At 41.2% G+C, this 144,179-nt stretch overlaps 2 protein-coding genes across 4 annotated transcripts; both read right to left on the bottom strand.

Moving 5' to 3' along the window:
* Positions 1–34,033: 34,033 nt before the first annotated feature.
* On the bottom strand, positions 34,034–142,222 carry LOC136120649 (protocadherin alpha-C2). 3 transcript variants are annotated; one of them, XM_065874171.1, is made up of 5 exons: positions 139,891–142,222; positions 101,210–101,229; positions 69,939–69,997; positions 66,897–66,985; positions 34,034–36,716 (listed from the first exon to the last, which is right to left on the bottom strand). In XM_065874171.1, the coding sequence occupies exons 1-5, from the start codon at positions 142,220–142,222 to the stop codon at positions 36,406–36,408; spliced, it is 2,811 nt and encodes a 936-aa protein (XP_065730243.1). In that variant the 3' UTR covers positions 34,034–36,405. The 3 variants fall into 3 exon arrangements, with proteins under 3 accessions (XP_065730243.1, XP_065730241.1, XP_065730240.1); XM_065874169.1 differs by lacking the exons at positions 101,210–101,229; positions 139,891–142,222 and adding an exon at positions 128,293–130,805; XM_065874168.1 differs by lacking the exons at positions 101,210–101,229; positions 139,891–142,222 and adding an exon at positions 78,485–81,066.
* LOC136121638 (protocadherin alpha-12-like) lies at positions 133,803–136,178 on the bottom strand. Its single transcript, XM_065875550.1, has one exon. It carries the CDS (start codon positions 136,176–136,178, stop codon positions 133,803–133,805), a length of 2,376 nt encoding a protein of 791 aa, XP_065731622.1.
* Positions 142,223–144,179: the final 1,957 nt, after the last annotated feature.

The following is a 144,179-nucleotide window of genomic DNA, read 5'->3' as shown; positions in this document are numbered from 1 at the left end:
AAGAGAAAACAGATGGAGATTATGAAAGAATTTACAAGACACAGATCTATATATACCATTTCACTCTATTCTAACTGGAGTCCCAGAAGGATAAAACAGAAGGGATAAAAGCAATATTTGAGGAGATAATTAGAATTTTTCATAATGCCAAACCACTAATTCAGGAAGCCAAATGAATCTCATATAGGGTCAAATAAACACATATATAAATCATAGTGAGATTGTGGAATACTGAAGATGAAAAGATTATCTTAAAATAGATATAAAAGATCAATTTTTTTAAAGTAATGACGGAGAACTAACTTCCCAGCAGCAATAGTGGAAGACAAAATACAATGAAATGACACTGTCAACATCTGATGTAAGATTATAGTTAACTTAAAATTCTATGCCTGGGGCTTCCCTGGTGGCGCAGTGGTTGAGAGTCTGCCTGCCAATGCAGCGGACACGGGTTCGAGCCCTGGTCCGGGAAGATCCCACATGCCGCGCAGCAACTGGGCCCATGAGCCACAACTACTGAGCCTGCGCGTCTGGAGCATGTGCTCCGCAGCAAGAGAGGCCGCGACAGTGAGAGGCCTGCGCACCGTGATGAAGATTGGCCCCCACTTGCCACAACTAGAGAAAGCCCTCGCACAGAAATGAAGACCCAACACAGCCAAAAATAAAAAAAAAAAAAAAAAAAAAAAAAATTCTATGCCTAAACAACAAGGTCCTACTGTGTAGCACAGGGAACTATATCCAGTCTCCTGGGATAAACCATAATGGAAAAGAATATTTTAAAAAAGAGAATGTCTACAAATGTATAACTGAGTCACTTTGCTGTACAGCAGAGATTGGCACAATGTTGTAAATCAACTATACTTCAATAAAAATAAAATTTTTTTAAATTCTAAGCCTAGCATAAATCTCTCTCATAAGCCAGTAGGAGAAGAGGATCAAGATAGTGGAATAGGATGACGTGGAGCTCACCTCCCCCAACAACACATCAAACACACATCTACATGTGGTACAATCCTCACCGAAAACTAACCAGGAGACTGGCAGAAGAACTCCTAAACAACAAAAGCTGCAAAAAAAATCTCCATGTAGCCAGGTAGGATAGAAAAAAAAAAAAATTACCAGGTCGGGAACTACACCCCTGGTAGGGATCTATATGGAAGAGAAGGTCCACATGGGCAGACCCTTGTCCTGGGGAGCAAGGAGGTCATGCCCAGTCCTGGTGTCCCGTGCAGAGGAGACAAGCCCCTTTGCCTGCTGGGAAATCCGCTGAGAGAGATAGAAGGGCTGGAAAAGCCTAGACTCTACTTGCAGAAGTGCACACATGCTGGCTTGCCAACAATCAGGGCAGAGAGAGCCATGCACTGGCGTCTGCAGCCTTGCTACACTTCTCAACATAAAGGGGCTAACACTCTAGTCCAGTTCACTCCACACCCCAGCCTGGCACACCATCTGGGCAAAGACCTGGTCTAGCTATGCAGAGACAGACTGAGCTAGCTAGGGTGTGATCTGGGTGGAGCCAGGGAGACCACTGTCACAACATGCATAGGGCAGTGCCATAAGAGCATGCAGGGGCTAAGCACCTGTCTCCAGGCAGGCCCTGGAGAGGATTCAATCTAGCTACACCTCTGCATAGAGTATGGTCTGCTTGGAATGGCAATGGCCTTGTCAGCACACTCAGGAGTTCGTCTCCCAATGAGAGAGCACCTCCCCACCCCCAGCTCTGCCCACTCCTCACTTGTGGCTTAGTGCTAGATCTGGGGCAGACAGGTCCTGGGAGAAGACTGCCACAGAGACAGCCCAGACCTTAGGGCAGCCCAGCCACCTCAATTCCTGCAGCCACAACGCCCTGACCCCCAGCTTACTCCACACCTCAGCCTTGCACTAGATCTGGGACGAACACAACAGAGAAAGGGACATGACCTTGGGCTGCTTCTGGGTGAACTGCAGACACCTACACAGGCAGCGCATAGGTCCTTTCTGACTGCACAGGCCTCACTTGCTTCAGTACTCACCTCCTTTGGGGCAGGGCATGCACTCAAGGGCAATGGAGCCTGACTGAAACTGACCATCAGTTTCAGAACTTCAGAGGTTCTTATCCAACAACTGGGGAACAGACCCACCCCTGACAGGGCAGCCACAGTCATAGAGCAGAGAGGAAGCCTTGACTCACATCCTGCACAGGCTCTAGATACTACAACACTAACCACCACCACCATCCCCGCATCAAGGGCATAACAACCAGCACACCCTGAAGAAAGACAAGGCTAGTGTCCATACCAAAACCAGCCCCCACACCAAAAACACTGGACATGCAGTCTACATAGGGACACTCCCATGTAAAAACACCCCTTCAAGACCACAGCAGATAACTTTCTGTCTCTATGAATTTAGGAGAAACGGTTAAGTAAAATGAAAAGGCAGAGGAACTACTCCCGAATGAAAAGAACAAGAGAAATTCCCCGAAAGAACAAATAGTAAAGCAGAACTCATCAGTCTACTAGACCCCAAGTTGAAAAAGGTGGTAATACAGCTCCTTGAAGCGAAAGGACAAAGAGAAAGACTGGGCAGGCCTGAGGCACTAGCTTCCAGGATAAAATTCCTCCTCAGGGAAACACCCTCTTGCTGATAAAAATACAAATGCAAACTCAATAAACTTATGCTTTGGGAAAAAAAAAAAGGTGGTAATAAAAATGCTCACTGATTTAAGAAAGATTATCAAAAGAGACACAGATCACTGTAAAAAGGAACTAGAAACTACAAAGATGAACCAATCAAAAACAGACAATTCAATTGCCAAGATGAAAACCAATGTCAAGAGAAACCTTCAAGATGGTAGAAGAGTAAGAAGTGGAGATCACCTTCCTCCCCATAAATACTTCACAAATACATCTACATGTGGAACAACTCCTCCAGAACACCTACTGAATGCTGGCAGAAGACCTCAGACCTCCCAAAAGGCAAGAAGCTCCCCACGTACCCGGGTAGGGCAAAAGAAAAAAACAGAGACAAAAGAATAGGGACGGGACCTACACCAGTAGGAGGGAGCTGTGAAGGAGGAAAGGTTTCCACACACTAGGAACCCCCTTCGCGGGTGGAGACTGCGGGTGGCGGAGGGGGGAAGCTTCGGAGCCGCGGAGGAGAGCTCAGCCACAGGGGTGCGGAGGGCAAAGCGGAGGGATTCCCGCACAGAGGACCAGTGCCGACCAGCACTCACCAGTCCGAGAGGCTTGTCTGCTCACCTGCCGGGGCGGGCAGGGGCTGGGACCTGAGGCTTGGGCTTCGTAGGTCAGATCCCAGGGAGAGGACTGGGGTGGTGGCGTGAACACAGAATGAAGGGGGCTAGTGCACTACGGCTAGCCGGGAGGGAGTCCAGGAGAAGGTCTGGACCTGCCTAAGAGGCAAGGGACCATTGTGTCGGGGTGCGCGAGGAGAGGGGATTCAGAGCACCGCCTAAATGAGCTCCAGAGACTGGCATGAGCCACGGCTAACAGCGCGGACCCCAGAGAAGGAAGGGCATGAGACGCTAAGGCTGCTCCTGCAGCCACCAAGAAGCCTGTGTGCGAGCACAGGTCACTATCCACACCTCCCCTCAGGAGCCTCTGCAGCCTGCCACTGCCAGGGTCCCATGATCCAGGGACAACTTCCCCAGGAGAACGCACGGCGTGCCTCAGGCTGGTGCAACGTCATGTTGGCCTCTGCCGCCGCAGGCTCGCCCCGCACACCGTACCCCCTCTCTCCCCCTGGCCTGAGCGAGCCAGAGCCCCCAAAGCAGCTGCTCCTTTAACTCTGTCCTGTCTGGGCGAAGAACAGATGCCCTCAGGCGACCTACACGCAGAGGCAGGGCCAAATCCAAAGCTGAACCCCGGGAGCTGTGCTGTGCGAACAAAGAAGAGAAAGGGAAATCTCTCCCAGCAGCCTCAGAAGCAGTGGATTAAATCTCCACACTCACCTTGATGTACCCTGCATCTGTGGAATACCTGAATAGATAATGAATCATCCCAAAATTGAGGCAGTGGACTTTGGGAGCAATGATATATATTTTTTTTCCTTTTTCTCTTTTTGTGAGCATGTATATGTATGCTTCTTTGTGTGATTTTGTCTGTATAGCTTTGCTTTTACCATTTGTCCAACAGTCTGTCTGTCCATTGTTTTTGTTTCTTTGTTTTTTGGGGGTTTTTTTTTTAGTATAGTTTTTAGCACTTGTTATCATTGGTGGATTTGTTTTTTGGTTTGGTTGCTCTCTTTCTTTCTTTTTTATATTTTAAACTTTTAAAATTTTTAGTAATTATTTTTTACTTTTTATTTTAATAACTTTATTTTATTTTTTTCTTTCTTTCTTTTTTTCTCCCTTTTCTTCTGACCTGTGTGGCTGACAAGGTATTGGTGCTCCAGCTGAGTGTCAGGCCTGTGCCTCTGAGGTGGGAAAGCCGAGTTCAGGACATTGGTCCACCAGAGACCTCTCGGCTCCACATAATATCAAAGGACGAAAGCTCTCCCAGAGATCTCCATCTCAACGCTAAGACCCAGCTCGACTCAACGACCAGCAAGCTACAGTGCTGGACACCCTATGCCAAACAACTAGCAAGACAGGAACACAACCCCACCCATTAAGAGAGAGGCTGCCTCAAATCATAATAAGGTCACAAACACCCCAAAACACACCACTGGATGCAGACCTGCCCACCAGAAAGACAAGATCCAGCCTCATCCACCAGAAAACAGGCACTAGTCCCCTCCACCAGAAAGCCTACACAACACACTGAACCAACCTTAGCCACTGCGGGCAGACACCAAAAACAACGGGAACTACGAACTGGCAGCCTGCAAAATGGAGACCCCAAACACAGTAAGTTAAGCAAAATGAGAAGACAGAAACACACAGCAGATGAAGGAGCAAGGTAAAAACCCACCAGAACAAACAAATGAAAAGGAAACCGGCAGTCTACCTAAAAAAGAATTCAGAGTAATGACAGTAAAGATAGATCCAAAGTCTTGGAAATAGAAGAGAGAAAATACAAAAAGGACCTAGAAGAACTAAAGAGCAAACAATGATGAACAACAAAATAAACGAAATTTAAAATTCTCTAGAAGGAATCAATAGCAGAGTAACTGAGGCAGAAGAACGGATAAGTGACCTGGAAGATAAAATAGTGGAAATAACTACTGCAAAGAAGAATAAAGAGAATTGAGGACAGGCTCAGGGACTTCTGGGACAACATTAAACACACCAACATTCGAATTATAGGGGTCCCAGAAGAAGAAGAGAAAAAGAAAGGGACTGAGAAAATATTTGAAGAGATTATAGTTGAAAACGTCCCTAATATGGGAAAGGAAATAATGAAGTCCAGGAAGTGCAGAGAGTCCCATACAGGATAAATGCAAGGAGAAACACACCAAGACATATATTAATCAACCTATCAAAAATTAAATACAAAGGAAAAATAATAAAAGCAGCAAGGGAAAAACAACAAATAACATAGAAGGGAATCCCCATAAGGTTAACAGCTGACCTTTCAGCAGAAACTCTGCAAGCCAGAAGGGAGCAGCAGGACACATTAAAGCGATGAAAGGGAAAAAACTACAACCACAATTACTCTACCCAGCAAGGATCTCATTCAGATTCGACAGAGAAATTAAAACTTTTACAGACAAGCAAAAGCTAAGAGAATTCAGCACCACCCAACCAGCTTTAAAACAAATGCTAAAGGAACTTCTCTATGCAGGAAACACAAGAGAAGGAAACAACCTACAATAACAAACCCAAAACAATTAAGAAAATGGTAATAGGAACATACATATGGATAATTAACTTAAATGTAAATGGATTAAATGCTCCATCCAAGAGATATAGACTGGCTGGATGGATACAAAGACAAGACCCATACATATGCTGTCTACAAGAGACCCACTTCAGACCTAGGGACACATATAGCCTAAAGTGAGGGGATGGAAAAAGATATTCCATGCAGAGGGAAATCAAAAGAAAGCTGGAGTAGGAATTCTCATATCAGACAAAATAGACATTAAAATAAAGACTATTACAACAGACAAAGAAGGACACTGCATAAAGATCAAGGGATCAATCCAAGAAGAAGATATAACAATTATAAATATATAGGCACCCAACATAGGAGCACCTCAATACATAAGGCAAATGCTAACAGCCATAAAAAGGGAAATCGACAGTAACACAATCATAGTAGGGGACTTTAACACCCCACTTTCACCAATGAACAGCTCATCCAAAATGAAAATAAATAAGGAAACACAAGCTTTAAATGATACATTAAACAAGATGGACTTAATTGATATTTATAGGACATTCCATCCAAAAACAACAGAATACACATTTTTCTCAAGTGCTCATGGAACATTCTCCAGGATAGATCATATCATGGATCACAAATCAAGCCTTGGTAAATTTAAGAAAACTGAAATCATATCAAGTATCTTTTCTGACCGCAGTGCCATGAGACTAGATACCAATTACAGGAAAAATAATCTGTAACAAAAAAAAAACACATGGAGGATAAACAATGCATTACTAAATAACCAAGATATCACTGAAGAAATAAAAAAATACCTAGAAACAAGTGACAATGAAAACACAAAAACGCAAAACCTATGGGATGCAGCAAAGGCCGTTCTAAGAGGGAAGTTTTATAGCAATACAATCCTACCTCAAGAAACAAGAAACATCTCAAATAACAACCTAACCATAAACCTAAAGCAATTAGACAAAGAACAAAAAAACCCCAATGTTAGCAGAAGGAAAGAAATCATAAAGATCACATCAGAAATAAATGAAAAAGAAATGAAGGAAACAATAGCAAAGATCAATAAAACTAAAAGCTGGTTCTTTGAGAAGATAAACAAAATTGATAAACCATTAGCCAGACTCATTGTGAAAAAAAGGGAGAAGACTCAAATCAACAGAATTAGAAAAGAAAAGGGAGAAGTAACAACTGACACTGCAGAAATACAAAGGATCATGAGAGATTACCACAAGCAGCTGTATGCCAATAGAATGGACAACCTGGAAGAAATGGACAAATTCTTAGGAAAGCACAATTATCTGAGACACAATGAGGAAGAAATAGAAAATATTAACAGACCAATCACAAGCACTGAAGTTGAGACTGTGATTAAAAATCTTCCAACAAACAAAAGCCCAGGACCAGATGGCTTCACAGGCAAATTCTATCAAACATTTAGAGAAGAGCTAACACCTATCCTTCTCAAACTCTTCCAAAATATAACAGAGGGAGGAACACTCCCAAACCCATTCTATGAGGCCACCATCACCCTGATACCAAAACCCGACAAAGATGTCACAAAAAAAGAAAACCACAGGCCAATATCACTGATGAGCATAGATGCAAAAATCCGCAATAAAATACTAGCAAACTCAATCCAAAAGCATATTAAAAGGATCATACACCATGATCAAGTGGGTTTATCCCAGGAATGCAATGATTCTTCAATATACGCAAATCAATCCATGTGATACACAATACTAACAAATTGAAGGATAAAAACCATATGATCATCTCAATAGATGCAGAAAAAGCTTTTGACAAAATTCAACACCCATTTATGATAAAAACTCTCCAGAAACTAGGCATAGAGGGAATCTACCTCAACATAATAAAAGGCCATATATGACAATCCCACAGCCAACATCGTTCTCCATGGTGAAAACTGAAACCATTTCCTCTAAGATCAGGAACAAGACAAGGTTGCCCACTCTCACCACTATTACTCAACACAGTTTTGGAAGTTTTAGCCACAACAATCAGAGAAGGAAAAGAAATAAAAGGAATCCAAATTGGGAAAGAAGAAGTAAAGCTGTCACTGTTTGCAGATGACATGATACTATACATAGAGAATCCTAAAGATGCCACCAGAAAACAACGAGAGCTAATCAATGAATTTGGTAAAGTAGCAGGATACAAAATTAATGCACAGAAATCTCTGGCATTCCTATACACTAATGGTGAAAAATCTGAAAGTGAAATCAAGAAAACACTCCCATTTACCACTGCAACAAAAAGAATAAAATATCTAGGAATAAACCTACCTAAGAAGACAAAAGACCTTTATGCAGAAAATTACAAGACACTGATGAAAGAAATTAAAGATGATACAAATAGATGGAGAGATATACCACGTTCTTGGATTGGAAGAGTCAATATTGTGAAAATGACTCTACTACCCAAAGCAATCTACAGATTCAATGCAATCCCTATCAAACCACCACTGGCATTTTTCACAGAACTAGAACAAAAAATTTCACAATTTGTATGGAAACACAAAAGACCCCGAATAGCCAAAGCAATCTTGAGAATGAAAAACGGAGCTGGAGGAATCAGGCTCCTTGACTTCAGACTATACTACAAAGCTACAGTAATCAAGACAGTATGGTATGGGCACAAAAACAGAAAGATAGATCAACGGAACAGGATAGAAAGCCCAGAGATAAACCCACGCACATATGGTCACTTTATCTTTGATAAAGGAGGCAGGAATGTACAGTGGAGAAAGGACAGCCTCTTCAATAAGTGGTGCTGGGAAAACTGGACAGGTACATGTAAAAGTATGAGATTAGATCACTCCCTAACACCATACACAAAAATAAGCTCAAAATGGATTAAAGACCTAAATGTAAGCCCAGAAACTATCAAACTCTTAGAGGAAAACATAGGCAGAACACTCTATGATATAAATCACAGCAAGATCCTTTTTGACCCACCTCCTAGAGAAATGGAAATAAAAACAAAAATAAACAAATGGGACCTACTGAAACTTCAAAGCTTTTGCACAGCAAAGGAAACCATAAACAAGACCAAAAGACAACCCTCAGAATGGGAGAAAATATTTGCAAATGAAGCAACTGACAAAGGATTAATCTCCAAAATTTACAAGCAGCTCATGCAGCTCAATAACAAAAAAACAAACAACCCAATCCAAAAATGGGCAGAAGACCTAAATAGACATTTCTCCAAAGAAGATGTACAGGCTGCCAACAAACACATGAAAGAATGCTCAACATCATTAATCATTAGAGAAATGCAAATCAAAACCACAATGAGATATCATCTCACACCAGTCAGAATGGCCATCATTAAAAAATCTAGAAACAATAAATGCTGGAGAGGGTGTGGAGAAAAGGAACACTCTTGCACTGCTGGTGGAAATGTGAATTGGTACAGCCACTATGGAGAACAGTATGGAGGTTCCTTAAAAAACTACAAATGGAACTACCATATGACCCAGCAATCCCACTACTGGGCATATACCCTGAGAAAACCATAATTCAAAAAGAGTCATGTACCAAAATGTTCATTGCAGCTCTATTTACAATAGCCCAGAGATGGAAACAACCTAAGTGCCCATCATCGGATGAATGGATAAAGAAGATGTGGCACATATATACAATGGAATATTACTCAGCCATAAAAAGAAATGAAATTGAGCTATTTGTAATGAGGTGGATAGACCTAAAGTCTGTCATACAGAGTGAAGTCAGAAAAAGACAAATACTGTATGTTAACACATATATATGGAATTTAAGAAAAAGAAATGTCATGAAGAACCTAGGGGTAAGACAGGAATAAAGACACAGACCTACAAGAGAATGGACTTGAGGATAAGGGGAGGGAGAAGGGTAAGTTGTGACAAAGCGAGAGAGAGGCATGGACATATATACACTACCAAACGTAAGGTAGATAGCTAGTGGGAAGCAGCCACATAGCACAGGGAGATCAGCTCGGTGCTTTGTGACTGCCTGGAGGGGTGGGATAGGGAGGGTGGGAGACGCAAGAAGGAAGAGATATGGGAACATATGTATATGTATAACTGATTCACTCTGTTGTAAAGCAGAAACTAACACACCATTGTAAAGCAATTATACTCCATAAAGATGAAAAAAAAAAAAAGGAATCCAAATCAGAAAAGAAGAAGTAAAACCGTCACTGTTTGCAGATGACACGATACTATACATAGAGAATCCTAAAGATGCTACCAGAAAACTACTAGAGCTAATCAATGAATTTGGTAAAGCAGGATACAAAATTAATGCACAGAAATCTCTGGCATTCCTATACACTAATGATGAACATCTGAAAGAGAAATTAAGGAAACACTCCCATTTACCATTGCAACAAAACGAATAAAATACCTAGGAATAAACCTACCTAAGGAGACAAAAGACCTTTATGCAGAAAACTATAAGACACTGATGAAAGAAATTAAAGATGATACAAACAGATGGAGAGATATACCATGTTCTTGGATTGGAAGAATCAACACTGTGAAAATGACTCTACTACCCAAAGCAATCTACAGATTCAATGCAACCCCTATCAAACTACCAATGGCATTTTTCACAGAACTAAAACAAAAAATTTCACAATTTATATGGAAACAGAAAAGACCCCGAATAGCCAAAGCAATCTTGAGAAAGTAAAACGGAGCTGGAGGAATCAGGCTCCCAGACTTCAGACTATACTACAAAGCTACGGTAATCAAGATAGTAAGGTACTGGCACAAAAACAGAAATATAGATCAATGGAATACGATAGAAAGCCCAGAGATAAACCCATGCACATATGGTAACCTTATCTTTGATAAAGGAGGCAAGAGAATACAATGGAGGAAAGACAGCCTCTTCAATAAGTAGCACTGGGGAAACTGGACAGCTACATGAAAAAGAATGAAATTAGGACACTCCCTAACACCATACACAAAAATAAACGCAAAATGGATTAAAGATCTAAATGTAAGGCCAGGGAGTATACAACTCTTAGAGGAAAACACAGGCAGTACACTCTACGACATAAATCACAGCAAGATCCTTTTTGACCCACCTCCTGGAGAAATAGAAATACAAAAATAAACAAATAGGACCTAATGAAACTTCAAAGCTTTTGCACAGCAAAGGAAACCATAAACAAGATGAAAAGACAACCCTCAGAATGCGAGAAAATATTTGCAAATGAAGCCACTGACAAAGGATTAATCTCTACAATTTACAAGCAGCTCATGCAGCTCAGTATCAAAAAAACAAACAACCCAATCCAAAAATGGGCAGAAGACCTAAATGGACATTTCTCCAAAGAAGATATGCAGATTGCCAACAAACACATGAAAGAATGCTCAACATCAGTAATCACTAGAGAAATGCAAATCATAACTACAATGAGGTATCACCTCACACCAGTCAGCAAAGCCATCATCAAAGAATCTACAGACAATAAATGCTGGAGAGGGTGTGGAGAAAAGGGAACCCTCTTGCACTGTTCGTGGGAATGTAAATTGATACAGCTACTATGGAGAACAGTATGGAGGTTCCTTAAAAACCTAAAAACAGAACTATCATACGACTCAGCAATTCCACTACTGGGCATATACCCTGAGAAAACTTTAATCAAAAAGAGTCATGTACCTCAATGTTCATTGCAGCTCAATTTACAATAGGCAGGACACAGAAGCAACCTAAGTGTCCGTCGACAGATGAATGGATAAAGAAGATGTGGCACATATATACAATGGAATATTACTCAGCCATAAAAAGAAACGAAATTGAGTTATTTGTAGTGAGGTGGATGGACCTAGAGTCTGTTATACAGAGTGAAGTAAGTCAGAAAGAAAAAAATAAATACCATATGCTAACACATATATATGGAATCTAAAATATAAAAAAAGGTTATGAAGAACCTAGGGGCAGGACAGAATAAAGACGCAGATGTAGAGAATGGACTTGAGCACATGGGGAGGGGCAAGGGTAAGCTGGGATGAAGTGAGAGAGTGCATGGACTTATATATACTACCAAATAAAATAGATAGCTAGTGAGAAGCAGCCACATAGCACAGGGAGATCATCTCTGTGCTTTGTGACCACCTAGAGGGGTGGGATAAGGAGAGTGGAAGGGAGGCGCAAGAGGCAGACGATATGGGGATATATGTATATGTATAGCTGACTCACTTTGTTATAAAGCAGAAACTAACACACCATTGTAAAACAATTATACTCCAATAAAGATGTTTTTAAAAATCTCAAAGCAATCAATAGACTAAATGACCCAGAAGAACAAATAAGTGATCTGGAAGATAGAATAATAGAAATCACCCAATCAGACAGCATACAGAAATACATATAAAAAAGAAAAATGAAAGCAACACTTGAGATATATGGGATAATATAAAGCATGCCAAACTACGCATAATAGGGATTCCCGAAGAAGAACAAAGAGAAAAGGTGATAAAAAATGTATTTGAAGAAATTATGGCTGAAAACTTCCAAACCAAAAGAAGGAAACACATATCCATGTACAGGAAACACAGTCACTCCCAAACACGATGAACCCAAAGAGACCAACACCAAGACATATCATAATTAAAATGAGAGGAACTTCTCTGGTCATCCAGTGGTTAAGAATCCGCCTTCCAATGCAGGGGACATGGGTTCAATCCCTGGTCAGGGAACTAAGATCCCCCTTGCCACAGGGCAACTAAGCCTTTGTGCTGCAACTACTGAGCCTGTGCGCTCTGGAGCCCGCACGCCACAACTAGAGAGAAGCCCGCATGCCACAACTAAGATCCAACACAGCCAAATTAATTAATTAAAAAAATAAAATATAGTGGGAAAAATTTAAAGAGAGGATTCTAAAGGCGGCGGGGGGGAGGATGGAACAGACTCAGTAACAAGAGAACCCCCATAAGGCTATCAGCTGATTTCCCTGCAGCAACTTTGCAGGCCAGAAGGGTGTGGCATAATATATTCAATGTCCTGAAAGGGAAAAGCCTGCAACCTAGGATACTCTACACAGCAAGATCATCATTTAGAATAGGTGAGAGAAACACTTCTCAGATAAGCAAGAACTGAAGGAATACAGCAACACTAAACCTGCCCTGAAAGAGACTTTGAAGGTTGTTCTCTAAATAGAAAAGAAGCAAGAATCTATAGGAAAGGGGAAAAAACACAAAAGGAAAGTTAAGATCACTTATATAAGCCAGTATATAGATTTAAAATATTTTTTAATTATTAAAAGCGATTACAGGGACTTCCCTCGTGGTACGGTGGTTAAGACATCACCTTCCAGTGTAGGGGGTGCAGGTTTGATCCCTGGTCAGGGAGCTAAGATCCCACATGCCTCGGAGCCAAAAAACCAAAACATAAAACAGAAGCAATATTGTAACAAATTCAATAAAGACATTTAAAATGGTCAACATAAAAAAAGCAATTACAACTACAACAAACAGTAAAAGGATAAGCATGAAAATGTGAAATAGGACATCAAAATCACAAAATGTGGGGGAGGGGAGTATAAAAATGTAGATTTGTTAGAATGTGTTTTAACTTGAATGACTTACACTTTAAAGCAAGTAGATATAGTTATGGATCAACATACTTGAACTCCAATGGTAACTACAAATCAAAAACATAGAACAGATCCACAAAAACCAAAAAGCATAAAACCAAAAGCCAAAAGCATACTACAAAAGAAAATCAAACCACAAAAGGAAAGAAGAAGAAATGAACAAAGCACTACAAAAACAACTGGAAAACAAGAATTAAAATGGCAATAATTATATACCTTTAATTACTTTAAATGTCAATGGACTAAATGCTCTGATCAAAAGATATACTGTGGCAAACTGAATTAAAAAACAATAACCTATAATATGCTGCCTACAAGAGACTCACTCCAAGGTGAAAGACACAAACAGACTGAAAGTGAGGGGATGGCAAAGGACACACATAGATTGAAATACAGGCCTTCCTCAAAAAATAAGAAAAATCTCAAATAACAACCTAACCTACCACCTAAAAGTATTAGAAAAAGAACAAACAAAATCCAAAGTCAGCAGAAGGAAGGAAATAATAAAGATCAGAGAGGAAATAAAATAGGTATCAAAAAACAATGGAAAAGATCAACAAAACCAAGAGCTGTTTTTCTAAAAAGGTAAAAATTGACAAACCTCTAGCCAGGCTCACCAAGAAGAAAAGAGACCCAAATAAACAAAGTAAGAAGGAAAGAAGAGGAGCTTCCTTAAAAAACTAAAAATAGAGCTACCATATGATCCAGCAATCCTACTCCTGAGCATATATCTGGAGAAAACCATAATTCAAAAAGGTACATGCACCCCAATGTTCATTGCAGCACTATTTACAATAGCCAGGACGTGGGAGCAACCTAAATGTCCATCAACAGAGGAATGGATAAAGAAGATGTGGTACATATATACAATGGAGTATTATTCAGCCATAAAATAGAATAAAATAATGCCATTTGCAGCAACATGGATGGACCTAGAGACTGTCATACTGAATGAAGTCAGACAGAGAAAGACAAATATCATATGATATCACTTATATGTGGAATCTTAAAAAATGGTACAAACGAACTTATTTACTAAACACAAATAGAGCCACAGATATAGAAAACAAACTTATAGTTACTGGGGGAAAGGGGGAGGGGTAAATTGGGATTGACATATACACACTACTATATATAAAGTAGATAACTTATAGCACAGGGAACTCTATTCAATACTCTCTATTGGCCTATATGGGAAAAGAATCTAAAAAAGAATGGATATATGTATAACAGAGTCACTTTACTATACACCTGAAACTAACACAACATTGTAAATCAACTATACTCCAATAAAAATTTTTAAAAAACGAAGTGAAAGAGGAGAACTGAAACAACAGAAATACAAAAAATCAGGAGAATACTATGAACAATTATATGCCAACAAATTGGACAACCTAGAAGAAATGGACTGGTTTCTAGAATCATACAACCAGCTAAAACTGAGTTGAGAAGAAGCAGGTAATTTGAACACACCAATCACTAGAAGTGAAATAAAATCTGTAATTAAAAAAAACCCAACAACCCAGAAAAACAGAAAAAACCTCCTGGCAAGGACAAGTCCAGTACTAGATGGCTTCACTGGGGAATTCTTCCAAACACACAAAGAAGAACTTGTACCTTTCTCTCTCAAACTATTCCAAAAAACCGAAGAGGGAACACTCATAAATTCATTCTATGAGGCCACCGCCACCCGGATACCAAAACCAGGCAGAGTCACTACAAAAAAAAGAAAATTACAGGCCAATATCTTTGATGAGTATTGATGCAGAAATCCTCAAAAATATATTAGCAAACTGAATCCAAAAATACATAATCATATACCGTGATCAAGTTGGATTCATTCCAGGGTCGCAAAGATGGTTCAACATACACAAATCGGTGTGATACACCACATTAAAAAAAGGAAAGACCAAAGCCACAAGATCATCTCAACAGACACAGAAAAAGCATTTGACAAAATTCAACATCCATTCAAGATTTAAAATCTCACCAAAGTGACTATAGAGGGAACATATCACAACAAAATAAAAGACATTTACAACAAAAACTATTAAGACTAGTAAATGAATTCAGCAAGGTAGCAGGATACAAGATTAATATACAGAAATCTGTTGCATTTCTTTATACTAACAATGAAATATCAGAAAGAGGAAGCAAAAAAAAATCCTGTTTAAAATCGAGTCAAAAAACCAAAATACCTAGGAATAAACCTGACCAAGGAGGTGAAAGACCTATACACTGAGGACAATAAAACACGGATAAAGGAAACTGAATATGATTCCAAGAAATGCAAAGATATCCCATGCTCTCAGATTGGAAGAATTAATATTGTTCAAATGGCCATACCCCCCAAAGCAATCTACACACTTAATACGATCCCTATCAAATTACCCATGCCATTTTTCACAGAACTAGGACAAATAATCTCAAAATTTATATGGAACCACAAAAGACCCAAATTGCCAAAGCAATCCTGAAGGAAAAGAACAAAGCAGGAGGTATAACCTTTCCAGACTCCAAACTATACTACAAAGATACAGTAATCAAAACAATGTGGTATTGGCACAAAAAGAAACATATAGATCAATGGCACAGACTGGAGAGCCCAGAAATAAATCCACATGGCTACAGTGAATCTATGACAAAGGAGGCAAGGATATACAATGGAGAAGAGACAGTCTCTTCAAAAAGTAGTGTTAGGAAAGCTAGACATCTGCATGTTCAATGAAATTATGAACATACCCTCACACCACACATGAAAATAAACTCAAAATGGCTCAAAGACTTAAATATATGACATAACACCATAAAATTCCTAGAAGAGAACATAGGTAAATCATTCTCTGACAAATTTTAGCAATATTTTCTTAGATCAGTCTCCCAAGGCCAAAGAAGTAAAAGCAAAAACAAACACATGGGACCTAATCAAACTTTTAAGCTTTTGCACAGCAAAGGAAGTCATCAACAAAACAAAAAGACAACCTATGGAATGGAAGAAAATGTTTGCCAACGATACAGCCAACAAGGGCTTAATTTCTAAAATATACAAACAGCTCATACAACTCAATATCAAAAAAAACAACAAACCCAATCAAAAAATGGGCAGAACACCTAAATAGACAATTTTCCAAAGAAGACATACAGATGGCCAACAGACACATGAAGAGACTCTCAACATCGCTAATTATTAGAGAAATGCAAGTCAAAACCACAATGAGATATAACCTCAAACTGGTCAGAATGGCTACCATCAAGAAGTCTGGAGAGGGTGTGGTGCAAAGGGAACCCCCCCACGCACTGTTGGTGGGAAGTAAATTGGCTTCCCTGGTGGCACAGTGGTTGAGAGTCCACCTGCTGATGCAGGGGACACGGGTTCGTGCCCCGGTCCAGGAAGATCCCACATGCCACGGAGCAGCTGGACCCGTGCACCATGGCCACTGAGCCTGCACGTTCGGAGCCTGTGCTCTGCAACAGGAGAGGCCACAACAGTGAGAGGCCCGCGTACCGCAAAAAAAAAAAAAAATTATGGAAAACAGTATGGAGGTTCCTCAAAAGCTAAAAATAGAGTTACCATATGATACAGCAATCCCACTCCTAGGCACATATCCAGACAAAACTATAATTCAAAGAGATTCATACACCCCTATGTTCATACACCTCTATGTTTATAGCAGCACTATTCACAATAGCCAAGACATGGAAACAACCTAAATGTCTATCGACAGATGAATGGATCAAGAAGGTGTGGTACATACATACAATGGAGTAGTACTTAGCCATAAAAAAGAATGAAATAATGCCATTTGCAGCAACATGGATGGACCTAGAGATTATCATACTAAGTGCACAAAGTCAGAAAGAGAAAGACAAATACCATATGATATCACTTATATGTGAAATCTCAAATATGACACAAATGAACTTATCTACAAAACAGAATCCATCTCCCAGACACAGAGAACAGACCTGTGGCTGCCCAGAGGGATAGGGACTTGGGGAGGGATGGAGTGAGAGAAGGGATAGATTGGGAGTTTGGGATTAGCAGATGCAAACTATTATATACAGAATTGATAAACAAGAAGGTCCTGCTGTATAGTACAGGGAACTATATTCAATATCCTATGATAAATGTACAGAAAAGAATATGAAAAAGAATCTATATATATGTAAGACTAAATCATTGTGCTATACATAAGAAATTAACTCGACATTGTAAATCAACTCTTCAGTAAAATAAATTTTTTAAAAAACAGTGTGGCATCAGCACAAAAACAGACATATAGATCAATGGAACAGAATCAAGAGCCCAGAAATAAATCCACACACCTACGGTCAATTAATCTTCGACAAAGGAGGCAAGAATATACAATGGAGAAAAGACAGTCTCTTCAACAAGTGGTATTGGGAAATCTGTACAGCCACATGTAAATCAATGAAGTTAGAAACTCCCTCCCACCATACACAAAAATAAACTCAAAATGGTTCAAAGACTTAAATATAAGACATGACACCATAAAACTCCTAGAAGAGAACATAGGCAAAACATTCTCTGACATAAATTTGTAGCAATATTTTCTTAGATCATCCTCCCAAGGCAAAAGTAAAAGCAAAAAACAAATGGGACCTAATCAAACTAAACAAAAGCTTTTAACAAACTTCAAAGCTTTGTACAGCAAAGGAAAATGTCAACAAAATGAAGACAACTTATGAAATGGAATAAAATATTTGCAAATGATACAGCCAGCAAGTGGTTAATATTCAAGTTATACAAACAGCTCATACAACTCAATATTGAAAAAACAAACCAATCCAATCAAAAACATGAGCAGAAGACCTAAATAGACAATTTTCCAGAGAAGACATACAGATGGCCAACAGACACATGAAAAGATACTCAGCATCGCTAATTATTAGAGAAATGCAAATCAAAGCAGTAATGAGGTATAACTCCAAACTGGTCAGAATGACTGTCATCAAAAAGTCTACAAATAATAAATACTGGAGAGGGTGTGGGGCAAAGGGACCCCCTACACTGTTAGTTGGAATGTAAACTGGTGCAGCCACTGGAAAACAGTACGGAGGTTCCTTAAAAACCTAAAAATAGAGCTACCATATGATAGCCTTGGATATTATTCATAGCAGGAGGAATCAAGGTTCTGGCTTTCTACCCTTTTTTGAAGACAAATCCCTTCCTGAAGCCCTTGCTTTTCAGGAGATCAGAGCATTGTGATGACAACTGTGCTGCTAATGCTGCCAATTCTTCTCACATAGGACAATGACCTGTGAGAACCAAAGGGCAATGAGAATGTCTAAAAAGTAGCACTAAGCTGACGGGTATTCATGTTTCTGTATGGCAAGGGTGGGTAATCTTGAAAAATGGGAAGTTCAGTTAGAGCCTCCCAGAAGTCTTTTTTTTTTTTTTTAAGTTTAAAAGTTGGTTACTTTCTATCACCAAGATCAGAAACACAATGGCCTAATCAGTAACTGTGGGCATTTTGAAACATTGTAATATTTAAGAGGAAATTAAAAGTGAGTCTTGCTTGCTATCAATGTTAAAAATCACAAATAGACACACCATACTGAGTCACTGTAATAATTCTCTAGCCTTGGTTCACTGAATCTCTGCAGATTCAATTTGGCATCAAATAACAGCCCATTCTTCTCTGCCACAGTGGTTCTTGGGAGCTGATGAGGGAGACAGATAGCACCTTAGCTACAGAGACAAAGATTTCAGGTGACTATTTGTTTTGGAAAAAGTCTGGAAATGTTAAAGTCTGATCTGTTTTTCTAAGCAATACTAAGCAAAATTGGAGAATTTCACTGTGACATCTTTTCTTAAGTTAACTCAAGTAGGAGTTAGGATTCTGGAGTTTGCCTCTGGTTATGTCCCTAGCACTTAACATGTTACAAACTTACTCTTACTTATAGTTTCTCCATTTGCAAATGAAAAATAAAACTGCCTTAGAGTGTCAGAGGGGATTTCTGAGCCATCGTTGACTTGAGACCAGGGTGTTTCAACCTGAAATTTGGAGAGAACGTTCACATCTTCAGTTCCAGACTTGAGCTAATAGGCAAGAGATGCGAACTGCTCTTCTCAGGAGAGACCTCACGTAAGCAAAGAGGAGAGCCAGAGGCAGATGCCAAATTTAAAGTGGGACCCTGTGAGTAATTGTCTATAAAATGAATTAGGTATTTAGAAAGACATAATGCCCAAGGGGGGTGGACAATCTTTGTAAGTAGCATGCAAAGGTGGTGATGGGAATTTAGTTCACCTGATGCCATTTCACCTAAAGTCAAATCTCCTGATGCCCCTTCTGCAAGTGCAGGGGACACAGGTTGTAGCCCTGGTCCGGGAAGATCTCACATGCCGTGGAGCAACTAAGCCCGTGCGCCACAACTGAGCCTGCGCGCCTAGGGCTGGTGCTCCGCAACGAGAGAAGCCTGCGCACCGCAAAGAGTAGCCCCCACTCGCCACAACTAGAGAAAGCCCGCGCAGCAACAAAGACCCAACACAGTCAAATACAAAAAAATAAAATTTTAAAAACCTCCTGATGCCAACTTGCCTAATTAATTCATATAAAATTAGCATTCTCTAGAGAAGTGTATCTTAATCCTAGCTGTGAATTAGGTGGTTCTGACCTGGGAAATTTTAAAAAATACTAATGTAATAGACATTTCAGATAGGCCTTCAGACAGGGTCCCGTATTCTACATAGCAAATTAACACTAAATCATGTCATATTAGTAACCAAAAGAAAAATATTGCTTGACAAAATTGAATAAGTAATGTATTCCCATGGCACAGTATTTTGAAACTATAAAATTATATAAAAATAAAGACAGGTCTCTCTTTCACAGTTACCAAACAACCAAGTTCTCTTCAGAAATATCCCACTGATGTCAAGTCCTTATGTCTCTGCCCAGGGATGTTCTATACATACACCAGCATACATGTACATGCACACACATATCTATTACAAATGGTAGCTTATATTTACTGATCTACACCAGTTTGTTTATTTTAAAGAATTACTGTTTTTTATTTTTGGCTGCATTAGGTTTTCATTGCTGCACCCGGGCTTGCTTTAGTTGGCGTCAAGCAGGAGCTACTCTTCATTGTGGTGCGCAGGCTTCTCATTGCCGTAGCTTCTCTTGTTGCGGAGCAGGGCTCTAGGCACATGGGCTTCAGTAGTTGTGGAACGTGGGCTCAGTAGTTGTGGCTCACAGGCTCTAGAGAACAGGCTCAGTAATTGTGTCACACGGGCTTAGTTGCTCCGCGGCATGTGGGATCTCCCCGGACCAAGGCTCGAACCCGTGTCCCCTGCATTGGCAGGCGGATTCTTAAACCACTGCGCCACCAGGGAAGCCCTCTACAACAGTTTTTAAAGATCTTTCCGTATATAGGTAACTCATTTACTGCCTGCATACTATTCCATTGTATAGATACATTGGCATTTATTTAAGCAAGCTCATATTTGGGGGAATTTAGTGTTTGTTTTTTTTAAATTCCTGGCTGGTATACAATGCTACAGTGCATATTCTTTTGCAGCCATCATTTCATCCATGCTAATATACTAATTTTTTTTTAAATAAATTTATTTATTTATTTTTGGCTGTGTTGGGTCTTCGTTGCTGCGCGCAGGCCCTCTCCAGTTGTGGCGAGCAGGGGCCACTCTCCGTTGCAGTGCGAGGGCCTCCCATTGCGGCGGCTTCTCCTGTTGCTGAGCACGGGCTCTAGGTGCGTGGGCTTCAGTAGTTGCAGCACGCGGGCTCCAGAGCACAGGCTCAGCTGCTCTGCAGCATATGGGATCTTCCTAGACCAGGCTTCGAACCCGTGTCCCCTGCATCGGCAGGCAGACTTTCAACCACTGCGCCACCAGGGAAGCCCCTGATCAGTATTTTTTCAGTTGTAGTAAATACTGTCAAATTACTTTCTGCAAAAATTGTAGTAAATACTGTCAAATTACTTTTACCAACTTATATCCCATTAGCAACACGTCTGAGCGCAAATTACTTTCAAAAGCAAACCCTCCGACAGGGTTGTGATAGGTAACTAGTTTGGGAGATTTGTGGGCTGCACCCGCAAGCCTTGTACTTGCCCAGCCACAGGACCAAAGAAAATGCCTGGAGGCAGTAACAGAGACATCAACAACTTGTTGGATAGGGAAACTTACAAGTCAGAAGCAAAGTCCTGGAGCAACACCCACCGTGTACAGCAGACGGGCAGGCAGGACATGGCAACAAAGATGGCTGCTGGGGAGAAAGAAAGAGGTTACCATTTATAGGGGGAATTGAAGTCAGGTTGGCTCATCAGTTACCATGGAAACCAGCTGAGGAGCCCACCCCTTACAGCCCCTCAGGTTAACGATCATTATGATCATTATCCTGGTCTAAGGATTAGAACAATCACCAGCTGAGGCAGGGGACAAACACTGATTAAGTTCTATGATTAAGAGGGAAAGTCAGTCATGTGAGTAGGGTACAGGTGAAGCAAGGAATGGTCGAGCAGGGGATGTGCAGAGAGCAAGAGAACTGCCATCTTGAGTGGCCTGATCATACAGAGGTGATCTAAAGGAGAAGTGAAGGACCAAGAAAAGTGAAAAGGAGAAGAGCCAATGCAGGGATGCATCATCGAGATCACCACTGTAGGGAACTGGGGTTCCAGCCAGCCAGGAACTTCAGAGGAGGCTGTAAGATGCCTCTTGTAAATGTTCACCCAAGCGTCAACAGGGAAAAACATGTGTCCATCAGTCCTCATCTAACCTCATTGAAGGTTAGCCCAGAGGTATTAAGTCCCATACTTCTAGAATAAACCTGTACCTTCAACCACCAGTGACCCGTGAATGAGATATCAGAAAAGCTCTAGGAGAGAAAGCAAAAAGACTTGGATGCATGCTTGAGGCAAGATACTGTCAGCCAGAATGAGTCTAAGCTCACAGAGGATTTTTTTCTTTTTTTTCTCTGCAGCAGCAGCTGGAATCAGAGGTGAAGTTTAGAGGCTGTGAGGTGAGGCACAAGACGCATCGATACGTGGCATAGGACTTGCACCCTTATCAACAATGTGTCATTAAATTTCTTAACCGTTTCTAATCAATAGGTGAAAAAATGATATCTCACTGGAGTTCTGTTTTGCCTTTGTTGAACCATGTTCAAAACATCTGTATTTTCATTTTCTGTGATATGTCCTTTGCACATTTTTCTATTGGTTTTGAAGGCTTTTATCTATTAATGTGTAGGAGTTATATGTATAGAAATGAGCCCTTTTCTATGACATTAATGAAAAGATATTTTATCTTCTGATTTTGTTCAGTGGTTTTCACAGTGCACTTTTAAAATTTGTCTATACAAAATATTTTTCTGTCTTCTTAGTATTCTGTCATACTTATAAAATCTTTCCCCATTTTGAGATTTTTAAAAAATCATCCATTTTGCGGCAGAGGCTACAGCCCCCAAATTCTCTTCTCTTTAAACAGAGAACCCTGTTTTTAAGTGGTCACATTCTTGCATCTAGTTTTGACCATGTGATTGATTGATTTGCCAGCGAGATGTAAACAGAAATGTTAGGTGGGACTTCTGGGAAACCTTTTTAAAAGACTTCCCTACCTCCTTCTTGTTCTTGAAATGGCTGGAGATCTAGCAGCCATATTGAATTATGTGGGAGACCGTGATAATGAGGAAGCAGAATCTCATGGCAGAGCAGAAGATATGACCCTAGGTCCCTAATGACATAATAAAGCTACCCTATTAGCTTTGACTATCTCCAGACTTCTTTTTATGAAAGAGACATACTTTCCATCACTTTTGAGTCTTTTAGAAATATACTAACCTAAACCTAACTGATGCATCATGTTTGCTTTTAACATATTATTTCTGTCTCTCCAGCTTGAATTTATTTTGGTGTGCATAATTTTATAAAGTCATAAAAGTAGCACATGCCAATTTAAAAAGACACAAAGAAACATATAATCAGAAAGGGGTATCAGTCTTCATCTTACTACTTAAAAATAAACATTGTTAAGATTTTTGCTGTATTTCCTTCTAGGCTTTTTTCTTTGTAAATTACATAGCAAAGTCCTCGGCTCATTGGACAAGCTAAAAAATATTAGTTGAATGAATGAAGTGTATACATTCTTTTACATCTTGATTTTTGCCTTTTAGTAGCAATTTTGTTAGTGGATACAACATTGGTTCACTAGCCATTATTTTATCATTAATTTAAAACCATAATGAAGATCTTAGTGCATAAAGGTTTGTCTAAATGTAATTTCCAGAAATGGATAAAAGGCTTTGAACATCTTTAAAGCTTTGGGTGCACAGTGATAAAGTGTTGAATTTTGACAGGCGCCAGTAAGTAGTACTCTTCTTTGTGGCCAGTATCTAAAGCAATGGAGATATAAAACAAGGAACAAGACATAATGGAGATGAAAATACCCCCTTTATCACTGTTAAATCTGATATTGGGAAATATGCTTTTATCTTCAGGAAAATTTGCTTCTTAGTCTGATCTCTAGAATTAAACACAGGTGGTAGCCTCTCTCTCAAACCAGTAGGACTGGAGTAGAACATAGGCTCAGGGGGAGGAGTTTGATCCACGAGGAAAAAAAAGGAAGAGGAATGGTCTCTGCATGCCAGTTTATCCTTTCAAACTCTCCTATCAGGTAAATCTTTTCCCTTAAGGAGTCAGGGATTGGGTAAAGGCTGCAAGGACAAAGTCATTAGAGCTCCCCCAGAATGGAGGAAGGAGTGGAGAAAAAGTGTCATCTCACATCTTCGTGAGGATCAGAAATTATGGATTTTTAAAAATTTAATAGATGACAAATGGTAACTAATAGTTTTAGTTTTTACCTTCGATTATTAATGAGATTGAACAGTTGAACATTTTCCAAAGTATTTTAAAATTCTCTGGTCTGTTCATATCTCTTGGAGCCTGAGCATTTTTCTTATTAATTTGTATAATTTCTTTATACAATAAAAATTATCGTTTACTTTCTGTTAATATTTTTGGCAGTCCATTTGCTTTAACTTAAGGATATAAGATAAATTCATATAGTCAAATCTATTTTTATGCTTTAATTTATTGCCTTTAATGGACATGAGCTTTTGTTTTAGTCTAGTTCTTCTATAGTTTCAGTTATATTTAACTCCTTAATCCAAATGGCATTTACGTTTTGTTGTATAGTGTTGGTGAAAACCCTTTTGCCTGCCTTCAACCCCTCTCCAAGTTTCCTCCTTTTAGCCCTCTGCTTTCTCACTCCGTAGGCAAGCAAAGAGGGAAAGAAGTGAAACAGTACAAAATTATGTGATTTTTGTCTTATTAATTAGAAGGGAATAATTGTCTCTGCAAGTGGCCAACTCTCTCTGGACACCTTCCCCTTCTGGCTACTAGTCTGAAATGTGCAGTTTTCTTGAAATTTAGTGACTTTGAAAGTATCCAGTAGAAACCCTTGAACTGTAAGGAGGGGGATGTCAACTTAACTTACTTGTAAAGCATGCAAATATGAGGAAAGACTATGTCCCATATGAAATCATTGGAAAAACTACATTTTAATCCAGTTAAACACTAGGTAGATTCCCTTTCTGTAAATTGATTTTTTGTAGTTTGTTGACTTTCTCAGTTGTCATTGAGAGGTTCAATCATAGCCTGACTCACTGCAGATGAGATGAGAAAAGGGTTTAATTGAGGTAGTAAGGGAAGGAGGAGGGAGAAGAGGAGAGGAAAGGAAAGGTATGGGGGAGAGGAAAAATTGGTGAGAAGGAGCAGAAAAGAATCATGCGGAAAGGGAAAGGAATGAATTAGACAGATGGGAGGAGGGAGAAAGAGAAGGAAGAAAAAAATTGATTCTCAGTCATTCAAAATGGGCTCAGGTGCCATACCGTCAACCTGTTAAAAAAATGCTTCACATTTATTAAATGCTTCCTTTGTGCCTGAGCTTTTTCTAATATCTTTACACACATTCTTTCTTTTAACTCTGTTATCTCTCCAGATGTATGATTAGACCTAAGTGTCTAAATTTGCTTTTGTTGGTATTGTTAAATCTAATGTAGCCATAGCATAAGCTGCTCTATCTTGAACAGCACAGATTTTAAAATTTACATGCATTTTTCTTTCCTACTGACCCTGGCATGTCTTTGAGTTATAGATAATGTCTAGCTAACTAGGAGAGAATTAATCTTGCTTGCTTAAGAATTCTAGGGACTGACCTTAATGAGGTGGGAGCAGACCAGCCTTGGAGTAGAAGACTAATTGGGCATAAAACCGTCAAGATGCCATTGACCAGAACACCCCAAGCCCAGTTCTGAGATGATTATTGTTGCCGCAGTTCTGCACATAGCCCCCTGCCTGTACACCCCTGAAACTCCCCTTTAAAACCTTTGTCCTCAAACTGGCAACTTGGAGATGATCTTAGGACATTAGTCCACATCTTCCCAGGTTGCTGGCCTCCCGAATAAAACAACTTTTCTGTTTCCACTAACACTTGTCTATCAAGTATTGGCTTTTCCAGCGACAAGCAGCCAAACTTGGGTTTGGTACCAGCTTTGTCCGGTTACATTAAGACCCACACAGAACAGACTCCAAGTCTGCTATTGGGAAGTTAGTCAGACTTCTATCAGTGTGCCCAGAGAAGCAGGAATGATGATATGTGGGCTCCTTTTCAGCAAAAGGGAAGACAAAATTTTGTATGCTCTGGTTTGGTCTCCAGTCATTATGAGGACTGAAGGGTAGAGTTCTGGAAGCAAGGCAATTGGCCCACTGTTCTGGATGGTTTCTAACCTCCTGATCCAGCAAGCCCTCTGGGACACAGGCCTAATGCACTATGTTCCTTCTACTGAAATGTCAAGTCTGCATTACAGTAATTATCCATCGCACAAATATATGGACTGAACATTGATTCTGAGATCACACATTGTAATCTACCTAATACATCTACTAGGCCAAATAACACCATCAATTTTTCACACAGTTTTAAAGCCCAATTTGCTGCTCAGATACTTAAAGGCATTTCGTATTCTGGTAAATAATTGACACCTGTTTTATGCAGGTCTCAGCCTATCAATAACCAATGCTGTGGCAGACCAGCCCTTATGGTTCTTATTATTGACACCCTCCGCAATAACCATCAGGAAACGGGGAAAAAAGGCCTAATACTTACAGATCCTGCAAATTACACAACATACCTGGGGCCACACAGTGAGGTCGAGGGGAGAGAGATTGAAAGCGTGCGTGGGCCCTAGGGTTCTGCTTTTACTAGACTCGAGGGTCGGGGCCTAGGGTTTCTGAGCTCACTCTACTGGTAAATTTAAAACATAAGGGAGGGAATTTAAATTGCTGGGTTGGAGCAGGGGGTGGGGGGGGGTGGTGTGGAAATAGGGAAATAACGGTTAGTTATCAATATTGAAATCAAAAGAGGTGCGGGGTAGCTTGTCACTGTATCTAGGCAAGTGGCACTGTGTTTATTCGGGATCCCATTTTGAAGCGGATGCCTCTTTAAAGTGAAAGCCTGGGGCCTGGGCAATCAAAGCTTAAGGCAGGCACTTGCATTACAAAAGGAGAAGCCAGCTGTCAGGGTTTATACTACAACACTGTAAATCAGACCAGTCAAATCATAATCTTCTGGTAGAAGAGGTGGGAAAAAACGTGCAACTTCATGGTAATCAAAGAAATACAGATTAAACCACAATGCTTTGCTTCTATTTTCAAAAATGAGAATGACTGATAATATCCAACATTAGGCAAGGTGTAGAAATTCTTATAAACTGTTGGTAGGAGTATATTGCATTTCCAGGGGCCAATTTTGTAATACATATAAAAACATATTACTTTACTTTTTTACTTTTTGGAACTTATCCTGAGGGAATATTGGACAATATGCCGAATGTGGCAAAAGAATGTTCATTATAGCGCTGTTTACAGTAGTAAAACTTCAGAAAAACTTTAATATCTATTAACAGGAACTGGTTAAATTGTAGTGTAATTATATCATGGAATATATACAAATAATTCAAAAAATTTATATGTGGGAAAAAGCAAGTTACAGAAAGTAAGACTAGTATAACCCTTTAAAATACATGTACATATTTATGGAAAAAATCCATCTCTTGCTCTCAATGCTCCCGTCTATGCAAAAGGAACTCAGTCACACTCTTACCTCTCTATACTCCTTTATGCACGCTGCCTCGACAGATTTCAGCGATCCATTTGATTCGCGATGTGGGGAAGAATACACAGTTCATACCGTTACCGAATCAAAGCTTGGTCCAGTAGCCCACGCGCAGTAAAGCCAATCTACTGACATCAGGCTGTGGTGAAAGACAGTCCAGTGCTCAGCAAAAGAGGCCGTGTGGTTAATGCTCAAAAGACAGTACTCCCAGACGGGTTTCTGGGAAGATTTTATTTATTTACTTATTTATTTATGTATTTATTTATTTTTGGCTGCGTTGGGTCTTCGTTGCTGCCCGCGGGCTTTCTCTACTTGTGGCGAGTGGGGGCTACTCTTCGTTGTGGTGTGCAGGCTTCTCGTTGCGGTGGCTTCTCTTGTTGCAGAGCACGGGCTCTAGGTGCGTGGGCTTCAGTAGTTGTGGCTCGTGGGCTCTAGAGTGCAGGCTCAGTAGTCGTGGTGCACGGGCTTAGTTGCTCCGCGGCATGTGGGATCTTCCCGGACCAGGACTCCAACCTGTACCGCTGCACTGGCAGGCGAATTCTTAACCACTGCGCCACCAGGGAAGTCTGTGAAGAGTTTTTAAAGGCAAGGTGAAGGAGGGGAGTTGCAGGGTGCGTGATCAGCTCGTGCACAATTCTCTAATTGGTTGATGGTGAGGTTACAGGGTGGTCACAGGTGTTAACATTATCAATCTTCTGGCTCCAACCAGTCTGAGGGCCATGTGCTCATTGTCATCATGCAGTTAACTTCTACCATCTGGTGGCGGTTTTAGTATCTAAAATAACTCAGGAATGTGCATCAGACTGTTTGTTATCTATGTCCTTCAGGGAGGACCTAAAGATTCTATGACTGCAATACGCCTGATTTACTGTTTAAATAGTTACCAGTTCTCCTGACCCAACTGCTATTTTTTGTTGTTACTGTATGTTCACATTCTTTCTATCATTAACTCTTGAGCTAGCCTTTTATGACTCAGGGGAGGACTGGGAAATTAAAGCTTTTCTACAAACAAGAGGCAGGTGGAGGACATGGTGGGGTCTGTCCTAGGAAGGCCCCATAACATCCTGCTCCGTTATAATACTTGACCCAACTCTGCCCCTTTTCTTCTTGGAATTGAACTGCCTGCTGGGAATACCAGCTCTTTTCTGCTCCTCCATGCTGTCTTTCCTGCCTGATACTGGGAGGGAAACCCTGAATAATTCCAGAGTTCATTTAGCAGTCCCTACTTTGGCACTCACATTAATCAACATCCTCCAATTCATCTTTACATTCATAAAAGTAACATTTTTGCCTTCTTATACCATTTATTTGTCTTGTTTATCAATTTATTCATTACTCTGGACAAGGAAGAAAGCTGCTGTTTATTGGGTATTTTCAAGTACCAATATGCATCTAAAAAGGCATGGAAGAATAAATTCCAAGCTCCTCCATGGTGCTCTCTATAGATACTTTACTTTCTAAATTCTGGGCTTCTGTATATTTTATTTTTAAAATATATGTATATATAATCGTGTGTTACTTTCAGAACCAATAAAGAGAAATCAATATTGATTTCCATTTTGATTAAAAAGAGGAATAGAACATATGTAACAATGATATACTACTCTCTATGTGAAATAAACATGGCCTCCCTAAATTATACTACTTATGGCTGTCAAGAATATAATGAAATATATACTGTTATTCACTCCTGGTGGCCTCTGGTCTTGCAGTCCATGGTAAGAGGAGAATGACTTTGCTTTGTCATTAACTAGCTGTGTGACCTTGAATGAGTCATTTCCTTCTTCAGTTTTCTCATTTGTTAAACAAGCTTCCTTTAGGCCCTAACTTTCTAAGATTCTATACACTGATGTTTAGTATACACTTGGGTAATTAATATCAGCTGTCAGCAGGCTATTAACGTTGTCTCTAAGTGTCTGACTCCCCTTTTTTGGGAATTCTCTTTCCTCTCCATAGCCCACTGGCCCATGGCTGATGGGACCATAAGTGGCCACCTGACTGAAGGTGATCCAATCAGTTTTTCTCTCCATGAAGAATTTAGAATAGGGATTTAGAAAGAGAAGTTAGGTTTTTGTGGAGCACTAGAATCAAGGGTAAATGAATTTAGAAGCTGTGGAAAAGAAAAATTCTGGCCTGTAGAGATAGGGGAAGAATAAATCAGACTAAGGAGAATAACTAGAGAAGATAAAGTTAAAAAAAAAAAAGATTTCTTCTGGCTTTCTAGTCTCTGGTCCCTTCTGGAGGCCCAGCTGCCTTCCAATTCTTAGTTTCAATGAGACAAATTTGTATCCTTATAATAGATATTCCTTCTTAGCTTAAGCTAGAGGGAATTGGTCTCTTTAACTTGCAATCAAAGAATGTACATCTAGCCAGCAGAAACGGACCTGTTCCTTAGCCTCTTGGCCCTATCATTCCAAATCTATGCAAAGAAACTAAATTTCTATTGGATTTAAACTCAGCCTGCAGAAAGCCACGTCCCCGCCCTAGGAGCAACCCCAGGCTTTATCCAGCCCTGCCCATCCCAGCTACCGCTCCCTAACACATGCACCACCCACCAATGTTCCACAACTGGTGCAGGGGACAAAAATTTCCACCCAAACTGTTTCTCATTGGCATGAGGATTAGTTTAGGCTGATAAAATTATTTTTAAGAAGCAGAAGACTCAGGAAATCTGTCTTTTTACCTCCCACTTAGCTGCCTAGAGAATTTGGATATGACACAACATTGTAAATCAACTATACTTCAATTAAAAAAAAAAAAGTTTAGATAAAGAGCCCCTTCGCAGAATAGTGCTGTCATCAGATATAAGCAAAGAAAAACTAGGGGTTATGGGGGGAACTGGGCAGGGCCTAGAGATCAGAATCCACTCTGTGTCCCATTGTCTCTGCAGGCCCAGCGAACATCTGTTTACCAAACATTTGCTTTTTCATCTCCATGTGAATTGCCTTCCTCTCCTTAAAAGTCCCAAACTGCTACCCCCAACATCTTCTTTTGTCTTTAGCTGAAGATGGGGTTTAAGGTGAGGGTTTTGGCCATTTGGGTGAGTTAGTTTTCCTGGCCTCTCCCAGGTATATGTGTTATTAAACTTTTGTTTGACTTTCTCCTGTTAATCTGTCTCGTGTGGATTTAATTCTTAGACGAGCCAGAAGAATGTAGAAAGTAGAGGAAAATCTCTTCCTCCTGGACACGGGCATCTCAATCTGTGATTGGAAGAGGAAAAGTATTTGGGCGAAATGCAGCTCCTAGGAAACGATTTTGGATAAGTAAATGAAAACAAATCTTTCTGACTTCTGTCTTTCTTGTGAATGTCTATTCTGTTTTTCATCATTCATCTATATAAATAGAGCCATAATTGACTGCTGAGTGCTAAAAATGAGTATAAGTTCAAATAGAGGACTGTGGTTATTACAGAGGGAGTCACTTAATGTTCATAAAAGCCTTCTACATTTCCTCTTTTTTAAAAAAAAGTTATTTATTTATTTATGGCTGTGTTGGGCCTTCCCTGCTGCATGCGGGCTTTCTCTAGCTGTGGAGAGCAGAAGCTACTGTTCGTTGCCAGGGCATGTGGGATCTTCCCAGGCCAGGGCTTAAACCTGTGTCCCCTGCATTGGCAGGCAGATTCTTAACCACCACGCCACCAGGGAAGTCCCTACATTTCCTCTTTGGGATACACCTAGAACAGGTTTTATAAAGCTCAGCAACTGAATTTATCACTGCACGTAAGTGCTTTTTGTTGTTTATAGTAGCAAAAATCTGGATATAACCCAATTGTCCATTAATAGAGGAAAAAATGAGTACATTATGACATTATGATCTATTATATGGGATTTGTACAGGAGTTTAAAAGAATGATTTAGAGTTGACCTGGAGAAATCTCCATGTTATTGTAAGTTAAAAAAACAAAAAACAAAAACTTCGGGGTAATGAGCATGGTATTAGCTTGTTTTTACTTAAAAAAGAAAGCAATTAAACTTATGTATATGTGATATATACACATACACAAAAGTTTAATTCTCTACGTTTTACCTAACTGGTGCTGGGGCTCAGGACAGGCTGTCCCAAAATAGGCCACATATTTTGAATTAAAGTTACTTAAGAAATGGCCAATGCAAGAGGGACACCCTGACCCACCTTTCTGTCTCCCTGAAAGCAGGAAATAAATCTCCCGTGTGAAAAGTGCACCTGCATCTGGAGGTAGAAGGATGCCCTTATCCCCAGAGACAGGGTATTTAGTCCCAGAAGCCTATTATAAACAAACCATGTTACTTCTTTATCAATACTACCCCAAGCCTAAACTCTTTTTAGACTCTTCACTAATTGATCACCCCAAACCTGTTTCTTTGACCTGTCAATTCCTTACTAATTTATTGTTTCCTTGTCTAAAAAGTACAAAAGCTGCCTGCTTTGGCCACTTCTTAGGTGCCATTTCTATAAGACCTCCATGCGCGTGAAATAAAATTTGTTTCTTTCTCTCCTGTTAATCTGTCTTGTGTCATTTTTAATATTAGTCCAGCCACAAGAACTCAAGGCAGGTAGAGGGGGACATTTTCCCCTTCCCGACACTGGTTATGACAATAAGGTTGCTATATACCACCCTTAGATACAACTTCAAAGGGAGAATAGCACCATGCTCACCAACTAAAGTCTCCTTCCTAATTATAATAGGAGTGTCTCTGTGTGGGTATGTGTGTGCAGACAGAAAAATGTGGAAAAGCATACCTTAAAATGTTAACAGTGGATACCTGTGTGAGGGAGAATTGAAAGAAGCTGGTTGAGGAAATTAACTTTTCTTTATATGCCTCTGGATTCTTTTGATTTATAAAAAAAAGAGCATGTATTACTTTTATAATAAAAATTCAATGTATAAAATTAGTCTAGTAGAAGCAGAGCTTAAAAATGGAGGCTGTTTAATCAGCCCTTCAGTAATGTTTATGGATCAGAGGTCAATTTTTTTAGCTCTGCTGTAAGACCAACTACTGGCTGAGTGGTTGTCTAAACTGTTCATGTTCTTTGTGGATTGATGATGCCCAAGTCACATGATAATTGCATAACCTACCAAATTGCTGGGCTTTATGTTTTTCACTACCCAATTTTCCCTATTTCTTTATGTACTCTAGACTACATTTTATGGAAGCAAATTTATCAGTGTCTTTCTCACAGGAGCTTAAGCTCAGAGACAAGCTCAGACGTTTTTGAGAAAAGACCTTAAGGATTTAATGTTTCATCAGGCATTGGGTACAATGGTCTGTGAGGCACTGGAGGAACCAAATTTTGTTCTGCACTGCAGAAGCTGAATATGAGGGGTGAGCAAAAAAGTGGAGTAAAAATATTTTTATTGCCAAGTATGTTATTTTACCATCCCCCATCTGCATTTTAATCAGTAGGAAAAGTGTCCTGAGGGTAATAGCTAAATCTTTCAAAAAACAGATGAGGAGATGAAAGAAGAGGGTTCTTAATAATAACTATATATTGAGCATTATGGTGTGCCAGACATTGTGCTGAAACCTTTTTGAGATTATCTCGCTAAATCTTCCCCACAAATCTATAAGGTCTGTATTATAATTATGCGTATTTTGTAGATGAGGAAATGGAGGCTGAAGAACTGAGAGTAGTGGCTTGTCCTAGGTTCCCCAGCCAGTAAGTGACAGAGTTAATACCAGTTTATTTTTTTCTATAAGTAGATTCACCATACATCCCAGTTTACATCTTGTATCCTGAGGTAATTAGTAATGGTGTCCCCTTACCATCTCACAAATGAACCGGACAACAAATTTACAGCTGCTCCATCTCAAGAGTTCCCAATCTTGGTACTATTGCTTTTGGGGGCTGGAAAATTCTCTGTTGTGAGGGGCTGTCCTGTGCACTATGGGTGTTTGGCAGCATTGCTGGACTCTACCCTCTAGATGCCAGTAGCCCCCCACCCAAATAACAAACAAAAATGTAACCAGATGTTGCCAAATGTCCCCTGAGGGGCAAAGTTGTTCCTACTTGAGAATTACTGCATCTAAAGCCTATGCTCACAAAAATTTAACTACAGAAGGAAAATACCATCTATTTGCTACAGAACATGTACTATAAGCCTACCTATTACACTAGCTGGCATACACCCTGTACTCAATAAAAGTTAATTTCTTGGGGGCATTATTTGATTTCCCAATTGTAGAGAGGTACAAGGGCTAAACAAACAATGAACAAGATGACTGGAGGGCTCTAGTGATTAAAATTGGTTTGTTGCAATTCTTATTAGAGAAGACTGAAATGGTGTACTGGGAAGTGACCCAGAAACCTCCTGGCTGCCCGTTCTGGTAATATTGTGGAATTTGATTCTTGATTCCATTGGGTGTCATGCCTTAGTAATGAACATAATAGCCAGGGAGACAGCCAGAGAATGATACGGTATGTTTTACACTGCAACCTTCTTCAATCATAATAGCTAATAATAATCAGTGTTCTGTTTTCTCCTACTCTTCTTCTTAGAAATGACCACCATTTCTTTCATACCATCATTTTCCATTTATTAGCAATAACAGAGGAAATACCAATAGCACCAATCAAAAATGAATCCATATGACGTGTTTTATCCTTACAGCTGTAATAACTAGTAACTAACATGGACTGGAAAGCACTTTGCAAATGTAAAAGTGCTGTACAGATGCATTATAATTATCATCATTAATAAATTAGCCCGATTCTCCTAGTATTCAAAAGGCACGTAAGGTCAGATACATGGGTTTCAGTGGGGCAAAATGATTACAACCTACAATGATGTAGCAATGGTTCACATGTGTTAGCAATAAGTTTTACCCCATGCAATCCTGCAGAGCTGAAGTTACACACCCTTCAAAAAATGGGAGAATGAAGCTAAAAGTAGACAAAACAGGTTTGAGGTTTTTTTGAGATTTAATGCTTTTAATAACAGACTCCTACCTCTTTTATGTTAACTTTTAAAAGATAATATAATTAATCAAACTTCTAAATTGTACATTTTAACAAATTAAAATTTCTTATTTAAGGTGACAGTAAATTTTATTATTCTCTATGAGCTGATATTCCAGATATTGTTAGAATTTCAAAGTATTCTGTAACTTCAAAGAGGTCAGATTGGTAACTTTTGTGCTTGCACACCCTCAGGAAATACCTTCAGTATGCATTCCAGAACTGTTACTAGAGAAAAACAGCTTTAACCATTCCCTTGCCAGCAAGAGTCTTGGCAAGAGACAGCTCTTGGCTGACCATAAATAAAATTCCTTGAATCACCAGTATCTTGATTTAAGAAAGAAATTTTACTGTGTCTTTCATACATAAAAGTTGATTAACAATGGTTAAAAAAACTCTACTGCACTTTTTCACAGGTGTACAAAAGGAAATATAATGGAATTACATTCAACAATAAAGCTTAAAGTTCACTCTAGGTAATAGTTGCAGTAACATTCACATACACAAGCACGGAGTAAATATATATCAGGAGTCTTATAATAGCATAGAGCATACATATGGGAGATTGAGCTCAGGTAACATCATAGGTGTTAGCAAGATTAGCAATTCAGAGTGTTATAGAAAAGGAAAACTAAACCAAAGAGAAGGTGTTGGCGATCACACCAAGACAAATCACAGAATTAGAGGATTGGAAAGTCGCTCACTGTATGTATGAGAAAACAACATTTTTCTTCAATTTCTGGGTCTTGATACAGTTGGTTAGAGAAGGTTGTGTATTCAAAGTGCACATAACTGTTTCTTAGAAAACAGAGAGCGAAAGATCCTTTTATTTAGTAATTAATACATGCAAGAGGCAGCCCCAGAGTGACCTGAAAGAGTAAAGCTGTGATTGGCAGGTGGCCGGTATAATACAGATGTTTCAGGCAATTCTCTTAAAGCACTTCTGTAGCAGCAATGATCATTTAAATGGCTGTAGGCTGAATTCTCTTTCGAGGATAGTTTAGGGGAATTGAATTCATCATATTTCTCTTTAAAGATTTATAGTTATAGATTTTCTCTTTTTTAAATAAATCTATCAACAAACAGCATAAAGTGAGGTGCTGGGGTTTTCTTTTGCTTTTGCATATGTGTTGTCGGAAAAGATTCTGACCTTTTCATAACATTGTGTGCAAAAGAATTTTTAATAAAGTGAGCACAAGGACATATGCAGGAAACACATCAGATCTGCTTCTGTTGCCCTGGTTGGCCCCCTGTTAAACACTGAACTATTGGCTTGTAGGTAAAATGCAGGTTTTAGGTATAATGACACCACAGCCAAGAGACTTAGGGATTCCTAAAGCCTTGTCAATGGGGGGAGTTTTGTCTGCTAGAGGGTGGCCACTGCCTCTTCAGTTGTAAGATTTAGAAAGTCTGGTACCTTTTCGTTTCACATTTCCCATTGTTGATTTGCCTTTGTTTCCCAGCCCTCCTAGTCTAATCTGGCCCATCCCAGCCAACATATTCCCCGGTGGCCACACATACCCAGTGGCCACAGACACTCAAGCTGCTCAATCTCAAAACCTTTCAGCCTGCCCTGAAAGTGTCATCAAGACAGGATCCCCGGAGCACAGGGCAGAGAGTCCAACCTCTCACTGGCGGGGCTGGGAAGCCTCTCCTTTGTGGCGGAGGAGAAAGGAGACTTGGGTCTGCTTTTTAGGTTCTGAAAACAAGCCAGAGTGGAGAGAGAGAGTTAACACCAGACTTAGTAAAGCTTTTAAGACAAAACTTGTTAAATGTGATCTAGACAGACATAGGGAACTTTCTGCAGATTTCTGAGGTCTATAAGAAAGGGCTCACGTGGATAGGAAAAGGGAGTAGGGAGTTGCTACATGGGAGAGATTTGCCATTATTACAAAAACTGGCTAAGTGGCTTGTTTCCATTAGATGACCTCACTGGTCACTGTTGTCAGTCGTGCTGTTCCCTTTCTCTTTTTTCTCCTGGGTCTTGTTACCCTTCTTCTTTTTCTTCTTTTTCTTGGTCTCCTCCTTTTTGCCGAAGGTTATGAAGTCACTTTTGTCAATTTGGCTGTTAGTAGGCTCCTGCCGGATGGAGATGATTGCAGGAGATCCTGGGATAATGAATTTGTCTGGCAACTCACCGGGACCAGATTGTTTGGGGTTGCCTGGTCCGTATTTAAAGGTCCAGCTGTTGCTGTTGACACCAGCACCGACTGGAGGGGACACCTCTCCTGCCTCTGGTTCTGCAAGACAAACCATCACAAGTCAGTCACAGAGTCAACATATGCTTTCCATATGCCACACCAGGAGCCTGAACACAGGAGAGGCTGCACAGATGGTCATGGCTCCCATGAAATCGTGAGTTATTTCTTCAAGCCTAGGGCAAGGCCAATGTTTGGAAACGATTTTTTTCACCAGAGGGTCCAGAAATCTACGTTTCTAGTAACATATTTTTGGTTCTTTGTGAAGAATTTTCTAAAGAATATCTGGTTGTGATTACCCTGCCTGGGAGTGGGGCAGGAAATGTACTGGATTAAAGCAGAATATGCGATAAAGTACCTAGGAATAAATTTAACCAAGAAGATGAAAGACCTGTACACTGGAAACTTTGTGACATTTATGAAAGAAGTTGAAGGAGATAGAAACAAATGGAAAGATATTCCATGCTCATGGATTGGAAGAATTAATATTGTTAAAATGCCCATACTACCCAAAGCAATCTATAGATCCAATGCAATCCTTATCAAAATTCCAATGGCATTTTTCACAGAAATAGAACAAACAATACTAAAATTTGTATGGAACCACAAAAGAACCCAGTAGCCAAAGCATTTTTTAATTTTATTTTTTAGATTTATTTATTTATGCATGCATGCATGCATGCCACATGGCATGTGGGATCTTAATTACCCTACCAGGGATCAAACCTGTGCCCTCTGCAGTGGAAGCATGAAGTCTTAACCATTGGACCACCAGAGAAGCCCCAGCCAAAGAATTCTTGAGAAAGAAGAACAAAGCTGGAGGCACCAAGCTTCTAAACTATATTACAAAGCTATAGTAATCAAAACAGTATGGCATAAAAAGACACACAAATCATGGAAGAGAATACAGAGCCCAAAAATAAACTCATGCAAAAATGGTCAGTTAATTTATGGCAAACAAGCCAAGAACATACAATGGGAAAAGGACAGTGTCTTCAATAAATGATGTTAGAAGAAATGGACAGCCACATATAAGAGAATGAAACTGGGCCTCTATCTTACACCACACACAAAAATTAACTCAAAATGGGTTACAAACTTGAACATAAGACCTGAAACCATAGAACTCCTAGAAGAGATCATAAGCAGTAAGCTCTTTACCATCAGTCTTAGCAATGATTTTTTTGAATCTGATAACAAAAGCAACAAAAGCAAAAATAAACAAATGATACTACATCAAACTAAAAAGCTGCTGCACAAAGAAGGAAACCAATGAAATGAAAAGGCAACCTACAGAATGGGAGAAAATATTTTCAAATCCTATATCTGATAAGGGGTTAGTATCCAAAATATATAAAGAAGTCATAGAATTCAGTATTAAAAAAACTCCAAACAATCTGATTGAAAAATGGAAAGAAGATCTGAATAGACATTTTTCCAAAGAAGACATACAGATGGCCAACAGGTATGTGAAAAGGTGCTCAATGTCACTAATCATCAGAGAAATACAAATCAAAACCACAATGAGCTATCACCTCACACCTGTTAGAATGGCTGTTAACAAAAAAACTAGAAATAGAAAGTGTTGGTGAGGGTATGGAGAAAAGGGATTCCTTGTCCACTGTTGGTGGGAATGTAAATTGGTGTAGCCACTATGGAAAAGAGTATGGAGGTTCCTCAAAATATTAAAAATAGAGCTAGCATATGATCCAGCAATTCCACTTCTGGGTATGTATCCAAAGAAAGCAAAAACACTATCTTGAAAAGATATACGTACCCCCATGTTCACTGCAGCATTATTTACAATAGCAAAGATATGGAAGCAATTTAAGTGTTCATCGATGGATGAATGGATAAAGAAAATGTGATACACACACACACACACACACACAGCTGAATTTTATATATATATATAATTCAGCCATAAAAAAGAATGACATCTTGCCATTTGTGACAACATGAGTGGACCTCAAGGGCATTATGCTAAGTGAAATGTCAATATTTAAATATTTGACAAAATAACACCGAGAAAGACAAATACCACATGATCTCACTTATATGTGGAATCTAAAAAAACAAACAAAAAAACAAGCTTATAGATACAGAAAACAGATTGGTGGTTGCTAGATGGTGGTGGTGGTAGTGAAGGGTGCCAAAAGGTACAGACTTACAGTTATAAAATAAATAAGTCATGGGATGTAATGTACAGTACGGTAACTACAGTTAATAATACTGTATTGCATATTTGAAAGCTGCTAAGAGAATAGATCTTAAAAGTTCTCATCATAATAAAAAAATTTTTTTGTAACTATATATAGTGAGAGATGTTAGCTAGTCTTATTGTGATAATTTTACTATGTATACAAATAGTAAATCATGTTGTACACCTGGAACTATTATGTGTCAATTATATCTCAATTAAAAATAAAAGGTAAGATATACATAGGTACATGTAAAGTATTATAGGACCGAGAGGCAAAAATTATTAACTACACTTGAGAAAGTCAATTGAGATTCCAAGAGAGGTGAAATTTATGCTGAGACTTGAGAAAATGATTATGCATCCACAGGGGTTTCCAGTGCAAGACTTTCCCAAGAGTCTAGTTGGAAGACACACCATAAAGTACACCAATGACTTCTAGAAGAGTAGAGGTCAGAGCTAGAGAAGAAGAGTAATGGTCTGTCTGAGCGAAGTGATCCCAGTGGCCATGACATTGAAACCTTTTGGCATCACAGCAGTGTTCGGTGGAGCCATGGAAAGTTCTGCCAGATAAACAGTTTACGTTTGATTGTAGTTTGGGATTCTCTACATTTGCTACTTCCATCTCCTTACCTTCCACCACTTCTCAATCTCCTCTAATTTGGTACCCTTGAGCACTACTTTTCTAACATTGTTCATGGCAAGCTCACTGATTATATTACTTCCAAAGCCAGTGGTCACATTTTAGTCTTCATCTTATTGAACTTCTCAGCAGCATTAGTAATCCCCTTCTTGAAACACTTATTTTTTTATGAGTTCCATATCAAACCATTCTCCTGACCACTCTCTCTGGCTGTTCTTTGTCAGTTTCCTCGCAGGATCCTCTTTACCTATGTATTGCAGCTTCCCTGGGTTTGGCTCTAGACCTTTTCTTCTTCTTTCTCTTCACTCTCTCCTTTTGGAATCTCAGCCTGTCCATGGGTAAACATACCATCTAAATATGCTGATGAGATACAAATGTATACTTAAAGCCCATAGGTCTCTCCAATCTCATGTATCCAACTGCCTATCTGGTATCTCCTCTTGGTAGTCTCATGGGCAACTCACACTGAAGGAATCTGAAATCAAACTCATGATTCCTCTCCTCTATTCCCTTCTAAATCTCTCATCTCAATCGATGATATGCCATTCACTCCAATGCTCAAGGCAGAAGCTTCAGAGCCATTATTCATTTTTCTCTAATTCTTCATTTATAATATACCAACACCTGTCATTTCAGCCTCCTAAACATATCTAGACTTTGTCCTCTTCTCCCCATTTTCACTGCTGCTACCTTTTTTCAGGACACGATTATCTTGTATGTGAATTACAACAATAGCCTCTTCCTTGTTCAGCCTGCTTCTACTTTTGCCTCTCTCTAACCTTCCACACATAGCCAGAGTCATCTTTATTCCTTAAAGTCTTTCTCCGTTTTTAAAATACTGAAGTATAACATGCACACAGTAAAAATCCTTTAAAAAATAGAAATTATTTTATATCACTCCCCTTGCTCAAAATTATTTGAAGGTTTTCTATTGCCTTGAGAGGAAAAAAAAAAATCAAACTCCTTAACATGGTATACAAAGCCCTTCAATAGCCTGTTATCTTTTATTCTCCAATTTCACCTACAAGTGTCTCTCTTACCACTATCCTCCAGCCACACAGGTTTTCTTTCAATTCCTCAACACCCCTTGGGATTGTTTTTGCCTCAAAATCTGTACACACACGGTTTCTTTTTGCCTAGAATGGTCTCCCCTTCATGCTTAGCATGACTCCTCATTCTTCAAGTCTGTGCTTAATTGAAACCTCTTCAGAGAGGCATTCTATGACCATCCTAGCCAAGCAGCACCCCCTTCACCTCTATCTCTATCACTGTAAGGTCCAGAGAAGCAGAAAATATGTATTTATTTTTGAATGTTTAAAAAATTTTTTACTGGAGTACAGTTGATTTACAGTGTTGTGTTTCAGGTGTATGGCAAAGTGAATCAGTTATACATACACATATATCCACTCATTTTTTTTTTAGATTCTTTTCCCATATACGCCAGAGTATTGAGTACGTTCCCTGTGCTATACAGCAGGTTCTTTTTAGTAATCTATTCTATAAGAAAATATATCTGTTTTATTCACCAATGTGTAGCCAGTGTCTAGCACAATTCCTGGCCCATAACAGGTGTTTGATAAATACTTGCTGGATGGATGAATGAAAGGACTGATGTGAGAAATGGAAGTGGTGCCCACTCCTTAGCAGATCAAATACGTTTCCATTGCCGCACTTTGGAGTCCCTAAAGACAACCAGGAAATGCATGTGAAGTGCTGAGGCTGACTCCAGCACAATGAAAGAGCTCAATAAATGGAATCACACATGGGCAACTATACATGGCGTAGCTCTCAGGGCTAGGACGGCAGGGTAAGGATATTGCAAATTTAGTCCAAATACCAGCAGACTGTAGGGAAAGGGAGTAAGAGAGTTTCTTTTCTCTCATAAACCCCTTTGCTACACCACGCTTCCCCTGGCAGAGCTGACACTATAGCTCTTTGGACATAGGGCTATAGATATTTTTTCTCTGAGACTGATTTCTTTGATTCCTCTAAGATAGTCAAATCTGCAATTGACCTCAGCTAGAATCTGCCTGTTGACCTTTCAAATACAGGCCCTGCCCCTGAGAGACTGAGACAAAAGGGAGAAATGCAATTAAAAGCCTCTGACTTGGCATCTAGGAGAACTGGGTTTCAACACCACTCTGTAGTCCTTTAGTTGCTCTCACAGAGTCCAGGATGGAAATTTTTCTGACCACAGCCAGGACTCTGTATGAGGCCTTTAGGACTGTCATCTGGAGATGCAGAGTTCAGAGATATTTTTATCTTGCAGAGTTAAATGACCTTAATGGCCGTGCCTATAGGCGGAGGGAGCCTCTCACAGCAGGATCCCTAAGAGTTGATGAGTTCTTTTACATGTCACTGAGCTTCTTGGGCCTTGGCTGGGAGTCTGGGTTGGGTCTGATTCAGCCTCCACTCCAAGAAGAATTCAGGTGCCTCCTCCTCATATTCAGCTCCTGCAGAGCAGAACAAGATCTGGTTTCCCCAGTGCCTCCCGGATCCTTGTACCCAACCTGTTCTGGCTGATGTGTGTGCGAACATCTCTGAGGGTTCATTCAGGTGAAGTAATATCTTAAGGCTGTGACAAACAACGTTTACTGACCTCCTAAATCTGAGTCCCTTTTGGCCAAGAGCACTGAAGCCCTTGGCCTGCTTCGCTTATAGAATGCTGTGACTTTGGGGCAGAATCAAGGAGATACTCCTTGATGAGAGTATCTCATGAGAAAGATGAAAAAGGAAGATGAGGAAAAGATGAGAAAGGAAGATGAACCTTTTCTACCCCTAACCCCAGCCCAGGGCCAGTCTCAGGTCAATCAAGGGAATGTTTCTTCTTTCAGTGCTGTCTCCCTCTCCTGCTCCTGGGACCTCCCACAGGTCCCCTCCCCTCTGCTCCCAGGGACCCAGCTCACTGGCTCACAAAGACAAGACTGAGATGCAGCCATGACCCAAATGAATGGATCTATTACAGCCTGGAAAGAGGACTTCTGAGAGACATCAAGTGGCGGAGGATCAGCCCTTCCCTGACATTCAGATTACAACCCAATGGAATTTGAAAGTTTAATACAGTATGATCATAATTATAGTAAAAGGTTTTGCCTTTTTTTTTTTAATTGGCTGATTTCTCCACAGTAGGTATACATGTAAAAATATGAACAACATACACTTCTTGTTTTACAAAGGCATACAGATCTACAGCTTTAAAAACTGCCCTATGGGGGTAGCTGACCACTTCACCTAATCCAATAACTCACTTTAGGCACTTCCCTTAGACACTGCCCAGGGTATTTTGGGCAACATTCCCTACTTTCTTCTTTCATTCTAAACGAACTCTGGATGGAGTTTAGCCTCAGTGACTGGGAACAATTGAGCTGGAGGCTTTGCCAGTGCAGATGCCAGGGAAGGTCCTGAAGATTGTGAAGCAAATGCCAGACTTGTAAACCTACCCCCAACCCCTATTCTAATCTGCTCCTGACGATCAGCTAAGGCCAGGAGAGGTTTATCTGATTTACACAGACTTCCCCTAACGAAACAACCCACAGTCATTTTGACCAAGAATAGTACTTTCAGGAAAGTTTTTAGAGGGGCAAGCCTGGAGAATGTTGGAGGATTTTTAATCTTCTTTTCCTCTCTTCCTCTCGCTTTGCTCTTCTGAACTTGAGGGCTTGCCCTGGTTCTATCACTTAATGGTACACAGTCCTGGGCAATTTACATACACCACTCTGAGCCTCAGTTGCCTCAGGCATAAAATGGAGGTGATCACCTTCCTGTCTTCATCAGGGTTATGAATTAGTTAACATTTACTCTGCCTTCCTATGTGCTAGGCACTGGGCTAAGCAGATCTGCATATGCTATACAATTTTTACTCCTCACAAGAACCATAGGAAGTAGATATTGCCAATATCCATGTCTGCTTTATAGATATGTTGGTTTTATAAATGAAGAGACTGAGGACCAATCGTCACAGGGTTACTAACTGGGGGAGTCTGGGACTCAAATCTAGGTAGTCTCACTCCAGTTACGAACGAGACCCACATTCTGGGCTGTATATGAAGGCCCTTTGAAAACCCTGAAGCATTATACAAATATAGCAATGGCTCTGGCTATATCTGTTTAGTCATCATTTGGGAGACGGCGATGCAGGCAGGAGCCTCTAAGAAAGAATCAATAGAAAGAAGTGTGGAGGTGGGGGGAGGGGTGGGGCTGCGGGAGTGAGTGCTCAGCTCTGGAAAATCGCAGCCCAGCCGGCAGGTTGCAGCCCTCCCCTTCGCTTCCCATTCATCCCTTTGTTACCATCTCTGGGATTCTGGTGCTGAGGTTAATAAAGAGCTTCCAGAAAACCCATCATTTTGATTAAAGCGGGGGACCATCTTGCCAGACAGCACTCTGGAGCCTGCCTACCGCCCACTCCGCTAGGTTCGTGCAGCCAGCAAAGGCTATTAAATGATTACAGCCGTTTCCGGCCCCACCAGACAGCTCCCCTGGACTGCTTGTTCTCCGGCGCGGGCTGCTGCTTCTGCTGCTGCCTCTGGCCGCGCAGGGGAGGGTTAGGGCACGGAAGGCTGTGCAGATTCTGGGTTTGCAAGTGAACACCCAGGCTTTCTGCACAGGGACACCTCGCTTCTCCTGGACTCCTTTCCCACCCCGCCAGCCACTGCGGCCCTTCAAGCAGCTCCAATTTCATTTGAGCCTTCTGTGGCTTTGAGCAACCATTTCTTCTGTGTGTGTGTGTCTCTCTCTCTGTCTCTCCCTCTCTTTCTCTACCAGAACTTGGCAGATTGTAGAATTATACACGCTCAGACCAAAACGCAAAAAGCATCTGCCATCAAACCCACTGAAAGACCAGGATGTAAAACATATCTCGCTCCCTCCCCACCCCCTATCCCACCATCTGTATGGTTTGTGGACTGCTTGGACAAGCTCCGCCTCCTCTCCCTCACTCGATCCTTTATGAACTGGGCAAAGTAAATCTGAGTAATTACAGCCCACAAAACACAGGAGAATGATGGCTGGAAACCCAAATCCTGTCCAGGATCAGAGACAGGGAAAGAAAGCTAAAACCACCTGGACATTTCCCCACTGCTTCTTAGTCCTTCAGTTGACAGTGGAAAGAATTTTCCATGGAAACAGGGGAATGTAAAAATATACTCCCTGTTCTCTTTAAGACTTTAGGCCCTATAATCAGAATACTAGGCTTAAATCTGGCTACATCATGTAAATTACGTGATGTTTAGCAAATTAATTATCTCTGGGCCTCAGTTTTCATGTGTAAAGGAATAATACCATCCACCTCATAGGGTTGTTACAGGATTAAATGTAATTATCCTTAGAGAGCATATAACACAGTGCCTAACATAAAGTAAAAGCTCACCACATTTTACCTGTTAGTAAGATCAGAGTAGCAGAAGATTCACTAGTTTAAGGAATATCAATCGATTGCTTATTATGGGCCGGGTACTTTCTTAGGCACTTTATTAAACACTTTGCATATACATACATTATATATATATATATATATATATATATAAAATAAAAAATATATATTTTTAAGATTTCCATTTTATAGATAAGGAAAGTAAAGGCTTAAATTACCACAAGATTGTCTGCCCTGAATCAAACAGTGATTTGGTAATAAAGCTGAAAAATTATTCTTGTACTGACTCCTCAGCTCAATATTAGAATTACGACTTTTTTTTACTTCTATTGAAGCCTTGGGGATGGGAGAGAAGACAGAGCTGAGCTGATTCACAGGCCTAGCATCCTGATCCCTACAGTAGCTGGGAAGGGATGGTGTGTGTGTGTGTGATCAGAAGGTAGGCTTGGTGATGGGGAACTAATCCGATAGCCACTCCCCAGAGGCTGCCACTTCTGGGTGTTTCACCCGCTTAGGGTGGGCTGAGTGAGCTGGAAGAAGACTGTGTGGCTGTTTGGTGCCTCAGGCCACAGCTGGGCTAATTTTCAGTAATCTTGAAGCGGAAGAGATAAAAACAGTGGCATATTTTTAAAGCCACAGCTCTTGCTTTGTGCCCAAAATAACTCTGCCATTTCTAGGTTGACTATAAAGACACCACGTGCTGAGAACCCAGATTCAAAAATTGGAATGGCTGGTCTCAAATCTTCCTAGCTCTCCACAGCCAGCTAAAAAAACAAAATAAAATAACATTTATTCTTTCTGTGACCCCGTCACCTAGGAGGGCTCGGGCTGCATGGTTTTCTCTACCTTATTTTCTCTACCTTATTTCTCTACCTACTCGTCACTAAAGTCCTCCAGGGTCTTGGGAGGGCAATTTCTTCTTACAATGTCCCCTGCCCCAGCTGCTGTTATAAGCTGGGGTAGCAGAATGCTTAAAATGAACGTTTGGGGGTCACACATTTTGAGTTGGATCTCAGCCTTAGCACTTATTTGTTGTGTAACCTTGAGCAAGTCACTCGGCCTCTCAGTATTCTTTCACATGTAAAACAAAGATAACAATATCCATCTAATGGGATTGCGATCATTAAAAAGAGACAATGCTCATAAATCACACAGAATAACATTTGGCATGCAGAAGCCGACATAGAGGATACGTATTATTACTACGCGGTAGTCCTCTAAGGAACCTGACTCCTCTAACAACTGATTCCTGGTTGCAGTACTTCCAGAAACTATTTTCCAGGGGCCCTCCTCCCACCAGGCTCTGCCCCTCCCAGGGATCATTAAAACTGGCTAGCTGTGAGTCTTCCAGCTTAGAAACAGTTGCTAGGTAGGGAGCCATGCTCCAGAGCCCTCAGAAACACGCAGGAAGGAGGCAGCTCAGGCAAGGTGGACAGCACCCTGGATTAGGTATCAAAAGCCATGGGTTCAAACTGCAGCTCCACAATTCCGCTTACTAGTCTTTTCTACTGCAGCGTTTGGGTGACAGTGACTTGTAGTTTCTTTATCTGTAAAATGGATATAGTAGCTACCTCCCAGAGGCATTGTTATCCATTCAACTAAATTTATTTATTATGTACAATAAATCAGACATGGTGCTAGGAATTAGGGTATAGGGTTATGAAGAATACTTGGACAGGTACCCTGCCCTCAAAGAGTTACAGTGTAGAAAAAGACAAGTAAATGAATAAACAAGGTAGAGAAACTCTGACATCTTTATGGCTTTAAACTCTCTAGAGAGTGTGTGCAGAGGTTAAGAGCACAAGAGCCTTGCTTCAGATCCTGGCCCCAACATTTACTAGACAGATGTGTGACCTTACTTAACCCTAGGTGTCTCAGTTTCCTAAGCATTAAAATGGGTATAAGAATAGACTTACTCTGTGGGTGGTTATACAGATTAAAGGAGTTAATACATGTAAAGTGTTTAGAACAATACTTGGCTTGAGTGCACAAAACATAGTTTAAGTGCTCAATGCAGGTGAGCTATTACTGTTATTATTCACAAGTAAATTCTCTCCTTTCCCTGCTCCAGTATTCTCAACCCTGAGGGCTAAGTCCCTTGAAGATGGTGTCACTGAGTTTAAGTGACAGAGAGGTGGGGGATAGAGGGAGTGTATAACAAGTGCAGTCAACCCCAGATAAGAGAGCACCAATTTGATATGTTCATACCCTATAACCAATAATCCCACTTCTGAAAATTTATTCTATATAATACTAGGAGCGCAAAATATATATGTATAAGAATGTGGGGGGCTTCCCTGGTGGCGCAGTGGTTGAGAGTCCGCCTGCCGATGCAGGGGACACGGGTTCGTGCCCCGGTGTGGGAGGATCCCACATGCCGCGGAGCGGCTGGGCCCGTGAGCCATGGCCGCTGAGCCTGCGCGTCCGGAGCCTGTGCTCCGTAACGGGAGAGGCCACAACAGTGAGAGGCCCGCGTACCGCAAAAAAAAAAAAAAAAAAAAAAAAGAATGTGGGGACTTCCTGGTGGTCCAGTGGGTAAGACTCCATGCTCCCAATGCAGGGGGCCCGGGATCAATCCCTGGTTGGGGAACTAGGTCTCGCATGCGCATGCACGCCGCAACTAAGAGATTCCTCATGCAGCAGCTAAAGATCCCGTGTGCCGCAACAAAGACCAGGCACAGCCTAAATAAATAAATATTTAAATAATAAAAAAAAAGAATGTGTAAGTTGTTTAAAAAACGAATAGGGACTTCCCTGGTGGTCCAGTGGTTAAGAATCTGCCTTCCAATGCAGGGAACGTGGGGCGATCTCTGGTCAGGGAACGAAGATCCCACATGCCGCGGGGAAACTAAACCTGCCTGTCACAATTAGAGAGCCCGCACACCGCAACTACTGAGCCTGTGTGCCGCCTCTCAACTAGAGAGAGGCCCGCGTGCCACAAGGAAGAGCCTGCGTGCCACAACGAAAGATACTGCATGCCGCAACTAAGACCTGATGCAGCCAAACAAATATTTTTTAAAAACCATATATACCAATGGAAAACTGGATAAATAACATAATATAGACATACAACACTGTATGCCCTTATTAAAGAAGAATGAGGCAGGTCTACATGTAGTGACTTGGAAAGGTATTTGTTAAAAAATAAAAACAAGCTATATACTAATATGCATGATATTATCCCATTTTGCTTTTTGAAAGCCTACATATTTTTAATAGACATAGAAAAAACATTCATACATCAATTACATAATTAAAAATTAATTTGAAAAATATTTGGAAGAGTGAACCCTGGTGTAAACTCTGGACTCGGGGTGACAGTGATGTGTCAGCATAGATTCATCAACTGTAACAAATGCACGCTCTGGTGCTGGTTAACAATAGTGGTGGAGCCTGGGCAGGTGTGAGGACAGGAGCTTACGGGAACTCTCTGTACTTTCCACTCAATTTTGCTATGAACCGAAAACTGCTCTAAAGAAACAAAGTTTATTAATTAAAAAATATATTTGAAGCATACAGACAAAACTGTTAATGGTGGTTGCCTCACTAAAGGGGAGTGGAACGGAGGAAAACTTGAATATTTTCACATAAATGATGCTGTACTGTTTAATATTTACATCAACAATGTAACTGCGTATTATTTTATAATACAGTACTTTAAACTTTACAGTACAAAAAATCTGGGGAATACACACTAAGCTCTTGGTAGTGGATGACTGAAGTAAGGGAGGAAGGTGCTACCCATTTTTTAAATTAATTAATTATGGGCTTCCCTGGTGGCACAGTTGTTGAGAGTCCGCCTGCCAATGCAGGGGATACAGGTTTGTGCCCCGGTCCGAGAGGATCCCACATGCCGCGGAGCGGCTGGGTCCGTGAGCCATGGCCACTGAGCCTGCGCGTCCAGAGCCTGTGCTCCACAACAGGAGAGGCCACAACAGTGAGAGGTCCGCATACTGCAAAAAAAAAAAAAAAAAAAAAAAACTAGCTCAAAAACTAGCTGAGGCAAAATGTCACTGCCCCAGGTAGCCTGCACCCAGGACCAGCTACATAATTTGCAGGGTCCACTACAAAATGAAAATGGGGGGGCCCCTTGTAAAAAATGATTAAGAACTTCAAGGCGGTGAGAGCATAGTATTAAACCAAACAGGGCATTTTCCAAGTGGCAGGTCCCATGGAGCAGCCTTGCCTGGACCCCAGAGCCCACCGCCGGGCTCCTCCTTCAGTACCGCAACCTGACAGTGACTCTTCACAGTGGTCTCACCCTGCCTGTCCCACCTGAAACTGGGTGAGGCATCACCATGTCACTCAGTGAGAGCACTGCATCTGGTTTTCGTTAGGTTTTCACATTTTCTCTTCTCTGTCTTCCCCCCCACCCTGTACTTTGTCACAATCTGCTCTTCTTAAGATTTAGCAGCAATCCCAGGCTCTCCGTTGCTGTGTCCCTTTGCAGCCTTGAGCAACCATTTCTAGACAAACCGTGATATCTCTGCACTGAGGGTGTAAAACGGAGGTGCTGTCAGAATACTGCAGGGAGGAAGGCAGGAGAATGAGTGTCGCCGGGGAGAACCCTCTCCACCACCACCACCCTACGACTCTGTGGACCCTAAGACCATTCCATTTCATCTAGCAAAGACGTTGTGAATCCTATACACTATGTGCCAAGTATTGTGCTAAGTGCCAGGTGTATTAAACTGAGAAAATAGTAGCGTGAGCTAAGCATTTCACAGGCATCATCTCACTTAATCCTTACAGCAGCCTGCAGTCTTTCCTTTTATACACATTAATAAATCTGAGGCACAAGGATGAAGCTGTACCACAGGGAGCTGAGGTACTGTGCAATGCCATGCTACCTCCCTTAAAAAGCTAACACAGGCAAAGTTTAAACAAGCCTTCCCTTCACGCTCCACATTTTCTTAGACACGATCAAACCAAGTCCAGCAGAGTTACCTAAGAACATTTCCAAGGCCACGCCTTTTTACAAAAATGCTGCATTCATCACCCTCTTGGTCCCACATTTCTAGACACTCAACATTTCTAATCCCTGATTTAGGTGGAGGAAAACACTAGGTTGATAGCTTATGAATTTGTCTTGACACATTACAGGATGATTTTTGCAGATTCAGTAGAGCTAAGGAGGCTCAATAGAGGCTCCTTTCTTAAAAACAAACAAACAAACCTGGTGGCTCTCCACTGCCAGCAACTGAATGAAAGTTCTAATTCTTTAGCAGGATTGTTAAAGCCAACAAAATCTGACTCCAGTCCAGCTTTCTGATCTCATTTCCCAACAGTCCTCCACCTTACCCCGCCCATCAAATGCACTCATTCTGTTCACCCAGAATATGCCTTCTGGGTTTAAGGCTCACACACGCGCATGTATTGTTCCCTTTGTCTGGAACTCTCTTTCTTCCCGCATTCTATGTACCATCCTTCAATACCCAGTATTGAATGCCACATACTCTTTGATCTGGTCCCCTAAATTCCCAATTCCATCTTCTGGGCTCCCACAATATCTAACATTCATGGTTGGGTTTGGGTTTGGGCCCTGTGAAAACAATTAAAGAGGTCCTTATCAGGAAAGATGAACCAGCTGACCATATTTACATGGGGTTTGCATGGATTACAACATAGATAGACTCTGGGTCCCATTCTGGACCGACAAGCTTCCTTATTGGACCTGCCTATACAGGGCACTATTACGGTCCTGACACTGTAATATTTCCACCTTATTTCTTTACATTTCTGTCTCCCCCACTAGATGATGAGGACAGGACTGTGTTATATTTAGTATCGTATTCGCATCACCTAGAACAAAGACTGGCTATAAGTAGGTACTTAACAAATGTTTGTTTAATGACTATAGGAAGTTCCAACCAAATTCTACACTGAAGCCAAGCCAAGGAGAGTACCCTTGGACGGGATAGTCTAATACTTTATGTGTGTGTGTGTGTGTTTGTGTGTGTATGTGTGTGCGTGTGAGAGAGAGAGAGAGGGAGAGGGAAGGAGGGAGGAAGAGAGAGGATATGAATGAAGGGGTATTTTAAAAGAGAATGCTTCTAGTGGTGGTGGTTAATGGTAAAGTTCTAGGGACCTGCCTGTTAGGTGAGTTTTGTGATGATCTTCCTAGTGCCCTTCAAATCACAACCATTTAGAAGGCTAGTATCTGGGCTTCCCTGGTGGCGCAGTGGTTGAGAGTCTGCCTGCCGATGCAGGGGACGCGGGTTCGTGCTCTGCTCCGGGAGGATCCCACATGCCGCGGAGCGGCTGGGCCCGTGAGCCATGGCCGCTGAGCCTGCGCGTCCAGAGCCTGTGCTCCGCAACGGAAGAGGCCACAACAGTGAGAGGCTCGCGAACCACAAAAAAAAAAAAAAATAGAAGGCTAGTATCTTGGAGGCAAGGTTTGTGACCCTGAGTGAGAAAAGACCAAGGAAACTAATTTATATCTCTAAGTGCCCAGAATTAGAGAGAGCACACTGAAAAGCTCATCTTCCCTACAGAAATTTCCCCAAGGCAGATATTTAGAATCAATTTATACTTGGTCCAACAGAGGGAAATTGACATGACACCGATCATTGACTAAACACAACCCCACTGGCTGCAGATTGAGGGACAGCAGTCGAATCGACATCTTAGTGACACAAGGAGCCTCTAGGGGATGCTGGCTTCCAAGGAGAACCTTCCATGGGTCTCATGGCTAGTCACTGTCAGAGGCAAGAGGGTGATTTAGTCTCCAGTCAGAGCTGCTGAGAGTGCCGAGATGCTCCAGGCTTTGGAAGTGCTTAGCCTGTTAGGATCTCAAGGAGGTAGCCAGTGTGAGAATAGGTATGTTATGCAAAATGCTCCTAAAAAACAAACAAACAAATCCTGAATACATGTGTATCCACAGAATTGGCCTACAACCACCCTGCCCCTGACACAGGAGGCATCCCTGAGGAAAAGTGAGATTTAGAAATAGTGACTGACTTTTTTGCTAGCTACCATGCCCTTTATTCATTTATTTATTTTATTTTAAAATATTTAGTTTTTTGGTTGCGCCGCACGGCATGTGGGATCTTAGTTCTGCGACCAGGGATCAAACCCGCCCCCCACCCCCCCCACCCCTGCATTTGAAGCATGGAGTCCTAACCACTGGACTGCCAGGGAATTCCCTGGATTGTGTTTCCTGACTGCGCCAAATTAGCATCAACAGTACTGTTCTTTCATGACATACCTCTTACCTAATTAATTCTCTTTCTCTGCTCTAGCTCAGCCAATCGAACCAGGACAGTTCCCCTTCCTCACTAAGGGAGAGGTCTGCCATTCTTGATTTTCTTCCCTTGCATTGCTAAGAGGCCCTGTGGTATTCTTCCCTTGCATTGCTAGAGGCCCTGTGGTATTCTCCAGAACTTCTTTACCAATAATAAGCCTGATTCTGAACTTTGATTTCCTCAGGTGGCCCCATGCATCGATTCCTAATTAGCTAAGGTCTGGAGAGAAAGCGGGTGATGAATGTGTCTCCAGCAAACTTCTGGCAATTAATAGCTTTTAAAAGGCTTTTAAAGTCTAGTCCACACTGACTACACCCTCTTCAGCGTCCTAATATGAACCTTATTTTACCTTCGTCTCTACTGAAATTTACACACAGACACACACAGCCACTGCTGCCTGCACATAAATGACTCTGAGGTAGGCAGGATAATGGTGCCCCAGAGATGCCCAGGTCCTAACTCCTGAAACCTGTGAATATGTTATGTTACATGGTAAAAAAAGACTTTGCAGATGTGATTAAATTAAGGATCTTGTGCTAGAGTGATAATCCTGGATTATCTAGGTGGGCCCAATGTAATCGCAAGGGTCCTTACGAGGGAAAGAGGGAGGCAGGGGAGTCAGAGTGAGATTAGCAGATGCTACGTAGCTGGCTTTGAAGATGGAGCAAGGAGCCACTAAGCCCAGAAATGAAGGCAGCCTGAGAGCTGGAAGACAAGGAAAAAGGTCCTCCCCTAGAGCCTCCAGAAGGAATGCAGCCCTTCCAACACACTGATTTTTTTTTTTTTTTTTGGGCTGCTTTTTGGGTGGGTCTTCGTTGCTGCATGCGGGCTTTCTCTAGTTGCAGTGAGTGGGGGCTACTCTTCGTTGTGGTGTGCAGGCTTCTCACTGCGGTGGCTTCTCTTGTAGCAGAGCTCAGGCCTAGGCACGCGGGCCTCAGCAATTGTGGCTCGCAGGCCCTAGAGCACAGGCTCAGTAGTTGTGGCGCACGGGCGCGGTATGTGGGATCTTCCCGGACCAGGGCTCGAACCCGTGTCCCCCGCATTGGCAGGCGGATTCTTAACCACTGTGCCACCAGGGAAGCCCCAACATGCTGATTTTTAACCCAGCGAAACCCATTTTGGACTTCTGGTTTCCAGAACTATAAGGTAATAAATTTGTATTGTTTTAAATCACCCAGTTCGTGGTCATTCGTTATGGCAGCCCTAGAAACTATTACAGATTTTGGTATCTGGAAGTGGTGTGTTGCTGTTACAAATAAGTAAAAATGTAAAAGTGGCTTTGGAATTGGGCAGTGGGCAGAGACTGGAGGGCTTTGAGGAGCATGAAGAAATTGCCTGGATTACCTTGAAAAGACTGTTAGTAGAAATATGGATATTAATGACTCTGCCAGAGAGGACTCAGAAGTGAGGAGTATGGTAGAGAAAACATATATTGTCTTGGGGAATACCTAACTTGTCATGAACAGACTGTTGTAGAAATATGGACATTAAAGGTGCTGCCAGGGAGGGCTCAGATGGAAATGAGGAACATGTTATTGGAAACTGAAGGAAAGTGGATCCTTGTTACATAGTGGCAGGAACCTACCTACATTTTAGCCAGCAGTAAAACCCATTTTGTACCCAGTTCTGACCTCTAGAACTGTAACATAATAAATCTGTATTGCTTTAAGTCGCAAGGTTTGCGGAAACTGATTACAGCAGGAATGGGAAAGTACTATAGACCCCTACAGTCGGCCTGGAACTCAGACAGTGAATAGTCTTCTCCTAGTTACCCAACTATTCGCTTCACCTGGCAATTGGGACAAAGTAACAGTAGTGTATTATTTAAATGCATAGGGTTCAGCAGCAGGCAGACATGGCTTCAAATATAGCCTCAGCCATTGCTATTCCCTGATGAGTTCAACAAATATTTATTAAGCACCATCATGTACTAGACAGCTGCCTCAACACTGGGAATATAATAGTGAGCAAAAAACACCTACTAGATGTAAGGAAGGATGACTGTAAGGAAGTCATTTACTTCCTGTGAGCCTCAATTTTCCTAATCTAGAACATGGGAATAATAATTACTTCTCTCTTGTTTAAGGACGCAATACATGTAAAGTCCTTATCACAGTTCTCCATAAATAACAGCTATTATATAGTCTTCCTTTCTCTTGTTCTAAAATACTATTTCTACAACCCAGGGGGGCAACAGCACAGGGTTCAAAAACTTTGAAACTTCAACGACAAAGGCCCTCCAACTGACACACACACCTCCCTACTAATAGGCATTAGCTGAGAGAAGGGAACTTCTGCTAACTTCTAATATTCCTTGCTCATCATCACACACAGAGCCAGCCTCACAGGCTCAAGGGCATCTATCTCAGGGCTGTTTACACATCTGATGATGCCCTTCTCCCCCCAAAACTCTGACATGGAGTTTGGTGTGCATCTAACATAAGTCATTTACACTGGCTGAAGCTTCTAGCTTTGTCACAGACCTTTGGGTGACACCAGGTGACTATGGAAACAGACATATGACATATGCGTGCTTGGGTAAGACAGTATCTACGACGCAGAGTCAAAGAAAATAAGAGAGGTGACTTGGGGAATGTCACCTCACTACTCAGCTTGGCCCACGATGTCACCTAGAGCAACAGCTCTGGACACGGGATTGGGCCAATGTTGGAAGTAAACCCAAGCTGGCAGGCTTTCTTGGACCATCAACAACAAACTTGTTTGTTCAGACTTTCTGTACAGGACAGGCTTTCCTTCTTTTTAAAGTTTGTTTGCTTGTTTTTCACATGCAAGCGCAGCTATAATCGGGAGGCTCAGGGTACTCTGCTTGGGATTCAGCAGCCCAGGGACACGGCTCTAGCAACAATAAACTTCCCATCATTCCTGTTGTCTTGTGGATGCACATTTGGTTCCTGAAAGTTACCTTTTCACACCCTAACCTTCTGTAGTTAACCTCTTGAGTCTGACTTCTACAAAGCTCTTCATTTCCTATTTTAAAACTATGCAAAAACATCCTTTTTTTCTCTTTATTTCCTTTGGTATTGCCATCATCAGGACTGCCTTCTCCCATCCTTCACCTAGCCCACTGCCTTGGAGTTAGACCTTTCCAGGCAGTGTACTGCTGAGGAAGCTCTTGGTCTCACTGAGATGAGAGTGGAACAGTATCCATCTCTTCTCCCTGTCCTTTCTATAACTGTGGGTAACAAGCTCCAAGTGCTGAGGCAGAGAGAGGCTCCTCTCCAACCCACAGGCTCATTTCCAGGCCTCCTGGCACTGACTGAGCTCTCTTATGACCCTCCCCTAGAGGCCCCTAGTCTCCAGCCAGTGCTTGACCTGAATATGTTTCTCCAGGTTAGGCAATGACCTTCTCAACTGCAAAGCTAACTGCCTCTGAGAAAAAGAACTTTTCAAGTTCTTTTGGAATCTGGACTGAGTTGTTCTGAAAATATTTGTCATTAAAGATCCTTGCTGTTGCTGGGGACCAGCTCTCATTTCTAGTTTACTAGAATCAGTGAGGCTGAGGGCAACGCCTGCTGGAGCTGCAAAGCTTAAAGGCATTACAAGTTATCACTACCACTCTGCCCTCAACCCAGGCCATAAATAGGTCTTTCTTGTCCAAGCACCTCCCAGGGAGGCACTCCAAGCCCACCAATTCTATACAATCCAAGCACTCTTTCCCACAGAATGAACTGCTGACCCTCACCCACCACTTCCACTTCCCCACAAAGCTCTCAAACATACAGGTGGCCTGTCGTCTTTGAGCCAAGTCAGGTAGCAGAGTTGGTGACACACACACACACACACACACACACACACACACCCTTCTTTGGTCCTTGAGACCCCAGGATCTCCCCAACAGAAACTTGAATTTCCCTTTCGATAAGGGGCTTAAAAATTCAGCTACAATACAGCCACTATGGAGAACAGTATGGAGGTTCCTTAAAAAACTACAAATAGAACTACCATATGACCCAGCAATCCCACTACTGGGCATATACCCTGAGAAAACCATAATTCAAAAAGAGTCATGTACCAAAATGTTCATTGCAGCTCTATTTACAATAGCCTGGAGATGGAAATAACCTAAGTGCCCATAATCGGATGAATGGATAAAGAAGATGTGGCACATATATACAATGGAATATTACTCAGCCATAAAAAGAAATGAAATTGAGCTATTTGTAATGAGGTGGATAAACCTAGAGTCTGTCATACAGAGTGAAGTAAGTCAGAAAGAGAAAGACAAATACCGTATGCTAACGCATATATATGGAATTTAAGGAAAAAAATGTCATGAAGAACCTAGGGGGTAAGACAGGAATAAAGACACAGACCTACTAGAGAACGGACTTGAGGATATGGGGAGGGGGAAGGGTGAGCTGTGACAAAGCGAGAGAGAGGCATGGACATATATACACTACCAAACGTAAGGTAGATAGCTAGTGGGAAGCAGCCACATAGCACAGGGAGATCAGCTCGGTGCTTTGTGACCGCCTGGAGGGGTGGGATAGGAAGTGTGGTAGGGAGGGAGACGCAAGAGGGAGGGAGACGCAAGAGATATGGGAACATATGTATATGTATAACTGATTCATTTTGTTATAAAGCAGAAACTAACACACCATTGTAAAGCAATTATACCCCAATAAAGATGTTTAAAAAAAAAAAAAGAACTAAGAAGAAAATCTATTCCAGCATTTTGGAATAAAATTTTGTTCCCCCCCACCCCCCCAAAAAAAAATTCAGCTACAAAGGACGGTGTGTAGAGAAAGCTAGAAGGGAAGGTTATTCAGAAACTCTCCTGTCCCAAGCAACACTCAAACAAAAGAAGAATGAAGTGTATTATTTTCCTAAGACATACGCAGAAGTTGTTTCTCATGATGAAGTTTGCAGGGGCCAGACTGTACTGCTCCAGTGGCTCATTAGATGGATCAATGATAACCAAAGGGACTGTGATGAGTCTCCATTTCCTGACCCTGCATTAGCTGCTTCTCTGCATCTGCAAAACCCTCTGCATCTGTGGGATTTGAAGGAAACTGCAGCCTAAGAGAACAGTTCCTGCCCCTCCTCTCTCCTCACTACACTCTCCTCTCCAAAATGTATGCCCAGGAGCACACGTCTGAGTGCACAAGGGATTCGATTTTCAGGAGGCACATGATCTGTTGTGGGTCTCTGACATAGAAGAAATTCTTTTACTATGTATCACGGCTCCAACCCTGACTGTATCCTGTCCAGGGCTACCGAACCTGGAAGAATGGGTGTAGGAAAAATGAGAGAGGTGCAAGGAATACAGGGTGGAGGGAAAGAAATATCTCAGAATCTATTTATTCAACAGAAACTTTTGAGTTCAGGAAAAGCAGGAATTCTTCATTCTAGTTTTTTTATTTACATGACCATTAAAAATAGAGGTGCAAACCTGCCAAGACTGAATCAGGAAGAAATAGAAAATATGAACAGACCAATCACAAGCACTGAAATTGAAACTGTGATTAAAAACCTTCCAACAAACAAAAGCCCAGGACCAGATGGCTTCACAGGTGAATTCTATCAAACGTTTAGAGAAGAGCTAACACCTATCCTTCTCAAACTCTTCCAAAATATAGCAGAGGGAGGAACACTCCCAAATTCCTTCTACAAAGCCACCATCACCTTGATACCAAAACCAGACAAGGATGTCACAAAGAAAGAAAACTACAGGCCAATATCACTGATGAACATAGATGCAAAAATCCTCAACAAAATACTAGCAAACAGAATCCAACAGCACATTAAAAGGATCATACACCATGATCAAGTGGGGTTTATTCCAGGAATGCAAGGATTCTTCAATATACGCAAATCTATCAATGTGATAAACCATATTAACAAACTGAAGGAGAAAAACCATATGATCATCTCAATAGATGCAGAGAAAGCTTTCGACAAAATTCAACACCCATTTATGATAAAAACCCTCCAGAAAGTAGGCATAGAGGGAACTTTCCTAAACATAATAAAGGCCATATATGACAAGCCCACAGCAAACATCATCCTCAATGGTGAAAAACTGAAAGCATTTCCACTAAGATCAGGAACAAGACAAGGTTGCCCACTCTCACCACTCTTATTCAACATAGTATTGGAAGTTTTAGCCACAGCAATCAGAGAAGAAAAGGAAATAAAAGGAATCCAAATCGGAAAAGAAGAAGTAAAGCTGTCACTATTTGCAGATGACATGATACTATACATAGAGAATCCTAAAGATGCTACCAGAAAACTACTAGAGCTAATCAATGAATTTGGTAAAGTAGCAGGATACAAAATTAATGCACAGAAATCTCTGGCATTCCTATATACTAATGATGAAAAATCTGAAAGTGAAATCAAGAAAACACTCCCATTTACCATTGCAACAAAAAGAATAAAATATCTAGGAATAAACCTACCTAAGGATACGAAAGACCTGTATGCAGAAAATTATAAGACACTGATGAAAGAAATTAAAGATGATACAAATAGATGGAGAGATATACCATGTTCTTGGATGGGAAGAATCAACATTGTGAAAATGACTCTACTACCCAAAGCAATCTACAGATTCAATGCAATCCCTATCAAACTACCACTGGCATTTTTCACAGAACTAGAACAAAAAATTTCGCAATTTGTATGGAAACACAAAAGACCCCGAATAGCCAAAGCAATCTTGAGAACGAAAAAAGGAGCTGGAGGAATCAGGCTCCCTGACTTCAGACTATATTACAAAGCAACAGTAATCAAGACAGTATGGTACTGGCACAAAAACAGAAAGATAGATCAGTGGAACAGGATAGAAAGCCCAGAGATAAACCCACGCACATATGGACACCTTATCTTTGATAAAGGAGGCAGGAATGTACAGTGGAGAAAGGACAGCCTCTTCAATAAATGGTGCTGGGAAAACTGGACAGGTACATGTAAAAGTATGAGATTAGATCACTCCCTAACACCATACACAAAAATAAGCTCAAAATGGATTAAAGACCTAAATGTAAGCCCAGAAACTATCAAACTCTTAGAAGAAAACATAGGAAGAACACTCTATGACATAAATCACAGCAAGATCCTTTCTGACCCACCTCCTAGAGTAATGGAAATAAAAACAAAAATAAACAAATGGGACCTAATGAAACTTCAAAGCTTTTGCACAGCAAAGGAAACCATAACCAAGACCAAAAGACAACTCTCAGAATGGGAGAAAACATTTGCAAATGAAGCAACTGACAAAGGATTAATCTCCAAAATTTACAAGCAGCTCATGCAGCTCAATAACAAAAAAACAAACAACCCCATCCAAAAATGGGCAGAAGACCTAAATAGACATTTCTCCAAAGAAGATATACAGAATGCCAACAAACACATGAAAGAATGCTCAACATCATTAATCATTAGAGAAATGCAAATCAAAACTACAATGAGATATCATCTCACACTAGTCAGAATGGCCATCATCAAAAAATCTAGAAACAATAAATGCTGGAGAGGGTGTGGAGAAAAGGGGACACTCTTGCACTGCTGGTGAGAATGTGAATTGGTTCAGCCACTGTGGAGAACAGTATGGAGGTTCCTTAAAAAACTACAAATAGAATTACCATATGACCCAGCAATCCCACTACTTGGCATATACCCTGAGAAAACCAAAATTCAAAAAGAGTCATGTACCAAAATGTTCATTGCAGCTCTATTTACAATAGCCAAGGACATGGAAACAACCTAAGCGCCCATCATCGGATGAATGGATAAAGAAGATGTGGCACATATACACAATGGAATATTACTCAGCCTTAAAAAGAAATGAAATTGAGCTATTTGTAATGAGATGGATAGACCTAGAGTCTGTCATACAGAGTGAAGTAAGTCAGAAAGAAAAAGACAAATACCGTATGCTAACACATATATATGGAATTTAAGGGAAAAAAATGTCATGAAGAACCTAGGGGTAAGATAGGAATAAAGACGCAGACCTACTGGAGAACGGACTTGAGGATATGGGGAGGGGGAAGGGTGAGTTTTGACAGGGCGAGAGAGAGTCATGGACATATACACACTAACAAACTTAGTAAGGTAGATAGCTGGGGGGAAGCAGCCGCAAGGCACAGGGATATTAGCTCGGTGCTTTGTGACAGCCTGGAAGGGTGGGATGGGGAGAGTGGGAGGGAGGGAGACGCAAGAGGGAAGACATATGGGAACATATGTATATGTATAGCTGATTCACTTTGTTATAAAGCAGAAACTAACACACCATTGTAAAGCAATTATACCCCAATAAAGATGTTTAAAAAAAAAAAAAAAAAAATAGAGGTGCAGAGTGTTCTCCTAAGAAGGAGTTGAAGAAAGTCTTGGATGGAGCCAGCAGAGACTTAAACTTCCTGGCTTCTCCTGGGTAGAGAATTCTAATTCCCCTTCTCACACCACCTCCCTCCCTCCCTCCAGGCCAGGTCAGAACACACAAGATAAGCTACATAGAGAACTCCAACAGACATGATGAGCTCCACGCCCCCGGAAAGTAAAAGTGTATCTTACACAAGGACTTACTTTCCTCGGCTACTAGACACAACTAAGGCAAGCTGGCACTCCTGGGCTGTGAGATGCAAGGTGAGAGTGGAGGATACTGACGGGAGGGAGCTGCTCCACCCACATAGATCGCAGATCTTATTTTTTTTTTCCTGATAAAGATATGCACACATCTCCCAGGACTATCGTTGCCATGACAACAGCAGAAGTTGAGGGTGAGCAGGTTAGTGGAACAGCATGCTTTCTAAATTCTCAAACAAGGCCTGAGGCTGCAGTCCCTCATGATGTGGAAAAATTCATGTTGACGGTACTCCTATATGGATTCCCCCAAATTTAAGGATCATGGCTTCTTTCTGGGGGAGAATCAGAGATGGAGTCTCCATGGAGCCCCTCCATGGGGAGGTGATTTAGTCAGGGAGGTAGGAATCCCTAAGACAAATAAGAGCATGAATCTCCCTATAAAACTAGGGCACATAAACTGTCCGTTTTCCACAGAGTAAAGAGATGCAGCAAACCAGGGCAAAAACAATCCCCCGAGGACACAAAAAGGCGCTTTTAAAAAAATCTGCTCTATAATAAAGCCTTCCCACAGAGACTACTCAGAACAACTCAGACCTAAATTCTGAAGCTGAAGGATAGACTCATACCTTGAAAAATCATAAAAATAACTACCATTTACTAAACAGTGTTCTCCAGGCTGTGTGTATTATCTCATTTAATTCTTGCCAACAACGCTGTAAGGTAGACACTACTACTATCTCCATTTTACAGAGAAAGAAACTGGGACTCAGAAAAGTTATGTAATGGCCCCAGGAACATACAATTGCTGGGCTTCCTGTAAGAATCATAAACAGATGGCTTCCCTGCATGGTTTCTGAGCCTCCAAAGGTATCAGACAATCTCAGAAATATTTACTCTCAACTCTATAACCTTAGGGTTCATCAGGATCACTTGGAGGCCTCCTTAAAGCACAGGTGGCCCGGCCCCAGCCCGAGAATTGCAGATTTGATACGTATTGTCAGTGTGGCTCTGGGAACCATACCTTGAGAACCCCTGTGCAGTCACTCTAAACTAAGCTTCTCTATACAGATGAACCTGTTTACAAGCCAGAAACAGAGACACAGACGTAGAAAACAAGGGGGGAAATCAGGGGTGGGCTGAATTGGGAGATTGGGACTGACATATATACACTAACTAATATGTATAAAATGGATAACTAATGAGAACCTGCTGTATGGCACAGGGAACTCTACTTCACTGTACAGTAGAAACTAACACAACATTGTAAAACAACTATACCCCCATAAAAAAAAAGAGACAGAGATAATGCAGGCAACAACACAGAAGAATGAAAGCCCCCCCAAAAAAATAAAAAATAAAATAAAAAAATAAACTAAGCTTCTCTAAGGAAACCTCATGGCCTTAGTTGCCTCACCTACCTAATTAACCTTTCACACTTCAGCTCCAGATCCTCTGGGGTGTTCCTTGAAAAGCTATGATGTTATCTTTGGCAGTGTTGTGCATTTCAGAATTCCTCCACTGATGAATTCTTTGGCTGAGCTCTGAGCTCTTTTGAATTCTGAGCTCTTCTGAAAATAGCGAGTATCTCTCACTCTAAAATTAATTTACTGCTGCCTTAGGTAAGTCCTGAGATCCCACGAAGTGTAGAAAGAGGAGCCTGGAAGGACCAGTCAAGATAGCAAAGCAGCCAGGCGCCCTGAAGCCAGACTAGCTCTCTTGAAGGCAGGGACAGTCTTTCTATAATCTCTTGGGATTCTCTCTAGGAACTGTCACAAGAGGGCACTCATTAAACCCTGTTCAGAGCTTGCACACTGAGAACGTTAAAAGAGTTGTAAGCACGAATGCCTGGCCCTTTAATGCCCTCAGCCCCCCAACACACTCCTCCATCTGAAGGATGACTGTGTGCTGTGCACTCCCTGCTCAGCTCCTTTTCTTTCCCTGTTCAGTCGCACTGAGCTGCCAAGGAAATAAGAAGCCTGTGGTCCAGGTCTGCTCACACAGAGGCAAGGCTGGAGAAAGTGGCCAACAATTGGGATTAACAGATTTAATGCCCGACTTGTTTATCCTGCAGGAAACATCACCTGGTGATGTCCCCATTGATCCCTTCAGAGCGTGGCATCTTAGCCTAGGCTTCTGTGGACTGTGAAAATGAATGAACAGTGTGGGGACAAAGCCAAAGAATTCATCAGTAGGGAAAAACAACTACAAAGAACACATGTGAGGGGGGATCGGTCACAGCAGGCCTCTCTATTCCCATGGCTGCCACTGTTGCAGGTGTTGGTGTCAGAAGGTGCTGGTTCCTGAGAAGGTCTCAGACACAAGTGAAAGGAGACTCAGGCGCCACTAGGAAGCCTTTTGGAAGCAACTGCACTTTCGTCATGAAACACTAAGGGCAACAGAATCAGTGAAAGGCAGGCCCTACTTGGGAATGAAAGCAATCAAGTTTTTTTCCTTTTTCTCAGGCAGAACTGATAAATTCTCCTCATGCCATCTCCAGGAGGGTGGCTGGGGGTGACGGGACTGTACAGACGTCAGGATGACCCAGACAACCTTAGAGGGTCTGTATCTGGGTTCAGAAATGAGAACTACTGAATTCTCGCTAAGATGCTACCAGCGAAGGCCACCACACAGACTGCATGAAACGAAAGTATCCCAGGAAAAAAAGGAATAAAAAGATTAGACATTTGGGACTTCCCTGGTGGTCCGGTGGTTAAGAATCCACCTTCCAATGCAGGGGATGCAGGTTTGATCCCTGGACGGGGAACTAAGATCCCACATGCTGCAGGGCAACTGAGCCCGCACAGCATAACTACTGAGCCCGCACACCACAACTATCGAGCCCATGCACTCTAGAGCCCATGAGCCACAACTAGAGAGCCCGCAAGCTGCAACTACTGAGCCTGCATGCTCTGGAGCCCATGTGCCACAACTAGAGAGCCCGCGTGCTGCAACTACTGAGCCCATGTGCTCTGGAGCCTGAGTGCCACAACTAGAGAGAAGCTTGTGTGACACGATGAAGAGCCCGCACAACGCAACGAAAAATTCCACATGCCACAACTAAGACCTGACGCAGCCAAATAAATAATTAAAAAAAAAAGATTAGACATTTATTAATACTATATGTCAAGCACTATATTCAGCTCTTTCTTCTTTAGTTATCATGGCAACCAGATAAGATAGGTGTTATAATTATACCCAATCTACAGATGGGGTAATTAAGAAAACATGAATTTAAGCAATTTGCTTATGCTCACCCAGCAAGTAAGTCTGAAGTTGGAATTCAATTCAGATCTGGTTCTAAACCATAATCTTCATCTTTATGCCATATTCCCTCCAAACATTGCAGAACATATTTTGAGTTCTAAAACTCTAAAGTACCAAAAGGACAGAGCAGAACACAGAGGAACATCTCTCTAATGTCCTATCACTGGTGCAGAGATATGCTGAAAAGTATGGTTAGGTCACCCATAGAGTAACTGGAAGATATAAGCTCTGTCCAGCTCAGTCCATGAAAACTGTGACTCATGACTCAACAGCCAGGTATCGTACTGGAGAGAAGGGATTATACAAGAGGAGTTAGGACATTTGGGAAGTGGAGCGATGGCGACTCCTTCCCTCTCTTCTGTCAGAAAGATGGGTTCCTCCCTCCTACACTGTTGGTGGGAACGTAAATGCAGCCACTACGGAAAACAGCATGGCGGTTCCTCAAAAAAACTATAAATACAGTCGCCATATGATCCAGCAATCCCGCTCCTGGGCATATATCCAAACAAAACTACAATTTGAAAAGATACATGCACCCCTATGTTCACAGCAGCACTGTTTACAATAGCCAAGACATGGAAGCAACCTAAATGTCCATTGACAGATGAATGGATAAAGAAGATGTGGTAAATATATACAATGGAATATCACTCAGCTATAATAATGCCACTTGTAGCAACATGGATGAACCTAGGAATTACCATACTAAGTGAAGTAAGTCAGAAAGAGAAAGACAAATATCATATGATATCACTTACATGTGGAATCTAAAATGCAACACAAATGAACCCATCCACGAAACAGATATAGACTCATAGACAAAGAGAACAGACCTGTGGTTGCCAAGGGGGAGTGGGAGTGGGGGAGGGAAGGACTGGACGTTTGGGATTAGCAGATGCAAACTATTATATAGAGAATGGATACACAACAAGGTCCTACTGTGTAGCACAGGGAACTGTATTCAATGTCCTATGATAAACCAGAATGGAAAAGAATATAAAAAAGAATAGGTGTATATATGTATATATACACATACATATATCTGAATCACTTTGCCGTACAGCAAAAACTAACACAACATTGTAAATCAGTTATACTTCAATAAAATAAATTTTTTTAAAAGATGTGTTCTTAACATTCTTTTGAATTTGAAGGAGAGTCCTGGGCCAGATGCAGATAAAAATAATCAGTAAACAGTTTCTATTTCCCACTGGCCTAGGAATATACACCAACCAGCATCACTGATGAAAGGGAGAATGTATTCAAAGTTAATTTGGGGCTCACCAGCCTGACCTACAAAGTCTCTATGAGAACAAGAAAAAACCCCTGAAACGGAGGCAGGGTAGGAGGGCATGATTTCATGGGGCTGCTTGGATTGAGTAGTTCTCACCTTTCAGAGGCCTCCCATCCTGCAGCACTTGGTAGTCTAAAACCACTTCCTCCTCCATCGCTTCTTCACACCATCACTGGCATTAGGGTTGCAGATTTGTCAATGAACTATTTTATGTTTTTCCCCTTGCCATCTGGCAATATTAGCTCTCTAATGAATTGCTTTAACTCGGGCATTTGTTTTTTTTAACAAATGTGACTTTTAGTTGAATTATACAATATTCATAAATAGCAAATGCTGGCTGATTAGAATCAACGAGAACCCTTAGAGCTGCCAGCGAGAATGGGCCCTTAGCTGCACATGTTACTTGCATAGCCTAATCACTTGAAAGGCACCAGCTTACTTTTGGAAAGAACTTTTTACACATACGCTTATGTAATCTGTTACGTATGTATATATGTATGCATTTGGATTTGGGTGGATTCTTGCAAGCCAGCCATGCTATGAATATAAGAGCTAGATACACTTGGATTTGGAACTAGACACACTTGGGTTTGAATCCTACCTCTGCCACTTACAAACTATGTGAACTTGGGTATGTTTCTTAATCTCTCTGTGTCTCTAGCTCCTCACGTGTAAAACAGAGATAATAAATCCCTTGCAAGATTGTCTCAAGGAATAAATGAGATCACACAAGGCACAGTGTCTGGGTACCTTGTGGCTTAATTATTAGTAACTATTACCATCATCATCATGTTCTATTAATAGAGGATTATGGCAGACAACATTTGCAGTCTCTATAATCCTTCCTTTCTGATAACTGCCACAGGGATGGGCCTCCAAAGCCATATTTGTATTATATGACACTGCTTCAGTGATTGGGCAAGAATAAGGAAAATAAGGAAATATGAGTTTAGGCAACTTTTTTAGGCTCACCCAGCCATTGGGTTCTGGATTTAATCTGGCAGATTCTCTTTCTTGAAAGTTTGGATTAGGAATCAGTTCCCATTGGTCCTCTGAACTAAGAAACTGCAAGACTGGTCATGTTTGGCAACGTGCATGTCAAGGCAATAAAATTCAGTCTGCAGAATGATGTACATGTCAGGGAAGGAGGAGGCCTGACTGTGACTTGAAGTCAACCAGAGTGGTGCCCTGGTCCTGACAACTTTTCCACTTCCATGAGAAACTCCATGTCATCGATCTATCTGTTAATCAATCTATCAGTCTCCCTTCTGCTTACTACTTTGAGTGGATTTCCATCACCTTTAACCAAAAGATCTTTGCTAACAGTGTCATCTCTGTGCATGAGGCCACCAGATCTTGCCTGTTGTAGTTCGGACAGCCTAAGCATTTGAAATGTACCCAGTTATTTCAGAAAATAACTTTACACACACACACACACACACACACACACACCCTTATGTTATCTGTTTTCAACTGCTGAAGTACATTAAGTGGAAAATCAAAATACTCCTGCATAATCATGTAAGCAAGGAAGTCACACATGTAAGAAAAAGAAGTAAGAATAAAAAGAGAGCCACTGACATTCCTGGTCTTACAAAAACAGGTCATCTCATGGCTTTCCAGAATCCAAGCAAGAAGGGAGAGACCCTGGGTCTTTACCTGGTGTCGCACTGGATACTGTTGGCCACTGCTGATCAGGCCCTCCTGGACCAGCTCGTAGAATGCCAGCCTCTTCCAGGTGCACAGAGCTGAGTAAACACATAGACCCAAATAATAGTTAGACCATAAATGCCTTTCCAGCTCTCCTTCCACCCTCAGAGAGTGCTCACATCTCTGGAGGCAGGGCTGCAGCTAACACTTTATACTCATGCTTGAACTGAAGCAATTACCACTGAGCAGTCACCTTGCATCAACTGTGAAAGCATTGCTGACTTACTGTCTGCTACACCATGCAGGCGATAAACATGTTTTATCTTTATAGCAATTTTGGTTTTCAGTAATGCTGTGTGGTGTTCATTAAATCTAACAGGAAGCCCATCAGAGGGCTAATGACATTTTGTCTTAATGCCAAAGCAGATGAGGAGAGCTTGTTCTCCAAAGCCCCAAGCCTCTTTTGCTAGATCTCTTATTTCTGGGTTCTCATAGGAAAGAGGAAAGCACGAACATTATTTGCTGGTAACTGTAGTATTATTCCAGTTTGGCCCAATTAATTCTTAACTTTATTTTCTGTTTTACTCTTTCTGTATCTTTTCCTCATGGATAACCCACCCTACATTTCCTGGGACTAGAGGAAGTTTATCACCAGCACTCATGGATCCCAGTTCAGAAGAGATTAATTCATCATGAAATATTGCAGAGTGAGACATGAACTGGGAGATCCTTAGAGGCAAGTAGAGATAGAACGTAAATTGTTCAAGGGCAGAGAGAACATCATATTCTTTATGTATGTGTAATGTTAGCAGATATGAGACCCTCAATATTTTCTGGATGAAGAAAGGAACAAATGGGACCCTAAGAGTAAATATCACCCAAGAAAACCCTCACCAAAATAAGAGGACTCTTTGAAATTAGGCATTGGTTCATCTCGGAAGTTAAGTTACTAAAGTAAAACTTAGAGTACTACTGCCTGAAGGGGTCATGTGACTCAACAGAGCAGGAGAACTTGAAATATTGTGGGGGAAGGTCATCTCTAAGTTCAATATTCTCTTACTCTTTTTTTTTTTGGCCGTGGCAGGAGGCTTATGGGATCTTAGTTCCCGGACCAGGGATTGAACCCGCACCCTTGTCAGTGAAAGCACAGAGTCCTAACCACTGGACCGCCAGGGAATTTCCAATATCCTCTTACTCTTTGACTTCAAACAACATATCTAGTGGAAATTCACTCATTAAGCTCTGCCCTACTGCTGTTCTTCCCTTCATCTACACCCTAGAATCTTCTCTTTTTTCCAAATATTAATATCCTTCGGGTGTTGGTGGATTCTACCAGCAAATTGTATGGGTTCAATTAGATTCACTCTGAAGATGGAACTACCCTAGGAACCAGCTCAGCTCAAAGCAGAATTTTCAAAGGAACAGGCACATGATATCTGAGGCTAGAAAGGCCAAGAAGCCAAGCGTATGTGTGAAAAAGATGAGTGTTGTTTAAGTTCACAACTTTAACATATGTTCCATGTACTACACTGTGAGGAATAAATAACATTTAATTTTAATTTTTATTTCATCTCTTATCCTACTTGAATCTCATAATATCTTAATTGAATCCTGAATAGAAACACATGTGGCTTCTTTTTTTTTCATTTGAAAATGGAATAAGGAACTGATATAGTTTAGTATTTTATTTTAATATAGTTTTAAAGGTGCCTCTTATAGCTTTGGTACTTTTCAAGTAAAGCACTAATTCAACTGGGACAAAAGAAGTTGGTATTGTAAACCATATCTTTTCCTATCATATAGTCTACCACAATAGCTCAGATGCAGGCAAAAGCATAAGCTGGTTTCTAACAAATAGAAAGAATCTTTCTGAAACCTAGTATTCTGGCATCTGCATAAGTGTTTCTGGCCTAAAGTTATGACCAGATTCCAATGTGATGTCTCACCAAGCCAACTACTGATCTTCAGTTTTCACTGATTGCTTCTCGTTCAGAAAGAGCACCCATTATAATGATTTCTGCTCAATTTGTAATGTAATGTTTGGGAATATGTTGATTTATTTTGATTTAATGTGTTTTTAACAGGCTAAAACTAATTTTTCATTAACTCAATACATACTCTGTAAGCGCTCTCTTTAGAAATTGATCAAGGTTTGGTGACGATCTACTCAAGAGTTGCCCAGATATTTTGAGGGGCTTAAGTCTGGAGTTTATTTCTTCTTTAAAACTAAGTTATTTTGGTGGTAGTGAACACTAGTTGCTTGGCTCTCTCCATTTGGTTTCCCAAAGACACTCACAAACAATGAATCTTTTATTTGGCTCGGTGGCATGAATACTAGATCAGGTCTGGGAATAATGGTAGTTAATCAATTACTGTCAAAGAGACAAAATAGAGAAGGCAAAATTATATTTAATCTGAGTTTTAAAGTAATGTTATTGCTCTAGGTTAATTTAAAAGTAAGCTAGATTTGGTCTCCAGATATTCAATAAAAGCCCTTCACATGGCTCATCCTCTGAAGAGAGCTCTTGCCACTGAGGGCAGGCAATAAGATAGCAACAAGATGGAAAAGATAAGGAGACTCTAATAGGGGTGAACATGAACAACAATTATTGTGGTTAACAGGATATAACAGTCAATGTGTGACGGAAAACCAAGGTAGACAACAAGTGCATATATATTACACAATGTACTCAAGTCTGAAAGCATCAGTATGCATTATAATTTTAAGGGAAGGACAGAAAGTACAGATGGGGAAGGGATGAAAGAAGTTGAAGCTACTTCCTTATAGAAATTTTAATGAGAGAAAGTAAACAGTCGCCTGTATCTGTGATTTTACAGGAGATTCTTATTTGCCGGCACTTGATGAGCGTTTGGCACTGACCACTTCCAATGTTTCAAGGAACAGACACGGAGACATATAAACAACTGCATTCCCCTGGCAAAGTATCTAAGCTTCTCAGTTTTGACAGCTGCTTCCGGCCTATGAAGACAGTTTACCTGAGTCAAACAGTTGCAGTAACTTCTGAGTGAAATGAGGAGGGAAAGCCATACCTGTGCATTCCTGCTCTCAGGGAGGCAGAGTAACGCCAGTCAGGGTTGGGTTGTCGGGGCTGCAAAATCACAAAGGGAGTTTTTGTTAATATGGCAAAAACGATGATCTCCTAGCGACGATGTTCACCGATGAGTTGTTTCTTAAATATTTCCATGTAGCTATTAAAAGTATGGAAGAAGCCATTTCATATGCATCTCTAAGATGATGTTCACATATATATATAGCACTTCAGGAGAAAATTAAATTAGCTCATCAGGGTCCTTGCACAGATTAAATACCATGGAAAACTGGGTTTAATGATGCTGTGAGGACCGGCTTTGGCTTTGCCTTGCTCAAAACAGGTCTACGTATTAAGATACACACTACTATATATGAAGTAGATAAACAAGGGCTTACTATATAGCACAAAGGAACTCTATTCAATATCTTGTAATCTGAAAAAGAATATATATAACTGAATCTCTGTACCCCTGAAACCAACACAATATTGTAAATCAACTATACTTCAATTAAAAAACAAAACAAAACAGGTCTATGTTCCTAAAGCAGCACTAGTGGAAGGACAGTCTATTCTGAAACAGGAAAAGCTTTCATTGTTTTTGCCCTCAAATGCCCCTTTAAGGGAACATCCCCAATTTGGTATTCTAGCTATAACAGGGAACACAGCTACACAAATTCTGCTGTTCTGGCTGGACTGCAGAGCACTGCAATCTGCTGCTGACTTTGCAGACTGCAGCATGTTTGACTCTGGGCGGATGTGCCCAGTCATAATGCCAGCAACTGATAACAACCTCTTCTGCTGATTGAAGAGGAATACAAGGGAGAGGAAAACAAACCACCGCGGGGTTTGACCTTGTTGTGCTGCATAATCCTTTTCATAAAATTGTACTTGTTTCCTGCTCCTCTGAGGGCTTTGCCTTCTTATTCAATTACTGTTTGCTAAGCTCTGTTTAACAGGCAGCAGCTGAAACCTAAGAAGAACCTGACTTGCACCACCTATGTGTTGGAAAGATGCATTGCCCTGTGTCTTCAAACTCAATTCAAAGTGGAGGGGACACCGAGGGAAATGTGGGTACCTAGAGACTGTTCTGGAAGTTATGTGCAGAGTAGAAGCTACTCAGGAATCACTGGGGACAAAATCAATCACCATCACTATCTTGTTATCAATTAGCAAAAGTGTTATCATGAAAAACCCACGACAGATGTTCCTCTCGATGTGTTTTCATGGGCAGAGATTAAAGTGGTCCTGCCACTGAATATTGAGGCCTCTTTGAATGGAAAGATGAAGAGATGGAGGTTGTATTCTGCATTTTCCTCTGGACTATAATTATCGTATTTGGTAGACACAAGGCCACAGTAATGCCAATTACTGTAATGCCAATTGACATTTCAAAATGTCAGTAAGTTTGATCCTGTCATTCTTATAGTTCATTCAAGGGATGCACAGTATTTCATAAACATACTTCTTCACAGGATCCAGAGAAGAAGTGATCAGCATCTCAACTTCCAGACAGACTTTGGGATGGTTAGATGATATTCAACAATTCAGCCGAGTCAAGGCCCAGAAAAAGCTACAACTCTAGGATACTTTACCTCAAATGTCCCCATACACTAACTGCTCTCTCCGGTCCCTTCCATTCTGTTGGCAAGATATGAACATACAAGCTGCTTCATCCTTGGTTCTCAAATTGACAAAATGCTATTGATGTTCCTCATAAAGTACCATAAAACTATCTACAGATGAAATGAAGGGGCTCCCATTTTCTGTCAGGGGTAGTAGAGGGAGCAAAAGAGAAAGTATTTGCAAACCATTTGGTAAACCTGAAAATATGACTGAAATACTTTTTATTAATCATATCATCACCAGCTTTCCCCTGACCATCAGCAGCATTGGTGTCAGCTTGTTAGCTGTAAGAACCCTCCTTCAAGAAAGACTCTGACGTCTGTTGAGCAAATGCTGCCAATTTTTCTATGACTGGGTAACATCCATGATGAAAATTGCTGCAACTTGATCTGGTGAATGAAATCACCAACTCTATTTTGCAGAAAGGCACAGTTCTAGCAGGACTGACCAGGAAACTCAGTCCATTACATAATCTCACTTCCTCAACGCCATGTAATTTGTCATGCTGCTATTTTCTATAATAGTCCCTCAGCAAAAAGATGCTTCTGAGATTTATTTGCCAAAATCATCGTTATGAGACATCTTATGGCAGTGTGATCAGGCAGGGAAAAGGTAAGGAAGAAAGTAATTAATATGTTTTATGTAGCCACACAATACTAGGCAATGGAATAAGCACTTTATACATATTACTGCATTTATCCTAACACCTTTGTTAGACCATAAACTTTATGAAAGGGATTATATCTTTGTTTATAAAACATACTGATATTCTCAAATATTCATAATACATAGCTATAGCTTCAGAAGCTAGCAGGGTTCAGGTATTTGATAGGTTTTTTAAAGGCTTTTGAATAAATTAACTACCATGCAAGGGTAATACTATCGTACTTAAATTACAAAAATTAGAAATCTGGAACTTTAGAGAGATTAGATTACCTGCCTGATAGGTAGGTTTGGCTGAGAGTCATGTTTAGGTACCCTTAACACGAAAGTCTGTGTTTTAAATAAATTTGCATGGAATGACAGATATATATTTTTCTCTTTTTTACTTCTGACTTTCCCAGATTGATTTATTTTAAAGTGATACAAAATTAAATGTAATAAAATGTACATGGGTTTCATGTGAACTTGGAAAAACTGATTAAACTTGGAAAAATTGAAGCTGACAGGTTGACTGCTGATATACCTAATATAATGAGACATATGTTTAGTTCTCTAGTACTTGGATGGTACATCCCTGGGCTTTGCTTAATTTCTATTGGTGAAAAGCCCAGTATGTTCTGTTGTTTCAAAGCATAGTCCTTCAGTAGAATAAGTCATGAAATTCCAGATGTGGAAAAACTGAATTAGGTAGTCCACGTGGGTGATGTAGTATTATTGAAGAACAAGAATCCATTTGTTTCTATCAAAATTATAGCTAAGACTTGATTTATTCTGTAACGGTATTATTTACACTATGGAATATTTGAGCTACAAAAGGGTGAATCACCTCTTCCAAGACAGATTTGAAATAAAATAGGTTTAAAATACCCTGTGTCATTCATAAAATCATAGGACTACTCAGTGAAGTAATATGCTATCTTCTTATCATGGAAATCCATGAAGCTATCAATAAATGATCCTCTGAGAAACAAGACTACATGTGGCATCTCCTTTTCCTTCCTAGTAGGAATCTATTAAAGATGTATCCACTGCAAATTTTTCAGTGATATTTTGTGAACACTGATATAAATTATGATAGGCAAAATCCTAAAATGGCCTTCAAGATCCCTACACCCTACTGTAAATGCCCTGTATAATCTCCAAGACTGAATATGATGGGTCTTACTCCATGATTAAGTTATATTATACGGCACAGCTGGCTTTGAAAAAGGGAGATTATCTGGGTGGGAATGACCTAATTATATGAGTCTTTTAAATCTGGGTCTAGAGATCAGAGACAGAAATCAGAGAGATCTGAAGCATGAGAGGAATTCCATGTGAGAAAATATTCTCCACTGTTAAAATACTGGTAAGGACCTGAGAGCAACTTCTAGGAGCTGAGAGTGACCTCCAGCCAACAGTAAGTAAGAAAACGGGGAGCTCAGTCCTCATGGAACTGGATTCTGCCAACAGTTTGAATGAACTTGAAAGCAGATTCTTCCCCAGAGCCTCCAAGAGAGAACTCAGCCTGGCCAGCACGTTGATTTCAGCCTTGCTGAAAAACTGAGCAGAGAACCCAGTCACAGTGTGCAGGTAATAAACGAGTGTTGTTTTTAACCACTAATTTGTGGTGATTTGTTACAAAGCAATAGAAAATGAACACATAAACTGTGGGTCATGAAGGCAAAAAGGAATCTAACATTTAAAATAATCATTGTTATGTTACATGTTAGTCTTCTAGTAAATCAAAATGAAAAGATGATAAATATGAGAAGTCTAGGTGAATACTTACTTCTAAAAACAGTCATTTATAATCCTAAATCCACAGAGCAGTAAAATAAAATTACCCATAACTTTCAAACATACCTGATGGGCTCTGGTACAACAGAAAATGCTAGGTTTGCTTAATTCTGGATGCACAGCCTGCTAGTGCAGCAGTTACCCTCTCCCCCACAGTTTTACTTCCCTGGAGCCCAGAGTTCTGACCCTGCAAGGCCAGAAAGCAACTGATGTTGCTTATGTGCCAAGGGACTAACATTTTCCTTCGATTTTTGCCATGTTGGAGATTTCTCTGCATTTGTCAAGTTCAAATCCTCGAAAGACAAAAACTTGTGTAATTTTTAGGCTAGCAGATTTAAAACACTGCTAAGGAATTCTCTTGACCTTTGATTTTTGAAATCATGCTTTTAGAGTACTCAAAATATTATCATATGAATAAGCCAAATTTATATTCATACTGTAATATGCCCAGGAACACGGAGCCAGGTGAAATTTACAAAACTCATATTCAAAGACACCTGTAAATCCCCATTCAATTCAGCTAAACCTCTGGGCTTGATGATGGTAATTTTTCATCAAACGTTTGCAAACAGACATCATCCTGACCTCTCATTGAGAGCAAAAATTGGTGGCCAACCAAGGCAAGTATCCAGAACCAACTCTGCTATTCTGTCAAACAAACAGCATGCCAGTAGACAATTTGTAATATGCCAGGCTGTGTCCCTGCAGAGTGTTCTGAGTCAGACCAGATGCCCATGTGCAGGCTCAGTCCTGGGTCAGACCAAAGGGTAGGCCAATGACATTCAAGCTACAATAAATAGCTTTCTCCATCAGTCAGAATATGTGCAAGATAAAGAGACAGAGAGGAGCTCAGCCATAATTCCATCTGGCTCAGCAGATCTATAGAGGAGGGTGAGGAAGGGGGTAATTTGAAGAAACGAACGTATTCTCAGACCAAATAAAATAAACCTTTTCTCAGAAGGACAGTCCTATAACCAATACAGAAATGGCAAAACAAAACAGCCCCACCCATTCAAAAGTGACCATCAGAGGATGGAAGTTCAGATACAATTTCTTTGCCTATTCTGACCACTGTGCAGTTTTTATCAATTCACCACGATGGCACTTTACACTAAGTGTAAGTTCTGATCCAGGACAGAGTCAGTCACCAGCTGGAAAAGTCAGTCCTGCAAGAAATAAATTAGGTGCCACTGAAAGAAGCGTTCACCCTTCGAAGTTACCACAAGTGGAATTAGAGTGAGTATGTACACACAGTGGCAAAAATAACTGAAGATTTGGTGACTACAACTTGCTTTAAAATAAGTGAAGTGAATGTAAACTTAACTCATTTCTGCTATACCCTTTTGTGATTTCCACATCTTGTGCTAACCGGTCCCACTGAGGCGCAGTTGGACAAATCTGCCCAGAGCACTCAAAGTGACTCAGCAGTCACAGGACCACAGATGCACAGAAACCACCTTAAGACTTGGTTCCTTTTCTTGGAGATTCTGAAGAGGGTGCCAACCACATTCAACACCAGGTTTTCAGAAGTCTCCAAAGAGAAATTCTGCCCCACTGCTAAACAGTTACTTCAAAAACCTCACTGCACAAGTGGCTCACGAAATAAACTCATTGGGGGTAAAATCTACCAAAAGATTAGCCTGATGTTAAATACTGATATTTAATAAGCAACAGGAGAGAAATTAGAGAGAGAACAAAGATAAAAGATCTGAACAGGTTTGGCCAATGGTAGAACAAATAAAAATATCCTACTTTGGTGGTAACGTTTTTACTCATTGATCCTCCCATTGGTGACCTACTTCTATGCAAAGAATTCCTCTTTTTCCAGAGCAGTTAATTGACACCACTAGGTGAATCAGTGGTAGCCTGAATGCCTGAGTATCCCATATCAAAAGGAATATAAACATTGGGATTTCTATCTACTCATACTGTTTCAAAAAGCACAGTCTTTGGAGTTAGACAGATATGACTTAAAATACCACTAGTAGAGTGACTGTGTGTGTTACTTAACCTCTCTGAGCTTGTTTCCTCGTGTGTTAGATGTTGATAAATATTTAACGTATGACTTACAGGTAATGAAACCATACATATATTGCAGTGCAGAATATTTTTGTATAGTAGGGTGGTCGGTGAGCGTAAATTCCCTTACTCATCCTTTCCAATCCCCATCTAATTTTAATGTAGGCATATGGAATCAATTGCACCCCAGGACTCTCCTGCCATCTGCAGTGAGTGGGTAGGGAAGAAAGAAAGCCTAACGTGAGAATTTAACAGGTTGATCTAGCAGTGATGACTTTCAGAGTTGAATGATTTTTGTCCCCATTTTGCCATGCTATGACAACGTGACTCACTCTCTACCTATAACTGCAATAATTCCAGGAGCTGTAGATCTTAGGGCTCTCTTCACTGGATTTCCAAAAAGTGTCTGGCAAAAATTTGCCTTTATTAAAATCATGTACTCTCCTGGCAAAATCCCACAAAAGCAAGCCCTTTTCTGACATAATTTTCTCCCTAAATTAAAGGTTTGTGAACCAAAGCACATATTAACACATAGGTCAGTATAAGACAGAAATAGTTCACGTATCAAATTGTCCCAAGCTTTGAGTCAGGAGACAGAGGGTGAGAGTGTCACTCGCCTGCGCTTCCGGCTCACAGCTGGTTGCAAAGCTTGCCTGGCCTGCTCTCTGTGCCTCTTTACCACCTGCAGCCCACCCCAGGCCCAAAAGGACTTAACAGTAATTTGTTCAGCAAATGTCTACAGCATCCTTATTTAAAATTAAGCCTTTCTACCTGCTGCCAAAAGCTATGATCTAAAGAATTTTGGAGGCTCTTTGATTTCCCCTCCCCCACCCCATTCTTCTTAATCTGCAATCTGCCTCCCGTGGCTGCTCAGCATTGACTAACATCAGGCTCTTCTGATAAATCTACCTACAACGTACATGGAAATTCTCTCAATCCATCTCTGTTCTTTTCTGTGCTTATGCATTCATTTCCTGAAGATGAGCATGAATTTAGAATGTGAAACTATGGACGTTAATAAAAAGACAACAATATGTCAGTGAAAACATCACAAAAATACAGGAGGGACAAATATTATTAACTCATTTTGTAGGACCTCTGAAAGTCCTAGCTACAAAGTAGTTGTTTGGGAAGAAACAACTCATCACTTTTTATGGGACAAAATTTTGGCTTCTGAAATCCAAGTTTAAAGTATCACAAAGCAGGGTTCTATTATTTCAAGCATGCATATGGAGACAAACACACTACACAAACACATGCACTGTGTCCAACAATTTATATACATCCTTCATATACTGAGCAAACTGGCCTTACACCTACTTAAAACCAGTGTATCTACTAACACCTGTCTCTCTGTCTCTCATGTACAGTAAGCCATCCACTTTCCAAGGCTTTTGTAGCTAGATCCAGAAATTAAATGTGTGCTTTGGAGCATGTTGAAGTACCATTTAAAGTACTGTCATTTAACTTAAGGACATGAAGGGCTTGAAGAGGCTGCTTCACATCTCATCAAAACCTTAGGAATTCTCAAGAGGAAATCAGAAGATTACATTTATGCTAAATGCAGGGAAATCCTCTCACAAGGAGTTCACACAAGGCCAAAAAAGATAACTAGTGGCAGAATTCTTTCTCCCCAACCCCAGCTTGTCCTGGTCTTCACCATATCCCCCATATCCCTAATCCACTCATTCTACCATCTCCCTGGCCCAAGCAGACAAATTGGTTCTTGGATGCCATCATTCATCTCCTCCGACAGCCCCAACAGAATAGTTACCACAGCAAACAGCCAAATCAAACTTTGTCTTCAGGGTGAGGTCCACATTCTATGGCTTTATCACCTCTGACATGAATTTCTAGCAGATCTCATCACATTAGTTCAATGCAATTACCAGAAATATTAACTGGATATATTTCATTGTAGATAGTCCATGGTATAAACAGGGACAGCATACAGAGGTGACCACCACAGCCCCGAGAGGTTTCAGAGCTTTTGAAAAACAACACTCCTGTAGGATTTCAAAAGGGAACCTTCCCTGTAGATGATACAGCACAGGCCATTTCTCCTTGAATCTCATAATGTTACCCTCTATAGCATCATCTTATTCTCAGGCCTATTCTATTTCTCTACAGAGCTGTGCTTTAACACCACATAATTAAGACAAATCCTCATTTCTCAACAATTTTATGGTCAAGGTTTCACATATCTGAAAAGAAAATGGAAAGTAAAACAACTCTCTAGTCCTATTTTTCTAGAGAGGAAACATAGCAGATTATAATCCAATCACAGGTAATACACACACACACACACACACACACACACACACACACATACTCAGTTTACCAGATAACCCTTGTCATTGTTAATAACTCGAGAAAGCCAACTACATGATACTGGGAGGGGGCCGGGGGGAATGTGAAAAATGCATGACTTTGTGGAAGACCCCTTGACTACTATCTCACCTCATTTTGAGAAACAGCTTCGTTTTTTAGAATAATCAGGTTCCCAGCACTCTGCCCACTTTGGCCTGTGAGGTGCCTGCTGTCACCTGCTGCTGCTTGGGCTCCCCCAGGTCCCAGTCCTGTCTGCGCCCCTGTGTTGTAAAACATGAAAGTGTCACTCCCTGAGCCTGCTGTCAGACAGGCCTTGTAGCAGTAGGTCTTGGTGAGGGAGCCGTTCCCTCGCACTTCAATGAAGTGAGGCTGCACTTTGAGGCCGTGTGGTATCCTGGCATCAATATTGTTGTTGGCCTGTTTGTAGAGTTCTGCAGGGCACCTCTCCCTCACTCCACAGAAGCCTCCACAGCACGCAGTGCCATAAGCAGTGTAGCGGTAGCACTTGATGATGCTCAAAACAATGATTGTCAAAAGAAATATAAAAGACACTGTGCTTAATGCTATTATTAGATAAAGTGTAATTTCAGAGTATGTCCGAGGACTTCTCACATGTCTCTGAGTGTCAGGGAGGATTTTGGAAACCCTATCCACTACAGCTACTGTAATGGCCACAGAGGCTGACAGCGATGGCTCTCCATTGTCTCGGACCACCACGGTCAGGTTGAAAGTGGTTCCACTCTCATCTCCCATCTTCCTGGTAGTCCTAATTTCTCCCGTATGTAGCTCTACTTTAAAGAGGTCCAGGTCAGAAATCTGGGCCAGATGGTAAAAGAGCCAAGCATTCTGCCCAGAGTCTGAGTCCATGGCTATGACTTTAGTGACCAGGTAGCCAGCAGGGGCAGTTCGAGGCACCATTTCAATGGCTGCTGACGAATTGGTTGAGGTAGGGTATAGGATGTGAGGGGCATGGTCGTTCACGTCCACTACATACACGTTGGTGGTCACAGTGCTGCTCAGTGGTGGGCTCCCCTTGTCCCGGGCCTCCACAGTCACAAAGAACTCCCGAAATTTCTCATAATCAAAGGAGTTGACAGCATAAAGGCTGCCACTGGCACTGTTAATGGAGACATAGGAGGTGACTGGCAGCCCTTGAATCTCCCTCTCCATGAGGGAGTAGGTCACCTCCGAATTCTCCTTTTCATCTGGGTCTGTGGCTTGCACAGTGCAGAGCAACACCCCTGGCAAATTGTTTTCCTCGATGTAAATGGAGTAGGAGTCCTTCAGGAAGCTGGGTGGATTGTCATTGATGTCAGAGATCTCAACCTGCAGTGTCCGCTGGGATGTGAGCTGTGGTACTCCCCCATCAGTGGCTGTCACTGTGATGTTGTAGGCAGCCACTTGCTCCCTGTCCAGGGGGCCACTCACCACCAGTGTGTAGGAGTTTCCAAAGCCATTCAGTCGGAAAGGCAGTGTGGCCTCCAGGCCCAGGCTCACTTTCCGGTTGGGACCTGAATCTTGGTCATTGACACTGAGAAGGGCCACAACGGTGTTGGGCGCAGCATCTTCAGGCACTGGGCTGTACAGGTCCGTGAGCACCACCTCTGGTGCGTTATCATTCACATCCACGATGTCCACCAGCACCTTGCAGTGACCCACCATGGGCACTGGACCCCGGTCTGTTGCCTGCACATAGATCTGGTAGGAAGAGGCCTCCTCATAATCCAGCTCTCCACTTACCCGCACTTCCCCCGTGCTGGCATCGATGCTGAAGAGCTGCCTCTCCCGGTCCGACGTGTAGCTGCTCAAGGAGTACGTGAGTTCGCCATTGGAGCCCTCATCCGGGTCTGAGGCATTCAGCTTCACCACCAATGTGCCTGGGGGAGCGTCCTCCCGAAGCTGGACGCGGTAGGTGGACTGGTCGAAGGCGGGAGAATTGTCGTTAGTGTCCAGGACAAGCACAGAGATCTGCGCGGTGCCTGAGCGGGCTGGGCTGCCCCCGTCCACAGCTGTGAGAACCAGGTGGTGCAAGACTGCCTGCTCGCGGTCTAGGCCCTTACGCAGCACCAGCTCCAGCACCTTACTGTTCTCCTGCAGGGGTTTCAGGTCCAGCTCGAAGTGCTCGCTGGGGCTGAGCTCGTAGGTCTGCACCGAGTTGGTGCCCACGTCGGGGTCCTGCGCGCTCTCTATGTGAAAGCGCGCTCCAGGTGCCACCGATTCGCTTACCTGAAGCTGGTAGTCGGGCCGCGGGAAGCGCGGCGAGTTGTCGTTTATGTCCAGTACCTCCACCTCCACGGCACTCACCGCCACGGGGCTGTGCGCCAGCACTTCCAGGCTGAGCAGGCAGCGAGGCCGCTGCTCACACAGCGCCTCCCGGTCAATGCGCTCGTTGACGAAGAGAGCTCCACTGGTCAGGTCCAGCTCCAGGTAGCGCGGGCTGGGCGCACCCAGGTGGTTGATACGCAGGCAGCCCGGCCCCAAGCGCCGCAGCTCCAGCCCCAGTGCGCGAGCCACGTTGCCCACAAGCGCGCCAGGTGTCTGCTCCTCCGGCACCGAGTATCGCAGCTGGGAGGCCGCTGGGCCCGGCAGCAGCAGTAGCAGCAGGGAAAGCAGCAGCAGCCAGAACATGGGCGTCCGGAGCCGGGGATGCTCTGTCGCCCCAGGTATGGTGCCTGCCAGCTCCATAGCCGCCGGCCGCGGCGGAGGCAGCCGGGCAGGGCCGGAGGCAGCAGCTTCCCCAGCCGTGCTCCACGCCGGGGCCGCGCCTCCGCCTCCGCCTCCGCTCGTGCCGCCTGCGCCCGCTCCCCCACGCCTCACGAGCTAGCAAACGCCGGGGCCGTTCCCCTCGTGGGCCCTCCGGAGGGCTCCTGGCCCCGCCGCCCGCTCTGATTCCCCATATCCCAGCTCCTCCGCTCGCCTCGGAGTCGCTCAGCCCGGCTTCGTTTCCTGCCGCCGCCGCCGCCGCCGCCGCCGGTCCAGGAGGAGGGAAGAGGAAGCAGAAGAGGAGGGGGAGGAATGCTCAGCAAGTCCCGCTCCGATTCCGCACCGAGGTGGCGGACGGCGACCCGGACTGTCCAGTCGCTCCAGCCACTCCAGCCCCAGCTCCTTCGCCCCGGACCGGCCGGATCCCAGCAGACCCCGGGAACACGGCCACTCCCTTTTTCCCTGCCCCCACTGTCCTGTTCAGCCAGTCTCCACAGTCCCTCGGCTGCTGAACTGGTCTTGTAAGGAGATTATTCTAGGAAAAGCAGTTAAGTCTCTAGGACTCGGGCTTTCAGCTCCCAGAAAAAGATTTCCAAGCGCAAGTCAAGAAAATACACCGAGGGCCTTGGCTAAGTGCAGATATCTGGGCGGCGGCTCCACGTTCAAAGAAACAAACGCAAGTGAGGCGCTCTGGGGTTACTGATGATGGGGATTATTTCCCTGACACCAACATTTTCCCTGAATACTCCTAAATACTGCAGAAACTTCTAGGGCGGAGGGAGCGGGGGGTGGCAAGTGCTGTCATCTTTCGCGGAGCAAGCCTAAAATTAGCATCCTGCGATCCAACACTCAATTCTGCTCCTAGCCAAGTGGCTTTTACTTCCAGTGTGTGCCTTGGCAAATAACCAATATTTCAGGTTTTAATATTCTTTCTTTAAAAAATTGGTTCCATGAAGCTGCAGGCTAAGCTCTTATTTAACCCCTTTTGATCATAGTGGGGAGAATCTGGTAAAATTTTAAAGAGATTCTTCCCTCAAGCTTTTCCTCATTTTACTTCAAATTTTTTTTCATTTATCACCCAAGACATTTTCTTCCTTTCAAGAGTGATTTAATTTTTTTTTCTTTAACGGATGACAATGTCTTCAAGAGCCTGCAAAACCATTACATCAAGAGAGTTACTCTTGATTCCCCAAGCCTGGCTGGAATTTGGACTCCATTAATGCCTTGCAGTGAAAAGTCTGCTGTTACTAAACAAAATGTGGAAGGCTGGGGTTTGTCTCACAATAGCCAGCAATTTCAAGGGCTGCAGCTCATCTTACATAAATATAAGTTTCCTTTACCCTTCCGGGTCTCTGTTCCCCTAAGACTCCCCCCTTGTATTGCTGCAGAGGCAACAAAAGGATAACCAATTGTCAGTGAACAAGAAGGCAGAAGGATCAGAGGAAGCCTTTCTGTTCTGTGTCGTTGCCTCTGTTTCTCTGTTTTGAACATCCACTGTTCCCAGGCCCTTCTATCTATTCCACAAGAGTTTAAAATTCATTGTGCCACTTGTACAAAAGCACTCACTAAAGTGTTCTTTCTCCTTCTTTCTCTCAGCATCCTCTCACCCCTAGATCTTCTGCTGTCATTTTCTAGCTATGAACTGGAACAAAACTAGAAGGAGACCTGACATTTGGCACGCTTCCCTCCTTCAGGGCATAGTTGAAGGGGCCAAGGCACCCAGGTTTCAAAGGCCTGGACTAGCACATCTCTTCCTCCCACCTACCAAGTACAGCAGCTGACAACTCCACAACCTAACCCATTTTATTCCAGAGAAGCTCCCAGCTTCCTCCTATCCCTGCTGCTTCTTATTTGTCCTCTTTGTTCCCTCAGGAGTGCAAAGTGGGAAGCAATTTCCATCACATTCTATTCCTGTTTCTGTTCTTAAGCCTCTGGCTTCTCCCCCTCTGTCTGCTTCTTCCCAAAATGTCCCTACAGTAACTCTGTCTCTGCTGTGGTAATTTGATCTCAGAAAGCCTTTAACTCTCAAGTGCATGAAATGTAGGCCTGGCCTATGTCTTCACCCATTACTTATTTCTGAAAATAAATGGGTTATAGGTGGAATCAAGTTATAAGTTGTCAGGAAGAATGACCTTTTCTTCCCTCATCTCCTCCCAGGGTTTCACAGTCGCTGCCACCTCTGCCCACAGCTCTGAAACCTGGTCACTAGGCATTGACCATGCGTGGACCTGTGCCCCTGAAAAGATCACAGGCACTTAAAGAAGAGATTAAAATGACAGAGGCTTGGTAATGTTTTTAATGGAAGCCCCCAAGTGTCAAATCTCAGGAGAAAAATCAGGGTTCCTCTATTAGCAATCTTGTCATCTTCCAGCAAGGACATCTGCCAGGTTGTCCATTTTGATGTGTTGGGATCATAAGCTTCAACTGGTACTTACTCCCTCAATGGCTGAGAAGACAAACATAGCACCAACACAAATCAGCCACCTCTTCAAAGACGTACTAAAGAGATGGCAAACTCTGTATTTGGCACTACAATGATTTAGTTGCTCATACTATTGTACATGTCTCATGCCAACCTTACTAGTTGGTGGAATAGGATTGCTTAGATTGCTGGCAAGTGCCCTGTCTACGAATATTAATACTAATGCCTCAACCACACCACTATGCATTCCTTCCTTTCCTTGGACCTTCAAGAACCCCCTATTGAAAAGCAGAATAGCGCAGATTTTGAAGTCAGTCACACCGCTGCCAATGACTAACCGTGTGGACTTGGTCATGTTACTTAACCTAAGCTTCAGTTTACTCATTTTAATTGGGGAAGACAATTTTAAGTAAACTCATAGAATCATTACGATTACATGAGATGACGTATATAAAACAATCTGAGAGAGATTAAGAGGTATAAACTTCCACTTACAAAATAAATAAGTCACAGGTATGAAATGTACACTATGGGGAATACAGTCAATAATAATGTGATATCTTTGTATGGTGACAAACGCTAACTAGACTTATCACGGTGATCATTTTGTAACACATAGAAATATTGAATCACTATGTTGTGTACCAGAAATTAACATAGTGCTGTTGGTCAATTATACTTCACAAACAAACACACAGAAAAAGAAATCACACAACACTGTAAATCAACCATACTCCAATAAAATTTTTTAAAAAAGAAATAAGATCTGTGGTTAAGAGGTGGGGGGGGTAGGAGAGGGGAGTTTAGATGAAGGTAGTCAAAAGGTACAAACTGCAAGTTATAAGATAAATAAGTACTAGGGATATAATATACAACATGATAAATATAATTAACACTGCTGTATGCTATACATGAAAGCTGTTAAGAGAATAAATCCTAAGAGTTCTCATCACGAGGAAAAAATTTTTCTTTTATTTTCTATCTATATGAGATAATGGATGTTCATTAAACTTATTGTGGTAATCGTTTCATGATGTATGTAACTTAAATCATCATGCTGTACACCTTAAAATTATACAATGCTGTATGTCAATAATATCTCAATAAAACTGGAAAGAAGAAAAACCAATCTGCATAGTAATTGACAAGTATGTTATTATTATCATTATTATTGTTATTATTAAAATGCAACAATTTATTATCATCAGATAACCTTAGTTGACAGTCTATATATAGCACGGCCCTTTAAGGTATCAAACAGAGATAAGCAGCTGTAACTATGCCAGACAGAAAGTCAGTGATGATGGAGAAGATGAGTGTGCACCAAAGTTAAGCTTACCCAATTATTTCTAGAGCTTAGCCTATATTTTGAAAACAAAAACCAGTCCCTTTCTATATCAGCAAAGAAAAGGGACTTCCTTCATGAGAATTCCTTCAAGGGATTTGTTCCCTCACAAGAGATTCACCTTTTTAGGATATGTGAAAATACTTTAGCAACAGAGTACAGAAGCGTTCCCCAAAATGCTGTAATCTCTAGCTCCCAGTATAGAGCTTGGCACAGAGGTACTTAATTAATGTTTCTTGAACAGAACTAAATTTACAACTTTACCTGTGCAATTCTCTCAAATAGAAACAGCTTCATCTTTTCTCTCCCCCTTTTAAATGTTCTCTATATTTCAATGTCCATCTTAAATCCTACCTAATCCATGAAACATTGCCTACTCTAAACATACTGTCTTTTTTTTCTCTTTCATAGTCTACATCTCTCTCAATGCTGACATTCAGAATTCTGAATGTGTCATTCTTTAATTCATCCAAATGCTTTAATATTATTTCCTTACCTTAATTATACACAACCTACAAGCAGAAGCCGTGTTGTTTATGTCTGTGTATTTCTTCACAGTGTAGGAAAACTTACAGACTCTCAATAAATAAGTGATGGCTGTTTCATTTTCTTCAGATCCTTTTTTAGCAGATTCAAGAAGTGCTGCTACTTCTCCCTTTTTTCCCCAGGTCTAATGGTGAGAAGGCTCAAGAGCCTACAATGATTTTACTTCCTTTAAATTTTAAAATTCAAAATATTTCAAACGTGGAGAACTGAATCCTACTAATGAAGTTGCTGGACGCTAAGAAAGGCTCTGCTCAGAAGTATTATCACTCTTTCTACTTTATATTATAATTAAAAATTGTAAAATAAAGGTATTCCTTGCTCATAACTAACATGGAAAGTGACATGATACGAGAAGTGCCACAAAAAGACATGATTTTGTTTACCCCCATGTTAGACGAGAACTTTGAAATAGTATCCCTTAATTGTATTTGTAAAATGCATCTATCACAAGGTCATTGGACACAGGAGCAAAACCAATCAGAACACAACCCAATTAAGCCTCTAAGAAAAATACTGGTATGGGACTTCCCTGGTGGTCCAGTGGTTAAGACTCCCAATGCAGGGGGCCCGGGTTCTATCCCTGGTCAAGGAACTAGATCCCCCATGCCACAACTAAAGATCCCGCGTGCCACAACTAAAAAATGAGAAAAGATCCCACATGCGGCAACGAAGATCCCGCATGCCAACTAAGACCTGGAGCAGTCAAATAAATAAATAAATATTAAAAAAAAAAAAAGAAGAAAGACAAATACTGGTACTCAGTGAACTCTCCTAATTCACATAAATTTTCCTTTCTCTATTATTAGTGCCATTACAAATCATTTTACTTTGGGGGACCCAAACAATCTGGAGTCTTTTGGCCACAGGGCAAGGGGACATGCTCATTAGTTGGATCAGGCTTTGGGCTGACCATTATGGGAGTACCTGCCAAATAGGGAAGGTTCTAATTTTCAATTTTAAGTTGTATATTTATGTTGTTCCACAAACTGAGCACATGATATATAATTTAAAAACAGAGACAAATGAACATCCCAATGTTTAGTGTGGTCCAAAATAGTTTTAAAATTCCATCTTGTTATAAACGAACTGCACTTCTGATCTTTATGCATCTTCAGAAGGAAAATGTTTACCAACATGATTACAGCATTTGTCACAGGTACAGCATCCAGTGGTTGGAGAGATAAAAAAGATTTTTCAAATAACATTATGGCTGAATTTTTTCCACAGTCCCTTCCCTCCAGAGGGAATGCATTAACTCTTAGGGAAAGATCCTCCAAGTTTTTATTGATAGGTCTGAGAAATTAATATACTGTTGATTTTTGACTGAGGCATCTGAAAATTGCTTAGAATAAGCAAAGGAACTCAAACTATCTTTGGACAAGTACCAGTAAAAACAGAGAATACATTAAAGTCTTGGGGCAGATTGTGTAATATAAGAGATAAAATCAAACTATTCAATTATTTGAGGGCTTTGCTTCTCTATCAGTATTTTCAATTGAGATGGCCTACCAAGAATCACAGAATATTAAAGGTTGAGAGAGATTTAGAAAGTATCTCACCCAAATTCTTTATTTTTCATTGAACAAAATGTTTCAGTAGAACTTGAACCTCAAGGTCAGTGAGGAGATAGGAAGCATAAAAGTGCTATAAGTAAGCCAAGTGACAAATAGTCTTCCAGAGTACTAAAAGAACTTACGGATGTGACTATTTTTCCTATTTTTTTGGAATTTTTCCAAATTTCCTATTTTTAAAAAAGTGCCATTGAGTTTGATATAAATTCCTTCAAAACTCTATTGTTACTAAAGTAACTGTATATGAGCACTTAAAGGCATTCAATACTAGGGACTACTTTGGCTTAACTGAAAACTGGTAACATCAAACCTACCACATAGACTTAAAAAAAATTTCACATGGGCATTTTAGATTTTCAGTTGCCAGACTCATTGATAAGGGAAATGCTACAGGCATAGTCTATTTGGAATTCGTGGAGACATTAAACAAATTCCCCCCAATATATCCTTACAGACAAAAGGAAGAAAGAAAGGCTGCAAGACAGTATGATTAGATGATTTCATAATTGTTTGGATAACAGTGAGACAAAAAGTTTATTAATGGAATGCTTCAGCCTGGAAGGAAAATTCCTGTAGGTGACTGCCGAGATTCACCATTGGTCTTATCCCTTATTCAATATTTTATCAATGACTCAAAGTGAGGAAGCATCAAGTGTCCAGGCCAATCCAGCAACAAGCTGAGCTCTCTAGAATGAGAATATCAACTGCCTAGGGTAAAACATGATTCTAATTCAATAACATTAGTACCAGTATTCTATCTGAGACTCAATACATGCCAGAAATTGGTAAGTTTGTATTTAATTTCTGGCTTCCAGTATTGCCATTAAAACCTGTTCCAAGCTTCCATTCATCACTCAAGGCCTTTTATTTTAATAGAAAAACTTGTTTGGGCTCTGCTTCTCCTCTGCAGTTCTTGGGATTTTAGCCATAGAATAAAATAAGATGGTAATTTGGCACTAAAAAATATCCTTGTTCCCAAGTGGGTTTTAGCCACAGCCTTCATCGATCTGTATACTGCTTTTTTCTATTTCAAAAAATGTAGATATTGTTGAGGTACCTCAAATTGGAACTGTTTTCCAGGATATGACCTAAGCTCAGTCTAAAGGAAGGCCACGGCATCTCCTTTCTATACCCATTGTGTCTGTTGCTTGGAGAAAACAAACTTATACCGCCACCTAAAAAGGGTGAATTCTCAAAAGTATCTGTTCATATATTCAGAGTATCAAGTAATTGTTGGCTTTTGGGGTCCTCCTTGCCATGCTGATGTCTTAGCACTACTGTTTACATATTATGTCTATACATATTAACTCATTTAATGCTCACAAGAGCACAATCCCCAGTCAGGTTGGTACTGATGAAGAAACTGGATCCCAAAAAGGTGAAGGAATTAACAGAATCTTCAGGAAGCTCTTGTCCATGCCCTTGTTTCTTGAGATAGTAACACTACATCTGACCACTACACATGCACTTCTAATTAAGAATCATGTTACTGGCCTCCAGCAATTAATTTCCAAGTATTTTATATGAGATCCTATCCAATTGTTTTGGGGTTTTTTTGCGGTACGTAGGCGTCTCACTGTTGTGGCCTCTCCCGTTGCGGAGCACAGGCTCCGGACACGCAGGCTCAGCAGCCATGGCTCACGGACCCAGCCGCTCCGCGGCATGTGGGATCTTCCCGGACCGGGGCACGAACCCGTGTCCCCTGCATCGGCAGGCGGACTCTCAACCACTGTGCCACCAGGGAAGCCCTTCAATTGTTTTTATAACTACAATTTTTTTGTCTTTTAGAGACTTCAATTGGAATATATATATACATATACATACATACATATATATGTATTTGGACTATATATATTTTTTAAATGGCTGGCCTTAGCAAAAGTGTTATACTAAATAGATTTGTATTTCATATCCCAGCCTCTTCCTTCAGTACTATCTTCCCACCTATGATATTCTGCCTAAGTAATGGGGTTTTACAAATGAATTGGCTTGTGGGATCTTAGTTCTCCCACCAGGGATTGAACCCGGGTCCCCTGCATTGGATGCAGAGGGTCCTACCCACTGGACTGCCAGGGAATTCCCAGACTTTTCTAATATAAATCTCATTAGTGTATTCCTTGTGATGGATTTTGTTACATAAATCCTTTAGCAGTTATGTGTACATTATAAGGTGGGTAAAACATAAATTCTCTAAATTAGCCAAGTTAAGATGTACTATGTATTCTGTGATATTAAAAGATCCTTTAAGGCATTTTGATGAGAAATTAATGTTACCTAAAACCTTTATCAAAGTTAGAAACCTTTTATTAAAATTAGAAAAGACTTATAGATTCTTCAATTTTGTGGTATCCTCAGAACTTTTTACACATATCTTTTAGGTAGTAAGATCTAGGATTAAATTTCTCTAGCAATAATAGACGCAACTCCACTTCAAGGTTTTTAATCCCATTGTATGCTTAGGTCATGCACCTACTTAGGGTCCTCTTACAATAATCCTGCTTGATGTAAAACCAGACTCCAAGATTCAAGATCTGGCTCTACTGTTTATTATGTGTCATTGGGAAAGTTTTTTTTTTTTCCTCTAAATCTCAGCTTAGTAAAATAAAGAAAAATAGTACTTACTACCAACAGTTCCTGCTAGACATTTATTCAGATAAAGCATGTAAATTTTTCATTGTATAAATTCTCAATGATTATTAGCCAGAAAAAGGAGGGGTGCAGCATGGGGACAGAAGTCTCATAAAATTATCCAAATAACCTGAGGAGAAAGGAGGGATGAGTCAAAAGACAGCAAAAGCCCAAGTTTCTGCATTCCTTTTTTGCGTACTCTACTTGACTGACAGAATTGAGAAGAAAAATCTAGTTCTATTTATAGTAATGGTTCTATTTATACAGCATCTCTGAACTAAGGGTCTCAAAGATCATTTAACTTATACATCTACAACTTGAAGTTGCCTGATGCCAACTTCAGCTTTTCAGTCCTGAATAGGAAAATATATATATGTGTGTGTGTATATGTGCATGTGTGTATACACACACACACACACACACACACACACACACACACATATATACACAAAACTCCCCAATCAATCAACACTTTAACGTGAGACTTTATCTAAATCTATTGGAGAATTTTCCAATAAACTCAGTGAACCAAAGACAGTGGGGTGGTAACTTTAATGAAGATATAAAACTGAAGCACAGAATGGTTTGATAATTTACTAAAAATACAGAGTTGATTTCAAGCAGAACTGGGGAAAAAAATCTCACTTCCTCTCTTTCCAACTCAATGTTACATCTATTACAACAGAGTTGTCACCCTAAGATATTCAATATCCTTTATAATTAAAATTTCATCATAGCCTCTCATGATTGGTTTTCTGCTGTACTCTCAAACTAGACTAGTATACCTCTGATCCAATTATCATAAGCTCATTTAAACTGTATATGAAAGATTTATTAGTTCATAAATCAATGAATACATAGGATATATTGGACAGATATGCCTCCTACGATATGTAGATTTAGTGTTCCTTAAGCTAGCAGGAGTTGAAGAATAAATAGGATTTTCAAGTTACAAAAAGTCATTCTTTCCAAGTGTCAACAATGATGTGTTAAGAAAGTAGCAGCAACCCTAAAAATGTCAGACTGTGAGTTTCCTGAGTACAAGGATGAATATTGCATCCTTGGATGAAAAAGTTAGCTATAATTCTGAGAACTAGGCAATTTTAGTTTGGGGGTAGGCACAGAAAATTAAATTATCATGGATTATTCCCTATTCTTATTCTCTCCCCAACATATTTTGAAAAAAATCATGGAGGGATTCAATGGTGTTACAATAGATAACCAAATTAAATTATCAAATTTAATTCTCATTAAAGAATTTGTATATGCATCAAGGTTACTGAGTCAACATTAAAAGTGAATGGAGGGACTTCCCTGATGGCACAGTGGTTAAGAATCCGCCTGCCAATGCAGGGGACACAGGTTCAAGCCCTGGTCCGGGAAGATCCCACATGCTGCAGATCAACTAAGCCTGAGCACCACAACTACTGAACCGATGCTCTAGAGCCCACGTGCCACAACTACTGAGCCTGTGAGCCACAACTACTGAGCCCATGAGCCACAACTACTGAAGCCTCCAGGCTTGGAGCCCATGCTCCACAACAAGAGAAGCCCACAATGAGAAGCCCCCAGACCTCAACAAAGAGTAGCTCCCGCTGACTGCAACTAGAGAAAGCCCACGTGCAGCAACGAAGACCCAATGCAGACAAAAATAAATAAATAAATAAGTGAATGGAGGTTTATTTTCCCTTGATGACAATGATAGAGACGCTATTCAACAATAAATTCCTAAAAAATTCCTAGAGCTCTGAAAAAACAACATCTACAAATTCACTTAGGTGGTTGTGTAAATTTATGTGTACAACTTTGAGAGGAAAAACGTTATTTGATATCTCAGTAGGACATAGACATATTTGCATACTTGGTTAAAGTGAGCTGTAAAAAAATTAACTTTAATGCCTTTATGTGATTTCCATTAGTTATCTTAAAATAGAATGCATCTTGGAACTCTTTCAAATTGCATATTAAGAAATTCACAGAATGATAGTGACTTCAATATATACTTTCTTGAGAATTTTGTTTCTGCTTTCTTTATATCTTCACACTTTCGAGTCCAAGACTGAGGTTCTAAGCTTAGGGAACTTAAAAAAGTTAATAAATTAAAAAAAAAAAAGTGAATGGAGGGACTTCCCTGGTGGTGCAGTGGTTAAGAATTCGCCTGCCAACGCAGGGGACACAGGCTCTATCCCTGGTCTGGGAAGCTCCCACGTGCCGCAGAGCAACTAAGCCTGTGCACCACAACTGCTGAGCCTGTGCTCTAGAGGCCACAAGCCACAACTATTGAGTCTGTGTGCCACAACTACTGAAGCCCACGTGCCCTACAGCCCACATGCCACAACTACTGAGACCACACACCACAACTACTGAAGCCCGCATACTCTAGGGCCTGCGTGCCACAACTACTGAAGCCTGTGCACCTAGAGCCCATGCTCCACAAGAGAAGCCACCGCAATGAGAAGCCCGTACTCGCCACAACTAGAGAAAGCTTGCGCACAGTGACAAAGACCCAATGAAGCCAAAAAAAAAAAAAGAAATGATGAAAACTTTAAAAACATGTATGCATGGGGACTTCCCTGGTGGCCCAGTGGTTAAGAGTCCACCTTCCAATGCAGGGGATGTGGGTTTGATCCCTGGTTGGGGAACTAAGATCCCACTTGCTGAGGGGCAACTAAGCCTGCACGCCGCAACTACTGACCTGCATGCTCTGGAGCCCACGTGCCACAACTAGAGAGCCTGCGTGCCACAACTACTGAGCTCGTGTGCTCTGGAGCCCACACACTCTGGAGCCTGTGCACCACAACGAAAGATCCCACATGCCGCAATGAAGATCCTGCATGCCGCAGCTAACCCGCCGCAGCCAAATAAGTTAAGTAAATAAATAAGTAAATAAATAAATAAATATATGCATGGAACATGTTTTTTTAAAAGAGCTGTAAACACATATAATTGTGACTCTACTTAGGTTTTGGGATTACAGATGATTTCTTTTCCTAAAACATCTACAATGATCATGTGGATTTTTAATGAAATTTTTAACGGAAAAATTATTTTAAAATCTATTTTCAACTTTACTGGCTACCTATTTCCTCATGATAAAATCTAAAATTCTAAGCATTGCATTGAAGGATCTTATCTGATTCTAACTTACCTTTCTAGCCTCAACTTCTTCCTTGCTTACACATGTACAGTATACTCTGGCCAAAACAAACTATTTTCAGCTTCTCTTATGCTTTCTCATTCCTCCAGGCCTTTATGGTTTTTGCTCTGCCTGAAATATTCATTCTCCACTCTACCTCCTTGCTTCCTAAATGATCCATTAATCTTCTGCTATAGAGATATCTTATATGGGAAGATTTCCCTGCCTATCCCCACCCTCCATCAAACACCATACTGAGTTAGTTGCTTTTCCTCTGGGCTTCCTACGTAGCACGTATTTGTTTCACTGTAGCTCTAATTTGTTTGTATTATATTTGACAGTTTACCTGTTTGTTGTTGAGATATCTTTCACTGTTATGGATTACATCTTATCTGTCTCCACATTTTGAGTGTCTCATGCTCAAAAAAGCATGTCAAATGGAGTGACTAGAATAAAGAAATATAGAAATTGTTGTATGTCAAGTAAAGCCACAAATACCACCTCTAATAAAGTTTGATTATCTGAATGTTTTTGTGTTTTCTTTTTTTACTGAAATATAGTTGACTTACAATGTCATGTTAGTGTCAGGTATACAGAACAGTGATTCAGTTATATACATACACACACACATATATACGTATATATGTATACATAGATGTGTATATATATGTATTTTTTCAGATTCTTTTACCTCATAGGTTATTGTCTGAATGTTTTAAGTGAAAGCATGTGCTCTCTTGGTTCAGTTACTAAGTATTTCATAGTAGAATTAATATATGAATTACTTTCTTTCCAAAATTAATAATAAAATATTTAAATCCCCCTATGAAGCATTTCAATACTACTTAGATGCTAGTCTGCTGGTGATAAAACTGTATAATAGGGAATCTCAGCTAATGGCAGCCTAAATTATTTAGAGCAGCCATCTTACTAAAAGCAAGTAAATATTCTGGATAAAATATTAAAACAATTATCTTAAAAGCACTAAAAACCAGATAAGTTAATGAGGAACTGCTAAGACAAATTCTGGAGGAAACTTAAATCCAAAGAGGTGAGCAGAATTTTGAACTTGCTTTTCGTTCTGAAAGCATCTGCCAACACAAACTTGGACATAAATTCAGATAATTTGTGGGATGAGGAAGACAGAAATTAAGGACCAAAATGTACATAAACTAAGGATTCTTATAGGCTCTCCAAACTACAGTAATCTGGAACCCCAAGGACTATATTCTCCAGGTAACGGTGTAACAAACCTATCCACTCTCCAGCCCAGAGAACTGCTGGGGAGTTTGACTTGGAGCCAACCAAAACAGAAGGAAAACAGGAAAGGAAAAAAAATCTTATAAAGTTGTGGTTGGATACTGGATATCCCACAGATTTTCAGCTGGGTATACATAGAGTCTAAGTCTCCAAAGACCCTCAAGTCTTGAACTTAGATTAAAGCAGTTTACAACTAGTAGTTTTCAGACACTGGCAGGTGTAAATAAAAATCTATCCTGAAGGCACTTTCATTCAAGATCTCAGGATATCCCGACAAATATTATTTTCAGGGTAACGACCATCACAAGTCAGGGGAAATCTGGCACACATGGAAATATGGAGCTGTGATCAAAAACCAGCTGAAGGGCTTCCCTGGTGGCATAGTGGTAGAGGGTCCGCCTGCCGATGCAGGAGACATGGGTTCATGCCCCGGTCCGGGAGGATCCCACATGCCGCAGAGCGGCTGGGCCCGTGAGCCGTGGCCGCTGAACCTGCGTGTCCGGAGCCTGTGCTCCGCAAGGAGAGAGGCCACAACAGTGAGAGGCCTGCTTACCACAAAAAAAAAAAAAAAAAAAAAAAAGCTGAAGCAGCACACAGCAGAAACATACTTTCAGACTGCAGACTCTAGAAATATCAAAGATTTAATATATTTAAAGAGATAAAAAGCAAGCTTGAAAATATTTTCATAGAAGAAAAAATAAATTTAAAATGTCCCAGCAGATTTGAACAATAATAAATAGAATTTTTAAATGAATAATATAATAACTGAAAAAAAAACCTCAAGGGAAACTTCTAATAGCATATTAGACACAAAATGAAGACAAAATTAGTAAAACTGAAAGAAAACTAGTAAGAAATAACTCATAAAACAGCACAATGAGGGGTTTCCCTGGTGGCGCAGTGGTTGAGAGTCCACCTGCCGATGCAGGGGACGCGGGTTCGTGCCCCGGTCCAGGAGGATCCCACATGCCACAGAGTGGCTAGGCCCATGAGCCATGGCTGCTGAGCCTGCGCATCCAGAGCCTGTGCTCCGCAACAGGAGAGGCCACAACAGTGAGAGGCCTGCGTACCGCAAAAAAAAAAAAAAAAGAAGAAGAAAGAAAGCTGGAGTAGCAATACTTATATCAGACAAAATACACTTTAACACAAAGAGTATAATAAGACACAAAGAAGGAACTTACATTATAATAAAGGGATCAATCCAACAAGAAGATGTAACAACTGTAAATATATTGCGTTGGCCAAAAAGGTCGTTCAGGATTTTCTGTAAGATCTTATGGAAAAACCCGAACGACCTTTTTGACCAACCCAATATATGCACCCAACATAGGAGCACCTAAATACATAAAGCAAATATTAACAAATGTAATGAAAGAAATTAACAGTAACGCAATAATAGAAAAGGACTTTAACATGCCTCTTACATTAGTGAATAGATCACCCAGACAGAAAATCAATAAGGAAATGCTGGCCTTAAATGACACATTAGGCCAGATGAACTTAATAGATATATAGTCCATTCCATGCAAAAGCAGCAGAAAACACATTCTTTTCAAGTACACATGGAGCATTCTCCAGGATAGATCACTTGCTAGGCCATAAAACAAGTCCCAGTAAATTTTAGAAGAATGAAATCACATCAAGCATCTTTTCCAGCCACAACACTACAAGACTAGAAATCAACTATAAGGAAAAAACTGTAAAAAATAAAAAACCCCAAGAACACAAACACGTGGAGGCTAAACAATATGCTAAACAACCAATGGGTCACTGAAGAAGTCAAAGAGAAAATCGAAAAATACCTGGAGATAAATGAAAACAGAAACACAACGATCCCAAATCTATGGGACACAGCAAAAGCAGTTCTAAAAGGGAAGATTACAGCAATACAAGCCTACCTTAGGAAATAAGAAAAATCTTAAACAATCTAACTTTACACCTAAAGGAACTAGAAAAAGAATAACAAACAAAACCGAAAGTTAGCAGAAGGAAAGAAATCATAAAGACCAGAGAAGAAATTTATGAAATAGAGACTAAAAAAAAAAAAATAGAAAAGATCAATGAAACTAAAAGCTGGTTCTTTGAAAAGATAAACAAAATTGATAAACCTTTAGCCAACTCATGAAGAAAAAAAGAGGACCCAAATAAATAAAATCAGAAATGAAAAGAAGTGACAACTGACACCACAGAAATACAAATATCATAAGAGATTACTGTGAACAATTATATGCAAATAAAATGGACAACCTAGAAGAAATGAATAAAGCAAAAGTAAACAAATGGGACCACATCAAACTAAAACAGTTTTGCACAGCAAAGGAATCTATCAACAAAATGAAAACGCCACCTACTGATTGGGACAAGATATTTGCAAATGATATATCCAATAAGCTGTTAATATACAAAATATACAAAGAACTCATATAACTCAACGTCTAAAAAACAAACAACCTGGGCTTCCCTGGTGGTGCAGTGGTTGAGAGTCCGCCTGCTGATGCACGGGACACAGGTTCGTGCCCCAGTCCGGGAAGATCCCACATACCGTGGAGCGGCTGGGCCCATAAGCCACGGCCACTGAGCCTGTGCGTCCGGAGCCTGTGCTCCACAACAGGAGAGGCCACAACAGTGAGAGGCCCGCATACCGCAAAACAAACAAACAAACAAACAAAAAACAACCTGATTAAAAAATGGTCAGAGGATCTGAATAGACATTTTTCCAAAGAAGACATACAGATAGCCAACAGTTACACGCAAAGATGCTCAACGTCACTAATCATCAGGGAAATGCAAATCAAAACCACATTGAGACATCACCTCACACCTGTCAGAATGGCTATTATCAAAAAGACAACAAATAAGAAAGAAGTGTTGGCGACAATGTGGAGAAAAGGGAACGCTCATGCACTGTTTAAAGGAATGTAAATCAGTGCAGCCACTACGGAAAACAGTATGATGTTTCCATAAAAGATTAAAAATAGAACTACCATACAATCCAGCAATTCCACTTCTGGGTATTTTTCCAAAGAAAATGAAAACACTAGTTTGAAAACATATACGAACCCCTATGTTCACTGCAGCATTAATCACTATTAATAGCCAAGATACAGAAGCAACCTAAGTGCCCAGCAACAGCACCCAGTTGAGATGAATACTACTCAGCCATAGAAAAGAATGAAATCTTGCCATTTGTGACAACCTGGATGGACTTGAGGTTATTATGCTAAGTGAAATAAGTCAGACAACCACAAATACTGTAAGATTCCACTTATATGTGGAATCTAAAAACAAAACAAATGAATAAACAAAACAGAAACAGAGTCATAGATACAGAGAACAAACAGGTGGTTGCCAGAAGGGAAGGGGTTGGGGGATGAGTGAACTAGGTAAGGGAAATTAAGAGGTGCAAACTTCCAGTTACAGAATAAACGAGTCACAGGTATAAAATGTACAGTGTGGAAAATACAGTCAATAATAATGTAATATCTTTGTATGGTGACAAATGGTAACTAGACTTATTATGGTGATCACTTCATAATGTACAGAAATATCAAGTATCTATGCTGTGCAACAGAACTAACATAGTGCTGTAGGTCAATTATACTTCAAAAACAAACAAACTGGGCTTCCCTGATGGCACAGTGGTTGAGAGTCCGCCTGCCGATGCAGAGGACACGGGTTTGTGCCCCAGTCCGGGAAGATCCCACATGCCACGGAGCAGCTGGGCCTGTGAGCCGTGGCCACTGAGCCTGTGCCTCCAGAGCCTGTGCTCCGCAACAGGAGAGGCCACAACAGTGAGAGCCCTGCATACCACAAAAACAAACAAACAAACAAACTCATAGAAAAAGAGATCAGATTTGTGGTTACCAAAGGAGGGGGTGGGGGAGAGGGAGAATTGGATAAAGGTGGTTCCAAAATATTTAATTTTAAAAAGCAAGTGCTGAGGAACCAAGATGGTGGTGTAGAAGGACGTGCTCTCACTCCCTCTTATGAGAACACCAGAATCACAACTAGCTGCTGGACAATCATCCATAGGAAGACACTGGAACTCACCAAAAAAGATACCCCACATCCAAAGACAAAGGAGAAGCCACAGTGAGAAGGTAGGAGGGGCACAATCACAGTAAAATCAAATCCCATAACTGCTGGGTAGGTGACTCACAGACTGCAGAACACTTATACCACAGAAGTCCACCCACTGGAGTGAAGGTTCTGAGCCCCATGTCAGGCTTCCCAACCTGGGGGTCTGGCAACGAGAGGAGGAATTCCTAGAAAATCAGACTTTGAAGGCTAGTGGGATTTGATTGCAGGACTTCGACAGGACTGGGGGAAACATAGACTCCACTCTTGGAGGGCACACACAAAGTAGTGTGCGCATAGGGACCCAGGAGAAAGAGCAGTGACCCCAGGGGAGACTGAACCAGACCTGCCTGCTAGTGTTAGAGGGTCTCCTGCAGAGGCAGGGGGTGGCTGTGGCTCACTGTGGGGACAAGGACACTGGCAGCAGAAGTTCTGGGAAGTACTCCTTGGCGTGAGCCCTCCCAGAGTCTGTCATTAGCCCCACCAAAGAGCCCAGGTAGGCTGCAGTGTTGGGTTGCCTCAGGCCAAACAACCAACAGGGAGGGAACCCAGCCCCACCCATCAGCAGTCAAGAGGATTAAAGTTTTACTGAGCTCTGCCCACCAGAGCAACAGTCAGCTCTACCCACCACCAGTCCCTCCCATCAGGAAACTTGCACAAGCCTCTTAGATAGCCTCATCCACCAGAGGGCAGACAGCAGAAGCAAGAATTACAGTCCTGCAGCCTGTGGAACAAAAGCCACATTCACAGAAAGATAGACAAGATGAAAAGGCAGAGGGCTATGTACCAAATGAAGGAACAAGATAAAATCCCAGAAAAACAACTAAATGAAGTGGAGATAGGCAACCTTCCAGAAAAAGAATTCAGAATAATGATAGTGAAGATGATCCAGGACCTCAGAAAAAGAATGGAGGCAAAGACCGAGAAGATGCAAGAAATGTTTAACAAAGACCTACAAGAATTAAAGAACAAGCAAACAGAGATGAACAAAACAATAACTGAAATGAAAACTACACTAGAAGGAATCAATAGCAGAATAACTGAGGCAGAAGAACGGATAAGTGACCTGGAAGACAGAATGGGAGAATTCACTGCTGAGGAAGGGAATAAAGAAAAAAGAAGGAAAAGAAATGAAGACAGCCTAAGAGACCTCTGGGACAACATTAAACGCAACAACATTTGCATTATAGGGGTCCCAGAAGGAGAAGAGAGAGAGAGAGAACCAGATAAAATATTTGAAGAGATTACAGTCGAAAACTTCCATTACACGGGAAAGGAAATAGCCACCCAAGTCCAGGAAGCTCAGCGAGTCCCATACAGGCTAAACCCAAGAAGAAACACACCAAGACACATAGTAATTAAATTGGCAAAAATTAAAGACAAAGAAAACTTACTGAAACCAGCAAGGGAAAAACGACAAATAACATACAAGGGAACTCCCAAAAGGTTAACAGCTGATTTCTAAACAGAAACTCTACAAGTCAGAAGGGAGTGGCATGATATACTTAAAGTGATGTAGGGGAAGAACCTACAACCAAGATTACCCTACCCCGCAAGGATCTCATTCAGATTCGATGGAGAACTCGAAAGCTTTACAGACAAGCAAAAGCTAAGAGAATTCAGCACCACCAAACCAGCTCTACAAAAAATGCTAAAGGAACTTCTTTAAGTGGGAAACACAAGAGAAGAAAAGGACCTACAAAAACAAACCCATAACAATTAAGAAAATGGTCATAGGAACATACATATTGATAATTACCTTAAACGTGAATGGATTAAATGCTCCAACCAAAAGACACAGGCTTACTAAATGGATACAAAGACAAAACCCATATATATGCTATCTACAAGAGACCCACTTCAGACCTAGGGACATATACAGACTGAAAGTGAGGGGATGGAAAAAGATATTCCATGCAAATGGCAATCAAAAGAAAGCTGGAGTAGCAATACTCATATCAGATAAAATAGACTTTAAAATAAAGAATGTTACAAGAGACAAGGAAGGACACTACATAATGATCAAGGGATCAATCCAAGAAGAAGATATAACAATTGTAAATATATATGCACCCAACATAGGAGCACCTCAATACATAAGGCAACTGCTATAAAAGAGGAAATCGACAGTAACACAATAATAGTGGGGGACTTTAACACCTCACTTACACCAAAGGACAGATCATCCAAACAGAAAATAAATAAGGAAATAGAAGCTTTAAATGACACAATAGACCAGATAGATTTAATTGATATTTATAGGACATTCCATCCAAAAACAGCAGATTACACTTTCTTCTCAAGTGCGTACGGAACATTCTCCAGGATAGATCACACCTTGGGTCACAAATCAAGCCTCAGTAAATTTAAGAAAATTGAAATCATATCAAGTATCTTTTCTGACCACAACACTATGAGATTAGAAATCAATTACAGGGCAAAAAAACGTAAAAAACACAAACACATGGAGGCTAAACAATACGTCACTAAATAACCAAGAGATCACTGAAGAAATCAAAGAGGAAATCGAAAAATACCTAGAGACAAATGACAATGAAAAAACGACGATCCAAAACCTATGGGATACAGCAAAAGCAATTTAAGAGGGTAGTTTATAGCTATACAAGCCTACCTCAATAAAAAAGAAAAATCTCAAATAAACAATCTAACGTTACACCTAAAGGAACTAGAGAAAGAAGAACAAACAAAACCCAAAGTTAGCAGAAGGAAAGAAATCATAAAGATCAGAGCAGAAATAAATGAAATAGAAACAAAGAAAACAATAGCAAAGATCAATAAAACTAAAAGCTGGTTCTTTGAGAAGATAAACAAAATTGATAATCCATTAGCCAGACTCATCAAGAAAAAGAGGGAGAGGACTCAAATCAATAAAATTAGAAACGAAAAAGGAGAAGTTACAACAGACACTGCAGAAATACAAAGCATCCTAAGAGACTACTACAAGCAGCTCTATGCCAATAAAATGGACAACCTGGAAGAAATGGACAAATTTTTAGAAAGGTATAACCTTCCAAGACTGAACCAGGAAGAAATAGAAAATATGAACAGACCAATCACAAGTAATGAAATTGAAGCTGTGGTTAAAAATCTTCCAACAAAAAAAAGTCCCAGGACCAGATGGCTTCACAGGTGAATTCTATCAAACATTTAGAGAAGAGCTAACACCTATCCTTCTCAAACTCTTCCAAAGAATTGCAGAGGAAGGAACACTCCCAAACTCATTCTATGAGGCCACCATCACCCTGATAGCAAAACCAGACAAAGATACTACAAAAAAAGAAAATTACATACCAATATCACTGATGAATATAGGTGCAAAAATCCTCAACAAAATACTAGCAAACAGAATCCAAAACACATTAAAAGGAGCATACACCATGATCAAGTGGGATTTATCCCAGGGATGCAAGGATTCTTCATAATATGCAAATCAATCAATGTGATACACCATATTAACAAATTGAAGAAGAAAAACCATATGATCATCTCAATAGATGCAGAAAAAGCTTCTGACAAAATTCAACACCCATTTATGATAAAAACTCTCCAGAAAGTGGGCAAAGAGGGATACTACCTCAACATAATAAAGGCCATATACGACAAACCCACAGCAAACATCATTCTCAATGGTGAAAAACTGAAAACATTTCCTCTAAGATCAGGAACAAAACAAGGATGTCCACTCTCACCACTATTATTCAACATAGTTTTGGACGTCCTAGCCATGGCAATCAGAGAAGAAATACAAATACAAGGAATACAAATTGGAAAAGAAGAAGTAAATCTGTCACTGTTTGCAGATGACATGATACTATACATAGAGAATCCTAAAGATGCCACCAGAAAACTACTAGAGCTAATCAATGAATTTGGTAAAGTTGCAGGATGCAAAATTAATGCACAGAAATCTCTTGCATTCCTATACACTAATGATGAAAAATCTGAAAGGGAAATTAAGGAAACACTCCCATTTACCATTCCAACAAAATGAATAAAATACCTAGGAATAAACCTACCTAGGGAGACAAAAGACCTGTATGCAGAAAACTATAAGACACTGATGAAAGAAATTAAAGATGATACAAACAGATGGAGAGATATACCATGTTCTTGGGTTGGAAGAATCAATATTGTGAAAATGACTATACTACCCAAAGCAATCTACAGATTCAATGCAATCCCTATAAAATTACCAATGGTTTTTTTTTTTTTTTTTTTTTGCAGTACGCGGGCCTCTCACTGTTGTGGCCTCTCCCGTTGCAGAGCACAGGCTCCGGATGCGCAGGCCCAGCAGCCATGGCTCACGGGCCCAGCCGCTCCATGGCATGTGGGATCCTCCCAGACTGGGACACGAACCTGTGTCCCCTGCATCAGCAGGGGGACTCTCAACCACTGCACCACCAGGGAAGCCCTACCAATGGTATTTTTTACAGAACTAGAACAAAAAAATCTTAAAATTTGTATGGAGACACAAAAGACCCAGAATAGCCAAAGCAGTCTTGAGGGAAAAAGACAGAGCTGGAGGAATCAGACTCCCTGACTTCAGACTATACCACAAAGCTACAGTAATCAATACAATATGGTACTGGCACAAAAACAGAAACATAGATCAATGGAACAAGATAGAAAGCCCAGAGATAAACCCATGCACCTACGGTCAACTAATCTATGACAAAGGAGGCAAGGATATACAATGGAGAAAAGACAGTCTCTTCAATAAGTGGTGCTGGAAAAATTGGACAGCTACATGTAAAAGAATGAAATTAGAACACTCCCTAACACCATACACAAAAATAAACTCAAAATGGATTTGAGACCTAAATGTAAGACCAGACACTATAAAACTCTTAGAGGAAAACATAGGAAGAACACTCTTTGACATAAATCACAGCAAGATCTTTTTTGACCCACCTTCTAGAGTAATGGAAATAAAACCAAAAATAAACAAATGGGACCTAATGAAACTTCAAAGCTTCTGCACAGCAAAGGAAACCATAAACAAGACGAAAAGACAACCCTCAGAATGGGAGAAAATATTTGCAAATGAATCAACGGACAAAGGATTAATCTCCAAAATATATAAACAGCTCATGCAGCTCAATATTAAAGAAACAAACAACCCAATACAAAAATGGGCAGAAGACCTAAATAGACATTTCTCCAAAGAAGACATACAGATGTCCAAGAAGCACATGAAAAGCTGCTCAACATCACTAATTATTAGAGAAATACAAATCAAAACTACAATGAGGTATCACTTCACACCAGTTAGAATGGGCATCATCAGAAAATCTACAAGCAACAAATGCTGGAGAGGGTGTGGAGAAAAGGGAACCCTCTTGCACTGTTGGTGGGAGTGTAAACTGATACAGCCAGTATGGAGAACAGTATGGAGGTTCCTTGAAAAACTAAAAGTAGAATTACCATATGATCCAGCAATCCCACTACTGGGCATATACCCAGAGAAAACCATAATTCAAAAAGACGCATGCACCCCAATGTTCATTGCAGCACTATTTACAATAGCCAGGTCATGGAAGCAACCTAAATGCCCATCGACAGATGAATGGATAAAGGAGTTGTGGTACATATATACAATGGAATATTACTCAGCCATAAAAAGGAACAAAATTGGGTAATTTGTTGAGACATGGATGGATCTAGAGACTGTCATACAGAGTGAAATAAGTCAGAAAGAGAAAAACAAATATCGTATATTAACGCATGTATGTGGAACCTAGAAAAATGGTACAGATGAACAGGTTTGCAGGGCAGAAGTTGGGACACAGATGTAGAGAACAAACATATAGACACTAAGGGGGGAAAGCCGCGGGGGGTGGGGATGGTGGTGTGTTGAATTGGGTGACTGGATTGACATGTATAGACTGATGTGTATAAAATTGATGACTAATAAGAACCTGCTGTATAAAAAAATAAATAAAATTCAAAAAAAAAGAAAGCCCTCACTGTGAAAGCAACTTGAAACAAATGAACCTAACTCTGTGTAGTTGGTGGCATAACTACACAGAGACGAACTATTCCAAGATACTTTAAAACACAGTAACTTGTACAAGCCTAGTAAAATATACCTTACAAATGAAAAGAATGGCAAAAATATTAAACTGTTACTGTAATCACAATGTTGGTTTAATGCTGGTATTGTTTTCTAAGTGTGTTCTTTGAGTAGTGTGTGGTAATAAATTAGTAATTATGTTGATATAAATGAACACTGTTTGTTTGTTTGTTTTTGCGGTACGTGGGCCTCTCACTGTTGTGGCCTCTCCCGTTGCAGTGCAGAGGCTCCGGACGCGCAGGCTCAGCAGCCATGGCTCACGGACCTAGTCGCTCCGCGGCATGTGGGATCTTCCTAGACCGGGGCACGAACCCGTGTCCCCTGCATCGGCAGGCGGACTCTCAACGACTGCGCCACCAGGGAAGCCCAACACTGTGATTTTTGTTATGGGAGAAAGGAGATACAAATGTAAGAGTGATGAAATTAAGTAAAAACCTTATCGTTCTGAACTTGAACTGTAAAAATTAATATGAACTTGTGATTTATTTTACCTTTTAAAAAATGCATATCCCCTAGTTCACACCTAGAAACGCTGACTCAACCACGTAGGAATAAGCACACCTATTGTCCAGATTATATTTCTAAATACCATCTCCCACAAAAAAGAATTGAAGGATCTTTGTAGAATGGTTGATTCCAGGTCTGTGACAGGAAATTTACAAGATGGACTTGGGTATTTATAACACCAGAAGGCAGACATTCTCTTAAAAATGAATGAAATGAGCCTGTCACTGCAAGGAAAACAAGTGACAGTATTTGTTGCAAATGATAAAATTTAAGATTTTGAGTAAGAATCACAATTTTGGAAAACTTTTGTCTGCTACCATGAGCTTGTACCTTCCCAAAACTAAAAGACTGTCTGTCTGATGAGATCGATGGTGGTATTCACAAATGTGATTTTTTGTTATTGCATAATAAAATGTGTCCACATTTGGAAGATCTGTAGAGCTCAGTGAACCAATATTTCTCAAACAACCAATAAACCTGACTTAAAAAAAAGTATACAATGGAAGGGAGGGATGAATGGTCTAAGCATTTTAATATTCACTTCGTAGACTGTTCAGTATTCAATTATGACATTATATGGAAAAAAACAAATCTAGAACTTAAATTTTTAAAATGAGATACTAGTACACACCACTATAACAAAGAAAATGTAAAAGTCTGGTAATACTAATTATTCAAGAATGTGGAGTAACAAACTCTCAAGCGCTGCTGGCAGGAGAGGAACTTGGAACAACTAATTTGGGAACCTGTTGGCAGCATCTATTAAAGTTGCATACTCATACCACATAACCAAGCATTTTCTACTACTAGATACATAGTCATCAGAAATGCAAATATGTGCACCAAAAGACACAGAAAAAATGTTCATAGCAGAATTGTCCATAATAGCAAAAATAAACTTGAAAAAAATGTCCATCAGCAGAAAAATGGATAAATAAATTGTGATATATTCATACAATGTGACATACAGCAACTTAATGGATGGATTATTGCTATACACAGCAGGCCAGGTGATTGTCATATGTATGATATTGAATTAAATTAGCCAGACACAAAAACATAATCATACCATACGATTCTATTTTTATGATGTTGGAATTCATGATAATAGTTGTATTTCAGAAGGGAGTAAAGATAGAGGAGGCTGAGCGGGGCTCGGGGTGCTGGTAATGCTCTCCTACTTCTTTACCTCTGTGGTGATTACATGATTCTGTTGATTTTGAAATGTTCAGCACGTTATACATATACGATATATGAACTTTTATGTATGTTATACTTGAATTAAAAATTTTTTAAATATGATTTGCATGAAGCAGATCATACCATACTTAGGGGAATTTTTCAGCTTTAAATCCATACATTAAAAATAACAAAACCTGAAAAACAATAAGCTATATAAGAAGCTAGAAATCAAATAGCAAATGGAACATAAAGAAAATATTAGGAAGTAAATAATGTTTAAAGCAGAAATCAATTAAATAGAAAGCAAATATACAAGCAAGAGAATCCCAAAAGCCAAGTTAGTCCTTGAAAGGCTAATATAATAAGCTACTTCCAAGTCTAACCAGGAAAAATGAGAGGTGACAATAACATAAGATTGGAAAGAGGAATATCACTACAGATCCTGTAGATGTTACAAAGATCACAAAGAGGATATTATAAAAAACTTTATGCCAAAATATTTGAAAATTTACATAAAATTAACATATTTCTGGAAAAAGAGAATTCACAGAAATGAAACAAGAAGAATAAAAATATGAATATTTCTCTTACTAATAAAGAAATGTGATTTCATGATTTAAAACTTTCCCACAAAGAAAACTTAAGGCACAGAGAACATTCCTAGTGAATTCTACTAGATATTTAAGACAGAAATAACACCAATCTTAACAAACATGACCAGAGACTAGAAAAAAAGGAGAGGAAGAAAAAAACACTTCCAACTTGTTTAATAAGGCCAGCATAACCTTGATACCAAATCCTTAAAAGAAAGGAAAATGACATGCCAATCTCAAGTGATGAATTACAGATGCCGAAACCCACTATTAAGATGTCTTAATTGGTTGTTTTTATTTTGTATGAACATCATTTTGATTCTAAACAAAACAGCTGTAATCTTTGCTTAAAGATTCTAAGGAATAAACATAATGTGCCCGAATTCAGAGAGTACATTTTGTGGTATGTCAATAGAGCTCAGCTATGAAAACAGTATATGTGTACATGGCAAACAGATGACTCTAGGAACAGCCAACAATTTGGGTTGGGACAGAAAGGCTTTTCTCTTTCTCTGCAGCATAGGAGACAACGTGACTGCATGTTCATTCCTAGATTCCAAGACAAGTTCTATGTTTATAGCTTGAGGAAGAAATTCTTATCCTAATTCTTTTTCATAAATGCAGTATAAAAGAGACATGTGGTTTCCTGACCCACTCTCATCTCATCAATTAAAATTGGGAACAAGGTGAATAACCACCTTTATCATTAAGTTTTGGTTTTAAAGAATAATCCTTACCAATAAATTCCTTTTTCCCATACTTTAATCAGAGTCCTAGATTGTGATTTATATTCATTTGACGTTCTGCCAAATGCTATTTCTGATATTCACATTACACGCATTTGAGCAATGTAAAAACTTCTTAGCAATTTAGTCTACCTTCATCCCAAGCCAGCTAAAGTGTACTTAGTCTCTGGAATATTATTGTTTCCCTCTAACTGCAAATATTGAAGGCAACAAAAATCAATAGGTCATTAACATTATCAGATGTTGCCAAAACTTTCCCACTCATACATCTCCCAAAAGCATTGCTTTTCTTTTTTCTACTCAAGTTATAACGCTCTTTTTCTCTCCTTTTCACTAGTTTGAGGTTTTTGCATTATACAGTGAATACTATTGTGCTATCTATTTACATATTATTTCATCTGAATATATATCATCTACCTTGCACGCTTCCTTAGTTACTGCACTCTAAAGTTTTTCGGCGTGTGGTTATCAGCTTCAAAGTCAAAATAGATATAAGGAAACATCCAATTAACCTATGGGAAAGTCTACTTAAGGAATATACGTTAGCAAATAAAAACACCCAGAATGCCAAAAACATTCTACCACTCTGTTAACAAACGACACTGCAAAGGGGAAATATTTTATACTCCATAGATCCTGGCAAAAGAGAAACTGCTTTAATCCCAGAAGAACAATACACTAATAAAACATTGGTATGTTTAAAATATAATTTTCATGTGGAATTTTTAATAAAGTCAGTTGTATGCTGTTGTGCGTTTTTGCTACATTAATATTTACTACCTTAAAAAAATTGCCAATGCAACTAATTTTAAATAGTAGAGTTTACACCTCAGATACCATCTAAAAAATTAAATTGTCTATCAAGAATTTTTTTTTTTTTTTTTTGGCGGCACACGGGCCTCTCACTGTTGTGGCCTCTCTGGTTGCGGAGCACAGGCTCCGGACGCACAGGCTCAGCGGCCATGGCTCACGTGCCGAGACGCGGAGTATCTTCCCGGACCGGGGCACGAACCTGTGTCCCCTGCATCGGCAGGCGGACTCTCAACCACTGCACCACCAGGGAAGCCCTATCAAGAATTTTAACAGAAAAAATTGCCATGAAACTCGTGTTGTCTACTTGTTGCACAGTGGGTCAATTTTGGTTATATCTGTTAAATATTAACAAAGAAGAGATATAGATAAAAGGTTTTCCTGAATTTTTTTTTCTTCCTGAATTTCTTAAGTTAATTTTTTTTAGTATTGTAAATTATACTAACATACACTCTAAACTAAAATAAGACAGAAGAGCTTAGAGTTAGAACAAAATATAAACACATATGCATCAACATGATTCTGTGTGACTCAGGCACACAGTTAAAATTATGAAATTTCACACTTTTCAAAGGATATATGTTTTATAAAACTGAAGCAACAAATGCCTTATTTCTAGAATTCTGTAGTTGTTCTTAAGGCATTCAGTGAACACTATGATAAGCATTCTTTTCTAAAGAATCAAGATTGGATCAATATGCACTTGGATAGGAAGAAGTAAATAATAAATGCCTGTGTTGAATTACAAATACTACAGCTTTACAGAAGTTATTTTCCCCATGTTTTTATACATCAAACTTTCTATATATATGAGGAATTATCCAGCCCACAAAAATTAACAGACAATGAACAACCTAAAAAGCGAAATATCAACAATGATGGAAAAAGACTGTCCAACTGGATGAGTGAGATGGCACAATAGCCCTGCACGTCTAAACAGTATATCTCTGTTACTTTATCACTCATATAAGTTTAAAAATTCTGTGGCAGGGGACATTTTCCTCTGTTATTAACTACATTTTTTTTCCTTTTAAGTAGATAATTTTCCTTCTAACTCTCAGATCCATTGATCTTCTTATCACTTACTTATGTTTCCTTTGTAGTCTAGTCAAAATGTTTCTCTCAAACAATTCCTGATTCTCAAACTGCATAGACATTGCTGGTATCCTTATCTCTCCTTGTTACAGAAAGCAATGAAATAAAAGAAATAAATGGTGAATTTTCTTAATAGAGTTTATACACTGTGTTTTGATACCTGAAATACTAACATTTTGTGCACCAATTTTCTCCCTTAAAATTAACTGCATTTTAATTTTCATTCACTGCAAAGTTCACAGTGTTATGATGTGCATCCCTACTAATCACTTTGTTATCTACAGGAACTGGACTCTTATTTAACCCCAGAATACAGCACTGAGATTTTTCATGCTAGCTCTAGGACCAGAAAATCCCTGTTGTGTTGTTTCATGATTATATATCATAAGGAAGAAAATAATATGTTTGAAAATAGCCTTTAAACTGTTAACTATATATACACGTAGAGATAAAAGTTAAGTTAAAGTTTTTCCCTCTATGTTGAAGAGTGTTTCCAGCCAATTAATATATTCACAAATTTAATTATTCATTCATCAGCAAGTATTTACTAATCATATATATTGGATTCCATTATATCATGTGTGAATATTAATTATGCAAAATTATAATGGATGCAAATCTATTTTATTTGCAGTTAACATAATTATTTGAAGGAAAATAACTTATCCAATTTTCTCTCTTATTACCTAGAAGAGTAGAACATTCCCTTCGCTCCCTTCCCTAATTTCTGCACAACCTTTCTCTTGTATCCATGATCTCCATGAGAAGTTGGAAAGTAATATTGTAAAATTGCTAAGCCAATTGCTCCCACTCCACTCAGAAAGTTTTGAAATGCCAAACAGATAAACTGAGGTATAATTTAATTTTATTAGATGCATTACTCCCAAATATGGTATTTACTTACTTCTAAGTATACTGGTTTCTAAAGTAATAAGAATATTAAATCCAAGTTGAATGGACTTTGAATGGTAAGTGCACCTTTGAACACACAAATGTTTCTGACATAACAATTACTCATCTGTCTTCTTTGTGAAATATATCAATAAGAACACAAAATAAGAGGTTGTCAAGTCCTATACCAAATCATCTTATCTTCTTTCTGTCAGTACAAATAGGTGTTTTGAGATATGCCTAGAATTTTTATGTACTTACAAACACTGTGTGGAACTATTAGCTGTGTTTTGGAGCATCATTCTAAAAAAAGACTACTTTGTCAAAACGGGGCTCATTGTAAAATATAGCCTAGAGAGTATGCTGCATTTTATTAAACGGTATAGCATTCACAATCCAATTCAACAGCTATCTCTACCACAAAGCTTCCTATGATTTCCTCCTCCCTGCCTAGATGTTCTCTCATGTTATCTCTCTCCCTTCTTTGAACATCCACTGCAATTTACTTTTACATGTTTTAGGTTATCATCATTTTTAAATCATGTATTGTAATGGTTTGAATAAACGTCTCATCGTCCATGATATTAAGTTTGTATTACACAAAGACTCTTACATAATTTTCATTCTCACCTTAGGAATCAGAATGCCTTACACATATCTGTTGCTCAAAATACTTCTAATGAAGGGATATTTGCTTTAAGTAATTCCTTAAAGAAATTCGTAAAAGGAATTATTTAAAGACACCCCAGGGGAATTCCCTGGTGGCACAGTGGTTAAGAATGCACCTGCCAATGCAGGGGACACAGGTTCAAGCCCTGGTCCGGGAAGATCCCACATGCCGCGGAGCTACGAAGCCCATGCGCCACAACTACTAGAGCCTGTGCTCTAGAGCACTGAGCCCGTGTGCCACAACTACTGAAGCCTGCATGCCTAGAGCCTGGGCTCTGCAACAAGAGAAGCCACCGCAATGAGAAGTACGCGCACTGAAACAAAGAGTAGCCCTTGCTCACCACAACTAGAGAAAGCCCACGAGCAGCAACAAAGACCCAACACAGCCAAAAATAAGTAAATAAAAATAAATATTTTTTTAAAAGACCCGCCAGGGTGTTTATTACCTGTACCAGAAACTTTGGTGCTTTTTTAAAAATTTTAGACCTTTATGCTATATTATTTTAGTTGTTCTGTAATAGGTTTGAATTTCTTACCTTGCTTTCTCAAAAATAAACTGTAACCTTCTTGAGGCCAAGGTCAGTCTCTTTTAACGCCTATATCTTCCCAGAATCCTTAGCACAGGGGATGCTAAGCAGGAGCATTCCATTCATTGGATTAAATGTTGCCAAAGGCTCGTCTAAGAAACATTTCAGAAATAGCTAGTGGTCATTTCCTGGTCAAGGGAATCAAATCTCATAAAATTTGCTTACCACGGCATTTACATTTGCATGATCCCCTTTCCTATTGTGAATCTGAATACAGGATATTGGCACATTCAGTTCTATCCCAGAGGCCAAATTTCTCAGGTCAGCAGCAGTGTATTCCCCACGCAACAGCAAACTGTTATTGTCAGAACCAAGTCCCAGAGAGGCCCGACAGAGGTAGGTCTGAGAAAGTCTTTCGACTGTAGTGACATCTATTGTGGCAGATGTCATGCAAGGATTCAAAGCCATCTTGCTCCCGTATCTCAAATCCTCTGGAGAGCGACAGCAGCTCTGAGAGCAACAACCTGGGATCTGGCTCAACTTGCTACTCACAAAGAAAAGTAAGCACCCCAGAAATAAAAAGGAAATACAGGCCAGAGCAATTACTAAATACAGGTTCTGGGCAGAAAGGTTCCCGCCTTTTTCCCAGCCATCTTCAAAGTCTGGAAGGACCCGAGGGACAGAGTTGCTCAACAGAACGCCCAGTGTGACAGAGGTGGAAAGTGATGGGTCTCCATGGTCCCAAACCACTACCACCACCCTCTGTTTAACTGCATCAGTGGGAAGAACTAAGCGAGCAGTATGGAGCTCTCCCATACTGGCTGAAATTCTAAAAAGGCTCGAATCAGAAGCCTGAGAGATGTGGTAAGAAAGCCAAGCATTGGAGCCACCCACTGTCTGCATCCTCTGCTACCACTTTTGTGACCAGGTGTCCTGTTCTGGCAGAGTGGGGCACAATTTCCACCGGGACAGAGCCATTTCTGGGCAAGGGAAACAAGATGACTGGAGCATTGTCGTTCCTGTCTCCCACAAACAAGTTCACAGTCACTGTTGCACTTCTGGGAGGAATGCCACCATCCTGGGCTTCCACTTGGAAGTGACACTCCCTGAGCTGCTCAAAGTCAAAGGAAATTTTGGCAGTGATAGCCCCACTGGAGGAATCTACTGCCACCAAGTTAGAGGCTGCCTGCCCTTCAGAGATAATATCCAACAGCTCATAAAAGATGACACCATTCTTCCCCAGATCTGGGTCCTGGTCAAACTCACATCCTAGGGAGGTCCCAGGGCCATTGTTTTCTGCCACAAGAAGTTCCTGTTTCGGTTGAGGAAAGTTTGGTGTATTGTCGTTCACATCAGCAACTGACACAGTCAGTGTCCTGCGGGTGCTAAGTGGGGGCGAGCCACCATCTAAGGCGGTGATCAGGACCTGGTATTCACTGATCTGCTCCCGGTCCAACGGCCCACCAGTCAGCAAGCTGTAGTAGTTGTCAAAGGAAGCCTTCAGCTTAAAAGGGCCTCGAGCGGACATGCTACAAACGACCTTACCATCGGGACCAAGGTCCTCATCCCTTACACTGAGAGCAATCACTGTGCCAGCGGCGGTGTCCTTGGAAACTGGACTGGAGAAAGTGGGGTGGTTCACATAGGGATCGTGATCGTTCACATCAGTCACTTCCACCAGCAGTTTGGCGGTGCTGGCTAGACCGAAGGCGCCTTCATCCCTCGCCTCGATGTATGCCTCCAACAGCGTTTCAGGCGGACCTAGTGAAGCAGCTACCCGCAATTCCCCATTTCTAGGGTGCACGTGAAAGTGGTGTCGCAGCTTTGCCTGCGTGCTATTGCTTAAGGAGTACCGGATTTCCCCATTGGAGCCTTCATCCGGGTCCGAGGCTTGAACTCGGAATAACACAGTCCCGTTGGGGGGACTCTGGCACCTTGGTGCGGTATACTGAGCGCTCAAATACAGGTGCATTGTCGTTTGTGTCCACCACGACGATGGTGACTTGTGCGTCTCCGGAGCGCGCCGGCGACCCGCCGTCCCGGAGTGAGCACCAGCCGGTGGGTGGCACGCTGCTCCCGATCCAGCCCTTTCTCCAATACCAACTCCGGGTATTCGCTGCCGTCGACCCGCGCACGACCCCATGTCCAGGCGAAAGTGCTGGCTGGGGCTCAGGCTGTAGCTTAGCACCCCATTGCTTCCCTCGTTGGCATCTTGGGCATTAGGGAGAGTAAAACGGGCTCCGGCATCAGGAACTCGGGAATGTGCAACTGCACGTCGCCGGCAGGCAAGTGAGGCGAGTTGTCGTTGGTGTCCAGGACGTGAACGTGAATATTGTGCAGCTCCAGCGGGTCCTCCAGCACCAGCTCATAGGTCAGAACGCAGGCAGCTTTGTCCCCGCACAGCCGTTCGCGATCCGCCGGCTCTCTGACCACCAAGCTTCCGCTGGCCAGATCGACCTCGAAGTAGGGCTCGCCGTGGCTGGAAAGGAAGCGAAAGTTCCGCAAGGACAGAGCGGCCGCTGACAGCCTCAAGTCCTGAGCAACACTGCCTACGGCTACGCCCCGTTCGGTCTCCTCCGACACGGAGTATTCGAGCTGTCCCGCTGCAGAGCCGCAGGAGACCCACAAACACAGAACCGCCACCCTCCAGCCCACCATCCTCCCTCCCTCTCGGCGTCCTCGTTCCACCAGCGGTGACCCGGGACCATGCTCCGGACTCCCGGAGATCACAAGCCGTGGTTTTAAAAAAGAAAAAAACGAGGGCCGACCGGCCGCTGCTGCCGACTGGAGGTGCAGAGACCGCCGACGTTCGCCTTCCGAATACCGGAATTGCCCGGGGCCGGCCGGCTGCGAGCTAGGCTTGCTAGACTGGAGGCTTGGCAGCCGTCTGGGAAAGCGGAGCGGACCGGGTGCGGAGGAGTGCAGCGCCGCCTAGGGGTGCAGAGACGAGGTAAACCGCCGGCGTTGGGGAAGCGCGGTCTCCGTTCCCAGCTAGCTGGGATCTCGCCCCGCGCCCTGGCAGCGAGCGCGGGGCGGGGCTAGGAAGACGCCCCCAACAACTAATACGCCTTCCCTTAAACGGCGTTTCCTAGCCCTGAGACCGCCGCGGTCTTAATGTCCACAACCTCTCCCTGAAGGTTGAGGTTGTACTGGGGCTGAGGTCGGCTGGCGTTTCTCCGCGACTGCTTGAAAGCGGAGCGTCGGGTCCCGGGTACTCGCACCCACTGACTCCCTACATTGCCCGCGGAGAGGGCGGAACTCCGACAGGAACCGCGGGGCGGAGGCGCTGATAGGCGGAACCGTGACCGTGAACCACGACACCTTCGAGGCTTAAGGAAACAGGAGCCCACAAAGCAAGTGCTGGGATGCATTCCGTGCTGGATTCTCAGCCTCTCCGCTGCGGGTTTAAGTCTCTTCCTGCACCTTCTTATATCCCGGGAGCTGCCAAGATTTCAGTAGAGGCTACCAGCGAGAGGCAGATTGGGAAGCTTCCCCGGGATTCTCGCTTTTCAAGACACAAAAGTGTGCGAGCTCAATTCCGGTTCCACGTTTCCGCTTTTTTGCGGATCAGCAGTTTCTCGTTCCCCAGGAGGCCCTACTGGGAGTGCTTTGCAAGCGGCCCCCGACGCTGTGGGCGAGGGAGGAGGTTAGCACCAAAAACTCAGAAAGATTGACAACTCATCCCCAAACAGGACGTGCAAAGTGAAGGGGAGAGAAAGTACTGAGATACTTTACAGAGTGTGACCAGAAAACTGTTCTGCAAATTTGCTCTCTGTAAATGTTTAGAAAACAGCACTGAGGTGGGGTAAGAACTGGCTTGATACCCATAAATTCTCCAGCTTTGTTTTTTGGCCGGTCTTCTGCACGGAAATCGGGACAGTGATCTGTTTTAAGAAAAACAGCTCTTGGCCGCAATAAATACTGCCAGATTCCACCTAGCACCCAATTAACCAGTGGCTTCTCCAGAGAGGGAGGAGAGCTGAAAAAGAGACTGACATTAAACACTAAATTCCTCACTCAAATCCTTCTTTTAATACAATTGTAGTGTCCAAAGGCCCAGGAACCAAAATTTGAAAGACAAAAGCCAAATAGAGATAAAGAATTGAAGCTTTCAGGGCATTATATTTCCTGGTCAGAAAACTGCCTAAAAGTATCAATAATTATTGAAGCTGAGTACAGGATACGTGGGGTTAATTACACAATTCTCTCAACTTTAGTGTATGTTTGAATATTTCTCTAATAATTTTTAAAATTGTCAGTTAAAATGGAGGTGGGGGCAGGAGTAGATAGGCAGCTCCAGCTTTCTGGTTTTAAGACTAAAAGTGGGATTGGTAACTTCAGTGTGCCACTAAGAACCAGTCTCCTCTGACCATCACAAACCCATTCCTTATTTCTTCCAAGGAAGTAGGGGCAGGCTGCCACATAAGGCAATGTAAGTATATAGTAAATGCCCCTGACTAATTTGTCTTTCCGAACTAGGGAACCAAAAAAATCATTGACGCCGAGTCTTGAATAAAATTAAAGCGAGAAACCTGTCAGCCCGTTGAAATGTTGTTCGGTAGAGTCATAAGCATAGCCATCACTGGGGAATCCTCATTAGGATGTGAAATAACTAATAAAAATTGAATTGGTTCCTCACCAAATTTCAGAACCAAAACTGATTTTCTACTTCAGTGTGAGAGATTATTAGGATTTGCATTTTCTCAATTTAATGCTGCTAACCAAGCTAACTGCTTTGGGGTAAAAGGTTATACTTTTCGCTTTTCCATTAGCAGCAGATGAAATGCACCTGGAGAGATGTACTCAACTTTTGGAAGGCCCGTGAATTTTATACCTGCGATCAAGCTTCTTATTATCCCGGGTTTAGGAGGATAGCGAGGCAGGAGGTAGATGGGCTCCAGGCTAGACATTTACAACTAGCCTCCTGCTCACACTTCCTGGGGTTAGAAGAAGATGGGCTCCAGGCCGGACATTCATCACCAGCCCCCTGTTTACATCATATACAAGAGACAAACGGGCTCCAGAACTACATATTTATGACCGGACTCCAGTCTATATTTCGAGATCTGCACCTTGATGTAAAAACCAGCAACAGAAATAGGATAAATAACTGGACATTGGACATTTTTATGGCAGGGACCGAGTGGGACTAAACCCTGTTAAAAGATCAAGAGTTCATACATTTCCCATCCTTGGGGCAAGGGAAATATTGCACATGCTTAGAAAAGGCTCCTTGGGGGTCAAAAGGGAGGGGGCACCACCCCATAATATGTGATGCTAAGGCCATCCCATAGCCTCTGGGCTGTTGTGCACGCATGTTGGGGAGGGTCCTAAGGCAGGGCAGGTGTGGAAAAAGAAACCAGATAATTGGCCAAAGGTAAACAAAGACCCAGAAGAACTGCCCTATATAGATAACTTAACCACCTCTTTACTGAACTCCTCATTAAGGAGGGCACCTACACCCTTTCTCTCTGGGTGTGCATCTCTGCCTTGCTTCTATCTTAACTAAACAAACTGTGCTCTCCCACTTGTTGTTGTGCTGTGTCTCTAATAATAAACTTTGTACCTGTTTTTACAGTTTTGCCTCTGTGAGAAATGCATTTTTCACTGGGAGCAAGAGCCAGGGGGTGTGGCAGCTAGGATTCCTGGTTTTCATCCAGGCTAGCCACGTTCAATTCCTGGGCAAGGAATTAAGATCTCGCTTCACGCCATCACTCACTTCTGCCTCTCCGAGATCAATAGGATGTGTGGATGTGGATTAGGAAGTGGGGAGAAAGGAAAACACATACTGAGAATCAGCATGGAAAATCCTGACAAAAACTCTCCCCCATTCACACACTTCTCAGACTTTTGGCTTCCCTTTTCTCCTGTTTCTGTTTAAACTGCCACTGATGTTTATTTTGAAAAGATTTAATTAGTCTCACGAATAAGTAGATAGAGCTCTCCTAGTAGAATTTGTCCCACCATCTGGCTCCCTATCTTTAGGCATAACCGGGATTTGTGGGAACGTGGTATTTACTGACATAAACTGGAGTTTGTGGGAAAGCAATATTTGCTCATATAAACTGGGATCTGTGGGAAAGCAACATTTAGGAGATACTTGGGATATTTGGATATCCCAAAGATGAGAAAGTCTCAAGACTTTTTTGTTTTGTATAAGATTGCTAGGTGAATAAAATCGTAAATTAACAAAACTTCTCTTTAGCAGAACCTTTCCTTTCTAATATTTCATTTGGCCAGTTAATGGCATTTTCCATAGTGTCTCCTAATTCAAATATTTTCAAGCTTTTAATTAGGTGGAAGTGCAAGTTTAAGTGGACTCTGTGCAAAAACATTGTTCTGATTTCTGCTTGGGTTCTATTGCAAAGACTGTTATTATAAAGCTCTCCCACCAAACTTGGCCGTAATCTGGAAATTCAAGAGATTTCTAGCCATAATGCACAAGTTCATATTAGAGATATTGAAGCCAAACAGGAGAATAATCTGAATACCCACCAAAGAGTTTGTCAGCAAAAGGATACTGTACTTTAAATAAGATTTTCTTAGTGCTTAAGATTATTCCCTGGGAGTATGTTATGTATTTATGGGAACTAAATTGAAAGACTGGACATGACAATCACGTTAAGCAAATTTTCATCCTGTAAAATAGCTTCACGTAGTGTTAAAATCAAGCCTAACAGGGTGGGAGTTGTTTGAGGGTAGAGATCTGTATCACTCAATTTTGTTTCTTAAATATCCAGCTAAGCTTTGGGCATGTAAATTAAGTGGCTATGTATCTCAATACATAGCAGCCTGGCCTATGTCATTCATTGTTTCTTTTTTTACTTGAACACCTTACCAATGGCACACTGCTATAGAATTTCTTAAGTTTGTACTACCAAGTTTTTCTCCATAATATAATATCATTTAAAATGTCATAGACCCTTTTTCAGCTGCATCACATACCTTTTTTATGATGGATTAAAAACTAAAATTCACATTTGTTTTTTTCTAGATGTTATTAAGCCACAGATCAAAAAGTCCTAGACTTTTTTTTTTAATTTATTTATTTTTGGCTGCGTTGGGTCTTTGTTGCTGCACGCAGACTTTCTCTAGTTGCAGGGAGCGGGGGCTACTCTTCATTGCGGTACGTGGGCTTCTCATTGCGGTGGCTTCTCTTGTTGTGGAGCATGGGCTCTAGGGCGCGCAGGCTTCAGTAGTTGTGGCACACGGGCTCAGTAGTTGTGGCTCACGGGCTCTAGAGTGCAGGCTCAGTAGTTGTGGCGCATGGGCTTAGTTGCTTCACGGCATGTGGGATCCTCCCGGACCAGGGCTCAAACCCGTGTCCCCCACATTGGCAGGCAGATTCTTAACCACTGCGCCACCAGGGAAGTCCCAGTCCTAGACTTTTATACTTAATTTTTTAACTCAAATTTGCTGAATGTCATTGTGTTAAGAGCTAGCCAATCTGATTCAATCACATATTTTACCTATATCAAACTTCATATTCCTACATAATTGGTAAGCAGTCACACCAGATCTTCCTCTGAGCTTCAGAAAAAAATTTTCATCAAGTGTGGCTGAAAAGGAAGGCTTGCAACCACTACCAACCACCCTACCTGACACCAGTTTATTAGGAGCACCTAACCTAAAATAAAGATCTGAGAAAGACACTATCAACATCCTCCAAAAAGGACTCTACACAACTCCCACATTATATTAAGTTTCAAAACAAAGTATTTCCAGATCATTATTGTGATATATATTTAAAAGAAAGTTGATAAAAATTTGACAGCTGTCACAAAAAAAAATGGCCATCTTAATTTTAAACAGTAAAAACACTAGAATTTTTCCCATGAAAAATCAGGAGCATAACACCACACTTCATGTCATAGTTATTATTCAATACTGACTTGGATATTCTGGACAACACAAGATAAGGAAGTGTGTGTGTGTGTGTGTGTGTGTGTGTGTGTGTTAAAAAGGAGTATAAAACATACTGTTAGATGATAAATTTATAGGTAATATAATTTTCTACTCATAAAATCCCAGAGAATTAAAGAAAAAATAATTAGAACTAAAAAAGAGCTCAATGAGATGATTAGCTTAAAAATAAAAAACATACCTTTCCTACATACCTTCAATAACTAGACAAAAAGTGGGATTTCTATCAATTATGGATAAATGAAAATAAACATTTCAATTTAATAAAGTTATATCTTTTTAGGCTCCGGACGCACAGGCTCAGCGTCCATGGCTCACGGGCCTAGCCGCTTCGCGGCATGTGGGATCTTCCCAGACCGGGCACAAACCCGTATCCCCTGCATCGGCAGGCAGACTCTCAACCACTGCACCACCAGGGAAGCCCTAAAGCTGTATCTTTGATGAAACTCTTTAAAACATTTGAACTTCAACCATAGTATATATGAAGAGAAGTTACCAAGTGCCATGAAGATTGAACTAAGATAAGAGAAAATGCTGAGATAGGATTCCTGCCACTGGAGACCTTGGGAAAAGCTGGTAGATTGGAGTTTTCCAGAGTAGTGCTTCACACTGAGATATAAAACCAAAGGTCCCTTGTTTGGAACAAAAACATCTAGGTACATAGGCTAAATCAGGCAGCGTTTTCCTGTAAACCCATTTGTCAGCGCAAAATAGGAGAGAAAGCAGGACTGAATGTGATAGTGAGCAGAGGCACCATTGTTTCAAGAGTGAACCTAAGGATATGGTAAAGTTAAGAGAAAACTCTAGATGACAAATTGCTCTGCAGCTGCCAGTTTTCATTAGTTGGAGGTATGTAAAAACTAAGGTACACGCAAACTCCTCTAACGAACGGCAAACAAGGAAATGATCACGTTAGTCCAGAGCACTGCTGGCCCATCCATTTACACTTTCCACCTGCAGATAGCTGGTCCTAAAGGAACTCCTCTCAAAGGTAAATAGTAATCAAAAAAGAGCCAACATAGGATCTATATAAATATTACAAGAAGTAATAAGAAAATAAATATGAAAAATAACAGATGAGAACACACAGGTCTCTGGAACTTCCCTGGTGGTCCAGTGGTTAAGACTCCATGCTTCCACTGCAGGGGGCACAGGTTCGATCCCTGGTCAGGGAACTAAGATCCCACACAAGGCATGGCCCGGCCAAAACAAAAAGCAAAAAACAGAAAAACCCCACAGGTCTCTAGAGGTCTCTAGTCAGAAGATTTATGAAACAATTTTAAAGGGTCTCAGAGAATTAAGAACTCAAAACAAAGATACAGAATTTCAAAATGAAAAGGCCACAAAAGACCATGAAAACTGAGCTGATGCAATTCATGAAATAAATGGAAGAGAAATATAAAATCAGAAATAACAGAATATAATAATAGAAATTAAAGCCACATTGGAAACAGTAAAAAAGTGAACAGGCTCTGCTTGGTACATAGTCAAGAACAAGAAGAAACATTTGAGAAGGCTGAGAAAAATAAACAGAAAGAACAAACTTCCCGTTTCAGCTCCAACATGTAAAGAGCTTAGAATTTATCACTCCTTTCCTTATAATAACAACAAGAAAAGCTGGATACATGGCTTTTCCTGAACCCATCAGAGAACTGAGTTTACAGGGAAAATCTCCACCCTGAAATCTGGAGAAACAAGCAAATCCAGAGAGTCACAGCCAAGATCTTCTTCCTCGGAGCAGAAGCCACTAGAGCCAGAGGCTGGTAGGGAACACTTAAATGGAAATTTTGACAAATTGCTGAAGGCTGAGTTGTGGACTATCTTGAGAGTGAGAAACTCCTGGAGGGCACAGTTGGGGCCCCCTACACCCAATTTTACGGGCTTTACTTTCAGGAACCCCACTAGGTTCTCAAAGCGAACATCCAAGAAACATTCCCTTGTGGCTCTGGCAGGGAGAGAGGAAGAGTACTCCTTCTGAGATATGCCCAGAGGCTTCTCCTTTTAAAAAAGCAATTGTATGTAACAATATGTATAAATGTATTGCTGGGCCTATAATATTTAGAAATGAAACAACTTTGCCAATTACAGTACAAAGGAGGTGGATAGAAGAACAGCTGTATTAGATAAGGAAAGGACAACAGATGGTAATTCTGATCCACATCAACAAATGAACAGAACCAGAAATGGCAAATAAGAAACACTATAGGGCTTCCCTGGTGGTGCAGTGGTTGAGAGTCCGCCTGCCGATGCAGGGGACACGGGTTCGTGCTGCGGTCTGGGAAGATCCCACATGCCGCGGAGCGGCTGGGCCCGTGAGCCATGGCCACTGAGCCTGTGTGTCCGGAGCCTGTGCTCCGCAGCGGGAGAGGCTACAACAGTGAGAGGCCTGCATACAAAAAAAAAAAAGAAAAAGAAAAGAAACGCTATAAATATATAATTGCTTTCCTTTTTTCTCTCAGCATCTTTAAAAGATATAAAATTATATAATGTACTTTCGGGTTTGTAACATACAGAGATATATATTGGTTTCCTGCAGCTGCTGCAAAAAAATTACCACACATTGGGTGGCTTAAGACAGTTTTTCTCACAGTTCTGGAGGGGAGAAATCCAAACTCAAGGTGTTTGAGGGGCTGTACTGGAGGCTTCTGGAGGCTCTAGTGGAGATTCCATTCCTTGCCTCATACAGCTTTTGGTGGCTATTTGCATTGCTCCAATCTCTGCTTCTATCTTCACATGGCCTTCCCTCTGTGTCTGTGTCTTCCCTTATTCTATCTCTTATTTAAAAAAAACTTCTCATTGGAATTAGTGCCCACCTGGAAAATCCAGGATGAACTCATCTGAAGATCCTTAACTTAATTACATCTTCAAAGTCCTTTTTTTCCTAATAGGTCACTTTCATAGGTTCCAGGGGTTAGGAAGTGGACATATCGTTTTGGAGGCCACAGTTCAACCCACTATAAGATGTAATAGCTATAATAATAATAAAGCAAAAAGGGTGGAAGAAAAAGAGCTATATAGGAGTAATATCTTTCTGTCTTAATAGAATTAAGTTAATATAAATCTGGAGATACTGTTAAGTTATAACGTATATAGTAAATTCTAGAGAAACCACGGAGAAAATAACTCAAAAATACAGTTTAAAAAAAATACAGTTTAAAATTCATTGAAGGGGGCATCCCTGGTGGTGCAGTGGTTAAGAATTCGCCTGCCAATGCAGGGGACACAGGTTCGAGCCCTGGTCCGGGAAGATCCCACATGCCGCGGAGCAACTAAGCCCGTGCACCACAACTACTGAGCCTGTGCTCTAGAGCCCGCGAGCCCCAACTACTGAAGCCCACGCGCCTAGAGCCCATGCTCCACAGCATGAGAAGCCACTGCAATGAGAAGCCTGCGCACCGCAACAAAGAGCAGCCCCAGCTTGCTGCAACTAGAGAAAGCCTGTGTGCAGAAACGAAGACCCAATGCTGCCAAAATAAATAAACAAATAAATAATTTTTTAAAGATGAAAATATTAAGGAATAAATTTAACAAAAGAAATATAAAATGCATACTCTGAAGACTATAAAACATTGTTGAAAGGAATTAAAGAAAATGTAAACAAATGGGGGGAAAATCCCATGCTCATGAAGATAGTATAATTTCATACTGTTAAAATGGCAATACTCCCCCAAGTGATCTACAGAGTCAACAAATTCCCTGTCAAAAGTAAGCTGGCTTTTTGCAGAAATTGACAAACTGATCCTAAAATTCATAAGAAAATGCAAGAACACCCAGAACAGCCAAGACAATATTGATAAAAAAGAACAAAGTAAAAAAAAAAAGAACAAAGTTGGAGCACTAATGATTCTTGATTTAAAAACTAGGTACAAAGTTACAATAATCAAGAGAATGTGGTAGTGGGATAAGGATAGACATATACATCAATGGAATATAATTGAGAATCCAGAAATAAATTCCCACATTTATTCATCAGTTGATTTTCAACAATGGTTCCCAAACACTTCAATGGGAAAAGAATAATTCTTTTTCAATAAGTGATATCAAGACAACTGAATATCCACTTGCAAAGGAATGAAGTTGGACCACTACATCACATTATATACAAAAATTAACTCAAAATGGATCAAATGACACCAGCAAGATGTCAGAATAGAAAGTTCCAGCCCTAATTGTCCCACAAAAATATCAATTCATAATGATATATGTAATAAAATACCCTTGCAAAAATTCCATAATCAAGAAGTTGGGAGTACCTAAGTGAGCATAAAGCTGAAACAGCTGTATTGAAACAAATAAGAATAATTTTACTTTACTCACATCAGCCCCTCCCCCAAGCTGGCACAGCTCAGCACCAGGAAAAAACACCCTGGTTCATTACTCCACCTTCAAGTGGAAAGAGAAGAGTAGAGCATGTGTCCAATGTTTCAGCTTCTGGGAGGGCTGCCTGGGGGACTAGTTTTTATATTGCCTCGCTCAGAGAACTGATGGAACTGGCGTAGTTTGGATGCCTGAGAGCCGTGAAGAACAAAAAATAGCAAGGGGGCAGCTAGCTCCCTTGGGAAGGAGAAAGAAGAGTGTGAATCCAGTCTTTCAGGTTTTTGGAGGGCTGCTCAAGGAACTGGTATCTTTCTCACCTGACTTGGAACTGTCAGGGAACCAAGATACTTTAGATGCCTAGTGGCCACTGAGAACAAGGGAGAACAGCTTGCTGCTATAGAACCAGAAAATTGAAATGTGACAGAAAGACAGTAGAAGGAGCAAGAGAGATCATTTTAAAGTATCTGATCAAGAGATGCAAAAAGAAAAAATAGTGAAAAGGAATGAAGAAAGACTATGGGACTTAAGGGACACCATTAAAAGAAATAATCACTGGAGTTTCAGAAGAAGAGAGAGAGAGAAAAGGGTACAAAGCTTATATAAATAGTGATGAGAACTTCCCAAACCTGGGGAGGGATTTGGACATCCAAGTTCATGAAGCCAATAGGTCACCCCAAATTTTCAATGCAAAACCATCTTCTTCAAGACAATTATAATAAAACTGTATAAAATCAAAGATGAAAAGAGAATTTTTAAAGCAACAAGAGAAAAAAGTTTATATTAAACAAGACAACCCCTATAAGGCTATCAGCAGATTTCTCAGCAGGAGAAATATGCCAGGAGAGCGTGGGATGATATATTCAAAGAGCTGAAAGAAAATAAATGCCAACCGTGAACACTTTTCTCTACAAAGTTGACCTTCAGAAATGAAGGTGAGGACTTCCCTGGTGATGCAGTGGTTAAGAATCCACCTGCCAATGCAGGGGACACAGGTTCGAGCCTTGGTCCGGGAAGATCCCACATGTCGCAGAGCAACTAAGCCTGTGCACCACAACTACTGAGCCTGCATTCTAGAGCTTGCGTATCACAACTACTGAAGCCTGCATGCCTAGAGACTGTGCTCCACAACAAGAGAAGCCACTGCGGTGAGAAGTCTGTGCACCGCAAGGAAGAGTAGCCCTGCTCGCCGCAACTAGAGAAAGCCCACGCACAGCAATGAAAACCCAAAACAGCCAAAGCTAAATAAATTAATTAATTTGAAAAAGAAAAAGAAATGGAGGTGAGATAAAGACTTTCCCAAACAAACAAAAGCTGAGGGAGTTCATCACCATTAGATGTGCCTTACAAGAAATGCTGAAAGGAGTTCTTCAAGCTGAAATGAAAGGCTACTATCTGGTACCATGAAAACATATGAAAATACACAATACACTTATAACGGTAAGTATATAGTCAGATTCAGAATAATCTAATACTGTAATATGATGGCATAATAACCACTTAACTCTAGTGTAAGGGTTAAAAAACAAAAGTGTAAAAAATAGATATAGCTAAAAACAAATAGATATAGCTATAATCATTTGCTAACGGATACACAATATAAAAAGATGTCAAGGACTTCCCTGGTGAGGCAGTGGTTAAGAATCCGCCTGCCAGTGCAGGGGACACGGGTTCAAGCCCTGGTCCGGGAAGATCCCACATGCCGCGGAGCAACTAAGCCCATGTGCCACAACTACTGAGCCTGTGCTCTAGAGCCTGCGAGCCACTACTACTGAGCCCGCATGCCACAACTACTGAAGCCCACACACCTAGAGCCTGTGCTCCACAACAAGAGAAGCCACCGCAATGAGAAGTCCATGCACCACAACCAAGAGTAGCCCCTGCTCGCTGCAACTAGAGAAAGCCTGCGCACAGCAACAAAGACCCAACACAGACAAAAATAAATAAATAAATAAATTTATTTTTAAAAAAGATGTCAATTATGGCAACAAAAACAAAAAATAAAGTAAGGGAAGAAGGCTTCCCTGGTGGCACAGTGGTTAAGAATCCTCCTGCCGATTCAGGGGACATGGGTTTGAGCCCTGGTCCGGGAAGATCCCACATGCCGCAGAGCAACTAAGCCCATGCACCACAAATACTGAGCCTGCACTATAGAGCCCATGAGCCACAACTACTGAGCCTGCATGCCACACTACTGAAGCCTGCGTGCCTAGAGCCTGTGCTTCGCAACAAGAGAAGCCACCACAGTGAGAAGCCCGCGCACTGCAACGAAGAGTAGCCCCTGCTCACCTCAACTAGAGAAAAGCCCACGTGCGGCAACAAAGACCCAATGCAGTAAAAAAAAATGGATAAATAAAATAAATTTTAAAAAATAAATAAAAATAAAGGGGAGAGTAGAAGAGTAGAGTTTTTGTATGTGATAAAAGTTATCAGCTTGAAATAGGCTGTTATAGCTATAAGACATTTCAAGTAAGCCACAGGGTAACCACAAAAAAAACAAACAAAAAACTATAGTACATATGTACACACAAGATAAAGAAAAGGGAATCACAGTATACCCCAATGGAAAATCATCAGTTCACAAAAGAAGATAGCAAGAGAGGAGGAAGAGAACAAAGGAACTACAAAACAACCAGAAAACGATGAACAAGATGGCAATAGTAAGTTCTTGCCTATCAATTATTACTTTAAATGTAAGTGGAATAAATTATCCAATCAAAAGGCACAGAATGGCTGAATAGGTTTAAAAAAAAAAGAAAAAGAATAAACCAGCTACATGTTGCCTCCAAGACATTCCCTCTCAAAATGAAGATATGGAAAAAAGACACTCCATGCAAATGGAAACCAAAAGAGAGAGCAGAGGTATCTATACTTGTATCAGACAAAATCGACTGTAAGTCGATTAAGTAGAAAACTGTAACAAGAGACAAAGAAAGCCATTAATAGTGATAAAGTGGTCAATTCATCAAAAGGATATAATAATTGTAAATAAATATGCACCTAACATCAGAGTACATAAATATATAAAACAAATACTAACAGATCTGAAGGAACTAAGAGACAACATTACAATATCCACATTCATCAATGAATAGATCATCCAGAAAGAAAACCAATGAGGAAACATTGAACTTGAACTATAATTTACACCCAATGTACCTAACGGATATACACAGAACATTTCATCCAAGGGCAGCAGAATATACATTCTTCTCAAGCACACATGGACATTCTCCAGGATAGATCAGATATTAGGTTCAAAACAAGTGTAAGCAAATTTTAAAAGACTGAAATCATATGAAGTATCTTTTCCAACCACAATGGTCTAATATGCGGAAATTAACACACTCTTGGAAACCAATGGGTCAAAGATGAAATCAATGGGAAATTCAAAAATACCTTGAAACAAGTGAAAATGAAAACACAACATATCAAAACTTATGAGGTGAAGCAAAAGCAGTGCTAAGAAGGAGGTTTATAGCAATAAATGCCTACATTAAGAAAAAATGACCTAACTTATGTGGAATCTAACAAACAAACTCATAGATACAGAAAACAAATTGGTAGTTGCCAGATGCAATGGGTGGAGGGTGGGTGAAATGGGTGAAGGTGGTCAAGAGACAAACTGACAGTTATAAAATAAATAAGCCCTGGTGATGTAATGAACAGCATGACTATAGGTGACTATAGTTAATAATGCTGTATTATATATTTGAAAGTTGCTAAAGAATAGATCTTAAAAGTTCTCATTAAAAGAAAAAAAATTTTGTAACTATGTATAGTGATGAACGTTAAGTAGATTTATTGTGGTGATCATTTCACAATATATACAAATATTGAATCATTAGGTTGTACATCTGAAACTAATATAGTATTATATGTAAATTATATTTGTTTAAATTAAATTTAAAAACAAATGTTTGTTAAATGAATTTAATTAATGAATGTTCAATCTAAAAGGAAGACCTTCCTAACTAAACCTAGAGACCTTAAAATCCATAACGAAAGAGAAATTTTTAAAACACTTTTAGATGGTAAGATATACCCTAAACAAATCAATATATAGGAGGAAAAATATTTGTGGTATAGATGGAAGATAAAAGCTAATTATTTGGGACTTCCACAGCCAAAAATAAAAAGATAAATAAATTAATTAATTTTCTAAAAATGATACATCCAGAGTGTGGAGTACTACACAGCTATTAAAAGTGTCAGACTTGTAGGGATTTCCACGAGGTATTGGTGACTGAGAAATGTAAAACGGATTATCTCTTCTAATAAATTATCCAAAAGAAACAATAACAAAAAAAACCCCACCAGGTATATGCATGTGAATGAATAATTAACTGAACATAAAAATGTTAAAGGAAATCATATTGGTTATCAGACAGGGGAACAGTGATGTGTCTAGAGGAAAATGAGGAGGGAGCAAACAAAAAAAGATTTTTTAAAAAGAAAGAAATATGCACCTTTAAAAAGATGTTATGTTAAAAGTTATGGCACTGTTCAAAACAAAACCTGTATGTGGGTAGAGGAATAAATTTTAAAAATAAAGAGATTTTAAAGTGTTTAATTATGGTTAGCCTCATTAAAGCAAAAGTTTTCTAAATGCTCAAGTACTCACAATGTGGAGTTTCTTGAAAATGCTTATGTAGGTAATAAATACTTTATAACTATTAAGAAAAAAACCAAATTATTAACATTATGAACAATATTATGGCTTTTGCCTTAAGATTTCAATCTGAAGAATAATGAAACTAATGATGTCAGTAACACTCATGAAATACCATAATGATGAGCAAAATTAAAGAACGATCTTAAAATTGAGATTGAAGAATCTTAAATAGAAAACTGTGAGGAGGGCTAAAACAGTAAGAAAATTTCAAATACGACCTCACCTCTTTCAACTGTTCTGAATCTGGTTCTATTTCACCTGTTACCTCTGCAGAACTCAGACAAGGAGGAAGGCTGGGGCTGAAGGCCATGAGGTCTGCCTTGGGCGGCCCCTCCCCAGAGCACACCCTCTGCCGCCTCTGCTGCGAGTAAGACCAGCTCCCCACCGCGCTGGAGTACACCAGCGTGGGCTTCCCGGGCCCGCACGCGCCCTCGCTGGGCGGCGCCGAGCACCGCAGCGCCGTGTACAGCAGCAGCGTGAGCACCAACAGGCTGGACACCGCGCAGATGGCGATGATCAGGTACACGTTCACATCCACTAACGCCGTCTCCGCTCCAGCGGCGCCGGTCGACGCCCGCGAAGAGGCCTTGGGCGCCTGGCCGCTGTCCTCCAGCGACAGCAGCACGGTGGCCGTGGCCGTCAGCGCCGGCTCGCCGTGGTCTTTCACCAGCACCAGCAAGCGCTGGCGCGGCGCGTCCGCCTCGTCCAGGGCGCGCGTCGTGCTGATCTCGCCCGTGTACAGCCCCACGCGGAACGGGCTGCGCGCGCCACCCGCCGCCAGCTGCAGCTCGTACGACAGCCACGCGTTGTAGCCTGAGTCCGCGTCCACCGCGCGCACCTTCGCCACCACGTGGCCCGCGCCCACCGACCGCGCCACCAGCTGGCTCAGTGCGCCCGCCCCGCCGCCGGGCCCGGGCAGCAGCAGCGCGGGCGCGTTGTCGTTCTCGTCCAGCACGAACACCTGCAGCGTCACGTTGCTGCCCAGAGGCGGCACGCCCGCGTCGCGCGCGCTCACCTGGAACTGCAGCAGCTCCAGCTCCTCGTGGTCCAGCGGCTGCAGCGCGTACACCTTGCCGCTCTCCGCGTGCACCGACACGTAGCTCGACAGCGCTCGCTCGCCCACCCGCCGCTCCACCAGCGAGTAGGACACCAGCGCGTTCTCCTGAGCGTCCGCGTCCCGCGCCGACACCGTGAAGATGTGGCAGCCGGGAGGGTTGTTCTCCTTCACCAGCACCGTGTACTCGGGCTGCGCGAACGCGGGCGCGTTGTCGTTCACGTCGGCCACCTCCACGGACACGCTGGCTGTGGCCGACAGGGAAGGCGAGCCCGCGTCCCGCACTGTCACTACCACCTCATAGTTCGCCACGCTCTCGCGGTCCAAGGCGCTGTCAAGCAGTAGTGAATAGTAATTCTTGAAGGTGGACACCAGCTTGAAAGGGCTGTGGGGCATCAGGGAGCAGGTCACCTGCCCGTTGGCGCCGGAGTCGCGGTCGGACACGCTGATCAAGGCGATGACAGTGCCCACCTGAGCGTCCTCTCGCACCGGAAGAGCCAAAGAAGTGACGGTAACTTCTGGGGCGTTATCATTTATATCTACTATTTCCACCAAAATGGTACAATGACCCGCCATTGGAATATTCCCCTTGTCAATTGCTTCCACGGATATTTCATACAATTTCTTTTCTTCGAAATCCAATTTACCTTTTGTCCGAATTTCTCCGCTGCTGGGATTTATGGAAAACGCATATAATATTGTAGGCGATACAGGTCTTCTAAATGAGTAGATTATGTCTGCATTCGTACCATCATCAGGGTCTGTGGCATTTAGTTTGATCACTAATATTCCATTAACTGCATTCTCTAACATTCTCACTTTATAAATTAAGTGGTCAAATTCTGGGGCGTTATCATTCACATCCAGGATTGTAATCAGCAGCTGAACTGTGCCGGTCAGCTCGGGTTTGCCTCCATCACTAGCTGTCAATAATAAACTATGTTCCTGAATTTCCTCTCTGTCCAATGATTTCTTTAACACAAGTGATAACGAAGACGTTTGTTCACGGTTGTTTTGTGTGTCCAAAGTGAAATAATCGTTGGGATAGACTCGGTAGGTCAAGGCGGAGTTTACTCCAATATCTGCATCAGATGCGCCATCTAGTGGGAACCGAGTTTCCGGAGGTCTAGATTCAGCAATGATTATTCTTTTTTCACTTTCAGGGAACACAGGCGGGTTGTCGTTAATATCTGTAACTTCCACCTCCACATGAAACACCTCCAGCGGCCGGTTCACGATCACCTCCAGGTGGATGCTGCACTCCACGCTCCGCCCGCACAGCTCCTCCCGGTCGATCCGAGAATTCACAAACAAAATGCCATTCTGCAGATTTACCTCCAGAAGGTCCCCGCGGCCTTTGGACGCCACCCGGAACAGGCGCGGCACCAGCTCCTCCAGCTCCAGCCCCAGGTCCTGGGCGATGCGGCCCACGAAGGTGCCGTGTTTGGCCTCCTCCGGAACCGAGTAGTGGACCTGGCCGCTCCCCGCCTCCCAGGCTGCGAGGAGCAGAAGCGAGAGAAGCAAAAGCCGAGCTCCTGGGACTCCTCTCCAGGAAGACAGCATGGTACACTCAAAAGCCTTCAGAGATATCTGAAGTATATAGACTACCTTACCTCAAATGCCTCTCAAGGTCTAATTTTACGGGCTTCTATTGCGGGAGAATTCACTAGAGGTTTTCCACTATCGGCCAAATTTTCTGCGGGGAGGAAAGAGGGGAGGCGCTTTCTTCGAGGAATTGTTCTCAGTGAAGAGCGACACCATGCGCATGAATGTGTAAGTGTAAAAATGACTCGGTCCATATTTTCGGTTGATGTAGGGTTGTTTTTTTTTTCTTGCATTTCGTGACATTTTTCATTGCAAATACGTAATGGAAGACTAAATGTTTTTCTTTCCAGTAATACAGTAAATCACTGTATTCTGCTCAGCACTGGATGCTAGTTGAAATTGGTTGATGAGTTCCATCTTTCCACAAGTACATTTTTGCATGTGTAAAACGTGGTGCAGAATTTGTAAAAAGAGGTAATATTCTACATTTGCTTTTAGAACTCAGACTCTAGTTCTGCACAGCTTTGTAGATTTGGGTGGGAATGTCCTTTTCCTGTAATATTTTTGAGACCTATTCACACAACTCCCTTGACTCAAAATGGAAACATAACGAATCACATAAGAATAAAACAGATGAATGTGAAAATTCGGTAACTGATATACAAGATTTTAAATAAACACAATATTTATAAATTCCCCCAAATATGACTGTGAAATTTGGATAAAATATTTGTATTCGAAGGAAATGTCCATTAATGTGCGTATGAGTTTGTATGTGCGTGTGTGTGTACATAAACACACAATGTAGACCATTTAGATATAACAATTCTTTAAAGTTCTGGATTCTCTTTGTATAAAACATGCCAAGAATGAGTATATTATGTATTTGCTAGAAATGAACTTACTACCAATAGGTTAAATTTCCCTCTTCTCTCTCCGTATCATACACCATCACTGGAGAAAGTCCTACTATCATTTAAACTGACTGATTTTCCAAGTAACAACAGGTATATACAGATGTTAACACATCTCTAGCAAGGAAGAAAGGAAGGGGCTCTTACTTTTATCTAATACTGTACCTATCTTTACCAAGTTACCAAGATCCAGGCCAAATAGGGCTAGGAAAGAAAGAACATAACCCCAATAATTCTCTTGCCTGTTTTGTGCACAACTCTGCAGGAAATAAGAGTTGGGTTCATTTCTGAATCTTTGCTCCCCTCTGAAAATGTGAGTAGAGCATTTGGTATTCTCTCACCCTCATCCTCCCCATTGCTCCATTACTTTTATTAACATACCTTTACTCTTATAATGGGAATAGTTTTTTGGTTCTAATTGTTCTTGTCTATCAGGCCCTACCTGTCTCATTTATCTCTCCACCTAACCTAGACTACACAGTCAATCATTTAAAACATGCCCTTCCAGACACCCTAAAGGCACACACCTACTTACAGCACCCCTCTAACATTTTCTTTAGCTTCCAACACACAGCCTAACTATCCGTTTTCTCCATTCCTTCTACTGAGCTTCTCAGTGTGTTAGTCACTTAACCAGGATTACTATATTCTCTACAAGTTTACTCTCACCTTTACCTCAGTTGAGCCCTCAAGTGAATTCATAATTCCTGCCTACAGAGATTCTTCCATATTTTCTTCTCTCTTCTCAAATTCCCAGCCTCATTCCCACAACCTGTTTCTCAGATGATTTACCCAGAGATAAAAGTCATCAAATATGAACTCAATGGCTCTCTGCTTATGTCAACATTGTTCTTTATATTCTCTATTACTCATTCCCTACTAAGGAAAAATCGCCCCACTTTTATGGCCAACCCTATGCTCTTATTTTTTTCTCTATTCTATTCTCTTTCATATTTTTCATCTTCGTCTTCATTCTTTCCCTGCCTGTCCCATCTTCAGTATCTCCCTCTTTACTTGCTTCTTTCCCTCTCACTAAAAGACACTATGGAAAGGCTTTGTGTGGAAGAAAGTTACAAGATGTAAAATGCACTTTAGAAGGTTCACCTGATAATTGTGTCAGAGCAGTAGTACGCCATAATGAGTTGGTGATCCTTCAAAAGTGAGTTTGAGCCACTTTGCACAGTCTATGTGGCTTAAGTTTCAGACTTCTAAAAGTAAAATTCCGATGATAAATATTGTACCTGCACCATAAGAGTGATATGATAATTAAATAAGATAATACAATTAAAGATCCTAGAACAGGTCCTGGAAAATAATAGGGGACCAATAAGTACTCTTATGTTTTATTGAATCAAAGAAATGTTATTAATTGTAAGATGCACCATTACTTGTGTGCTACCAAGAAAAACAGGCAAGTAAATTATTGTAAACCATCAATTATAAGGTGTATACTGGGGCTTCCCTGTTGGCACAGTGGTTGAGAGTTCGCCTGCCGATGCAGGGGACGCGGGTTCGTGCCCCGGTCCGGGAGGATCCCACATGCCATGGAGCGGCTGGGCCCGTGAGCCATGGCCGCTGAGCCTGTGCGTCCGGAGCCTGTGCTCCACAACAGGAGAGGCCACAACAGTGAGAGGCCAGCATACCGCAAAATAAATAAATAAATAAATAAGGTGTATCCTGCTTTAGATGGCTATTATATTTTTTAATGTTATTATATTTATGTAAATAAGAACAATGCTGTAGCCAATCCCAATTGAAAGAAAGAAGGCACTCAATGGGAATTACATAAAATTATTCATCTTAGCAATAATAACATAATTTTTATTATTGTTATAATACTCAAAAGGAGATTTACTGGAATTAGATTTGTGGACAACAAGGCTATTTTACAAGCCTATGCACATAAAGAGCAGTAAAGGAATCCAGTTAATGATATCTGGGAACTCTCTGCACTAACCTTGCAAATTTTCTTTAATCATGAAATTAAGTACAAATTAAAAATAAATTTGAGTTATCAGAACCTAGACAGTTTTTACTCAAACGTACTTATATCTTTCAAGGCGAACCATTCATAGATAATATGAAAAATTATAGAACGAGAAAAATTTTAAATGTGGAGATCCATGGCTTCCATTTCATCTTTATCTCAGTATTTAATATTACTTGAAAAGTTGGGCTAATACACGAAAAGTTCAAAATGACTAATATACTTGAATGATATCAAGGACTTACTTCACTAGACGGACTTAAACAATCTTCTCCTGACGGTTGAAGACAGGGACTGAAGGCCATAAGATCTGCCTTGGGCGGCCCCTCCCCAGAGCACACCCGCTGCCGCCTCTGCTGCGAGTAAGACCAGCTCCCCACCGCGCTAGAGTACACCAGCGTGGGCTTCCCGGGCCCGCACGCGCCCTCGCTGGGCGGCGCCGAGCACCGCAGCGCCGTGTACAGCAGCAGCGTGAGCACCAACAGGCTGGACACCGCGCAGATGGCGATGATCAGGTACACGTTCACATCCACCAGAGCGGCCTCCGCTCCAGCGGCGCCCGTCGACGCCCGCATAGAGGCCTTGGGCGCTTGGCCGCTGTCCTCCAGCGACAGCAGCACGGTGGCCGTGGCCGTCAGCGCCGGCTCGCCATGGTCCTTCACCAGCACCAGCAGGCGCTGGCGCGGCGCGTCCGCCTCGTCCAGGGCGCGCGTCGTGCTGATCTCGCCCGTGTACAATCCCACGCGGAACGGGCTGCGCGCGCCACCCACCGCCGGCTGCAGCTCGTACGACAGCCACGCGTTGTAGCCCGAGTCCGCGTCCACCGCGCGCACCTTCGCCACCACGTGGCCCGTGCCCACCGACCGAGCCACCAGCTGGCTCAGTGCGCCCGCCCCGCCGCCCGGCCCGGGCAGCAGCAGCGCGGGCGCGTTGTCGTTCTCGTCCAGCACGAACACCTGCAGCGTCACGTTGCTGCCCAGAGGCGGCACGCCCGCGTCGCGCGCGCTCACCTGGAACTGCAGCAGCTCCAGCTCCTCGTGGTCCAGCGGCTGCAGCGCGTACACCTTGCCGCTCTCCGCGTGCACCGACACGTAGCTCGACAGCGCTCGCTCGCCCACCCGCCGCTCCACCAGCGAGTAGGACACCAGCGCGTTCTCCAGCGCGTCCGCGTCCCGCGCCGACACCGTGAAGATGTGGCAGCCGGGCGGGTTGTTCTCCTTCACGAACACTGTGTACTCGGGCTGCGCGAACGCGGGCGCGTTGTCGTTCACGTCGGCCACCTCCACGGACACGCTGGCTGTGGCCGACAGGGAAGGCGAGCCCGCGTCCCGCGCTGTCACCACCACCTCATAGTTCGCCATACTCTCGCGATCCAAGGCGCTGTCCAGCACCAGCGAATAGTAATTCTTGAAGGTGGACACCAGCTTGAAGGGGATCTGGGGTGTTAGTGAGCAGGTCACCTGCCCGTTGGCGCCGGAGTCGCGGTCGGACGCGCTGATCAAGGCGATGACGGTGCCCACCTGAGCGTCCTCTCGCACTGGGAGCGACAGCGAAGTGATCATTACCTCGGGGGTATTGTCATTCAGGTCCAGAACTTCCACCAGGACCGTGCAGTGACCTGCCATAGAAGGAATCCCTTTATCAATAGCGTTAACCTGAATTTCATACTCATTATTCTCTTCAAAATCCAGTTTACCATAAATCCTAATTTCACCTGTTTCTGCATTTATTGAAAACATACATTTCTCACTCACTGGCAGAATCATTCTGATTCCATAGGAAATTTCTCTATTTGGTCCTTCGTCTAGATCAGAAGCGTTTAGTTGAATCACTCTGGTGTTGTTTGGGATATTTTCAAACAGCACTACTTTATAGCCAGGCGTATCAAACTCAGGAGCGTTGTCATTAACGTCCAGGATGGTTATTTGAATCTGAACAGATCCTGTTAGTTCGGGTTTACCGCCATCCAGAGCGGTCAGCAATATATTAAGTTCTGGCATTTCTTCTCTATCCAATGACTTCCGAAGAATGAGTTCAGGCAATATACTTTTATCGGTTTTCGTTATTACTTTAAGAGTAAAATACTCATTTAGACTTAACCTATAGGTCACAAGAGAGTTTAGGCCGATATCCGCATCGGAAGCGCCCTCTAGAGGAAAACGAGAGTCCAGAGGAGCAGATTCAGAAATAAGTACCTTTTGTTCTCCTCTGAACACCGGCGGGTTATCATTAATGTCCTTCACCTCCACCTCCACATGGAACACCTGCAGCGGCCGGTCCACGATCACGTCCAGGTGGATGTTGCACTCCGCGCTCCGCCCGCACAGCTCCTCCCGGTCGATCCGAGAATTCACAAACAAAATGCCATTCTGCAGATTTACCTCCAGAAGGTCCCCGCGGCCTTTGGACGCCACCCGGAACAGGCGCGGCACCAGCTCCGTCAGCTCCAGCCCCAGGTCCTGGGCGATGCGGCCCACGAAGGTGCCGTGTTTGGCTTCCTCAGAGACCGAATAATGGACCTGGCCGCTGCCCGCCTCCCAGGCTGCGAGGAGCAGAAGCGAGAGCAGCAGGCGCCGAGCTTCGAAGACTCCTCGCCAGGAAAACTCCATTGCAGACAAAGAGATCTCTGAGGTGAGACTGTCAGTTTTAAGAGGTAGCTCGCCTGCCAACATTTATGACCAGTCTCCCCTTCTGTAAGTATATATTTAGTAAAATTTACCCAGCATTCCTGTCAGTATGGAGTCGATTATTCTGTGGATGGTTGAAATCTGGGCGTGGAGGAAAAGTTTTCACTTTTCACCTTTTGAGTGTACAGCGACATCATGTGACTGATTATGTAAGTACAAGAAAGATCCTGAGGTTCTTTTTGGTTTAGCCACTTTTTGGTTCACTTTAAATCTATTTCGACTTTTTGGATATTTTCATGGATCATTTGTAAATGCCTATTTATTTAATATACATGATATTTTTAACAAAGCACAATAATTCTATTATACTTCAGTTTTAAAAATAGTCTGCTTCAAAGTAGATCATAAAATAATCATTGAAATATGGCATGTCAGAAGCTACTCCTTAGCTATCATGGCCAATAAAATAAAGAATAATATACATCACCTCTGCCCTTATATTGCTTACAATTCACATTTGTAATGATTTTCATCCTTCAAAAGCACTTCATTCTAAGACTTTAGGAGAAAGCCAAGAATTCCCTCATCTAGTAAAGGAAAAGAAACAAATATTTCATTCATATAAATTATTTTATTCATAAATCTGGTGAATATTATAATTCATCATAAATATGGAAGATGTTTTCGGTTCCTTGATACTCAAATGTGATTACTTTTCATACAACTGCCCTCATTCACATAATATGTTGAAAAAATGAAGCTTCGGTATGGATTCTGGAATATTTTACTCTAGCAGGAGTAAAGGATTTTCCTGTAAAATGTTGAGTCAAAGCCTCCAAATTTCATAGTATTCTGAAGTGGCAGTAGAGCACTAATATGAAAAAGATCACGTGAAATGTTTTGGAGCCCAATCTCATTGACAAAAGTCAAAAAAATATGAACTTCATAATGACCATTTAGTTTCCATCTAAATCTTTCCTTTCAGGCCAGTTAGTAGTTACACAGAATATGCTTCTCTTCAGAAAATCACAATGGTGACTATGATTCAAGGGAGAATAAAAAGACTTCATAATTTTATTCATTAATTCAAGACCAGCTTTAAGGGAAAACAAAACACAGATAAGATCCCACAGCTAGTTGTGAACAAGTAAATATATTATTTATAAGCTCATTTAAATTCAAATCAAAATCTTTAAACCAATAAGTTATCACCATTCCTTTTACATATAATAAAGGAAACTGAGAAATTAAATCTTTATAGAATCAGAAAATAATAACCAAGAATGGTTCTACAAGTATAAAAAAACTTAAATCAACTACCACACTGGCTCTTAATTAATGAAAAACATATTTGAATTTTGATGCTATTGGACTATTTAAATTGTCTATCACCATCAAGCTTCTTCATTTTATATCTTCCATTTTCAAAAATAGTCAATGTACCATAATTGGTAAGCAACCTTACTGTAATGTGTAGGTAGTCCTCACACACTGTTAGACATAATTAAATTATTAAACAGATAGGAACATCTAAATTTAGCTTAATACTTAAACAATCAAATTACAAAATAGGATGAAATTACAAATTTACATCATAGAATGTAATCCTGAAATTAAAAATAAGTATAAAAGACACTAAATTTGTACCATAGAAATTAATCCACATAATTTGGAATTATCTAAAATGTGCATTGATTACTTATGTACTGTGTAAAAGTAATGATTTGCAAAATTTTAACCTTTACTTAAAACATTCCAATTTCACATATATACACTACCAAATGTAAGGCAGATAGCTAGTGGGAAGCAGCCGTATAGCACAGGGAGATCAGCTCCGTGCTTTGTGACGGCCTGGAGGGGTGGGATAGGGAGGGTGGGAGGGAGGGAGACGCAAGAGAGAAGAGATATGGGAACATAAGTATATGTATAACTGATTCACTTTGTTATAAAGCAGAAACTAACACACCATTGTAAAGCAATTATACTCCAATAAAGATGTAAAAAAAAATCCAATTTCATTTTATTAAATTTAAATGACGTTCAGTCATTCCAAGAACTTTATTGGGAAATGGGTTATAATGTATGTCCTACCTAACATCCACATTTATTTATATTTACAAAATTTCATAAGTGATATGATGGTTTAATCACTTTTGAGTCTGAAATATTTCATATTTTAACCTTGTTGCCTAATTTGGAATAAAGAATGTTTTTAGACAATTAATATTGAGAAACAAAGTTTCATAAACAGAGGTCCAAGAATGAGCTTCAGCATGGGATCCTTGAATATTATGCTAAGTGGTATGCTGTGTAATTTTAAGGGGAGAATGGCCACATATGACTCTCATCAGATTCTCAAAGAGGTCAGTGATTCCACCATCCTACATGTGGCTAAGAACCACTGAATTAGAAGGATGACCTAGAGGTAAATGATATTTGCTAGAATCTTCAGATGTGGTTAAACCACATGGAAAGAAAATTTTACAAACACCAGCGATAAAGCATTTAAAGATAGGGAATTTAAAATGTTAGATGAGGGAGTTGAGGTTAGCAGATGTAAGCTATTATATACGGAATGCATAAAAAAATGGGACTGACAGAGAACTATATTCAGTATCCTATGATACATAATGGAAAAGAATATAAATAAATATATATATATGTTTGAATCACTTTGCTGTACAGCAGAAATTAACACAACATTGTAAATCAACTATAGTTCAATTTTAAAATGTGAGATGAAAGAAATTGATAAATGTCAATAGGCTTCACTTTGACAGAGTTAACTTCTTCTTTCCACATAAATCCAGAAACATAAGAAATAATGCCAGCTAGCATATATTGCAGATATTATAATCCTATATGCATGCCTTTAGCAAATTTGAATAACTTGATTGAGGAATATGAATGATTTTATTTGCCTAGTTACTTTGGAAGCATAAACCTGGAAGTTCTGTTTCAGTACATAGTACATAAATCTCTCCCCACTTCATGGAACAAAATTAAAAATGGACAGAACTTTTAGTTATATTATTTCAATGAAATAAGCATACTAGAACAAAAGGCTGCATTTTTTTACTGCAAGTAATATGGAAACAGGTTTTATCTTATTGGTAGAGGAAAAACTAAAGATTATTCAATGGACAATAAATGTTTAAAACCATAGAAAAAGAAAGGAAAACCCCTTCAAAACAAATTAAGAGAGTGTCAAAATTTTGATACAAGCCTGAAGTGAGAAAAGTCAGTGATCTAATAATGTGAAAATATCAAGACAAAAGCCTGTTAAAAAACAAAGAGGATAAGTAAAATTGAAATAATCCACAGTGATTATCTACACTACTGAGGGTTAGAGTTGAAATGAAGTGACACAGATCAAATAACAGGAAAGTCATTCTTACATTTTCTTAAACATGTTCTAACAAAACATTAGGGGAAATAGGATATTTATTGGCTAAACAACCTAATACCTCATATGATTAAAATTGTATACGTGTATCATTGGCATTTCACGAACAAACGTTGTTCTTTAAAATGATACTCAAAGTATAGAGCATCATTAAAATTTTTTTTGAAACAAATTGGAATTTAAAAAATTTTAACAGCGACTTCAAAAGGGGGGAATCTATAGAACTCACCTGCCCAGGGTGATTTGATCCTGCCTCCTGCCTTTCCTCTCCGACTTCTCTATCCAGACCGGGAGGAAGGCTGGGGCTGAAGGCCATGAGGTCGGTCTTGGGCGGCCCCTCCCCAGAGCACACCCGCTGCCGCCTCTGCTGCGAGTAAGACCAGCTCCCCACCGCGCTGGAGCACACCAGCGTGGGCTTCCCGGGCCCGCACGCGCCCTCGCTGGGCGGCGCCGAGCACCGCAGCGCCGTGTACAGCAGCAGCGTGAGCACCAACAGGCTGGACACCGCGCAGATGGCGATGATCAGGTACACGTTCACATCCACCAGAGCGGCCTCCGCGCCAGCGGCGCCCGTCGACGCCCGCGAAGAGGCCTTGGGCGCCTGGCCGCTGTCCTCCAGCGACAGCAGCACGGTGGCCGTGGCCGTCAGCGCCGGCTCGCCGTGGTCTTTCACCAGCACCAGCAGGCGCTGGCGCGGCGCGTCCGCCTCGTCCAGGGCGCGCGTCGTGCTGATCTCGCCTGTGTACAGCCCCACGCGGAACGGGCTGTGCGCGCCACCCGCCACCGGCTGCAGCTCGTACGACAGCCACGCGTTGTAGCCCGAGTCCGCGTCCACCGCGCGCACCTTCGCCACCACGTGGCCCGCGCCCACCGACCGAGCCACCAGCTGGCTCAGTGCGCCCGCCCCGCCGCCCGGCCCGGGCAGCAGCAGCGCGGGCGCATTGTCGTTCTCGTCCAGCACGAACACCTGCAGCGTCACGTTGCTGCCTAGTGGCGGCACGCCCGCGTCGCGCGCGCTCACCTGGAACTGCAGCAGCTCCAGCTCCTCGTGGTCCAGCGGCTGCAGCGCGTACACCTTGCCGCTCTCCGCGTGCACCGACACGTAGCTCGACAGCGCTCGCTCGCCCACCCGCCGCTCCACCAGCGAGTAGGACACCAGCGCGTTCTCCAGCGCGTCCGCGTCCCGAGCCGACACCGTGAAGATGTGGCAGCCGGGCGGGTTGTTCTCCTTCACGAACACCGTGTACTCGGGCTGCGCGAACGCGGGCGCGTTGTCGTTCACGTCGGCCACCTCCACGGACACGCTGGCTGTGGCCGACAGGGAAGGCGAGCCCCCGTCCCGCGCTGTAACCACCAGTTTATAGACAGACATGCTCTCGCGGTCCAGGGCGCTGTCCAGCACTAGTGAGTAATAGTTCTTGAACGTGGACATGATCTTGAAGGGGACGTTGGGCGTTATAGAACAGATCACCTGTCCGTTGGCACCAGAGTCGCGATCAGATACACTTATCAGCGCAATGACCGTGCTTGGCTGAGTGTCCTCCCGCACTGGAAGAGACAGGGAAGTCACAGTGACTTCAGGGGCGTTATCATTGGCATCTAAGATTTCGACCCAGACTGTACAGTGACCTGCCATTGGGGGATTCCCCTTATCTGTAGCCTGAACGTCAATTTCATAAACCTTGTTTTCTTCATAGTCTAAAGTTCCATTGACCCTCACTTCTCCACTGTTTTCATGTAGTGTAAATAAACGTTTTCCATTGGGCTTAATCGACATCAAGGAGTATATCACCTCCCCGTTGACTCCTTCATCTTGATCTGTGGCGTTTAACTTTATCACAAGAGTTTCTTTAGCTGCGTTTTCCATCAATCTCACCTTGTATTCTGATTGTTCAAATTCCGGATCATTGTCGTTAATATCCAAGACGCGGACGAAGAGATGAACAGTGCCAGTGAGCTCCGGTTTCCCGCCGTCTGCAGCCGTTAATAGTAAATTAAGTTCCGCAGTTTTCTCTCTATCCAGAGACTTCTTTAATGTAAGTGACAGCCTTTTAATCTGCTTACTATTTGTTGGTAATTCTAAAGAAAAGTGCTCATTTTGACTTAGTCTGTAGGTCAATTGAGCATTCTCTCCAATATCCGCGTCAGAAGCTCCCTCTAGAGGAAAATGAGAGTCAGGTTGCTTAGATTCAGAAATCAGCAGCTTTTGTTCTCTGAGAGAGAACACCGGTGGATTATCGTTAATATCCTTTACTTCCACCTCCACATGGAACACCTGCAGCGGCCGGTCCACGATCACCTCCAGGTGGATGCTGCACTCCGCGCTCCGCCCGCACAGCTCCTCCCGGTCGATCCGAGAATTCACAAACAAAATGCCATTCTGCAGATTTACCTCCAGAAGGTCCCCGCGGCCTTTGGACGCCACCCGGAACAGGCGCGGCACCAGCTCCTCCAGCTCCAGCCCCAGGTCCTGGGCGATGCGGCCCACGAAGGTGCCGTGTTTGGCCTCCTCGGGAATGGAGTAGTAGATCTGGCCGCTGCCCGCCTCCCAGGCTGCGAGAAGCAGAAGCGACAGCAGCAGTCGCCCAGTGTCCAATCCCCTTCTTTCAGACGCGAACATTGCATACATTGACTTCCCAAATAAGATTCTTTACATTTACAGTACCATAGACTCCCGTTTTGGGTTAAAAATCTTACTGAATTTTTGAGAAGTTTCAAAGGATCCTTTAACGGTAGCATCCGGCATGATGGAGTCTTTAAATGCGGAGTTCCTGGCTGCTCAGACCAACCCTTGAATGAACTATTTCCTCCAAGTAAAGAGCGACACCTTGTGCCTGAAATTGTGAGTATTGTACACTACATCCAATACCACAGAATTTTACTTGAGAAAAAAATAAGTTCACGTGTTTCAAGCTATTTTACCCCCCAAATCATATTTCTAAAGTGCTTATTTGTGGAATAAAAATCAGATTTTAAGTCATATTGAAACTGATGGTATATGGAAAATGGCATTTTATTCTTGATTAACATCAAATTGAAATATTTGTTCCTATGTTTGATGTAGAGTTCTACAATTGAAAAAATTATGAAAAAATAAATTCAAACATTTCCTCATATAAAAATATCAAATTTGAATTGTTTTACTTCTAGTCACCCTTGTTACTTTGGCTGCTAGGAAACTCAAAGACAAATTTGAAGTTTTAATAACATTTCTTTAGTCTTTAAGTCTGCATATTGTGTTTTCATCTATGTGCACTTGCTTTCTACTTATATTTTTATTAGTTCTAATTCTTTATCATTATTTATATTTAATTGTGTTCCTGTTACAAACAACTTTATATGCATTGAAGAACAAGAAAAACAAAAATATATTTCAAATTTGGTAGTTTAAAACATAGAATTCATAAGACAAAAGTCTATTGATGTAGATGAAACATATCTGGCATATATGCTTTCTCATGTAAGTTGCATTGCTAACAGTATAATAAGAGATATCAAAATGACACTTTATGTAATAGTGTCAATATATGAAAGAAGTAGTCTTTTAACTATAGAATGAACTTTTACCATTCAATGAAATAAAAATCACCATGAAAATTTCTGTGCCATATTGGTATTTCCACTCACCAACATTGGCTTTTGTATATCTATCAAGTCATATTCATGAAAATAGCTGACCTATTTCTTCTTAAAAGAATTTTGGGTTTGAGATTGTAAGTTCATCCAAAACAAGGGAAATGACTTCTAATCACATTGCCTCTAAGTGCCTAATATTGTGCTAAAAAATCATAGAAAATAATCAAACAATTCAACCAAATGCTCAATGACCTACCATGTTACTTCCATTAACACTAATGGAAATTCGATTTCATATAATACCAACTAGAAAATCAGAATTGTTGATGTGAGTTTTCATTGCCTGAACTTGTAAATTAGTTACATGTCCTTCGTCTTTTCATATTACCTTGGGTTTTAAGGAGGAAAAAAGAGGGTACAGTGGAAGTTTAGAGTAGAAAGTGGTTCAGAATAAGTATCACTCTAGCTTGAGTATTTTGTTGTATGGTTTTAATGGTTCATGTCGAATCTAAAAATATTACAATGAAAAAATTACTAGTATATTTATTTGTATGTTAATATTTTCCTTTATCTTGAACACATACATATATTCTATTGCTAATTTCAAACCTTGTTTCATTTTTTTCAAATTTACTCTTTTCCCAATATTATTATTCTGCTAGAATTCTTTTTAAAGACAATTAAAAATTGTTTCTTAAAAAACAAACAAAGCAGGCTCATCACCTTTTATGACACTGAATTCTGTTATGCATCTATAAAACAACCACTCATATGAGCCTCTTTTCAAAATATAATATTAGGCTAGATAACAGTAGGTTTAACATGATGTTCAAGGCCTGTCAGATTTATTTTGTAGAAGAAAGAAGCAACAGGCCTCCAACCACTTCATTATGGAAACTGGGGAATGAGATGTTATATGCAATGTGGAGTCTTTAAAGGCAGAGAAATAAACATGAGAAAGTTTACCCAAGGGAGATGATGATATTACATGTCTGAATTAA

The sequence above is a fragment of the Phocoena phocoena genome, chromosome 3, assembly GCF_963924675.1.
Source record: "Phocoena phocoena chromosome 3, mPhoPho1.1, whole genome shotgun sequence".
Taxonomy (NCBI): Eukaryota; Metazoa; Chordata; class Mammalia; order Artiodactyla; family Phocoenidae; genus Phocoena; species Phocoena phocoena.
The sequence above is the reverse complement of the archived record's forward strand: the minus strand, read 5'-3'. Positions and strand labels throughout refer to the sequence as shown.

What these genes read in the sequence shown, in the direction of transcription:
- LOC136121638 (XM_065875550.1), bottom strand. Translation starts at nt 136,178, where the DNA reads ATGGAGTTTTCCTGGCGAGGAGTCTTCGAAGCTCGGCGCCTGCTGCTC.
- LOC136120649 (XM_065874168.1), bottom strand. Translation starts at nt 81,040, where the DNA reads ATGGAGCTGGCAGGCACCATACCTGGGGCGACAGAGCATCCCCGGCTC. An exon ending in CTGAGAGCAGGAATGCACAG is followed by an intron (nt 66,986 to 69,938) that starts GTATGGCTTTCC and finishes GTGTTTACTCAG; the next exon opens with CTCTGTGCACCTGGAAGAGG. An exon ending in AGTATCCAGTGCGACACCAG is followed by an intron (nt 36,717 to 66,896) that starts GTAAAGACCCAG and finishes TTTGTCTTGCAG; the next exon opens with AACCAGAGGCAGGAGAGGTG.